General features: G+C 39.6%; 2 protein-coding genes across 4 annotated transcripts; one reads left to right on the forward strand and one right to left on the reverse strand.

Annotated features, from left to right (window-relative positions):
- Positions 1 to 901: 901 nt before the first annotated feature.
- On the reverse strand, positions 902 to 53,786 carry ppp1r12a (protein phosphatase 1, regulatory subunit 12A). Of its 2 annotated transcripts, XM_047389507.1 has the most exons (27): positions 53,439 to 53,786; positions 33,157 to 33,287; positions 28,430 to 28,548; positions 24,402 to 24,561; positions 23,258 to 23,402; positions 23,097 to 23,171; positions 22,901 to 22,992; positions 22,625 to 22,782; positions 22,386 to 22,507; positions 18,962 to 19,186; positions 17,673 to 17,764; positions 17,287 to 17,400; positions 16,448 to 16,600; positions 15,167 to 15,334; positions 14,848 to 15,021; positions 13,989 to 14,079; positions 13,639 to 13,791; positions 13,383 to 13,557; positions 12,838 to 12,953; positions 12,679 to 12,744; positions 11,755 to 11,771; positions 11,547 to 11,664; positions 11,026 to 11,130; positions 10,900 to 10,947; positions 9,986 to 10,036; positions 7,903 to 8,150; positions 902 to 2,616 (listed from the first exon to the last, which is right to left on the reverse strand). In XM_047389507.1, exons 1-26 carry the CDS (start codon positions 53,673 to 53,675, stop codon positions 8,013 to 8,015), a joined length of 3,243 nt encoding a protein of 1,080 aa, XP_047245463.1. In that variant the 5' UTR covers positions 53,676 to 53,786; the 3' UTR covers positions 902 to 2,616; positions 7,903 to 8,012. The 2 variants fall into 2 exon arrangements, with proteins under 2 accessions (XP_047245463.1, XP_047245464.1); XM_047389508.1 differs by lacking the exon at positions 7,903 to 8,150 and having other exon boundaries at positions 53,439 to 53,782.
- Positions 53,787 to 90,454: 36,668 nt separating this feature from the next.
- On the forward strand, positions 90,455 to 92,803 carry rps16 (ribosomal protein S16). 2 transcript variants are annotated; one of them, XM_047389062.1, is made up of 6 exons: positions 90,455 to 90,554; positions 90,644 to 90,695; positions 91,454 to 91,555; positions 91,805 to 91,901; positions 91,993 to 92,040; positions 92,553 to 92,803. In XM_047389062.1, exons 2-6 carry the CDS (start codon positions 90,648 to 90,650, stop codon positions 92,696 to 92,698), a joined length of 441 nt encoding a protein of 146 aa, XP_047245018.1. In that variant the 5' UTR covers positions 90,455 to 90,554; positions 90,644 to 90,647; the 3' UTR covers positions 92,699 to 92,803. The 2 variants fall into 2 exon arrangements, with proteins under 2 accessions (XP_047245018.1, XP_047245019.1); XM_047389063.1 differs by lacking the exon at positions 90,455 to 90,554 and having other exon boundaries at positions 90,644 to 90,699.
- The last annotated feature ends 8,363 nt before the right edge of the window (positions 92,804 to 101,166 follow it).

A 101,166-nucleotide genomic window follows, 5' to 3' on the forward strand; every position in this document is an offset into this window, starting at 1 on the left:
TATTTCCACACAGGTGACTGATCTTGGAGTTTGTATGCCTTGCATGGAATAATCTTCATAACCTGCTCTGTGGATTTGTACAGCTCCCCCAGAGATGCCATCTGCTTCTGATCTGGTTCTCTTATAAATGGTCCGTTTCTTCATCCAGTCAGCTTAAGCAGATGTTTTGGTAGGTTTGCAGCGGTTTCTCTCTTTCCATTTTCAGATAATGGACAGTGCTCCATGCTCTTCCACATGGATACACTATTATAAGTACGGTGCCTCAAAGGCAGTTGGTTGCACTGGATTTAATTTAGGAATGTCAAATTAGAGGGGACTGAATACAAATGCATGCAAGCCTTGCTCTTTTTTATTTGTGCATTACACTTATAAACCACTTCATGTTCATTTATCAAAAACATTCCATTAAAACTGTGAAATTTGCGGTTTTAACGCAATGTTCAGGGGTATGATCATTTATGGATGGCAATGTGCCATTTGGCTTAGATGTCATTTAAAACGGTTATTGCTTTGGTGCTCTGCAAACCTCTTTGGACTGACAAAAAGGGTTTGTATTCTAATTAATTCTGCAATAATTGTCAGATACCGGGTTCATGCCATTTCTAAGCATCTGGTTTAATGTCGTGTTCACTCTTGACTAAAGATGACAGTTGGTTTGAAATGTTTGCATAAAGTTTCCACAATTAAAGCTGATTAGCTGCCAAAGAAAGCCCTTTTAAACTGGAAAGTTGTTTATAATGACTTTCAGTTTGTCCATATTTAAGTGATTCAGACATTTACCTAATGGTTCTAATTCTTGTTAAACAGGAACAAAAAGGCTCGGCAAAGGTTTTCAGACCTCAAACAATTTGAAATATAACAGGCTTAATGGACATAAATGCAGGAAATAAAGAGACAGGGGGACTTTACAATGTACAAGTTTATTTTAATGAACTCTTCAGTGGTTGGTAGTCACAGCACAGCTTGCATGTATTAAGCCACACACCTATTTTACACGATGACGGGAAAAACAAAGAAAAATAAAGTCTAAACCAGAGCAGACAGCCATCAATCCATCTGCAGTGATCTTTTAAACGTACTGTTCTAAAACTTCTTAAAAAAGGCCACTGAAATGCATAAAATGTTGAATGGAACGGCTGATGGTGGCGTTTCGCTTCAACCCCACAAGACTCCGCACATGGCATCGACAGTGCATGTAGACATCGTAGAAAGGACTGGGTTAGCAATATCTATTCTTTTTTTTTTTTTTTTTTTTACGTTTTACTTTAGTGACAAGATCCTGCCTATAACACTACAGCTTTTTAAAAAGAATGGGAAACAAAATTAACAGCATGCGTCCAAGATACTGAATACAATAAAAGTGAAATGTAGTGAAGCCATTACTCTTTAGATTTCACTAATATGTGAACCAAAAACAACAACAACAAAAAAAAGAAGCCGTCCCGTTGTAAGAGAGACGCTCTATTGTGTCCAATGTCCTTAAACTATAAAAGGAAAATAATTAAAGCACACCTCTTTGTTCTCTGGAATTTATATAGTTTTAATAGTAACAGACGGGATCCATAAACGCATGCCGTGTGCTGCTTCTCAAACAAAATACGTACAGGTATATACAGAATCACTCGGTACCTGCTAAAACAAAGTGAGAAATAGAGTATAAACAGACTACAAGCTTAAAATAAAAAGAACAAAATGGAGGAGAAAGTAGCGATGGAAGCTTCAGGAGTGAAAATCCTACTTCTGATGGACTCATTAAAGCATTTTTTTTAAAAGAAAGAAAGAAATGCATATTGCACATACAGTGAAAGCTTAAACTCCACCAGATCAGCGAGAATTCAAATTTTTCCCTCTTGGAGAACAGAGATACGAAGATATGGGGAGAGGATGATGTGTGCTTGTGATCTGCGTGTGAGTGGGGAGGAAAACAAATAATAATCATGATAAATTAGGTGAGACAGTGGCCACAGGGAGGAGATATTAGACAGAAGAAGCACTTTAAAAACAGGGATGGAAGGAGTGAAGGAGGGAAGCGCACAGCACACATGTACAGAGGGAAAGGAAGCAACAAAAAAACAAAGAGTCAAATAAGAGAGACGGTGGCACAAATAAAATCAGGTGAAGGATAATATCTGTTCTTCAGTGATAGCTGAGAGAGGAGATCAATGCAAGGGTTTTTCTTTTTATGTACAACTAAGGCTTATTGGTTAAATAGTTTTCAGGCTTCCCCGCCCACATTGCTCTCATACAACCCTTTGTCCTTTTTGCTCTGTAAACTCAGAGCTTCTATCAGAACAGCAGCCACACCAATCAAGACGACTACAGCTGAGGAGGATTGTTGAATGGATGGTGGCTGCAGCGGTGGTGAAGAAGCAAAAAGGGAAAGTTTGGAGAAACAAAAAAAGCAAAAGAAAGAGTCATGTCTCTTGATGTCTGTTGCGATTAATATCTAAATGTGCAATTCCATTAGTCGCTGCCATGGGGGACTAGCGGGTGCAGAAGACAGGGCAGGCGGGGTGGGTGGGTCTGTTTCTACTTGGAAAGCTTGCTAATGACTCGAATGAGCGCTCCGTTCTCGTCCTTTAGTCTCTGGTTGTCTGCTTTCAAGTCTGGGAGCATCTGAAAGGGAATAACAGGGAACACGGGGAAGGAGGGAGGAGAGAGAGAGAGAGAGAGAGAGAGAGCTTAGACGAGTCTCGACATATTGTTCAACCAGTCAGGCTGTTGTGCTATATGTTAATAGCAGCCTACAGACAGCAGTCTCAGGAGTTGCACACAATATCTCTTGTTTTTTTTTTTTGTCATAGAAAAATAGAAATACCATCTTTGATCCAAATCAAGGGGGGGGGGGGGGCACACCACAGGCCAGAGATCCTGAGAAAGCCATGCAGAATCTGAGGGGCTGCCCGTCAGCAACCAGGAAAATCACACACAGCAGGGAGGAAAAGCTCTCCTTTTTCAAACCCACTTCAAGTCAGGAACAGAACCGACTGCAGCTGTCAGAAGTTTCTATTTCTACAATATGGAGACTAAGCTCTTCCTTATCTGGCCTTGTATTGTTGACAATATCTGTACCGGATTCATTATTAAATGAGACAAGTCTGAGCTTTTATGCACATATTTGGAAGTGTGTAGAAATAAAAGAAAAAATGCAACCTGAAACCTCAGTTAAAAACATTCGCATTTGGTTAAAAATTTTTTTTTTGAAGAAATGCACAAGGAAACTCAGAATTGCAAAAGTATTAATGCCCCTTGAACTTTTCCACATTTTGTCGCGTTACAGCCACAAACTTCAAAGTATTTTATTGGGGTTTTATGTGAAAGGCTAGCATACAGTAGGGCATTATTGTGAAGTTAAAGGACAATGACACCTGGTTTTCTTTGGAATGGTCATACATTTACAGGGTTAAGCTACCAGATTTGTATATCTGGAGACTGAAATATCTGCCAGATCTTTGAAATGCTGCAAACAGGACTTGACACTTGAGTTTGACTGGGCATGTTGGAGCAGATATGTGTGTAACTGTAGCAGAGGACCGAAGTTGGAGCACCATGATTGAAATATCTGTCCCCTATTTACCCACCTTCTCATCAAAACTGACCAGCTTTCCTGTTCCTGCTGAAGAAGAGCATTCCCACAGCAAGATGCTGCCACCACCATGTTTAGCCATTAGAATGGTGGGTTCAGGGTGACACAGTATTCCTCTGCTACACATGGGACCTTCTCCACATTTGCTTGTTGCCTTCAGTTCCCCCCCTACCCACGCCGGGGACGGCTCTTTCCATCCAGGAGAGGGACGTCAACAAACTCTTCAGGAGACAGAACCCCCGGAAAGCTGCTGGACCGGATTCTGTCTCACCAGCCAGCCTGAAGCACTGCGCTGATCAGCTGTCTCCAGTCTTCACAGACATTTTTAACACCTCACTGGAGACATGTCATGTGCCAGCCTGCTTCAAGTCCTCCACCATCGTCCCTGTTCCCAAGAAGCCAAGGACCACAGGGCTTAATGACTTCAGACCCGTCGCCCTGACCTCTGTTGTGATGAAGTCCTTTGAGCGCCTTGTGCTCTCACACCTAAAAGACATCACCGACCCCCTCCTGGACCCCCTGCAGTTTGCCTACAGAGCCAACAGGTCTGTAGACGATGCAGTCAACCTAGCCCTTCACTTCATCCTCCAGCACCCACAGGAACCTATGCCAGGATCCTGTTTGTGGATTTCAGCTCTGCCTTCAACACCATCGTCCCAGTTCTGCTACAGGAGAAACTCTCCCAGCTGAGTGTGCCCGACTCCACCTGCAGGTGGATCACTGACTTCCTGTCTGACAGGAAGCAGCGCGTGAGGCTGGGGAAGCACGTCTCTGACTCCCTGACCATCAGCACTGGTTCCCCCCAAGGCTGTGTTCTCTCTCCTCTGCTCTTCTCCCTGTACAGGTCCTTCTCAAAATATTAGCATATTGTGATAAAGTTCATTATTTTCCATAATGTCATGATGAAAATTTAACATTCATATATTTTAGATTCATTGCACACTAACTGAAATATTTCAGGTCTTTTATTGTCTTAATACGGATGATTTTGTCATACAGCTCATGAAAACCCAAAATTCCTATCTCACAAAATTAGCATATCATTAAAAGGGTCTCTAAACGAGCTATGAACCTAATCATCTGAATCAACGAGTTAACTCTAAACACCTGCAAAAAATTCCTGAGGCCTTTAAAACTCCCAGTCTGGTTCATCACTCAAAACCCCAATCATGGGTAAGACTGCCGACCTGACTGCTGTCCAGAAGGCCACTATTGACACCCTCAAGCAAGAGGGTAAGACACAGAAAGAAATTTCTGAATGAATAGGCTGTTCCCAGAGTGCTGTATCAAGGCACCTCAGTGGGAAGTCTGTGGGAAGGAAAAAGTGTGGCAGAAAACGCTGCACAACGAGAAGAGGTGTCCGGACCCTGAGGAAGATTGTGGAGAAGGGCCGATTCCAGACCTTGGGGGACCTGCGGAAGCAGTGGACTGAGTCTGGAGTAGAAACATCCAGAGCCACCGTGCACAGGCGTGTGCAGGAAATGGGCTACAGGTGCCGCATTCCCCAGGTCAAGCCACTTTTGAACCAGAAACAGCGGCAGAAGCGCCTGACCTGGGCTACAGAGAAGCAGCACTGGACTGTTGCTCAGTGGTCCAAAGTACTTTTTTCAGATGAAAGCAAATTCTGCGTGTCATTCGGAAATCAAGGTGCCAGAGTCTGGAGGAAGACTGGGGAGAAGGAAATGCTAAAATGCCAGAAGTTCAGTGTCAAGTACCCACAGTCAGTGATGGTCTGGGGTGCCGTGTCAGCTGCTGGTGTTGGTCCACTGTGTTTTATCAAGGGCAGGGTCAATGCAGCTAGCTATCAGGAGATTTTGGAGCACTTCATGCTTCCATCTGCTGAAAAGCTTTATGGAGATGAAGATTTCATGTTTCAGCACGACCTGGCACCTGCTCACAGTGCCAAAACCACTGGTAAATGGTTTACTGACCATGGTATCACTGTGCTCAATTGGCCTGCCAACTCTCCTGACCTGAACCCCATAGAGAATCTGTGGGATATTGTGAAGAGAACGTTGAGAGACTCAAGACCCAACACTCTGGATGAGCTAAAGGCCGCTATCGAAGCATCCTGGGCCTCCATAAGACCTCAGCAGTGCCACAGGCTGATTGCCTCCATGCCACGCCGCATTGAAGCAGTCATTTCTGCCAAAGGATTCCCGACCAAGTATTGAGTGCATAACTGTACATGATTATTTGAAGGTTGACGTTTTTTGTATTAAAAACACTTTTCTTTTATTGGTCGGATGAAATATGCTAATTTTGTTAGATAGGAATTTGGGGTTTTCATGAGCTGTATGCCACAATCATCCGTATTAAGACAATAAAAGACCTGAAATATTTCAGTTAGTGTGCAATGAATCTAAAATATATGAATGTTAAATTTTCATCATGACATTATGGAAAATAATGAACTTTATCACAATATGCTAATATTTTGAGAAGGACCTGTACACCAACAGCTGCACCTCCAGTCACCAGTCTGTCAAGCTTCTGAAGTTTGCGGACGACACCACCCTGATCGGACTCATCTCTGATGGTGACGAGTCCGCGTACAGATGGGAGGTGGACCATCTGTTGGACTGGTGCAGCCAGAACAACCTTGAGCTCAACGCTCTAAAGACAGTGGAGATGGTTGTGGACTTCAGGCAGAACCCAGCCCCACCTGCCCCCATCACCCTCTGTGACTCCACAATTGACACTGTGGAATCTTTCCGCTTCCTGGGAACCATCATCTCCCAGGATCTCAAGTGGGAGCCAAACATCAGCTCCCTCATCAAGAAAGCCCAGCAGAGGATGTTCTTCTACACAGCCATCATTGAGTCCATCCTCACCTCCTCCATCACCATCTGGTACGCCGCTGCTACAGCCAAGGATAAGGGCAGGCTGCAGCGTGTCATTCGGTCTGCTGAGAAGGTGATTGGCTGCAGTCTACTGTCGCTCCAGGAACTGTACACCTCCAGGACCCTGAAGCGGGCAGGGAAGATTCTGGCTGATCCCTCCCACCCCGGTCACAGACTCTTTGAGACTCTCCCCTCTGGCAGGAGGCTGCGGTCCATCCGGACCAAAACCTCACGCCACAAGAACAGTTTTTTCCCATCTGCCACCAGCCTGGTTAACAAAGCCCGGAAACCACCCTGACATTCTCCCTTTCCCCCACACCCCCCCTGTTTTGCTGACAGGACACCTGTAACCTGTAACTCTAGGCGTTACATTAACGCTCAGCTTGGACTCCTGCTTTACTTGCACAATGATCACCTGCACTGTTGTACTGCTCTTGCATCTTATACTGCTCTATATTTACTCTCACTCACTTAAAACTGTGCACATATATTTATATTATATTGTAGATATGTTTATACTGTTTAATTTGTATTGTATTGCACCGACTACGCCAAAACAAATTCCTTGTATGTCCAAAAACGTACTTGGCAATAAAGCTTTTCTGATTCTGATTCAATGCTTGCGACAAACTCTAAACAAAACTTTCTTCTCGCTACTTTTACAATTAGTTATCTCTTTAACACTACCTTTGTTGTGAATCTCTGTAGCTCCTCCAGAGCTACCATGGACCTCTTAGCTGCTGCTCTAAATTAATGTCCAGGACGTCAGGTGAACAGCCCGGTCTGTAGGTTTGTAGTTGTGAAGTCCTGCCTCCAAGTTTGGCATAGTGTTTACCTCTCCTTTCAACGGCAGTTTTATCCCCGACACATCAAATTTATTTTAAGATCATGACCTGTTTTTCTTCCACTTTACACTTAAGCACTACTTTGTTTATGTTTTTATATAAATTATTTCCAACAAAGGACCCAATAAAATTGACTGAAGTTTCTTTTTGGAATGTCGCAGAAATGTGAATAAATTCAAACGGTGTGAAAACTTAACAAGGTCCTATACAGTTCATTGGCTGGTATGAGGAGGAGTTCAATCTGACACTTTGGGTCAAATGAAAGTGATGCCACAGGTAGCTACTTTCATGCAATAAAACCAGAACAACTCAAACTGATGGACTGAGCCACCTGAGGAAAGCATCAAACTAGAAACCACAACAAGGACACTTTCCTTTACAGCGCTTTGGAATTTAGATTCACATCTCCCTTTAACACACCTGAGCTTTCTTCAACTATCTTTTTAGCATGTTTATTAGTATAACTATTTTAGCAGTAGTTTTGTGAAAGCCCCTGACAGTAGCAGACTGTAAAAGGAGAGTGTCCTGCTGCAAAAAAATCAAACAGCGTCCCCAATCTGAAAACCAAAAGGCTCTGGGGAGGCAGAAGAGGAGAAAACAGTCAAGAGTAAGGCGGCTGAACACCTGCCTGTCTACGGGTGCAGGGCAGAGCACAAATGGAGCATGAGAAGAAAGAGAGGACAAAGAGGAGGAAGAGGAAGAAGAGAGAAAGAAGATGGTGGAGGACGGAGACGTGGCTTAGAGGTCGCTGGCGGGCAGCTGGCTGCAGGCCGACTGTGAGAGCTTTGCCACCACTCGGGCCAGGGCCCGATTCTCAGCCTGCAGCCGCTCCTTTACTTGCCGCAGGGCCTGAACCTGCTTTACCTGGGGGAGGTTCTGCAGGGAGGGTGGGGTGGAGAAGAAAGACAGAAGGGGAGGAGGCAGAATGTGAGAGTGGCAGGAGAGGAGAAGAGAAAAATGTGTTTTAAGACAAAGCTCAACAGAGAAAGAATTAATAAATCAAGAGGTAAGAGGGACCAGGAGGACGAGAAAAGGGAAAACAGAAAAGGAAGATTATTAGAAAATAGGACAGATTTGGAAAATAGGACTGATTAAGACCTTTCCGGTTCAGCATGATGCTTGTAGATCGAATGGTAAAGTGACACTGATGAGATCAACTAGCAGCCAAACAGCTGAAAATGACCACATCCTTTTATCACACTGATGGATCAACAAGCCAACCAGTAGTTTAATAGATTTCTTTTATCCTCTCTTCCTTCAATCAATTTTCCAGAAGAACAGTTAATTGTCCATACATGAGTCTGAACACTGATGGTCACAGATTATATATGTGGCTAAAATGTGTTCAGATGAGCAGAAGCAACACAGAAATAGACAGACAGGCTGTTAAACTTTCAGAAAATTTATATTTTACATGTCAGTGTCTAAAAGTGCCATCATAGATCACAGTTAACCTTTAATCTGATAGGAAACCTTCACAGCTCAGTTGCATATCTGAACCCCTAACCCTGTACCACTTTCTGTTCAGTAACCGCACACACAGGTGCATCTCAAGTAGTTTAAATTACTGAATTATTGAAAAGTTTATTTATTTCAATAATTCAATTCAAAAAAGGTAAAACTCATGAGGATTTACAAGTGCTAATTTCTGTATATTTTGATGATCATGGTAAAATTCTAAAGCTATTGCTGTTGCTTAAGCCTCTTTTTCTAAACACATTTTTTCTTCCACTCAACCTTTTATTAATATACATGAATACAGCAACATGTACAGCCAACTTCTTTAGCAATGACCTTTTGTGGCTTAGCTTCATTATGAGTTTTAACAGAAAGTTAAGTGGAAGGAAAACGTGCACAATAGGAATAACTTTAGAATGCTGGCTAAAATTCATTTTAGGTTTTCAACTAATGAAAACCCAAAGATTGAGGATTATGGATTGATTATTCAGTCATAACCTAAAAAATAAACTGAAATAACAGCTTGAAATATATCAGTATGGAATGAATCCATAGCTTCACTTGAATTAACTAAAATAACCTTTTATTATATTCAAATGTATTAAAGACGTAACTGTATTGTTTGTTTTTAGTGACTCACCAGTCAGTCAGTGATCAGAGCCAGTGAATCTCTACTCTTCTCCCTGTTTATCAAATGTATCAAAATGGAAAACTCCCTCTTTTTGTGGTCAGTTAACTCAACAAAATGGCTTGTTCTCTGAAGCATTTTGTTTTCAGTTTAGAAACAAATTATAAAATCAAACAGAGGTGAGAAACAAATTACTTAATGCATAATATTTGCATAATCTTGCAATTCCTTAATTTTCTGTTGCTACTACTAACTCAACCAATTTTTCTCAATGTTTGTTTTAGAAGGTCAAAAATCAAAATTGGACAATTCATTATCAGCTGGAATCCGATCTTTAATTCCCTGATCGTTGAACAGAATTTACCTTAGCACCAGCAGGGGTTGTAAGGAACAGCAACTCTCTTTGGTGCTGAAGCCTTTACAGACATAATACCTAAAATTAGCTATGTTTAGTATCACTGAGGTGTTTGATGATAACGTTTGTTCTAAAGTTGTTCTATTTTATCCTTTTAAGCCTTTTAACCTCTGATCAGCGCATCTATAACTACCAAACGCATATCTTAGGAGCACCAAATCTTACTGCAATATATGATATAAGTCTATTTCTGCATGCAACCTTTGGTACCTTAAGTTCCTCCTCCATCTCAGAAATCTTCCTTTCTAGAGCTCTTCTTTCCTGTTGGGAGAAAAAGGGCGGGTTAACACTGAACCAGGAACAAAAAAACAAAAAAAAAAAACCACCAGCAGTAGATTTAACACGTTGTGGGAGATGGTGTTGGGTGATCACACATTTCACTCGCATTTTCTGTGAGGGGTGCGCAAGCAACAGCCAAATCAGACCTAAACAGTCAGTGACTTAAACTGAAGTCAATGAGTCTGAAAACAGGAAGGTAGATGTTCAGAGGTTGCCTAAACAGAAGTCTTAAATGATTAAAAAACTCAACTGTTTGATCATAAAAAGCTGAGATTGCTCAAGGGTAATGATTTAAATACGGCTTTCTGTAAAGAGTGGATTTAAACCTCAGGACTGAGATCACAAAACAGCTGGATATGAAGTTATTAAGATTACTGATATAATTGAAATGGTAAAAGCATTAAAACACATGCACAGGATCTTTCAGAGGTATTGTCATAAAAAAAAAAAAAAAGAGATAAATACACTTCCACACATTAAAAACACACAATAAATAAGCACTCTACAGAGATGGTGACCACACACTGCCACTAATGTTTAAAAACAAGTGGAAGAAGAAACAAAAAGGTGGAGGTTCTGGGTGGAGAGCCTGATTGATGCCAGCTATCACAGCAAACGTGATCCTACAGGCAGCAGCAGAGAGGAGGCTGTACAAAGATCATACCACCACTCAGTTGGTAAGAGGGCCTGCTTGTTACCTTCAGACATAAACCCATTAGCAGTGTTACTGGGATGTTTAAAACACTTCTCATTTGACAAAAATTAGTCTGAGACACACAGGAATGATCTCGTTTTAGTTTCTGGTTATGTAACAGAGGAGGTTGCTTGGTGAAGAAGTTCATTACCCTTTTCTCCATCTCAAGCTGGGATCGGTCAGCGTAGCGTTCCTGCCTCTGCATTAAAAACACATCATAAAGCTTAAATTACATCCAGAATACATGTTTAATGATAAACAGTGGACGTGTGCATACCTGTGCGGCTTTATCTAACTGTAACTTCAAGTCTGCCAGCTCCAGATCAGTGTCGCGTAACTGGGCCTTCAGCTTCTCGTTCTCTGCTAAGATCTGCTCGTAGAGCTGAGAAAAGATGTCAAAACACGCTTACACTCACATCTACCAGGTAATAATGTGCTGAACACGTGTTGTAATAAACGATCATTTATTTTCATCCGTCACATTTGGTTGACTGTTATTTGCAGCCCACCGTCATGGGAAAATGATGGTACTCCCTCTTTCAGTTCCAAAAATAAAGAAACATTTGGTATGTTTGATAGATTTGAATTATTTTAGAACACGGTAAAGACCGGATCATTCCTAATAAGTCCAGATACCAAAAATAGTAACTGAAGGAGGGCAAATCTTTATTTTCGCATGACTGTGTAACATGTTAACTAAATTCAAAAGAAGAGGACCAGAATATGTGCTTAACTTTTGAATTTTTTATAGTTATCTAAGATTAACTGAAAAAAAGAAAGCACAGACTGAATTCATACCTTCTTGTAGTCGGTGGTGTCGTCTCTATCCAATCGGCTCGAGTACGGCCTTCGACTCTCACCGTAACTACGGCTAAAAAGAGCATCGTTGCGATCTAAATATGAAGTGCTCTCATTTCTGCAACAATAAAAAGGGGAGTAATATTAGCAATCAAATATTACAGTTGAACAACAGCATTCAAGACGTGATGACGGTGGTGCAACGTACCTGGACAATCTGTCGCTCTGTAAGGAAATAAGAAATAAAGCAAATGTGAGAAGATCAGAAAAACACAAACTTAAACAAGATTTGTCCTCTCTAATCCACCTGTATAATACTAGATAAACATGTAGTATTATGCAGGGATAATTAATTAAATATGGTTTGCCATTTTCCAGCAGTCTCTCAGTAGCTGGAGAAGCTATGATCTAAGGGGTTTCCTGTATGTTTGAGTCTCCACGCAGAGATAAACACTCGTTTCCTCTGTAGTTGCTTTGTTGCTGCTCCACCCACCGTAAGAGACGGCTAGCAGCTGGAGTTCCTCTTCTTCTCCCTGACGGCTGACTTCAAACAACAACTGTCTCCCTTTGTTAGACTTCAAATGACGCTCTCTTCCAAACAGGAAGTTCAATCAGGAACTGATGAGTTTACAAAGATGCCTTTTCTGCCTTATATTGTATCATCAGTGGACAGCTCATGACTTATTTGACATGTTTATTTTTACTAGAGTAAACAACGTTAAAATACCCAAAAGAAGCTCAAATTGTTTTATTCCTCACACAAAGCATCTCTGCTACCTCATTCATTTTTGTACTTCAGAAAAAAAACTAAAATGCAGAGTTCCTTTCCTGAGCATCCACTGGCGCTACAAGTATGTTGGATTCCTAAGGTCAACCAAGTGTCAGACTATCACAGAGATCGGAATAAAACGGGCTGACATAGAACTCAAAGAGTTAAAAGGTAAATCTCTAGGACAAGAGGAGGCCATAGCATGAGATGAGACAAAAGGAAAGACAAGAATAAAGGATAAAATCAAATGCTAAAAAAATCAAAAGGAGATTTTTATGAAAAGAAAGAACAGGACTACTTTGATTTGACTGACAGGCTGAGGTTCGTACTTGCTGCCATGAGAGTGTGTGTGAGGTTAGTTACTTGTGATTCTCCCCTTGTGCTGCCATCCTCTGAGTCCGACTGCTGCTCGGGGTCATTTTCATCACCCTGCAATTAACAAAAATGCCTGTTATAGGTCTCGCCGTCAGAATGATCAGAGCAGAACGTTTAGAGCCGTTTAGAACATAGAAGAAGGCTAACATCTTGAGTCCAGAAGGACACCCCAGTGGAGCGTCTCTTCTCGCGGGGCCGCCTGCGATCCCGTATGGAGCGGGGTTTGTCCTCCCCTTCCTTTTCCTCATCCTTTTTGTCCGATTCTGTCATTGGAGATGACATTTTGAATAAATATGACAAAATAAACCTTCCAAATCTCTCTCTATATATATTAATGGTATGCATTTATCTATTTATTTATCATTGTATAATCTTACTTAAAGACAAGAGGAATACAGACAGAGATGTAGGAAATTATAAGGCCTGTCACCAAAAACTCATTTATTGAGCTATTGACCAATTTATCAATAAATCTAAACTCAACATTTATTTTTCACTATAAAAATCAAAAGCCATTTTATCTGATTCATATATTTTAATTCCAACAGTCAACTCTGGTGTTTACTGTATATCACAAAAGTACCCTAAAAGACTCCAAGTACAGTAGTGTGGAGTCAGTCTTTGGAGATTTAACAAATGTGACCCAAATGCTGCAGCTTTTGTTTATTATTCTGATTTTGAAGAAGACTGACCTTTTTCTGTATCTCGAGAGGATCTGCTATAAGATGAGGTGATCCCCGTCAGACTGTTAGGCCTGTTGAGGGAGCTGGAACTGGAGGACAACGAAGAGCCCGAGTAGGAGGTTGTGGAGGCAGTGCTGACGGTGGAAATGGCAGAGGTGGAGGATGAAGATGAAGGCCGATAACGCTGAAAGGAAAAAGGCAATAGTAAAAAAGTGGTAATTACTGTGTCCTGTCTTATGATTCATTGCAAAGACGAAGCAGGTACCTCTTCAAAGCTCCGGTACTTTGATCGGTAATCATCCTCCCTCGTCTCCGTCTTCTCCTTGTCCTGCTTCTCTTTCTCCTCCTCGCGGGTGTTTTGGGGACGACTCCGGCCAATTGTTTTTTCAGCCTCTTGCAGGTCAGTCAGAGTCACACCCTGGAAAAGCAAGGAGAATGTCTTTCAGCAACTCCCAACAAGTTTTTATTTTTAGTTTAAACCCCAGGGCAACACACAATAGCTTAGGTTCATGTTTTGATAATAGAAGACTGCATTCTCATTTTCCCAAATGTATTTTAATAAAATGAAGGAGAAGAAGTATAAAAGCATCACTGTCAGAATGCAGAATAACTGACCTGTGTGGACCGCCTCGACTGACGGGCCTGTCTGGATCGAGCTTTCCTCTGAGACTCCGACTCCTCGTCTCGGACCGGTGTCAGGTACGACCTGATGGAGACAAAATAAAAAAAAATGTAATAAGCTTGAGTTTAAAACCTTACTCTGTTCTCCAGACTGGGTAGGGACCCTGCTGTAAAATCCCTGCATGGCTGGAAAGATCATTTTAATTTCCAGACTCTGCTGAAGAGACTTTCAGCTTCATAAAAGGGTTGAAACACTGATGTGGATGAATTAATGATTATAGTGCCGAGTGAGGAATCAAGAATTTCATGATGTTACTTCTCAAGAGTCCATGAAAAAAATCCAAAGAAGGAAACAAGTATTTCCAGTTTAAATTAAACCTTTTGTTACAATGTTCTCAAACTTATCTACAAAGAACAAAAGCCTTCCACTTAGTGTGGAGCATGCTTCTGGTGGCCACACAGCAGCATAAACTCTTTCAGAGAGGAAAAGATCCTCAGCCTTCAGCAAAAGACGCAGCTTCTGCCCACCTTCCTTATATGGGGAAGTTGCTGGAGCGGTCCAGGCTCTGAACCCGCTCCCACAGAGACAGGTGGCTTATTTCAGCACTGCTGCACTGAGACGTACTACCGACGCTACTTAAACACACCCATGCAAACACTTTCTCTCTCACAGTGTGTGTGGAAGAGGAAGTCACACAGACAGAGATTCCTGGTTTAGAACTGAGAGAAAGCATCTGGATTACGGTTTGACAGCAACACTTGAAGGTCAACATTTAGAGCTACTTTAAAAAGATTTTCCACTACATCTAAGATGCAGAAAAAATAAATAAAAAGTAAAGTCTGCGTGAGTTACCTGCGTCGTTCTGAGCCGGTGCCAGTGACTATGCCAGTGCCGGTGGTAGTGGTTAATATGGCCGTGGTGGTAGTGGTAGACGTAGTGGTGGTGGTAGAACCAGTGTTTATAGTGGGGATGACTGCAGCAGACTCCTTCTCCTTCTCCCTCTCTGCACTCTCCTCTGACCAGTACCTGTTAATTCAGTGAGCATTTTACTAAGAAAACCATTATGACCATTCATTTCAGCTGCTTTTAAGAGCAAAGTAAAGATCATGCTTCAGATTATGAATGATTTGTCTCTAAAAGCTATAATTCACAACAGGGGGAGGAGGTTTACCTGCTGGTGAGACAGGTGGAGCCAGTTCGGGTGGAGGAGGAACCCAGGCTGGAGAGGAGGCCGCGATGGCCTGTGGGCGAGGTAACAGACGAAGAGGTGGTGGTTGTTGAGGAGGAGGTGGTGGTGGAGGAGGGGCTCAGGTCCTCGTGTCTTCTTCCAAAAGATCCACTGCAAAGAAAATACAGAAAAATGTAATAATTAGTCAAATCTGTCTGCTTATTTCAGTAGGGTTTTATCTCCACACAGAGTAATTTCCTCATTTCCCCCCATGCATCTTCTCAGTTCTGCTACCGTGCACGATTCCTTTACTGAAGGTAGCTTGAAGTCAACATTCAACATGAATCTTTAGGATTTTATAGGCCTCGTTCACTGACTTCCCAGGAAACACACCGAGTCAAAGAATTCCAAGGCAAGGAGTCCAGAGCAGAGCGTCAGTGAGACCCGGACGTCTTTGCCGAACATAAAATCCAAGCAGTTGATGCCTCTTAAGGGAAAATCCAACATGGGGCTGCATGGGTGCTGGAAAAAATCCCTTATTAAAGTACTGCTGTTGGAATTTATAGCAGTTTGTCCTTTAACATTATCAGCTAGTTCACAGGTCAGATTTGCAGAGACTGAGGAGAGAAGAGTTTGTACTTGGTGGGCTGGGATGACTCAGATTAGCACAGACCTTCACAGATTAGAGAGGAAGATTGCAGAGCTGCAACTAAAGGAGGTCAGTATAAATATTTTTATTGGAAGTTTACAAGATGCGTTTCATTACATTTACATTTTTGTAAAAGTATTCATATGTCATCATGTCTTGGTAGTTTTGCAATTGTGCCATACTCTAAGTCTTTCCAGCTTTCCACCACATTCAAAGCTTGGGATATTGTTTTATAACCTATCCTAGCTATGAAGTTCTCCACAACCTTATTTCTGACCCGTGTGCTGCACTGGTCTTCATGGTGCCGGTTGATCACTAGTGTTCTCGAACAAACCTCACAGCTAATCTGGGTTTATACCACGATTTAATAACCCACAAGTGGACTCCAGCTACTCATTAGTGCTTCTATTGACAACCATGCATAGTTTTCCTTAACCCTATCATTCAAATTCCCAACAGAGTACATTGAAATTTGAAGATAAAATTTGGCAAAGTTCAGAGTTTTTGGACATTTCTCCTGTAATTAAAAGTATTTGGACAAAAACTAGAACATAAACCGAGGGAAGACATAAAACCCTCAGCAGAGCAGAGAGGCAGACAGAAAGGACAGTTGGACAGTGGAGACAGCGGTGTACCTGCGGTAAATGCTGTAAGATGGGTAGTGGGAGGTGGGTGGCTGCCAGGGTTTAGTATTACAGGTGTTAGGGTCCAAGCTGGAGGTTGACGAAGACTTGGCTGGCACGTCCCGCGTGCTGCCGCTCCGCCCTAGCGCTAGCGTATGGGACGTGCTAGCGTGTGGGGACGCAGGTGGGCAAGAGAATTAGCGGTGGAGGTGCACACACACACACACACACACACACAAACAAACATTTATATAAAAAACATACAAAACATATTTCCGACAACAAAGCTTTAACACAACGCTGCAATGCAAAGCTGGATTATATCTGGGACTACTTCTTGTCATATTAGCAAAGTATAAAAGGAAAGACAGAAAGGTCAAACCTTTTGGACATTCTCTTAAAGTCAACACTGTTTTCTAGGAATAATAAAGGGAGACACAAAAACATGAACCGAGTTTCCAAATTGAAGCTGTTTTTAACCGACTGCTTATAGCCACAATTTGTCTCATAAGATATGAATGCAGGTTTAAGTTATAAGTATTAAGTTATATAATATTCATGTGTCATAGACAGGCCTGGGAATATGATTTATCTGATGCAACACACAGCAGCTAGGCTTGTTAAAATATCAAAGCAGTGCATTTTAAACACTGTGGCCCAGCAGCTTGACAGAGCAGTCATGCAACAAACTGTGGCAGGGATAGGGTGACGTTGGGCTGATTTGCTATGAATAAAAACATGTACATACATTTAAGGTGGCTCATATAAACAATGAAAAGCAACTGGTGAAGGTTTTAGCACATCAGATCTAAAGGAAGAGAGATCACATGATGAGGTAAGCAGGGGCTAACCTGCGCTGGTAGCTGGAGGGTCGGTTGACAGAGGAGCTTCCTTCACTGTTCTTCAGGTCGTCATCCCATCGTCGCCGAGTGTATGAGCCACTACGTATCAGAGCTGTCGAGTCCCTGAGGATCCACAAGCTATAATAGTACCCCATATTTCTGGTAACAGACACTCACATGTGTATACTACTGCTTAAGTGCCTTCTTTCTTCCATCACTTTGTTTGGTTCCAATAGGTTTATTCAAAGCGCATTAAATGATGGTCATGGCTTAAAAGCACAAGCACCAAGCAGAGCATCAGTGCTGTCTGCCTGCAACACATAATCATGAGCAACAGAAGCTACTCATGTCACTGCAGGTTTGCACAGAGCCACTACTCAGCTCCAGGGGTTCACCTGTTTTCCTTCTCGTCGATGTCTGAAGTACTGGCAAGTCTCCTTGGGATAGTTGGGGCCACGTACGCAAGTCGGGTTCCTTTGTCTTTCTCCTGCAGGAAGCAAAATAAACCAGCATTCTGTTAGCAATAAGGTGAGCGTACGGTATTCTCAATTAATCTTTTCATCAGGGCCTACAGCCTTTTCACTTAAATTTGAAAATATACGGCGCCTTACAAAAATGACTCCTAATCTTTTAACCATAGAATTACCCTTCACTGCCAGAACAGCAGCATTTTATGGTACATCAAACAAATGTGAACAACCAGAGATTGAAACATTTGCCCATCATCTTTCGCAGAATAGCTCAAGCTCAGATCAGGTAGAAAGCATCTGTAAACAACCCTTGCCACAGATTCTCTAGTGGATTCAGGTCTGGGTTTTGACTAGGCCATAATGCACTTTGATCTAAACTATTCCTCTGTAGCTCTGGTGCCATGTTTAGGGTTGTCCTGCTGGAAGGTGAACCTCTGCCCCCATCTCAAGTCTTTTGCAGCTTTTAACAGGTTGTCTTCCAGGAGTGCGCTGTATTTAACTCTGACCAGCTTCTATGTCCCTGAAGAAGAAAAACATTCCCACAGCATGTTGCTGCCACCACCATGTTTTACCATGGGGACTGTCACAGAACAGCTGTACTTTTAAGTGACACATTAGTTGGTGAAACTGGTTGCATTTAATCTTATTTAGGATAATTAATACAAACAAAGCTGCATAAAACATTGCATGGCGCATTTTTAAGATTTTTAAGACTTTTAAATATTCAACCCCTTGCCTTGGTTTCCTTACACTTCATAAATGTGCACTATTTTTGGCTGGTTTTCCTTCATTTTAATAGAATTCAAAGCTCTGCTTCTTTTCCGTCCCTGATACACCCGATGACTGCAGAGTCATCCGAGTATTTCTGTAGATGACAGGACTCAGACGTAATGGAAGCCTGAGGTTTACAGAGTGATGCTAAGAGTGCAGTCGCCTGTGGTGCTCCTGAACACACTTCAGTCTCACACACTTTGGTCTGTTTATGACATGAAATCCAAATAAAACGCATTCCTATTTGTAGTTGTAAAAAAAACAAAAAACAAACAATGTGATCAAGTCTAAGGGGGTGCCAATACTTTTGTGCGTATTTGCACCCCTTTGGATCAAACACCCTAAAAATTGTATGTCGGACAAAATGGGTGTGTAAATATGTCCTGCTTGCAAAGTCTAACACTGGAGTAAAAAGACAAATAATGTAACTTATCACGGCTGACCTTTTCTTTTTCTTTGTTGTCCAGAGATGAGGAGAGGCGAGGGCTTGAGGCAGAGCGCATCACGCCTGTAGTGTCCTTTTCCTTCTGAGCTTCCTTTGTGGCTGTGATGTCAGAGAGCGCCCCATAGCTGCCCGTCTTCCTCAAACCCAGACGCCACGATGCCGGAGACTCATCTTTCCTCTCCTCCTCTACTTTGGTTGAGACCTTTCCAACCGGCTGAACAACCTGGAGAATGGGAGGATGATGCAGCAGCTTAGATAATCCTGAATGATGCATTTATGGTCTTAATTGTGGTAAGATTCTTAGTAATCTTAGTAGGCAGCAAACAGGAATCACGTCAAACACTTGCTGATTAATTTATAAAAGGACTGCAGTCATTTACAAAAGTATTTAACCCCTGAAACCTTTCTTTTTTTCTTCAGGTTACATCCACAACTAATGTATTTTATTGTGATATTACACGTTAGACCAACACAAAGTAGAACATAATTGTTTAGCGGAAGAAATAAAAAAAACCTGCATGGTTTTTAAACTTTAACAAATGAAAACTTTGTGGTGAAGCATTTGTATTCAGCCCTCCTGAGTTAATATTTTGCAGAACAACCAAGCAGAGAACAACCTTGACAGAACAGATTTATTTATAGAGAGATAGAGGTCAAGACAGATGGACTCCATTAGTTTACCTCTATAGGAAACTGGTTTGAGTGGATTTTATTTACAGATGCCAGTTTAAAAGGATCATGCATCACCCTCCTTCTCTTTCACAATTATACGCAACTTTGTGTTGGTCATTATACATAAAAGCCCAATAAACGTTTGTCATAATAATGTGACAAAATGCAGAAAACTCAAGAGGAAAGATTATTTAGGAAAAACAATGTATGGTTCAGTTTTTAATGATAAAGTACAAGAGGAAAAATTATACTCCCAACATCTATTTTAACCAATCCTTCAACTAGGATAAAATCTGACGTTTTAGGGGAAAACCCCCCCCAAAAAAACACTGACCACATACAATTTTACCACCTTCAGAAGATGAAAGTATTTGAAAACACAGAAGTTACACAAACACAATGTGAAGAACCAGATTGGCAGTGCATGTGTTGACTACAAGTGGAAGAAAGCACCATGTAATGTTTATGAGTGAAAGGGAAGTTCAATCCTTGTTGGATTTTTCCACCGGGTTAAAAGCCATGGTTAAATATAATTGAAAGAATTCTGTGGGGAATGAATGTTTCTTTTTGTTTTTAAGCAATTATGCAAATATTTACTTCATTGGTAACTAAAAACTTAAAGGAAAGCTGCAAAAGATGAATAACCATAGATGTAGCTCTGGTATCTGAATGAACAGCCTGAGCATCGGCTCTGAGAGCAGGAGAGGAGGCGTGTGGTTGACCCCGCTGAGCAGGTCAACAGCTGCAGTCCCCTGAAGACATCACCATTTAGTACTGCACAAAATTCTTCAACAGGCCAACCCAAGCAAGTGGAAAAATCCTACATCACCTGGAACAGGTGGGGGGTTAGGGGAGATTTTAGTGCTTTGTGAGTGCACAAGTGCATGTAGGATGAGACAACAACTCTGGTGCACACCGATGCCTCACCATAGGTTTTTTGGGCACAAGAGAAATGCCAGTTCTGCGTAAACCTTGACGCCACAATGCAGGACAGCCTGGCTCCGCCAAAGGCATGAGAGGTGTAATGTAATCAAACTAAAGCCAACCAAGGTAAGAGCCCGGGACGGTAAAACAGGACGGACAGGGAGGAAGACAGAAAGGTTGAAAAAGAAAATGGCAGAATAAGACAGAAGCAAAAGAAAACACAGTTTGCGCGCAAAGGCAGGCATTTCAAAGCCGAGTCACACCATATGGTGCCGAACTAAGGGCACTGATCAAGTGAAATAATAGCAGAACTTTATAGACAATGCTCAAAGAAAGGTGTGGTGTGTAAGCACCAGGCTTTAAAAAAGGTCTGGAAGTTTAAGAAGCAGAAACAATAAAAGCAGACAGGATGAGTGCAACCTATCAACACTTATTTTGTGGATTAAACCTTTTCACAAAGTGTTTGCTTCAGACAGCTTTTGGTCATCCACAACATTTCAGTTTGTTGCCCTTAGCCACACAAAAGACCACAGCAGCTAACATTTGCAGCAAGTGAAATGAAACAAGAGGGCATGCCCTTGCAGGAATTTCTCATGCTCAGTTATACTAGAGGATTTGTTGTCAGTTTTTGCCTGCAGAGGGCAGCAGGTCCAAAAGTCGAAGCAAATTTACAGCTTTATGCACAACTCTCTTCTTTCTTTGGGAAGCTGTTGATGCAGATTTGTCTACTCATCATTCTGACTGTGGAGCCCATTATTATGTTTAAGAGCCAAAGAAAATTTACTACTACTGATTTCAGCTTCCTGTAACATACAGACCAAATCAACATTAGTACTATGTTATGGTCTTGTAAATGGTTTTAAAACTAATTTTTGCAATCCCAAACAATCTGCATTCATACTCTGTGCCTTGAATAAGAAGTCCTGCCCCTTTAATCAGTGGATCTCCACTCTGGTCCCTCAGGGCCCACTGTCCATGCATCAGATGAGTTTCTGCTCGAGCAGACTTGATTTAAATGACTACATTGCCTCCTCAGCCATGAAGTGCTCCAGAAGCTTGGGAATCACCCATCCATTTAAGTCAGCTGTGTGGCAGCAGAGAAACATCTAAAACATGCAGGACAGTGGGCCCTGAGAACCAGAATTGAGAGCCACTGCCTTAAACGTTTACCACGTTGACATATTACATCCAGTTTTATTTCCCTAGGACTGCCCTGAATATTGCTCCGTCCATCTCTCCTTCAGTTTTAACCAGCTCCTGTCTCTGCTGCAGCAGGCCCTACCACTACCATGAGGTTAGTGTGTTCAGAGAGATGTGCAGAGTGGGTTTAGCTAAAACCTCTGTCTTGTGGTTTTCTTCAGCTATGACTTTCATAGTGGCCAGTTTTCTGGACACTTCCCCTGTCAGTCTCCCACCTGAGCTGTGGATCTCTGTTGCTCCTCTAGAGTTACCATGCTCCTGTAGGCTGCTTCTCTGATTAATCCTCTCCTTACCCTGCCTTTCGGTTTGGATCAACCATGTTCTAAGTACTACTTGCAAGGCTTTGTATCAAATTTGTCATGCTTTTCAGGGGTAGAACAAGAATGAAGTCACACCTTTACTTACTGACCCAATGAACCACTTTTAGGTTGTAGTAACAATAAGTTCAAGGGATCACAAAGTTTGGGACAAGACTGGCAGTTATTACAAAACGTAGAATAATGAACAGTGGCATTGGGCCTGTGCTGCAACGTTGGACTTCCTTAAATGGTTTATACAACCCAATCTTGAAGATTAAACTGTTTTCATAGGAAATATAGGAAAGACAGTTTTGTATTAGGTCTTACCTTCTTAACTGGTGAAGTGGGCGTTGTCACCTGATTTGTTGGACTAGATGGAGATGACACGCTGACAGCGGCTGGGGTGGTCGTTGTGCTGCTGGTCACCGCTGCTGGAGGCTTGCTCTTATCTTAAGGAGTAATAAAGATAAACTTTGTTTAGTTACGTAACCATGATAAAACTCTGTATGATCTCCTATGTTATTCATTGCAATGTGCAGCTTTATTTTACTAGATGGAAACATCACCTGCTTCATTTTCAGACTCTGAATCTTCTTCGTCCTCCTCTTCACTTGAACAGCTTGACTCGTCCTTCTTCCCCTCTTCCTCTTCGTCCACCTTCTCTGGCTCTAAGGTCTCAATGCATGGTGCTGTCTTTTCTGGCTCCAGAAGCAGCGTTTCTTTGCTGAAACACAGATTAGCACACAATGCGACACTTCTACCTTCAGGCTGCTAGGAGCGTGAAACTCATTCAGGTAAATACTTCCACAGATTCTTTTTTTCCTAGGATTAATCCCATTTACCTCTTGAGTGTTTTCAGTGATTGGTTGTTGTCCCCTGTGGTTGTTGTTTCAATCAACGGAGACTTCTTGACATCTTTCTTCTCAGTCATCAGCTGGAATAAAAAAAACAGTATGACACTCAGATTGAAAGAAACATGCTGAAATCAGATGGTCTCAGAAGCTCATCCAAACTGGATCAGTGATCACGCTGCCTCACCAGATTTTGTTTCTTTTGTAGCTCTTCTAAGTATCCCAATACATCTTCGTCAGCTACATCAAAAGCAGTCTGACCCTGAGGGAAAGAGGTACAAAATTAAGTAAAAAGTGAAGTTTTGCATAACATTGACTGACAAATATCCACAAGCTTCCATTACGCACCATTTTATTAACAAGCTCCATGTCACACAGATTCTCCACGAGTATCCTACACGCCTCCTCCTTGCCCCAGTGTGCTGCTGCATGTAGAGGCGTCCAGCCATCATAGTCCTTAATGTTTACGTCATACCCTGCTTGGATTAAAAGCCTGCACAATGAAGGGTTTTGGGAAAGGGGGGGGGGACAAAAAATAGTTGATGTGAATTAGTGAATGTGGTCAATGCATTTGATCCTGCGAACTAATCCTTTGAGAAGCTGCCAGGATTTCTGTGTTCAGAGGTGTGCTAACGCTTCAACCTTGAGTCAGATGAACAAAATCAGAGCCCTAGATAAGTATTGAATGACCATAAAATATTCACTCAAGGCTGCTTCTCTGATTTAGCAGTTGTGCAACCCTTTTTCCTTTTTCAGATGATGGGCTGAACAGTGAATTGTGAGATCTTAAACGTTTAGTATGTGTTTTACTTTAATCCTGCTTTAAACATGCCCACAACTTTATCCCTGACCTTTCTGGCATGTCCCTTGGTCTTCAAGATGCTGGGGCCTTCACAGAACAGCTGTGTTTATATTGGGATTAAATTACACACAGCTGGACTCTGTTAAATAAGTAAGTAAATCCTAAAGACAATTGCTGTATTTTATTGAGGAACAGTAAAAGGTAAAATCAAAACTGCAATTTGTGGTTGAAACATGATCAAATGTGAAAAAGTTGGAGGGAAATGCATATTCTTTTGCAACAAACAGCAGCTGAAATCACAGAGCAACCAGTTAGCTTGGTGTTCAGTGTACGGTAGCTGTCCTATGCATGATAGGTCTTCAAAGAGTCACAGGCAGCAGTGTTCTGGCTAACATCCCAGAGTAGATGAACAAATTATCATGGTTCCTATGCTTAAGTACCACAAGTGTATTAATAACCCAAAGAAACAATGTCAAAACATAGCAAAATGACAAGATGCAACTACTGTGGAAAACCTTGAGTTAGCAAAAAAGAAAAACCTGCTTATGATTACTGTCTTAACCTAACTTATACTGTTCAAAGTGCTTATCTAAATAAACCCAGCGAACCTGCTTTATGCTGCAGTATGCTACAAATGTGCAGGTCATTACATGCTCTGGCTAGTCCATATAGCGTTATTGCAATGCTTACTTTAAAACCTCCACGTATCCTTTTGCAGCGGCTACATGGAGCGCCGTTCCTCCTGATTTTGCATGCCGGGTGTCCTGAATCTGACCGCTGTTTAGCCATTGTCGGGCATCCCTCAGCATGATTCGCTCCTCCTCTTTTCGGGCTGCCTCTATGTCCAACCCTGCAGAAATAAAGACAAACACTGTAAAAACATGCGTCTAGAGATTACTAGCATCTGAGGAGCAAGCTGCTGGCTCTCCGCATGCGAGACAGAACAAAATATGTTAGATTATTGGGGTCATTTGTTTTACATCTCAACATTCATGTCCAGACCGTGAACTTCAAGAAAACATAGCTAGAAGGGCAGACAACAATTACAAACAATTATGTATGTATATGCTCTAAAGTAATGGGCATACAAAATTTATAATGATCAATTCTGCACATCTTTTAAACATATATTTTATGGGGTTTGATTGGACTTAAGCAAAGCCTTTAGCCAAATAACTAACATGGCCGCTGTCAGTTGACATCTTTGAGACAACAATAACGCAGAATAAAACAACAAATAGGACTTCCAGATGTGTTTACAGCATTTATGATCCAAGTTTTTCATGTTTTTATTGCACGTTTGCCGTTATCAACTTTGCACACTGTTGACTGTATTTGGAATGAGTGATTGGTATGCATACCAGAAAGATGTCTCACCTAGTTTTATTTAGTTTTGTTAGGTGATGTCAGTCCCACTTCTACAAACAAACACTCTTAAACCACATATTAAACCAACATAACAAGCCCCAGTTTAAACCGTACACATCACTGTAATTAGTCTTTCTGCTATATGTTGTATTTCAGGTTCTGTAGAGGAAAACCAGACCATAGCTAATTACAGATCCACCTACGAATACAACAGTTTTGGGGAACTATTTGTGTCAATATCCAGACAATTAAACACAATAGTTGCTTAGCTTGTTAAGTGGGTCAGTATGTCAGTGTTATACAATCCATACAAGGAAACAGTGACAACGGACCCGTCTTGCCATGACACCTGGCTGAAACATCCTCTGAAAACTCACTGCTGCACACTTCACAGATTTTTCAGCTGAGCCTCAACTGTGCTGAACTACACTATATAAACAAAGATCCAAACAGTGTTCTGGGGTAGGAGCCAAGCTTTAGCTCATCATAAAGCTTTTTGCTCCATTTTGATCAAAGGCTAAAGAAGGAAAGTCTGTGACTGCATGCTTGGGTTGGCAAAATTTGGCTGGGGGAAAAAACTATGTTTTAAAGTTTTAAGAGGGGAAACAGGAAACGTGGTTCTTAAGGAACGTTGGCATGGCACCATCTCATTTTACTTTTCACTGGTTCAGGGTCATAATGAATTCTGATTTTCTAGACTTACAAGATATTAACATTTTATGATTTTACCAAAACACAATTCTTAGTAAGCACAATGGCGAACGGGGAGGAATGAGTTCTTTACTCCGATACCCCTAAATCAGATGAAAGCAACCAATAGCCTTCTGGCATTAGCGCCTAATCAGTAAACAGTTATCTTGTGTGTATTCTCAGTAAAGATCCAGTGGTTCTGTGAAGGCCTGAACACAAGTGGTAGCAGCATCATGCTGTGGGGATGCTGTTCTGCAGAAGGCATACGGAAGCTGGTCGGGGTTAATTCGGTGATGGATGGAGGCAGATGAAGGACAATAACAGAAGAAAAACCTGTTAGTGTCTCAGGAGCAGCGTCATGTGGCGCTTTAGATCCTTCAATGTAGCATTTCTGGCCAAAGTTATTAAGAACCAAAGAATTAGAAAATGTTTTGAAATGTAAAAGGTACCAAAAAATGCTAGCTTTAGCAATTTCTCCCCAGGCATTTATTCATGACATTTCTGGACAGAATGACAACAATTGTTATAAATTATGTGCTTACTTTGTTTCATGTAGCTTTTGTGGTTCTAAACAAAACATTTTGCTTAGCTGGAACAATGGAAAACATGGTTTCCAGGTTTGAAAAGATCCCTGACCCCTGCTCTAGGTGTGCCATCAAGGTAGACACCTACCCAGAAAGCATTGCATCAACAACTCCAGTGCAAGGGTTGCCATGGGGATGGAAAACAACAAAGAAGTTCAGATGTTTGTCGTCAAAAAATTGGAAAACCATGCATTATTTTCATTTCACTGCAAAGTTCTGTGCTACTCTGTGTTGGTCCATCACATGAAACTTAAAAACATTGGAGTTTACAGTAAAGTGACAAAATATTAAAAGTTCATGAGGTTTCAATGCTTTTGCAAAGCACTGTATCAATTCTAATTCATTGGACCATGGCGGCAAACTGATGCACGTTATTTTACTCAATGTGTCAACAACCCAGTCAACTAGGGCTGACCAGCACCCTCTGATCTCTACTGAAGCAGACAACACAGTCTATAAAAAGCATGGAGCCCAATGACCTCTAGGCAGCACCACTGAACAGGAGCTAAATGGAAAAGTAGACAGTTTAAAGCTGATTTTCTTTTGATAAGAGAAATGCTTCTACCTTAAGATGACAAAGGAAATTCATATTGTAGAGAAATATTGAGGTATTTGATGTAAATATCAAAATGCTGTCAAAGAAAACTGACGTCAGTTTCAAAAACATTTCATCTGAGGCTTACAGACGTTTCTAGCAAACAAAGAATAAGTGCAGGTTGACAGCATTTGTAAGGTAGTCCAGCTCTCGACTATTACAAATTGAAGACGGAGCTTTTATGCAACAGTTTTGGGAGAGGTTCAGGCTGCCCATTCACCTAACAGAATCTGGTTCCAGTAGAGGACCTGTAACGCAGACAGGTTTTCTTTGCTCCCCAACTCTGTTGGCCACCTGCTAACTAGTTTAGCTCTGTGTGGCATCTCTTTGAAAGCAGAGAAATTTAACCACAAACCCAGGGAAGTGTTACACAACAACTAGTTACATAATGCTGCCTACTACCACTAGCACAAAAAAGAACAACTGCCCTCAGGCATGGATCACTGGAGCTTTGTTGTGAAAGCAGTTTCTACAATCCTGTATTAAAAAAGGGCCAAACTTAGATTTTGTTCATTGAGATCTGGATCTTTTGGAGGTGCAATCGTACATAACAGAAGATTAAAGGCCTGGTACAAAATTCAATGAGACACAATGCAATGAACAGACATGCATTTCTGTTTGTAGACCGTACAGAAAGACTTTGATTATGCAATAGATGCCTCAGACAATAGTAGGTCATCCAAGCCTTTTGGGTGAACTCAAACCGAGGAGCCCCCTCTTCTGGACAGCTCTCTCCATTAGCGAGGGCCCTTCATCAAGGAGGACCTGGCCAAAAATAGTAAAACTTTTCACTTTTGAGTCATCACATGTGAGTGAACAATACAGCTGGATGACTTTTCTGTAACGTTTATGGTTATATTAGGGAGGTAAACTGTCCAGCAACACTGGACGTACTGGGAAGCAACTTTATTAGCAGACCAACGTGTTTTGGCTTGTGGCCTTCATCAGTGTCACTGGACTCTTGACCTCACTAGATGTTTGACCCTCTCCATGCACCTAGGGAGTCGCTCAAGTTGTGCCAGAAACATTTGGTTCCCTGGTTATATCAGGGCCACAGAAAACCAGCAGGAGGCTGTTACACTGACTATTTAGTTCATATATAAAAACACACACTTATATGCATTAAATACAAACGGCCTCATACCATCATATATTTCAGTTAACGATTATTTGATTACTAAACTGGTTGACAATTATTTCATTAATCAATTAATCACAATTAATACTAGTGTTTCAGCTCTAAATTATATTACAACTACAATTCAAATTGTTCCAGTGCAATCCAATTATCCAGCAAGATTCAGATCCAATTACACAGAGTCCACTTTAACCCAATTATGATAAAGTCAAATTTGGTTGACCATACTTTGCCAAAAGATAAAAGATATTTGTTAAGAACAGCACATTTTCCTAAGATCTGAGCATTGAGACACAGTTTTAACTCATCCCACAGGGAGCTGGAGATACATGACGTACTGTACCTTGTCGGTTAATCTCATTTTGTAGAAGTTCCTCCATTGGTTCCTCCTCAGCAATGTCCAGAGGTGTCTCCCCCTCACTGTTCACAACTCCAACATTAGCACCCTGGCTAATCAGGTACCTGCATTAAACAAATGAGCATAACACAAAAATCCATCAGGCAAATACTTAAAATATCCAAAGGAAAATTCCTGTCAGGGGGAGAATGGGTTTGGGGGAAAAAACTGAGAGCAAATGTTAAGTCCTAAAACCTGAGAGGAAACAGTTAAAAGCAGTTTATCATTTGTGCTTTTGGTTAATTGCCATTGGTGGCACTCACTGGTGCATTTATTGTTGTACAGGTCAGGAAGTTTTAACACTTGTAGAGGAAATTGCATCAATCAATCAATGCCAAGTACATAATTTAAAAAATACGCGGGCTTCATAAGAATAGAATCCAGTTTGAAATGATTTGTCCAACTTCAAAAAAGGACCTTCTATAAAACCATTGGAGAGAAAGTGTTTTTAGAAAGATTCAAGTCTGCATTTTATCATGCGACAGGTTATTTAACAATGAGCCAACAAGAAGACAACATTAGATCATGAATGTTTAGAACTCATTGACTATCTGCCAAAGAAGGAAAACAGGACTGGTCATTTTTCCTCCTTGCAATCTCCTAACTTTGTAGTTTGGTACCAAACTTCTTCGGGTCCATAAATGGTCACTAAGACAGATCTTATCAGGTGTCAGCATAAAAGATTGTGGACGTCTATTAAACAACCCCAATGAATTTGGCAAACAGAGTTTCACTACATGGTACCTTAAAACATTGCATCCAAGCACTAAACTGCAATTGTAATATTGTACACAGAGTTATTGCAATAATGAGTGCAATCCAATACATTGTGTGAGCCAATTTTTATTAAATGAAATCAGATGGACAAAATGCAATTTTAATTTCCTGCAGCAACTGAAGACATTTAAACCTCTCGAGTTCAGCTGCTTCCAGGTAAAGCTGTGGTGACATTCAGACCCTTCTCATTAGACCAATAAACCACTTGGAACACTCTTGAATTTCACACAAATAGAAACTGACCAAGTACAATTATATCAAATGTCCAATTTTTCTGATTGGGCTTTCTACCCTTCCATTTCCTAGATTGGCTCAAATAGTTTCTGTGGCTTTGTGGCCTGCAGTCCCACTGAGTTTCTTACCCAAAGTCTGCAATAGGTTGATGGTGGTGAGAACAGAGCCAGTTTATTGATTCCAGCCACTGTGAATGAGGATACTGGGATTTAAATGGGCCTACTGACAACTTCCAGCCTACGTCAGGTTCCAGAATTTCTCACTCTGTGACATGATGTCTCCATTAGTTACCCCTATCAGCACAACCGTTTGACATTTTCCCTGAAAATGTTAAACAAATGACTCCTTGTTTTCTGTTGCACTGCCTCTTGCTGATGTGTGTTCCTGAGGCCCACTCAAAACAGACTTCTCTGATTTGAAGTGATAATTAAATGGTATTCATAAAAAAAAAAAAAGAAACGGGAGCTTAGATATGAATTTTCAATTGTATTATTCTAACAAAACTAAACCAGTGCAGTATGTTTGTTTCTCCCCTGAAAAAACATATCAACCCAGAGCTAGACTTCTGAAATATAACCCAAGTAAAACAGGTCAAAGCACCCTCCCACTATGCAGAACAATGAGTACTACTGAGCTGCTTTAGCCCCTTCAGCCTGTTTAAATATCTTCTGATAACATCTATGTGTTGTGCTTTATGCCCCATGAGCCATTTTCTTACCTGACAAATACAAAGGGCAAGAAAATAATAGAGCTCAGCTCCAGATCTGGAGTGTGACCCTAATCTCTTATTGTAAAAAATTGTCGTCTTTTTTGTTGTTGTGAAACACTAAGTCAATGCTGGAGGTGGAAATTATTGAAGGTGATTTTAACAAGTAGTTATAGGGAGGTTAAACAACTAGGGCTGCAACTAACCATTATTTTAATAAATCGACTAATCTGTCGATTATTTTTTTACGATTAATCGGTTTTTTATATTTACTGTTACTGTCATCAACAAAGCAGCACCCACTTCTGCAACACTATATAACCGCGCTGGCTCTTCCTCTCTCGATTCAACTCAAGACATACTTTCGTCTCAGATGTTCATATGGAGAAGTCGTGGTTCCGTGCCATGCCAGACTGTTTGTGCATATCTTGCAGGTCGCTCGTCTTTTTACTGCATCTAGGGTGAAGTGCTCCCATACTTTCGATGTCTTTGTTCGTGTTTTTTTTTTTTTTTTTTATTATTCTGTTTTCTCATTTGTCCCCCTTTTCCTCCGTAACTCTTCGTGTTCCGCCATCTTGCTCAGTGCAAATGCGTTTGTGCCGCGTATAGATTCACGCGCCTGGAATGTCATGCAAAAGAAGCCCAATTATTAGCCGATTTCTTCTTCTACTGCTCTAACGGTAGATCACAGCATTCGGTGGCTCATTACTGCCACACATTGGCCACAAATGTAACAGATTGTGTTTTTAAAAAAAATAGACCGCATACGGCAAAACGTGATTACAAAGCAACTAATCGATGACTAAATTAGTTGACAACTATTTTAAATCGATTAGTTGTTTCAGCTCTATAAACAACCCGTTGTTGTGCAAGTTCAGAAATACATATTTTACAGCCAGAACTGGTAATAAATAGTTTATATCTGCAACACTGCATTCTATACGCCCGATAGCCATGCCAGATAATAAATATGGGGCTGCTTGGCGGGGTCTGTCTTTTCCAGTCACAATTCTGATTTCAAGAGATGTTCGTATTTTTACCAGAGAACCCGGAAAATTTTACCTCGTAGAACTAAAAGTAAACGTCATTAGCTACTAGGGAGTATTCCTAGATTAGAAAAACTGAAGGAACCATTAAGTAGGTTTAAGTAGTTTTAAAGTATTACCTTTACAACAGTGATCGGTGGTGCTCCTTTAGTTTCCACATCATGACTGTCCCTGTTTTTGTGGCCTGAAGTATTTCCAAAAAGCAAAATGGTTCTTGGAAGTGAGGAAAAATTGTTGGAGCCTTCTTACAGCTAGCTGACCAGCAGTCTGCAGCAACTGGTGGCACAGGTGCTGCACAAGGAATTAGCTCATTAGACAGCCAGGATCAGCTTGTAAAACTAACCAAGAAAAGGGGCTGCACAGTAAGCACTACTAAACATAGACATTAAGAACTTTGCTTAGGTTTGTGCCATAAAATCTAAATATTATGTGAAAAAGGTAATGTAACAATAATAGTAATTTTATTTTATTTTAATAGGAATATTTGTTGCCTTTCTGAATTAATTAAAGGCAACTAGATCCCTTTATACATTTTTTTATTTAACTATTTGGGTACACACACTACAGTGGGATTTTTACAGAAGGTTTTGCCGAGGGAACGCTATGGTGCTAAAACAAATCAAAACTACACTACCCAGCCAAAAATGGCATCATCCCCTGGATTTAACCGAGCAAAGAAGAAAGAACCTCCCATTGAAAAAGTACTGAAGTGATTATTTTGTTTCAGCTGGAAACAAATGTTGAAGGGAGTAGCTTCTCATTCCTTGAACAACAATCTCACCTGGTGTGACAATTTCAGGGTTAATCAGACTCTAATTATGAGTGAGCAATAAAGAAACGAATAGCACATTACTTTCACAGAGTTTGGACCTCAAAGGGATATAAGCAGGTACTCTTTAAGTCCTGATTTACTATAAGTTCAGAATAGTGGGACCTGGAGGCTGAAGCTAACAGATAGCCAAAGAGGAGGTGCCACGACCAAAACAGACTTCTACATCTTTATGCAAACAATATTTTATGAACCTTTAAGACAGTCTTCACGTTTTCATTAGACGGTGACTTACACATAAGCCAATTATTTAAACCAGAGAGATGAAGCAATTTTAGAAGCAAAAACATTACAGCACAAGTCAACCATATTTGGGTTCCATTTCCCGTGTAAATCTGCTTCTCAGTAAATAACTGCCCAACGCAAACGAAACAGCAAAGACATTTTTAAATTTAAAGTTGTTCCGCTTTGGTATTGGCCCCTTTCCTTGTACTAGCTGTTAGCTTCAGCCTCTGGGAGAAGCTAATCATACACTGAAAAGACACCTACAGAGTTAGCTACAGCAGGTAAGATAGTAACTGCTTCAAACCTTTTTACAGAATCTCAATTGAAAAATCCTAAACTCCCATTTAAATCAAAAATGAAACCCTAACACTCTCACGAAAACAAAATCTCAAAAACATCTATACAACTCTAGATAATATCGGTTTTTAAATTGCAAACACTTTTATGGGTGGAAACACTGTGTTTCTGGCTTAAGAGTGTACATTATGGCATTTGGATCGGAAATACTGACAGCAGGAAACCAAAGGCCCTGTCAGCTTAATGGTGTGTGAATATGGTCAGAAAGGTAAAGCTACATTGCTAGATATTTTATAAAAAATGCATCTTAGACCTTTTGCTCTGTGTTTTATCTTAGAGAATTTTTATACAAATAGACATTCACAGCAAGAAAATGGTACCTTCCTCAACCTAACTAATCACCTATTTTTCTATGATCTTCAGATTAAAGGGTTTAGGGTTGAGTGCAGCAGTTACAGAAGCAATAGTGTAAAAAACAGACAGGATGTGAAGGATGAGTAAGCAGAATTCAAATCTGATGAAACCAAAGATGTATCCAAGAAAAAAAAAAAAGACTCACTCTGCTATGTCTAGGTATCCACAGGAAGCTGCAGCATGGAGGGGGATCCAGCCCTCATTATCTGGCTGGTTGACGCTGGCTCCTTGCTCTACGAGGAACGTCACCATGTCAATGTTGTCATCTATGCAAGCCTAAAAGAAATAGCATAGACAGATAAAGGTGGAATGAGACCACAAACATCTCCACACACATCGATGTGAGGTTATGTCAGTGGGAAGGAGCATTTGAGTCCTGCTGATGGATTGCTGTGTGTGTCCAGAGCTGTTGAGGAATTTAGGCAGCTGGAGCATTACCAAAACGCCTGCACATAGCAGGGGTGCTTGAAATACTGCAAAGTGTAATGCTACGCTGGCTGGTGCAGCCATTGACCTGCTGTGTTTATATACACAGATAGTTTATGAAGAGAAGGGGACAAAAGTTATGTGGGTTGGCTAAGCATAACATTCAAGTAGGTTTACTCTTAGCATTCAACAGATCAACCCTAATAATTAAGTTCTCTAATACTTTCATCTTTAATTTTATTCAAATATAAATTTCACCAACTCATTTATTTATTCAATTATGTCACTTTTGGCAGTATATCCCTGAAAATAGCTTATCAGCTCCAAAAATATTTAAATAAGTTCATTTCATTTTGAAACTGTTATATGTTAAAAGGCTTAATATTTTATATTATCTTGGTATTTATTTTATAGTCCAACCAAACAAATGCTGGGATCTGTTTGATAAGCCAAAGTGACAGTTTAAAATATTCCATTATTCAGTGTTAAAAGTAAATATGAAATATTCAAATTAATACAGAAATAATTAGATCCAATTTTAATAGATAATGAATTAATAATAACATTCAGTTATTTGTGAATTTGATCATTTACTGAGATTTACATAAATATTTTACTTACAGAACAGACAGGATCACATGATCCATTCATGCCTTCACAGACATTTCATCTGGAGATCACCTAAAATCAAGTAAAACAACTAAATTCCCCACCACAAAACCTCTTAAATCATTTTGACTCAAACAACACGCAATAAATCTTAAAGTCTGGTCGGAAATGACACCTTTAAATAAAAAATTAAATGAAAAACATCTCAAATCTGACAACAGTGCTTTTCAAACCATGTCCCAACACCACCCACAAACCAGGCTGCTGTGCTGGTGCCAGCGACAACAAAGTGATACCCACTAGAAATAAAAAATAGCAAGCGCGCTTGTTCTAATTTAAGATCGACTGAGTCATGACGGAGGCGTTTCAAGACAATCTATATAATGGCAAAGAATTTGCGTGAAGAGCGGGTGGGCTTGAGTTTCCACCGTACATTTCATTAATGGTTATGAAATGGTAAACGACACACCTATTCTACATAATTTTATTTATCTCAGAAAATATAAGAGGTCAAAGGTATGTTTTGCACACAATTTCCAAGCAGAAATCTGATTTTAAAAACGGTCTCTGAGTCTTTGTCCGTCTGTGAGGGAGGAAGTAGAAATCATCCAAAACAAAGATGGAGAAGCTATACTTGAATTCTTATTTTGCTTAAAAGACACGCGTTTAATTAAACAGCTACCTCAGCTTAAAGACACAGCAAGGTGGACGTAAGGTGAGCTTTCATTTGAAGAAATGTCCACCATCATAGTAAGTCTGAAATTATTGCAGTTATAACAGAAAAAAAACCCGCCCACAACATGTGAACCCATTAAGGCGCTCTATGTGGACCATGTGCCTCTCTTCTCGGTTGCTATGACAACATAAGCATCCACAAGAGAAACAGACACATGAACGCATGCTGGCCTCCTGTTCAGGGCACACTGCTATCTGGCTGGAATCCTTTTCCAAATTTGGACCGTTTGGAAGCACTCTCCAGCTCCGGTGCATTAAAAGGCTCACTGAGCTTAGCTGACAGTTAAACTGTGTATTTGTGTTTGATGTACATGATATAATTGAGAGTGATTTATATGGTTCAGTTGTGCGTAGGAGATCGGTTCCTTGGGGGGATCTTTCCTACAGACTGTACGTTTTGTCTTTTAAGCAGTTTTTCTCAGTTATAAAAACACAAATAAAAATGGGATAACAACCGTTACTGACAGTTAATGCAGCTTTGGAAAAAGAGGAAGACTAACTCATTTCACATGCTATTTTTACAATTCTACAATCATAAAAAACAATAAATCCAGGTGGCCTTTTTTGATTTCTATCTATTTGAAAAAGTAACTGCCCCCCTAAACCTAATAACTGCCCTCAAGGTTTTACATTGCCTGGTCTATTACATCGCTGTAGAGGAATGTTGACATACTGTTTTTTGCTGATTTGGTTTAATTCAGACATGTTGGGTTTTTTAAGCTTTTGTTTTGCCGTTTTGGTGCATAACACAAGTGGGCTTGAGGGTAAGGTAAAAAAACCAAACTGTTGGCCAGATATTTTTCTTGTTTGATTTTCTGGTAGACGGCAGCCATTGTTCAACTCGAGAGAGAGCAAAGCTGCTCCAGACCATCGAACTACCACTACCAACATGTTAGACCTTCAGTGTCAGGGTGTTTTCCTGATTTGCTAAATTAGTATCACACAATATGTAACAACAAACACCTTCCAGAAATGCTTCATTTTGTCTAGGTCAGTCAGCCGTGGTTTTTGCCTTTGAACTCCCCATCGATGTTTCTTTCTTATTCTTGAATCATGACCACTGATCCTAACTGAGGCAAGTATGGAGTGCAGGGCTTTAGATGTTGATCCGTGTTCTTTTGTGACCTCTTGGACTCGTTAATGCACCCTTTGAATGATCTCGCTAGGCCAGCAACTCCTGGAAAGATTCACCACTGTGTCATGTTTTCTCCTTTTGTGGAGATCCAAAGTTTTGCAACACTTTCCAGACAGATAGGTCAATGAAGCTTCCCAGATGTTTGGTGAAACTAAATCAAAAAAATCTTGTTAATTACTGTTAAATTAAGATTTAACAAAGGGCAAGTGATTACGTTTTCCACAAGTTGGTTTGTTTAGCTTAAGTAGTAGTTACACAGGCCATCACTGCCTGATATTTTGTTTGATCATCTGGAATCAGTAACTATCATTATTCCTGTGCCATGTTTATGTGCATGTTCTCCAAAGAATAATTATACTGTCCTCCTTGTGTGATTTGGAACAAAGAAAAGTAGCCCGTACTGAAACATAAACGAGTGTGTTCAACCAGCAGCCAAGAAAATAACACACACACACACACAATGGTTCTCTGCATAGTGAATCTGTTATGTCATTCATTAATACTGTCTGAGTTTTCACTTTTACTTTTCCATAAACAATTACCCAAAGCAGAGAAAACCATTAAAGTCTCAGCTCATATCCCGTTCCCGTTTAAGGGAATCATCTACGCAGACAATGATGGTGGTGATATTGTACGTTTGCCTTTCAACAAGCTCTCACTCCACTCGCTCACAGTTGCTGAGAGCATGTATATATTGGCGGGCGGTTGTTTTTATAAAACTACAAGTTGAAAACCAGCAAATTCTCACCCGTAAACATCAGGCCCACATCATTTCCACAAAGACTCTTCCTCGTCTTAAAACGGAAACATGCCTGTTAAGGTAAACGCTGTGATGCTGGTGAACCTCCTGTAAGTACGTCATGGGGCTCCCTCCGACGACTGCTCCAGGCAGCAACCAAAACAATTCCTCAATGACGAATGTGTCAAAGTGACAACCTGTATCAACACTATGTTTGGTGTCGTAGCCTGAGGGAGGCATCCTAATTATTTTGAAATGCTCCAACATATAGGAATGTAAAAGAGAATGCACCAATGCATGGAGGCAGCATACGTTTGTGCATGTTGAATAGACCATATGAAATATTCTATAACTGGCAGCAGACAGAGACAGGAAACACTTAAAGGCTATCCAAACAATTGACTAAATTCATCTTAGGAAACAGTCCCATTTCCCAATAAATCCATATCATACAGGAGACCTGTGCTAAGCACAGTCATCACACATGACGCAAGTACACTTCCAACATACGTAACTGTTAAACCTGTCTGGGTGGTTTATTCAGAGAGGGAGATACCTCACCAAGGAGGAAACAAGAAGGAATGGTAACTTTAAACATGATGCCAGAGCACTTAGAACAAAGCAGGAATATTCTTTTAAACAACAAGCTTATGAACATACCATTTATATAGGATTGTCTATTTATTTGTATGAAAATCACAAACACAAAAAGCCTATGAAAGGAAACATTTACTGAAGAACCCAAGCATCTGCAGAGCATTAAATACAACGTAATTGATGTCATCACCTAGTGAGACTAACAAACAGGCTATGTTCTTGCTGCTGGATCTGATACAAAAGGTCCTGCATAATGGAAACTGGCACTTCTGGGAAGTGGATGCAACAGCAAAAATAAAAACAAACATTAATCAATGGATACAGGAAGCTCCATTTAATTGGTCGATATAGTTTAATGTGGGCTGTGTGGCTAACCTCTGAAAACAGCCTGGTTATTAATCATCAGGCTGCATGAGGGGTGGCTATCAATGCAGCAGCAAAATAAAGTCAATACTCTAATAAAACATTTATTTTATATAAAACATTTGGGAGGTTGTCATCCCAACAGCATCTTCTGGTGAAGATAAATCCAAACTTCAAATTTACATTCCATTTTTATTCAATTTAAACTGAACAATGCACAGAAACCTTCCAATATACAATAACATTAGTAACTATACGAGCTGCAATAAACCTAAATAAAATTTAAGATTTACCGTCTTTCTGCTTTGGGTTCATAGCAAACATAAACACCTGATAATGAGTCTATCCAGCTACTGGAAACAAAATCCATACAATGAATTATTTCCATCACAACAAGGTTTTACTGAAATAATTGCTTCTAACTCATGCTTGCTGTTTTGGTCCAGCCTAGCAGAGACCCTGAATGCATGGCATTTCAATAGTTAGCCAACATGCACTGCAGTTCCAGCAGTACTTTCTAATATGAATATTACGTACACTGTTATTGCAAACAGACATGCATATGGCCCCAACACATTTTTGTATTAGCAAGGTAAAAATGTAATGCCCTGCAATACATATAGACAGTGTTTTTAAATGCATATTATTTATATTATGCTGTGAAGATCTAACATTTTATTTTTACAGTGCAGGTTTGCTACAACCGTGCTTTCTTTAAACTATTGAGGCATGGTTTAAGGAGCTTAGGAATGCCCTGACCAAAGGTTAAGCTACACAATGAAATGCACATATTATTTAATACTCAATCAGTTAAAGCACCCCCATCTGACTGATGCAAGGCAAAGGCGTGGGATTATCTTGAACCATCTTGCCGCAGAGATCGGAGCCAGGTGAACAATGCAGAAGGTACATAAGCTGTTGTGTAATCCTGAAATACTGAGATGGAATTTAAATGCTGTTCTCCACCAGAGCCATTACATAAAATAGACAGTGTCATTCTATGGTTGGGCCCCAAATATGTGCACCCATCATAGGGCAGTCTTTTGCTGCTACACAGAGCCAAAGGGGAAATGGGGGGAGAAAAGAAAAAAAAAAAAAAGCATGGGTTCAGGTCTTGTTTGACTACATAAACATAAATAGCGAAAACCTAATTTTAGAGCACAGCAGGGAAGCTCATTGTCACATTTTTTAAAATAGAACTCTTTTCACAAACTAAAAACAAGTATATTCACTTCCATTATACCTGGGAGGATGTAGGCACCAAGGATCTCTAAATAGTTTAGAAATGTGCTTTTTCTGGTGGAAATAAAGAGGTCAAACTTTACAAGAAAAAATTAAAATCACACCACAAAGCAAAAATGAAAAATCCCTTCAAAAGGAGGAGAGGCATAGCTATTTTTGGCTTATTATCTAGGAGGACATTGTGAAAAGAAGTCCAAATTTAACATCTATTAGACACTTGAAGACCCCTCCCATCCTTTACTTCCTTTAGTTGCATCCTCAGATGTTTTACTCAAAGCATACGGAGACGGCCATTTCACAATTTACCTTGCAGTAGGAAGAAGCGGCTGCTGTGGAAACAACATATTTAAATGAACGGCTGCCGCTACTATAGAGAACACATTAATTATTGTGATGGAAAGTTAAATACGAGCTGCTGTGAAATAAGCATTTCACACCCAAGATACGATTTACAGCATATGCGTTATTGGCACTATACAACACCAATACCACCTTGTATATAGACAATAAAGGAAATTATTAAAGGTATTTATTATTAGTTGTTCAATTAGAAACAGGTTAGTAACTGGATCAGCCCTAATAACAGACTGGGCAGTCAGGAACCTTCTGATCACTGAAAGCACCTAGTAAGCAGTACCTTCTAGCAAGTGCCGCCAGGAACTGCTTACCGAGTGAAGCAAATTCAAACTTACAGTTTCCAGTATCAGTGACCGCCAACAAATTCTATATCATAGACTTGCAGGATTTAGAAATGTTGGCAGTAAATCTCAGTAAGATAAGGATCTACAATCTGCTAAGTATACATGATGAGACTGGTGTTTTAATGGTGTTTACTCCCAGTGAAAATGCTCACCATGAATGTTTTCTGATTCGATGAACAATTCTTGCCTTTCTGTTTTAAAACCTATTACATCGTGTTAAACATTTCTGCCCTAAATTTGTGCATATACAAAATGGGACTGTGTAAACATGGTATTTTTACTTTAGGGTTATAATACTGTGAGAATTTCATTCCAGCTTATGCCTAACCACAACATTATTTATGTTTTCTTGTAAAATTCAGCATCAACCATAACTGTCGTGACAATGGGAAAAATAAGAGGAAATAATTATCAAAAAAGTAATCTATGAGTTTTGTATGAATATAAGATGTTAGAAATATGGAAGAGAAAATATCAACTTAATGTGATTCTCCCTTCGTCCCTATTCAATGACTAAAACATTCTCATTTTCATTTGGTGCCCCATAAGGACCTTTCTCTTTTATAAAGCAACAAAATGGACAACAAAAACTCAGAAGCTTTCTCCCTCCAGTAGTACTACTGTTCCCCAAAGCTACTTAGTCAGTCAGAAGCAAGGAGCTGGGCTAGCATACCAGTGAAGAAATTCCCAGATAATACTCGTAGCCTTGAGGCTTCAGGCCTCAGCGCTCTGGCCACTCCTCTCAGGCTACGTCAGTGGCTAAGAGGCTCACAGTCACTTCCACATAAGGAATTCCTTCTTACAGCCTGCATGTAAGTATGAGTGCATTATGCCCCTACATTTGCATTTTTCTGTGCGTTAGAAAGGTGAACAGAACACTTTTTAAGTTGAAACACAACCCGTCAGGTCAGTATAATTACTGGAAAAATCCTATATGATCAGAGCATGATGGTTTTATAGGTGATGTGGTGTACCCTCCATCTGTAAGTATGAGTGCTTTTATTCCTGAGACAAAGAACTCGCAGCTCCTGTGCAATTGGCAGGATTAGAGAGGCCAGAGGGTACAAGGGGGAGGGTTGAAACGCTGCAAGGCGACCAGCTGGGTCCCTTAACTAGATGAGCTCTGTTTGGAGATGTAACCAAACTACAAACACACTCTCTCTCTCTCACACACATACACACACACACTTCGCCTTCAGCACTCCAACTGCTGCTGCTACAGAGGACGACCATATATGGCCCTGGGATTCCCATGGAAAAAGAAGACCAGAATTTTGGAAGAGGGGGAAAATGCCAGCAAGATTTTAACTCTACATTTCACCCAGGCTTTCACTTAGCATCTAAAACAATCCCCCCACCCACTTGAGAGCCGACTTTCTGGTTTCCATGTAAGGGGTCTAAAGGTGAGAGAGGACACTAGCATGGACAGGCCGAGAGGTCAGATAGCCACACAGAGACATGACCTCTGTTGAAATAGTCACATAATACAGCCCTTATGCAGCAGCTTTTAAAAGAGCAAACGAGGGATAGCTCACTGACAATCAGTTGACTAAAGAGGCAATGAACATGATCCAGACCACAACAGTCTTCTCTGGCATGATGTCACTCTTCATGACAACAAGCTCCAAACCCAAGAGTTTAAATAGATGGAGTGGATGCCTGTGCTTGCCTTGCAGGGCTTTGGGCGAACATAAAACTCAGCAGGAATTAGTATGGATCTTTACAATGTTGAAGAAATGAAGCGTGGGTTGAAAAAGAAAATGTAAACAAGCATGATTAGTTTCTATTAGGCAAGGTTAAATGTTTGTTTAAAAAAAAAAAGGTATAGCAAGGTTTTCATATGCTGCGGTTTCAAAAACACAAAAACCTTAGGTTGTAACGTTCCTTGAGTTAAAAAGGGATGAAATGCCAGAGAAAATCTGTGGAGAAAGCGGTGTTGCCTTTTCCCTACATGTTGCTGCACAATGCCAGCTGGATGAGGAAAAGCTACAACATTTAGTTTGGCTGTTTGAAAACATTTGTGGAAGAACATGAAGCTGTTTTATGCTATTGAAAATACTAAACTTTTTGTTCCCCCATATTTTTCCTTAGTTAAAAATCAAAACAACAATAAATGTTACTATTATTATTATATTTGTAATAATAAATGTGTCATTATTTTAGAAGCAGAAGAAAAAACATTCCTCTGTTAAATAAACAATTTGATCAATCTTCTTCCTTTGTGTAAAAACTATGATACCCTGGTATTTTTACTCTTAAACAAAACAATAGATGAAACTGCAGTATTGTTTGACTGGGTTTTGTGAAAGCATGGAGCAAGGGAGAGCGCACACACATGTGTGAACAAATTCATGTGTGTACATGTGTCTATGTTATGCTGTTGTCAGTGATAAAAGTAGAGGGAATGGAGAAGCAGGCTCACTAGTGGAGCCTCAAAGAGGAAATGAGAAAAATAAACAGCGACTTCCTGTTCCTCTCTGGCCTGAAATCTCCAGCACAGATCCTCTCCTATAATGACCACCTTCATGAGGCAGATGAGCACCATGTAATAAATCTAAACAAGTCTAGCACACTAGAAACAAAAGCATCTAATTTTGCCATCCTTCTAGCGAGATGCATTTTAAATATTGCTAAGCATTCAGAGAAAATAAGTTTCACAGTGTTGAATGACATTTGAAAGCCCGATTTACAAAACTATGAACAACTCAACACCAGTTCAAAACATCTAAATAAAAAGGAACATACCCAACATCATCTATAAAACACCTCTGGCCTATATAGAGATCATAATTAATACAGATTGCTGTTGAATTTTTAGTGTGTTGTACAGCAGTCTAAGTGCTTTGGGGCATTAATTTTTCATTTTATAGTCTGCCAACTTCACAGCATGATTGACCTCAGTGAACTCACATGTATGCTCACAAAACCATGGAAACAGGCCTTTGTTTGAGGAAACTACAATCATACCTAAATCTAATAGGCTGAGTTTGTGTCTAATGAACCAGTTTATGTTTTGGATTATTGCTTGTTGAAAGACCAAGTGTTGATCCAATGTCAGTTTTCTTTCTGTTCGACAAAAAGAGTTCATGACACAAGACAATTTAACAAGATTCCAAGTCCAGGCCCACAGCCTCACAAATCCTCCACCTCACTCATCAGTGAACATCAGTTGGTTTTCTACATATTCATTGATTTATCCACCTGGAGTGCAAGTAGAAAAGCTCAATCTCAAAGACCACACAGGGCAGTGGCTTTAGACTAAAATTGAAAGCTGGGCTTCTATCAGGCCTGCAGTTTGAAATTATGCTATTACAACATGCTATTTTCAAAGTATCTACACGTCTTTACCAGGAACGCCAAGAAATTTGTCTATGCCTGATTCTGCACATGCTAACTTTCAAACAGCGATGAAGATCCAACCAACAGTTCACCCAAAAGAGATGAACAATGGTTCTGAGTTATTGATCCATCACCATTTTTCCTGTTCGTCTCTTTTTCCTTGCAGAAGATGCAGCTGTCTTGAGAAAAAAAAAAAAAAAAAAAAGGCCCACACTTCCACTTATATCAAGATGACATGTGCATTTTCCCTTAATTGTGATGGCAGCTCTATAAGACAATGAGCAACTCATGAGCTCTAGGTCCAGGTGTTTTTACTTCAAAAACTAGCTCATAAAAACATACTCAGCATGAGACATGCGGCTGCCGCCAAGCAAGCACCAGCAGGATGGCTTCAAGAAGACCTGGCTTGAGCAGAAGACGGGCACATAGTGCCACAGGGTAGGAAAAAAAACAAGCTGAAGTCATCCTCCAAACATTTCACAGCAGGTCAATTTCATGCTGAGTTTGGAAACAAAGAGGCGGGATGAAAAACAAGTGCTAGTAATTAATCTAAAGAAAATAAAAAAAACCTAAGATCATTTACTAATCCATCTTACAAACATAGGCACAAGGAATTGAGGTTGCATATTCAGCAGCAGCCTCCCAAACTCCACAGTAAATTAAAGAATGTGGCTGTGGAATGATCTGAGTGGCTAATTAAGATCAAGGAAGTTTACATCGGGTAAAATAACATTCAACATACAGCTAATAATGGTATTTGATTTGAAAACAACTTCCTTTTTCTAATCTAATCTAGGTTTAAGCAAGGCAATATTTAGGCTTTAGGCATGAGTGAGAATATTTGTATTTTCAGAAGGAGCTCCATAGTATAAACCAGGGGTATCAAACTGCAGTCCTCAAAAGCCAGTGTCCTGCTTCTTTTGGTTGTGCCCCAAGTCCAACACATCTGAATTAAAGGACTTTAGTCGCAATTCAGAATCCAGCTAATGATCAAGATATTCAATTAAATGTTGATGCAGAGAGATCAAAAAGTTCCAGAACACCAACCCAACACTGTATTTTTCACCTGTGGTATAAACCTTTAGAGCAAAAAACAAAGGGTTTTGACCTATTTACAAGCTGAACGTCATGTAATCACCACAGAATAAGATCTGCATATTCTAAGTGGTGTGTCCATAAATGTACTAGAATTTATATTTATTTATTGTAATACGTTTCCAGATCCAACATAAAAAGAAGTCTGCGATAAAAGGAATGTTCATTTTGTTCATTTTCCACCTTGGTGTGTTAAACAGTGTAGCACATGGCTAATTACAATAACAATCTACAGGGGTTGGACAATGAAACTGAAACACCTGGTTTTAGACCACAATAATTTATTAGTATGGTGTAGGGCCTCCTTTTGTGGACAATACAGCGTCAGTTCATCTTGGGAATGACATATACAAGTCCTGCACAGTGGTCAGAGGGATTTTAAGCCATTCTTCTTGCAGGATAGTGGCCTGGTCACTACGTGATACTGGTGGAGGAAAACGTTTCCTGACTCGCTCCTCCAAAACACCCCAAAGTGGCTCCATAATATTTAGATCTGGTGACTGTGCAGGCCATGGGAGATGTTCAACTTCACTTTCATGTTCATCAAACCAATCTTTCACCAGTCTTGCTGTGTGTATTGGTGCATTGTCATCCTGATACACGGCACCGCCTTCAGGATACAATGTTTGAACCATTGGATGCACATGGTCCTCAAGAATGGTTCGGTAGTCCTTGGCAGTGACGCGCCCATCTAGCACAAGTATTGGGCCAAGGGAATGCCATGATATGGCAGCCCAAACCATCACTGATCCATCCCCATGCTTCACTCTGGGCATGCAACAGTCTGGGTGGTACGCTTCTTTGGGGCTTCTACACACCGTAACTCTCCCGGATGTGGGGAAAACAGTAAAGGTGGACTCATCAGAGAACAATACATGTTTCACATTGTCCACAGCCCAAGATTTGTGCTCCTTGCACCATTGAAACCGACGTTTGGCATTGGCATGAGTGACCAAAGGTTTGGCTATAGCAGCCCGGCCGTGTATATTGACCCTGTGGAGCTCCTGACGGACAGTTCTGGTGGAAACAGGAGAGTTGAGGTGCACGTTTAATTCTGCCATGATTTGGGCAGCCGTGGTTTTATGTTTTTTGGATACAATCCAGGTTAGCACCCGAACATCTCTTTCAGACAGCTTCCTCTTGCGTCCACAGTTAATCCTGTTGGATGTGGTTTGTCCTTCTTGGTGGTATGCTGACATTACCCTGGATACCGTGGCTCTTGAAACATCACAAAGACTTGCTGTCTTGGTCACAGATGCGCCAGCAAGACGTGCACCAACAATTTGTCCTCCTTTGAACTCTGGTATGTCACCCATAATGTTGTGTGCATTTCAATATTTTGAGCATAACTGTGCTCTTACCCTGCTAATTGAACCTTCACACTCTGCTCTTACTGGTGCAATGTGCAATCAATGAAGACTGGCTACCAGGCTGGTCCAATTTAGCCATGAAACCTCCCACAATAAAATGACAGGTGTTTCAGTTTCATTGTCCAACCCCTGCATGTCTACATTACCAAGTTCATTTCTAAGCCACTACAGCTAGATAGTTTTTCCAATTCTGGCAGTATAAACACAGAAAACGTATTTTGCATGAATAGCATGACTGCTGACTCAAGAAATAAGTGAAGGAGAGAGAGTTCAAAGAACATATAAGATTACACCACTGCAGCATGTTTCTGCAGCTTCCTCTACTACCATCTTCAATATCAAAAATCAGTGTTTTGTAAAAGTATACCCACACAGACAATCACATGTAGCTGCCATTAATGCTATACATCATTTGAGGTATGTCTCCATCAGCTTTTTACATCCAAACACATTTTCTACATTTTTCAATGAAGAATATCTGTTTTCATGCATTCTAAAGTTCTGCATTAGATTCCCAGTCATCACAGATCTGGACGTTTTGACATTGTACCAGGAACATCATTTAAACTGAACTGTTCCACTGTAGTTCTGGCGGCATGTTTAGGATCGTTGCTCTGCTGGAAATGGACCCTTTGCGCCACGATCAAGTGTTTTGCAGTCTTAAAACAGGTTTTCTTCAGTTTTCCACTCTATTTAGTTCCATAAAGAAAAGCATCCCCTCTGCATCATGCAGCCACCACCATGTTTCGCTGTAGGGAGGGTGTGACCAGAGCACCTTCTTTTGTATATTTGCTGCAAACTGCAAACAGAGCTAACAGTGCCTTAAACATTTCTACAACTTTCCCAGTGGTGTGGTCTGGGCCTTCATGATGCCGATTGTTCACTAATGTTCTCTAACAAACCTCTGATGCCTTCAAAGAGCAACTTAGGAAACAGAGAGGATTTCAATTAATATTACAAGAAAATTAGTCTTTTCTAGAACTACATCCGTCTATTACCTTTAAAAAATGCAATTATCCACTTTAAAACATTTCCCAAAAGAGCATGAAATGTAACCGATTTTTTTTTTGTAGCAAACAGTCACTTATCCAACAAATCTTACAAATGCATTAGACGTTAAATTTGAAGTTAGACACAATCTTAAGACAGTCCACGAGGAAACAATGATGTGTCACAACCAGCAGATGACCTGACATGTTGCAATGTGTTGGTGTGTAAATGCCCAAAAGACTTCCTGATGCTGATTATGGGGTTGAACAAGAAATGGTATGAAACTGTGTGTTAGGCCAGCTTGACAAGGAGACACCTGCCAATTACACAGAGGTGAAATAGACATGCTGTTGGGCTTGGTTTCTAAAAATAACATTCCCAGTCATGGAGCCAGTAGAAGTTACAATGGAGCAGTAGTGATTCTTTCAGACTGGAATCTAATGTTGCATCTGCCTTGTATTTAAAGGTTAGAAAATGTAATAAGGGCGTTATCTTTGTCCAAACCAAAGCCTTAATTCCCATTACAATAAGGTCATGCTACACCAAAATATAAAAATAACATTACTCCAAATGATATTTCTACATGTAGGTAATAGTTACTTCAACTTTCCTTCATATACTTGTAATATAGAGTATTAATATTACTTTTATTGTACTTTAACCTGGTAATGCTGTTGTAGCTTTGCAATGGTAGCTGACTGCAAAACAAAACCCAAAAATATCAAATAGGTCAAGAAAGTATGGACAGTCAAAGCAAACTCCACTTCAGTGGCAAATATGACCAAATACTAACAGAACAAAAATACATTAAAAGCAAACGACTCTCAAATGTTCTTTGTCCAACCACCAGCTACACAAAGAATAAAATCTAGACTGTCTAGATTCAAGACCATGAATTATTAAACTGCATCTTAATTTATTCAGCAATTTGTCAGATATTTATGAGATGAACTGGCAGCTCTTATGGCAAATAATCAACCAATAAGAAAGGAGAGCTTTGTGTAACCTTGCTGCAAGGAAAGTCATCTCAAAGCAGATCTCTAAAATTGGCAAATGTCTTGCATGGCAAAATAACAAGATTATAATAAGGCAACATTTCAAAAATCAGTGACCTTTAACACACTGACTTTCATGGTAAAACGAAATCAGCTAAAGACTGTTGGGAGGCTCAACACTGTAACACGACTTTGGGATAATAAAGATTTAATTTGGAGTAAAAATGATAGTGAAAATTTAATTATTTTTATTCCTTTATTTTCTGTTTGATTCCAATCTTTTGCATCTGTCAAAAAACCTGCAACCTGTTTTGCGCTTTTATGTGTGACAGTCGTCAAAGGGGGAAAAGAGCAGAAATTGTTCGATCGATGATCGATGAATCTCCAGGAAAAAATAAATAAATAAATCAACTTCAATGACTCAAACAACCAATAATATAAACGTTATATTAAGCACTCTTCTCCTTCCTAGCAATAAAAAACAATCATTTAGAATTAAATACATTTTCCCATTATCATATTTTACCAGTTTGTAGATTTAAACTTAAATACGTTTCATATTGTGTTCCCATTGGAGATGCTCTTATCATGCTTTCCCTGTTACTTCCTGATTTTTATTTTTATTTTATTTGAGGTCTAATCTGCAGATTCCATATTTACCTAAGGAAGGACTGTGGCACCTATAAAAAGGGAATATGTCCTTTAACAGAAGGTGTAGTTTTGAATCAAACAGAAAAAAGAAATAAGATAATTCCTGTTGATGCCACAGAACATCTGGTTTTAAATAAACCAACAAAAAAATGGATCAAACTGCATGGTGTCAGTTGATAAATCTATAGACCACAAATGGTAAGTTCTTATTTTTGAGGCATTCAATGAATAGAAAATTAAAATAACCTCTCAGTATCTGACCTGCTGATCACTAATCAGAGACGAGCAAGAGAAAATCGGCCTTTTCAGATCTCAAGCAGATTAAGTTCTCATATGGACCCATTTTTATAAGGTTTACTGTTCGCCTTTTGAACAATCGCCAACAGCTGCTAAAAATATTCAAAGCACAAAGCATATCTCATCCTCATCCTGAACATGTGCAATGCTGTGGAGCCTTTATCCAGATTTAGGAGTTCTTATTCATGCAGATTATAGAGCTGAATCCCTAACAAATTACAGAGGATTTCTCTTTCTCAGTCACTAACCTGCACTTTGGTCTCACCTATAGCTCCTGTACATTTGAGAAAAGGAGATTTTCCCCCTCAGGCAGTAACAAAGGACACTTGGAGGCTCATGAAAGGATGTCACACTACTACTTTGAAAGAGGACAGTGACATGTCAAACACGTTCTATTTTACTACTCTCAGTGGCAAACTGCAAGCCTCAGGCACAGCCAAGAATACCGGGGCCAGGCCTGCAGTAACGCTTACAAATATGTAATGTGTTAATATAACTGATGCTCATCTGGACAAAAAGAAATGCAGCCATCTTATCATCGTTCACCGCATGCCCTAAAACAGTTCCATTACTGACTCGAGAGGCTGATTTCAAACTGCTGCATTTAGCCAAACGCTCTTGCTGTACAGTCTGTTATGCAACTCCCACTCGGCCCATGCAAATCCACCAACACGAGTGACTGGTAACCTTCCGAACCGTCGTCATAGAAACAGTGTGAGATAATGTCCATAGACTTTAACGCCATAATGAGGGTGTGCAATGTAAACAGACAGAGGCATTGTAATGTCCAACTAACATGTAGAGCTTAGCTGAGTCCTGTCCCTCTAGTCTTTGGGATCAGCAGAGTGCAGAACTGTGGAGGGAAGTTCAACTTTAGGTCAGTGTGGAGATTTTCCTAACGTGAAGCAACAAGCCCTTATTGCTTCCACTTTGCTGGTGGAGCTCAGTGAGCAACATTTTGCATTGTAAAGAGGAAGGCAGGCCAGAGGGACGGAGAGACCAACTAGGAGGGAGGGGTATAAGTGACAGCTGAGGAATGTCTTCTGTGCACTCTCTTTGCTATGGTTTCCAGCGACCGTCATGCGAGGAATGCCCAGGGTAGGACAGCGGGTCTTGGAATGTTACCCTCTGAGACCAGTTTAGCTGATGGGATAGTAATCTATAATATCTACTTGTCATTGGAATACCTTTTACATCCTCTGAGCTATCCACCTACAATGACCTGCAAAAGCATTCATCTCCCTTGAACCCTTTGTGAGTTTAAAACCAAACTTCAGTGTAATATCTTAGTAAATTATGATAATCCACAAGAAAGTATTGCAAAATTGTAAAGTAAAAGGAAAATATTTATTTCTAAAAGGATGGTTTAGAGTAGTTTTTCCTCTTGAGTATTACCCTCCACCCAAGTCTCAAGTCTTCTGTAGCCTCTACCAGGTCTTCTGCCAGTTTTCCCCTGCATACATTAGCTCCATCCATATTCCCATCAACACTAACCTGTCTCAAGGTTTACTTTCAGCAATGGCTGTCTTCGTGTGATTAGTGCCAGATGACACAGTTTCCCTCTCAGGTTATCTTACCCTAGCCATGGATTTCTGCAGCACCTCCAGACTTTTCATAGGCCTCTTCCCTTCTTTGATTCTCTCCTTGCCCATCAGTTCGGGCGGTTGGACATCTCTTGCTAAGTTTGCAGTCGGACCATAATCTTTTCCATTTTCGGATTAAGGAATTAAACACAGCACTGTGAGATGTTCAAAGCTTAAATATAGTTTTATAACCCAGGTCTGCTTTAAACTCTTCCATAACTTTATCCCTCACCTTCCTCCTGTGTTCCTTGGTCTTGATGATGCCATTTGTTCACTAACATTCTTAAACAAACCTTTGAGGCTGTATTTATATGATACAATTCCTCACAGACAGGCACCATTTACCAATTATGAGATTTCTGAAAGGAACTGACTAACCTTGGTTTTATTTTGGGGTATTTGAATTGAGGGGGCTGAATACAAATGTAAAAAAAAAAAAAATAATTTGATAATCCATATATCATTTTCCTCCCACTTCACAATTATGCTGACTTTTGCAAGGCGTTACACATCTGTTTGCCTTTAGATGAAAATATCAGCATTAATTCATTGCATCACCTTGTTACAATGACAGTTTACAGAAATGTTTACAGGGTTCCTTGCAGAAAGTCTGCAACTCAGACACCAAACAACCTCTTGCCTAAATGACACCAGGTTTGTAGCACAAAGCAGTGCAACAGACTGTGTCATACCCAAATTTAGCAAAATATTTTGAAACCCAGTTAGGAGAACTTGTGGAGGTGGTATTTTTAACCCTAAACCAGTCACCAAGCATGACAGAAATATTGCAAGTGAGGAGCGAGGAAATGTGAACATAACGGAAACAAAGACACAGGTCAGTCACTTATTACCAATGGTATCCAACGAATTCATTACCAAGCAAGAATAAAACATATCACAAAAGACGATGGAGCCACATCACATCTAATGTGAATTCCTGAATCCCCACAGGTAAACTCTGCAAAACAGAAATCACAGGGAGGGCATTCTAGCATATTACACATGCACAATCCAACTGGAGCTTCTCACCTCTAGAGATCATTCGATGGGAAGAGCCAATGGCAAATGTTTCCTCACTTCAACTCATCCCTGGGCACAGGCCCAAAACAAGGCAACACTTCTACCTGATCTGTTCGCACAGGGGTCTTGTCGATTTAATTATAGCAAACTCTGAGCAATGAAAAGGGTATAATAACCAACAACATTAATAAGCACTAAGATAAAATACCCAAGTAAACTTTACCCCAATCAGTCCCCCCCAAAACATTTTTTTTTTTTTACTTTCAATTACACAGACAACAGAAACGTCAGAGCTTAATGACCCTCACACCTTCTTTCCAAGAGCAAACTGATGGACATAAGCAACATGATCACTTAACAGAGATTCTTCAGTTAATCCTTGAGTCATTTATTTTCAAAAGACTATGAGAACAATCCTTGCCTAAGTAATAGGTAATAGCCACCTGCTCACGTACTGAAAACTTATTCCTAATGCAACAAGGTGAACACCAATCAGATGAACATACTAAATGCAATAAAAGTCTATTATGTTCCTACATTTTCCAGAATGTTTCAAACTCAATTTCCAACCCAAAATCTCCATTTGTACAAATGTCTTCTTTCCAAGCAGACCATATATTTCCCTCAATGTGCACCGAGAGTATAGCAGCCCTATTATTAGCAGTGGTTCAGTGGGGCTCCAGAAAGCTTGTAAATAAAACAATTGGCATTGTCTGGCTTGAAAAGATTTTCTTTTAAATCACATGGTAAAGAACCCCCTGGTGTCACAGAAAAATGACTGCTGGTCAAGCCTGGCTAGCTTTGGGAAGGTTAAGTGACATTATTGACAAACTTGGATAGATGAAGCAGCGTTTTAAACACCTTACAAGTTTATCTGAACTATAACAACAGTTTGTTCCCTGGCTGCCACAAACATAGAGGTGACAGATATTGAGACAAAATGAAACTGGTGTAGTGGCATTACCTACAGATGCACTAGTGAGGCATTTCCCGCGTAAGTTTTAGCTTTCTTTGAAGTCAGACCTAATGATTTTAATACTGATCGATTCAATTTTTTGATCTAAAAACTATAACTCATAACAGAAAAAAAAATATGCAGGCTCGTTGATAAAGGGCGTAATTATAAATTCAACACAAAATAAAATGAAGATAGTTCCATAATAAGGTATTTCATAGTTTTACTAACAAAATGCTTTATCAAACTGCAACAGGTTTAGCTCACAGCACAGGCATCGCCAGAACCCAATCATATGCTGAATTTTACAATAAATGTATTTAAATGATCATTAAATATATGAACACAAAAATAACTAACATTATCGGATATTATTTAATTTGAAAAAGTATAGCTTTATGTCTGGCAACGTCCCTGGCTCAATGTTACCAAAGCCTACACCTATAGGTCTACATACAAACTAATATGTCGACACTACGTTCGTTGCCTAATGGTGGATCTCTCATTTTAAACCTTTGCGAAGTTTAGTCTTTCTGACACGGTTGCCTAATTTTGCCGCAAACTATGGAAACACTGCAAGCGCAGACGGGCTAGCGAATGTAGCTCAGGTGATTAGCAAGCAAAATGTTAGCTCGGCACAGATGACATTATAGCCAACACCTCAAAGTACCAGTAGCATGCGTATTTTTCTTTAAGCCGATACACAAAAAAAGACTCTAAACAATTAACTTTAGAGGCCTTTAGGTATAGCTGAAAGAGTCCGCCAGCTCGGCTAATGAATGAATTAAGCTAAAGTCCAAAGCAACCAGCGACAGTTATTTTAGCATGCTAATGTAGCACTAGCTTACCCCCTAAATCAATTTCTTCTTCATCCAAAGTACCACTCACTTATGGAATATGAAAACGGGTGTTAAAGTTAGCTACAATGTTCCAATAAAACTATTGCAATGGTACCACTGCTGTCTAACAAAATACCTAAACTAGCCGCTTCTTTCTGTCCAGAGAGTAGCCACCGTCGCGGCTCACGGTTTATCAACAAAACGACTTTTGTCAGCCCGATAGCAACTCTTTACTGCTGAATGTGGTCTAAATTAATGTCTCTTTTATTGACAATTCATTGTGACGAAGCTAGTTTAAAGTATCTTGTATCTGATCAGAAACCAGCCATTTCTCCCAACGAGAAAAACATTCTTGTAAGTAGTTTTTTTCATGTAGGCTTTGAATGTGAAATGCAGCAGAACAGCAAATAGACTGCACCCAAAGGTTTGAAGCAATATAGGCTTCGACTAGTTCATAAAGGTAAAGGAATCAGTTGAAAACCCGATGCGTGTAGCGTTGATGCCCATTCCGCAAATATTGTACATGGTGTACAAAAGATGATAAAGCTCATGCAGCTAATGGTTTCAGTCCATCTCTGCGTCGAAAAAGACGAGTCTGTTCGGTAGGTAAACAACGGGATGAGAATGGCTTCCATTTGACAGGTGTTCCAGGACAAGCAGTTGCTCGCAGTAAAGGGATATTTGCGTCTAAAGGTGCTAACTGTGCCGATGAGTGACACTGCAAACAATGGCATTGAAGCACAAACCTGGTGGAGAGCAGTAAGACCGTCTACATTGGCGTAGTTGATGTCAGCGCCCCGGTCAAGCAGACGGAGCACCTCCTCGGTATCACCGCTCGAGCAAGCGGCCAGAAAGACGGCGCCATCATCGAACTTCACCTTCGTCTTCTTCTTTTTCAGAACAGGAGGCTCCTGGTCCGTCTCCGAGCCCAGCCATCGCTTTAACTGTTCATTCCTTTTCTGCTTGGCGTCCGCCATCTTCATCCCCCTCCTGTCTCGGGCTTCTTATCGTGCTCCGAGAGAGGGTATACTTTATAGAGCCACTATCCCACAGCGCACTGGGGCGTGGGAAGGGAGGGCTGGGGAGGAGAGGGAAGCGGAGCGAAAAAGGCGTCTGGATTGTTTTTCATCATCTCGCGAGAACTGGATGCCAGGAACTGCAGTACAAAAGGACAATACAATTTCATACTTAAGCAAAGATAAATAAATATTTTTAAATTGGCACAAACCAAAGTATAGCAATGTTAGTGTATGACAAGTATTATTAAAACCATAATGCAGCGGAGTATTCATTCTAATAAAGATATATAAAATATTTGATATCTTTAAAAAATTTATCTTTTTAAGTAATTTTGGGTAAAGACAATGCAAAGAGGGTGTAATTAATAAAACAAATATAGCTTAATAAAGATATATAGCTTTTAAAGAATTTGTAAAGTTGTGGAAAAAAGTCATATATATATATATATATATATATATATAAAATAAATGTATTAACAGAATGACGCTTTTACATTTTGGGCAGTGTCTTGCAAAAGTATTCTTACCCCCTGAACCTTTTCTATATAATGCATGTCAGCATTTTCACATTAAAACCTTCAGAAAGTAAGACAGAACTATTTAGTGGAAGGAAAGGATAGATGATTTTCAAAAATAACTAAACAAAAAAAATTTGAAACATATGGCCTTTATGTGTTTTTAGCCCCTGTATGTCAATTCTTTGTAAAACCACATTTTGCTCCAATCACAGCTGCAAGTCTGTCTCCCAGCTTTGCAAGATTATCTAAATTGGATGGAGAGCACATGTGATCATCAAGTATTTCTGCAGTTTTTCTTGAATTTACGTCTGGACTTTCACTTTGTAATACATGAAATTGGTCTCCAAAACCTTATTCCTGACCCTTTTTGCTGTGTTCCTTGGTCTTCATAATGCTTTTTGTTAACTAATGTTCTCCTACAAACATCAGAGCCTCTACAGAACAGCTGCATTTACAGTGAGTAGCAGAGTTCCCACCCTCAGTGGGAGGTTTTCATGTTTTGTTGCCTCAGAACCTGGAATTAAATTGACTGTTTGAGAGTTTGCACCATTTCATTTACAGAACATGCCTACAACTTCGAAGATGTATTATTTTTTTATTGTGAAGCAAAGAACAAATAGGAGAATATAAAAGAAAACGCATAATTGTTCCCTCCTCACCCCGAAAGTCAGTACTTTGTAGAGCCACCTTTCGCAGCAATCACAGGTCAAATTAACTTTGGATAAGTCTCTATGAGCTTGCCATATCTTGCCACTGGGATTTTTACCCATTCCTCAAGGCAAAAGTTTCCATCTCCTTCATGGTGGATGGTTTTTGCTTTTAAACAGTGACTTTCAGGTTTAACCACAGATTCTCAATTGGATTATGGCCTGGACTTTGAATAGGCCATTACCACACATTTAAATGTTTCACCTTAAACCACTCAAGTGTTGCTTTAGCGGCATTTTTCGGGTCATTGTCCTGCTAGAAGGTGAACTGCTGTTCCAGTCTGAAATCACAGGCAGACTGACACAGATTTTACTCAAGATTATCCCTGTATTTCGTACCATCCACATTTTCCTCAACTCGGACGAGTTTCCTATCCCCTGCTGCTGAAAAACATCACCACAACATAATACTGCCACCACCCTGTTTTACCATGGTGATAGTGTTCTTTGAGTGATGCGGTGTGTTGGGTTTGCTCCAGACATAGCTTTTCCTTGGTGGCCAAAATGTTAAAATTTAGCCCTCCTTCAGAGTTACCTTTGGTCTAAGTGCTACCTCTGGTTAATGTCCTTCTTGCTCGGTCTGTGAGTTTTAGGTGGGCAATCCTTTCTTGGCAGGTTTGCTGTGGTACCATGTGCTTTCCATTTGAAGATGATAGAACAGATTGAACAGAGTGAGAAATATGTAATATGTATATATACACTCACCGACCACTTTATTAGGTACACCTTGCTGGTACCGGGCTGGACCCCCCTTTTGACTTCAGAACTGCCTTAATCCTTCGTGGCATAGATTCAACAAGGTACTGGAAACATTCCTCAGATAGTTTGGCCCATATTGACATGACAGCATCACACAGATGCTGCAGATTTGTCCGCTGCACATCCATGATGCGAATCTCCCGTTCCACCACATCCCAAAGGTGCTCTATTAGATTGAGATCTGGTGACTGTGGAGGCCATTTGAGTCCAGTGAACTCATTGTCATGTTCAAGAAACCAGTCTGAGATGATTCGTGCTTTGTGACATGGCACGTTATCCTGCTGGAAGTAACCATCAGAAGATGGGTACACTGGAGTCATAAAGGGATGGACATGGTCAGCAACAATACTCAGGTAGGCTGTGGCGTTAACACGATGCTCAATTGGTACTAAGGGGCCCAAAGTGTGCCAAGATAATATCCCCCTCATCATTACACCACCATCACCAGCCTGAACCGTTGATACAAGGCAAGATGGATCCATGCTTTCATGTTGTTGATGCCAAATTCTGACCTTACCATCTGAATGTCGCAGCAGAAATTGAGACTCATCAGACCAGGCAACGTTTTTCTAATCTTCTATTGTCCAATTTTGGTGAGCCTGTGTAAATTTGCTAGATGGGTCACTGCCAAGGACAACCGAACCATTCTTGAGGACCATGTGCATCCAATGGTTCAAACATTGTATCCTGAAGGCGGTGCCGTGTATCAGGATGACAATGCACCAATACACACAGCAAGACTGGTGAAAGATTGGTTTGATGAACATGAAAGTGAAGTTGAACATCTCCCATGGCCTGCACAGTCACCAGATCTAAATATTATTGAGCCACTTTGGGGTGTTTTGGAGGAGCGAGTCAGGAAACGTTTTCCTCCACCAGTATCACGTAGTGACCAGGCCACTATCCTGCAAGAAGAATGGCTTAAAATCCCTCTGACCACTGTGCAGGACTTGTATATGTCATTCCCAAGACGAATTGACGCTGTATTGTCCGCAAAAGGAGGCCCTACACCATACTAATAAATTATTTTGGTCTAAAACCAGGTGTTTCAGTTTCATTGTCCAACCCCTGTATATATATATATTTAAATATCTATACATATATTTTTCATATTACTTCGCCAACTAAGACTATTTTGTCCAGATACATCGCATAAAATAAGAATAAAAAACACTTAAATCACAGGTTGAAATGTAACGAAATAGGTAAAAAGCCAAGGTGGTGAATACTTTGGCAAGGCATTGTATACTGAGATTAAATTACACACAGATGAGCATTGGATTTTATTTCGGTGTAGCAGAGTAAAAGGAGCTGAATACAAATGCCCATCACATTTTTCAGATTTGTGTTTGTAAAATAAATGTTGAAAACTATGGATCATTTTGCCTCCTCTTTATGATTTTGCACTACTTTGTGTTGGTGTGTCACATAACATAGATTTAGAAATCAATTGAATTATGTCGATATAATACATAGAAGGGTTATGCATACTTTTGCAAGGTGCTGATTCATAGCATATTTAGTCAAAGAAAGTGAAAGAAACAACCTGTTCCTGTCTTAAAAATACATTTTCAAGTCTTTTTGTTTTTTATGTAAGTGCAAATGCAGTGACGTACAGTCCTTGTTATTAGAACTCTTAAAGATGTTTCATTATTGTAAGGTGTGATGCTAATGAGCTTGTTTCCGCCAACACAAAGGTGTGCTGTCTTTTGTCTTTTCATTTCAGGAAGTGGAAAGAATTTTTTTCATGCTAACCACACAAACTTTTATTGTCGCGGTATTTCCCCATCCGTGCACACCTAAGCGCATCAATGATAGGGCTCTTCCAGATTTGTCCTTTGCCATCTTTCTGCTTCTCAGTAATGGAAACACACCACTTTTCACAGAGAGAAATAAAATCCATCTCACCAGACAGCACCTGCAGGAATTTGATAAGTAACACTTGAAGTGCTAGGAATGTCTGGAAGACTCCAGTACCATGGTGGTCCTTCTCAATGTGGAACGAAAACAAGGTGGTCAGGTATGAAGTTTTTTATTTCAACACAGCCATCTGTTATTGTTGGCAGGCAACCATGTGTACTCAGCAGGAGCTGCAGAATTACCTTCAAACATGTAAGTTGTGGGTATGAAGTGTGCTGCCGCTATTGTTTTTTTTCTACACTGAGGTGTCATTACAGATAATAATGATGTTATTTCTCTTGCAAAAATTATTGTTCATGATTATATGCCACCCACCGACTGAACTTACATCCTGAATTAAAAGCTGTTCAAGCAAAATAATTATCCAAAACATTTATGCATGTCATGAGTCATTCATACAACATCACCGTTTTTTCATTCAGCCACCAAAATTATGTGACTGTGGAGGAATTTAGGTAATTTACATTCTTAAAAATGAAGCAGAGTTAAAATTAGAGTGCAGGGAAGAACAGTTCAGCAGATATGTAGTGAGGAAAAGGCTGTTTCCACTAAGTCTGAAGGATGTGGAACACCAGCAGGTTCAAGGTGCTGACCTTGTTATTGTACAGAGGGTTCTGTGGGCTGATATCAGGGCAGTTTGAAGGGAAACCCCGATAGTACAAGCTGCTGTTTTGCAAAGTGAGCTGACCATGGCTCATCATGTTGGCATAGACTTGACAATGAAGCAAAGTCTTGGGCCCCATTTGCTTGAACACATGCATGGATTTTCTCCATCTCACCAGAATCTGTTGACAGGACATCCTTCAGTCAGTTTTTACATCAGAAATCTGTCATTTGTGGGAGTGTGGTGAAAAGAAAGCCAATGTAAAGAAAAATGCCAGAAGAAGTGCCATTTGTAGTTTACCACAAGCCATAAAGGGGATAAAGCAATAACATAGAATTGGTCAGATGAGACCAAAATTAAATGTAACACACTATGTACAGCAGAAAACTAACTCTGCACATCACTCTAAATATATTATACCCACAGTTAAACATAGTGTTGCAGCATCAAGGTGTGGGAATGCTTTTCTGTAGCAGGGACATGGAGGCTGCTCAGGGTTGATGGAAAGATGGATGTAGGCGAATGCAGAACAATCCTGGAAGAACATTTCTTAAAAAGTGCAGAAAACTGAGGATACAGGTTTTGTGACAAGAGTTGAAAACTGATGTTCACAGATGCTCTCAATCCAATCTCAAAGCTGAAAAGATTTGCAGCTGCAACAAAAAGTGGTTCCTCGATTATTGATTCAGAGGGGCTGAATAAAAATGCAGGGCAAACATTTCCTGTTAACTAGTCTCATGCACATAATCATTACAGATAATAGTTATAAGTGATGTGACACATTAGGTTTTCCCAGGTATATTTTACTGTTAATGTCTGACCCAAACTGCTGTCTCTCATCATCCATCGCTTTGATCTCCTATGACTATTGCTACCATTCCCTGAAAGACTAAAACTCTGTAAAAGGGACTCAGGCACACTATCTCTATCTGCAGCATCTGAGACATTCGTGTGTGCTTATTAAAAGCAAAATCAGACTGATTCCGTGTGGGCATGTTCACAACAGCATGACACCAGTACCTGCACTGATGTCATGCTGAGGCATTTGTATTTGGTCTACTCAGGATTAGTCAATTACGACTAGCCCCTTTTTTGTGAGGTAGTTCTAATATCAAAAGGTAAGATTGTCCAACAGTTATTGAGTCAGTTAAAGCAGAAAATTGATCGAATTAAGCTGTTTAAAATACTATGTTGGGATTTATACCATCCATTCACAGTGGTTCATTCAAGGGTTCTATTTCCAGGACATAACAAAAACAATCTGGTTTTTACCAGGTGTTAAATTTATTTAAGTTTAAGCCTAAGTAAACAAAACCACACACCACAGATTCCACATTGTTGTTTTTTATTACACAAAAATAAAAAAAAACCAACAAAACTGTATTTGAAAAACAAACCTCCCAAGTGATTCTGTAGCAGATTTACATCAATTTTGCGTGACATAATCAGTGTCTCACATCACCATGGAAAGGTTTTTGCCTGTTTTTGTCTGTCAGGTAGTTGGCCTCACATTTTACTCTAGAAATGTGAGAAAATGCTCATACAGAGGAGTTCATGGTCAACACAGTGACTTCCAGGTCCCCATGCCCTTCATCACCAATCCACCACCATTCTTGACATTCCATATGAGGTATTTCAGTGGATATGCAGTGTTTGGTGTGCAGTGTGACCCTATCTACTTTTGTCTCATCTGCCCAAATGGCATTGCTGTAGAAGTTGTGTGATTCATTCAAATGTAATTTTGCAAATTCAAGTTGTGCTGCCCTATTCTCTCTAGAGGAGAGGATGCTTTTTCCTGACAATCCTTCCAAACAAGCTATACTGCTTCGGTCCATTTCTAATTGTACTGTCATGAATATGACCATTGCATATGCTAATTGAGACCCATAGACTATCAGAAAGGAAACCGTTTTTTTTTAAGTTTCTCTGTGCATTGCATGACCTCATGGGATAGATTTGTTCTGATCTCCGAATATTTAAAGACTGGAAACTATCTGAAAGTTTTCTCACTTGGAAATAGTCTCTGTGTAATAGACTTCGGCAGATACATGGCAGATAGGCAGCAAGAGTTGCTTCTCAACGTATATGTTTTCATTTCCAAATAGTTTCTAAATAGAATTTTAAAAAGATGAGGCATTTATCAGAGAGGCAGCACAGATACCAAAGGTAACTCTGAAGGAGTAGCAGAGCTCCACAGCAGAGACTGGAGTATCTGTCCATAGGACCACAATAAGCTGTACACTCCAAAGGGCTCGGCTTCATGGAAAACTGGGAAAGTGGTTTAAGTCGAGGGAAAGATGGATGGTGCTGATTACATGGATAATCTTGAGTAAAACCCGTGTCAGTCTGCATGTGATTTAAGACTGGAATGGAGGTTCACCTTCCAGCAGGACAATGACTCCAAGCATAATGCTAAACACTTGAGAGGTTTAAGGGGAAACATTTAAATGTGTTGTAATTGCCTAGTCAAAGTCAAGACCACAATCCAATTGAAAATCTGTGGTTAGATTTGAAGATTGCTGTTCACAAGCAAAAACTAGTTAACATGAAGGAACTGGAACTGTTTTGCCTTGAGGCAAAAATCCCAGTGGCAAGATGTGGCAAGCTCATAAGAGAGTTATCCAAAGCAGCTTGCAGCTGTGATTACTGCAAAAGGCGGCTCTACAAAGTACTGACTTTATAGACAATACAGACATTTTTGTCCCATTTGTTGTTTGCTTCTCAATTAAAAAAATTATACACATTGAAAGTTGTAGACATGTTCTGTAAATTAAATGGCAAACTTTCAAACAATCCATTTTATTTCCAGGATGTAAAGCAACAAAACATGACAAATTCCAAGGGGGTTGAATACTTTTGCAAGTCCATGTAAGCTTTTATTGATTGCCTGGCCCCAACACTGAAGCATGGAGATAGTTTTGTAGTGGTTAGGGGCCTATCTTTAACGTTTATAAACAGTTGTTTCTGTATACTAAAGTGCTTTGTAAAAGGCTATCAATATGCAGATTACCACATCTGACAATGTTTGGAACCTCATTTTGGAGATGTTATGTGAAACATTCAAATGAACATCAGCTCCCAAGAGAAAACCCACATTGCTAATGTCTTTGGAAGCAGCAAGTATGGATCTGTTCCTGCTGACTTCATTTTTTAAAGAGCAGGAAAAGGGTCGGCTTGAGTTTTCTGCTGTCAAAACAATTCTGCAGTAAACTATAGAAGTTACAGTGTCTAAAGTAGGACCAAGTTGTCTCGGTTACAAGCCGTAATATCTACCAGCATGTCAGTGCAGGTGACCCAGACAAATAGCACTCAAAGACTGGTGACTGGTGAAGTGCAGACACCTCAGTCCCATCTGAAAAAAGCCAGACACCACAGTCCCAAGCTTCCATGTCACCCAAAAGCCTGTTGTTGGCGCCCCAAACACTGACACACTCATCTCTCTTCTCAACAGCCGCTTTATCAGGATAGATAGAAATAGTCTTGCTTTGATGATATCAGAAGACTTTTAAAAGGTGATGCTGAGAATTATGCGGGTAGTGGTTCATCAGGCCTTCTGACCGTTTTAGTTAGACATCAGAAGGTTTATCTTTAATGTGTCATAAAACATTTTTTGGAACGTTTTCAGATATTAAAAAACTGCTAAATAAATCACTGTAGCAAAATTCATTTGCTGCTGACTATCAGGAAAACATCTTGCACTCGCACCATTGTCTAAGCTTCCCCAGTCATTTGGAAAGTCATTTGGATAGTGCAAATGTAAATTTTTCTCATTTTAATTTATGTCAAAACACCATACAAAAGAAACTGAATCATGTGTATAGTCACTGAATTGTAACAAAACATCTGTAGTCCTGGGCAGAATCACTGTCATTTATATTTTGGTAGTCAAGCAAGGTGGTTGTAGTGTTATGGTAGTCGTAGTGCCAGAATTAATTTTGTTGATGATTAAAAATGGTGTTTTTTGAGTAAACATTTACCAAAATAAAAATGGATCAAAGGTCTGAGTATACAGTACAATTTTCACTCCAAGTCAATTAGAGGAAATCAATAATATATTCAAAGTTCCTTTAAGTTGGAATTTAAATGTATTTATACTTTATTTCCTTAAATAATTATCAATACTCTCTCATATTCTGCTATTCAACCCCTTACTCCCTTTGTGGAAAGGATATAGAACAAGATTTTAGAAATAACTACTAAGTCGCAGTTAAAAGTTCTAAATGTCTGCTTTAGCAAACAATATGAGTAAAATCAATATTCTAGAAGTTGGAGATATTTGAGTTTACAGATGTCTACCACAGAGGACCCATTTGAAAGTTGGGTAGACCTACACCCAAGTTAGTATTGGAAGCATTGCAGATAATCAAATCTGCGCTTTACTGCCCAATATGTACAACTTCCCCTCCACATCACCAGCACAGACTTCAGCTGTCACACAATAAAGGAGGCACTAACAAAGATGGTGAGAGCAGGCTTTTATAGACCACTATCATTATAAAAATCAATAGCAACTGGATCTAACATGTTGTCACAATCAGGGGTCTTCTTCTCAGCTGCTTTATATGCTTAAGTCTTGGTTCCTCTCTGCATTCTACACAATCATTGTTGCAAATGCAGCAGAAACTCAGAGAATAATGCACAGACATGAAATGGTGCTTGTAAACTTGAGTCAGGATTTAAATATGAAATATTTATGTCTCTAAAGTCTGTTTACACTGCGCCAAAATGCAGATATATCTATTACAAGATCATCCTGGGATAGTGAAGAATTGGAGGATTACTTGCAGACAACAGCTGAGCTCTAACCCTGAACAAAAATAGGGCCATTGGTTTCATTCAGCGGGGCCACCAGAGTATCACTTCATTCTGCTTATTCAGTCCCACACCATTATGCTGGAAGGATAACAATGGAGGTTTGACAGTGCTAACTTGGTTCAAGTGTGTGGAGGCTGTGTTATGTCAGGCATTTGCAAATGTGCAGAGGACTTAGTGCATGATGCAGACACATTTATTTCTACAGTGCATGTTTCTTTAAGGCTAAACGAATGGCGAAAGCCTAATAAGACTGGGCTATTTGAGTGACCTTGTTTCCTAGAGAAAAGTGGCTAATAATAGGGCAAAATCTGGAGCTGTGGTGTAGCTTGTAATGGGTTAGTGCTAAAACCTAAAATGAATCATTCCATCCAAACAATCCATAGAAAGAAAGAACATCAATTTCTGCTGTTGGAAATATAAATCTCCAGTCTTGCAAAAGAAGAGGAGTATATTTTATATCTGTATTCACATCACATAGCAAAGGCTGTGAGCCATATTTAGTGCAATCGCTCAAGTCTTCAACAGCCCTCATGTGCCCACATGCATGCCCAGGGTAATTATTACTTATGTCAGAACTGGACATGAAGTGGTGCTTGTCCAGACTGACTGTTTTTTAACCATCTAAAAACAATAAGCAGAACAATTTCATTGCATGAAAAAAGTAAGGTTTTTGACTATATTAAATGAATTATGTTATATTATATAATTATATTAATTGATCTTTTATATCCTAGATCTTGGTTATATGTTTTTGTAGTTTTTAAAGGCACAAAACTGTACTGGGCTGCATGGTGGAGCAGTTGGTAGCAATGGAGCCTAGAAGCAAGAGGGTCCTGGGCTTAAATTCTGGCCTGGGGCCTTTCTGCACACACAGCAGGTTCTATCTGTGCATGCATGGATTTTTTCAGGGTACTCTGGCTTCCTGTTACAATCTAAGAAAATACATTTCAGGTAATTACCATCTCTAATTTGCCTTTAGGTTTGAGTGTGTTTGAGCACAGTCTCTGCCCTGCTTGTTTCTGTGATGGACCAGCAACCTGCTGAGGCAGTACTACCCCTCTCATCCACTGATTGCTGTAGATAGGCTAAACATTACATTATGAACCTTGAGTTCAGAGATATAAAGTACATCTTTGTGGAGTTAAACGCAAAGATGTGTTTGCAGATCATTTTGGAGGATCTGTCTTCTTTCTTTCAAGTAGTCATCCATTAGCTCAAAACCAATTTGTCAGTCTAAAAAAATATCAGAATCAACATCCACATCATATAATTTTAGAAAAGATTCAGAAAGTTCCAGGAAATTAAGATGTAGGAATGCAAAGTAGGTAACCAATGCATGTGACCTTTGAACCACAGAGCAGAGGAAACTATATTTCCACTCAACCCAGCACATACCTTGAACAATCCTTTGTCATATTTTAGGTAGAGTAAAGTAAGTGGATGTACTTCATGTTTGTTTTGAACATGTTCAATATTTTACTTCTTTAAAGCCTTTCTCAAAAAAAAAAAAGTTAATAACTAAATATGGCAGACAACCATTTAATAATAATTTCTGGTTAAAGTCAAAACGTAATCCCTGATTTAAAAAATGACAGCGAAATAGTGAGAAAACAGCTAAATGTCATTACAGTTACGTTAACAACAGAAGCTAATGCATTACATCAGCTACAAATTTAAGATAACGACTAGCTTGAGCTAGGCTAAATTTAATATTATGTAATTCTAAAGAAGCGCTACTTATAATTTCCCAAAATGTTTGTATTGCTGCTTCTTTGGAGATCTTCACTAGTATTGTAAAAGCTTGAATAAGAAATAAAAAATATATATTCCTCTATAGCAATGAATGTTTTGAATGAATGCATCTCTCTGAGAATATGGTAAAATGAATATACATTTAGTTGGCCAAGTACACTAAAGATTTAAAGTACTGCACCCTATAAAGTGTAAACTAAAATCATCAATTAGCTCTAAAACAATTAATTAGGAATAATGGCTTCCTCCTCTCTGGGTTTCTCTTCAGGCCATTTTTTACAGGACCCATTTCCCTGTGGATAAAGACATGGTCTAACTGGCTTCATCCAGCATCTCCGCAAGGAGTTTTCCACAAATGTTTTGAATTGACTAGTCAGAAGCTTACAGAGCCCTAACAGCCTTTCTGTGCTTTACCAATTTGTTTAAAGACACAGTATTCTTCAATAAAATCTCTGTGCTGCTGAACGGAATCTTTAAACTTTAACACTAATTAAAAAATCTCTATCTTTTGAAGCAGTAACATTTTTGAAGCTACACTCTTTAAAATATTGTTGTTGATTCAGTTTGTATGTAAAACAAAACTATTAAATGACTGCACAAAGAGATTTAATTGAAGTACTACAGCGGGGCAGTAGATGTTCCTTGAAATAATTGCCACCACAGCTAAAACAGACATTCCCATTCTTTGTATTGTTCCACTGGCAATGCTGATCTCCTAGATCTTTTCAAGGCTTTGGTTCTCTTATTTTACAGTTCTTACTTTAGCCATAGAGCCCCATACACTCATTATTTCCATTCACCTTGATGAAAAGGATCATGAGCGGAAAAACAGAGCTGTGTTTGGTGTCTAAAGCCTCTGCTCTGTCAGCTTTAAAAATACCACTTACACTCTGTGAACTGAATTCAACCTCGTGGATGACCAAGGTTTGTAAGTCTGAACAATTCATACTCTGAGGTCAATGGTCACAGACTGTGTCATTTATCATGAACAGTACTTCAAGGGACTCTGGGTCATCTATCTTTTACAAGGTGTCATACATCTTCTTCCTTTAATGTTAATCTCTCTTCACCTTAGTGTTCCTAAAGTCTACCAAAAAAGATATCAGTAGGAATTTGTCAAAGGCAGCAACAATTTGTTTCCATTTAAAAACTACCTCAGTTACAGTATATAAATACATTGAATAAATCTGTGAAGGAAACCCAAAAATACTTTATACTATGTCTTTAGCATTCACCAGACAGCCTTTAAATTTACATTAACCCTCTCTAGTCACACAGAAAATGACATCTAGCGAAGCTCCAACTACTCATTTCACAAAGGCCTGAAGCAGCAGCTTAAAATAGATAAGCGTTGCAGTGAAACCACCCACATATGATTATTACCTTATATGCAGCTATCTGGCAGTATTATCTATACTACCTTCAACAAACCTTTGGATGTGCTGAAATAAGGGTTTTGGGATAAACTGAAATGTGGTAGACTTTGTCTTATTTAATAACTATGAAAAATGCAAATGTTTTTACGTGGTGAAAACTCCACATCATTTGTGTTGTCTGAGACAAACAGAAATAAGAGAATGGTTCAACTGTATTTCCTTCCAGTGGTTTCCCTTATGAAACACATCTGTCTGGCAGAAACTAGAGCTTGATTCAAGGGACACTAAAAACTAGGTCAAAGCAGTTGCAGGTGCCAATACATGACCCTCAAAAAAGCTTATATTTTAACATAGTAGATGAAGTCCTAGACACATTAGTGGCATTTTTCACACTGGCTTACTGCAGATTTTGACTCCACAGTGTTATCAGCTAGGTGTTGGCCTCACAAAAAGGTGTGGCAAAGGCACCACTGACAAGGTGAGAAGTGTGGTATCTTTTAAAAGCTTCATTCTAGTTTTACAAGCAACAAGAGAGCAGAGAATCATACAAAGGGTGAAACTTTAACAGGAGTTGGAGCAGGGGAATAGGAGGTTATGAAACAGAAATGACTCCAGATCCGTTTGGCCCCTATCCCAACTTGTGCCCCCATTTCTCACCTATGCATTGCTATTTCACCTCTTTCTACTTCCATTGCATACACAAACCATTTCACACACATGTACTTAAAACTTTGCTTATCAATTTATTTGTCTTTGGCATTGGGTATTTTCACAAATATTGGGATAAATATGCTCAAATGTACAACTAAATTAAATTGTATATTATTTTCTAACACCCTATTTCAATTTATTTTGGATCCTATCCATTTTTTTTCTGTAGATTCTCGTGAATAATAGCAAATAAGGACACCTGAACAAACCAAAATAACTCTTAGTATTTCTGGTGAATTTATTGAGGCACATAACCGTATTTCCTTACAGTAATCCACAAATAGAGAACACAAAGCTTTTTCTTTGTGAAAATTGTTGGTTGTCATTGTGGTTACGAAATGCCCCTCTGGCAGGTAAATGTTGATGCAAAGTTGATACTGAATGTTTCTTACCCAAATTCTTGATGTATAAGACACACTGCAGTAAAAACCTTTCATATAGATTCAAATATTTTTTATTATTTCTGTTTCTTTTAAGCCATGCAGTTGCACTGCTTTTTTATAATAAGTGATAAGTAGATGAGCTTATGGAGAATATGATTTGCCTCAATAGTTGGAACATTGTAAGTCTAAAACTTAAACAAATTTCATAAGAGTAGTGGCCATATTAGATTTTAAAGTCACTTATAAACATTTTTGGAATTCCACTTTATTTGTCTCTAACTTGGAACAAATTGTATACACTATTGGTAAAAAAAAAATGCTGCAGTATGTCTGCAGTGTAAAACCGGTAAAACCTGTTTACTTGGCCCCAAATGCCTAATAAATGTGTCATATTTTTTCCTTTACTTACATAATAGTGTGTATGTTTAATATGTTGATTTGTTCTGGCCTTACATAACACCAAAAAAATGTTGTTTGTTTACTCTTAGGTTTTTTGGGCTAAGCTAGCACCAAAGGCTAAAAATGTAGGCTAAGAGCTAATTCATGCTAAGCTACATTTATTCTCAAAGGATTTTTTTTTTAGAAACAATAACAAGAGATTTACAAAAAGGTTTACCATTTTCAAATTTTTTTAAAACATTAAAAACTTCAAAAAATATGTCATTCTGGATGTATTTAGGTATAGCATAGATTCTTAAATATGTATGTCTTCATTTTAAAATGTGATGCTTCCATCATGTTTCACACACCCAATGTTAAAACTGATCTGTTACATGAATTGGCTACATGATGATGCAAGAAGGTCCTGGGATCTTTCTGCATAGAGTTTGCATGTTCTTCTGAGTGCATGGGTGGGTTCCCTTAAGGTACTCCGGTTTCCCCACACAGGCCAAAAGCATGACTGTTGGGTTAGGTTTCTCTAAATTGCTCTTACATTTGACTGTGTGTATATGGTTATTTGCCCTGTGTGTCCCTATGGCACCCTGTGATGGACTGGAGACCTATCCCGGGTGTACACCATGTCGCGCCCAGTAGTCCCCCCCCAGCCATGGATGGACATTACATGAATGGATGGATGATACATCACGGTTAGGCTTCCGTGCAACACTGCACATTTAGGTTGAGGAAGTCATGGCAACCACAGAGAACATATTGCTCCATATATAAAACTATCTAAAACTCGCTGCATACGAATGCTAGCAGTTTTTCTAGAACTAATCTTAATTAGCCAGCTTGGTCCTTGGTAACCCAGCTCAAACTCATCATATTCAGCTAAAAATCCTGATAATTCTTTTGGTTTAACAATGCAAATTTTTACTACATCAAATGGCGCCGCAGATGGTCGCCTCGGCGTGTTGGTGCGCATTGTTTTGTTTTGTTTTTTGCTTTAAAACGGTCTTCTGTGATGGTACCCGGAGCTCTCTCACCAGAGACGAACTCATGAACATCAGGGCTACTACACCAGAGGAGTTATTTCCCACTTTTCTACCTACTGCTCTGGAATTTGTGGACATTCTGGTCAAAGGTGCAGCTCACCTTTGTTCACGCGGTGAAACGCCGGAAGAGAGGGAAACGGGCTGGGGTGCTGGTACGACTTCGCCAGCGTGGACTACGAACACCGTTACCTGGAATATTTCTCTCTAACGTGCGCTCACTTCCCAACAAAATGGAGGAACTACAACTGTTGTTGGGGAAAAACAGGGACTTTTATTCATCGGCAGTTTTGTGCTTCACGGAGACGTGGCTGTGTGGATTAATACCGGACTCTGCGCTGCAGCTGGCAGGATTCCAGCTCTACAGAGCGGACAGAGACACGGAACTCTCCGGCAAAGCGAAAGGTGGAGGAATCTGTTTTTACCTCAACAGTGGTTGGTGCAACGACGTGACAGTGATTCAGCAGCACTGTTCTCCAGACCTGGAAGCCTTCATCATAAACTGTAAGCCTTTCTATTCCCCCCGTGAGTTCGCTTCATTCATCCTGGTCGGTGTTTACATCCCGCCGCAACCTAACGTGCAGGTCGCACAGCGCATGCGCCGACCAGATACTGAGTGTGGAGCGGACCAACCCGGACTCCTTAGTAATCGTCGTTGGCGACTTTAACAAAGGTAATCTGACCCACGAACTCCCCAAATACAGACAGTTTATAAAATGTCCGACCAGAGAGGACAACATTCTGGATCACTGTTACACCACCATCAGAGACGCTTATCACGCCGTCCCGCGTGCTGCACTGGGCCAATCCGACCACATCATGGTCCACCTGATTCCTGCATACAGGCAGAAACTAAAGCTCTGCAAACCTGTTGTGAGGACGACAAGGAAGTGGAGCAGTGAGGCTGTGGAGAATCTCCAGGCGTGTTTAGGCTGTACAGACTGGGATGTGTTCAGGACTACTACCAACAGTCTGGACGAGTACACAGAGGCTGTGACTTCCTACATCAGCTTCTGTGAGGACAGCTGTGTACCATCATGCACCAGGGTGAGTTACAACAACGACAAACCCTGGTTCACAGCTAAACTCAGAAGGTTAAGACTGGATAAGGAAGAGGCCTTCAGGAGTGGGGACAAAGACATATACAGAGAGGCAAAGTACAAGTTTGGCAAGGCAGTGAAAGAGGCCAAACGACTGTACTCTGAGAAGCTCCAAAACCAGTTCTCAGCCAACGACTCTGCATCTGTCTGGAAAGGGCTCAGGCAGATCACCAACAAGAAGCCGAAAGCCCCCCACTCCATCAACGACCGACGCCTCGCCAACGACCTGAACGAGTTCTACTGCCGCTTTGAAAGACAAAGGGACAGTCCTGCAACCATCCCCCACGACGCCCCCCAACAGCTGCAGCTACAATCCACCACCCCCACCTCCCCAACCTCTAGAGGGGCCTTGGCACCTCCAACCCCCACCCTGAAGTTCCCCCCCACCAGCCCCCTACCCACGCCGGGGACGGCTCTTTCCATCCAGGAGAGGGACGTCAACAAACTCTTCAGGAGACAGAACCCCCGGAAAGCTGCTGGACCGGATTCTGTCTCACCAGCCAGCCTGAAGCACTGCGCTGATCAGCTGTCTCCAGTCTTCACAGACATTTTTAACACCTCACTGGAGACATGTCATGTGCCAGCCTGCTTCAAGTCCTCCACCATCGTCCCTGTTCCCAAGAAGCCAAGGACCACAGGTCTTAATGACTTCAGACCCGTCGCCCTGACCTCTGTGGTGATGAAGTCCTTTGAGCGCCTTGTGCTCTCACACCTAAAAGACATCACCGACCCCCTCCTGGACCCCCTGCAGTTTGCCTACAGAGCCAACAGGTCTGTAGACGATGCAGTCAACCTAGCCCTTCACTTCATCCTCCAGCACCCACAGGAACCTATGCCAGGATCCTGTTTGTGGATTTCAGCTCTGCCTTCAACACCATCGTCCCAGTTCTGCTCCAGGAGAAACTCTCCCAGCTGAGTGTGCCCGACTCCACCTGCAGGTGGATCACTGACTTCCTGTCTGACAGGAAGCAGCGCGTGAGGCTGGGGAAGCACGTCTCTGACTCCCTGACCATCAGCACCGGTTCCCCCCAAGGCTGTGTTCTCTCTCCTCTGCTCTTCTCCCTGTACACCAACAGCTGCACCTCCAGTCACCAGTCTGTCAAGCTTCTGAAGTTTGCGGACGACACCACCCTTATCGGACTCATCTCTGATGGTGACGAGTCCGCGTACAGAGGGGAGGTGGACCATCTGTTGGACTGGTGCAGCCAGAACAACCTTGAGCTCAACGCTCTAAAGACAGTGGAGATGGTTGTGGACGTCATGCAGAACCCAGCCCCACCTGCCCCCATCACCCTCTGTGAATCCACAATTGACACTGTGGAATCTTTCTGCTTCCTGGGAACCATCATCTCCCAGGATCTCAAGTGGGAGCCAAACATCAGCTCCCTCATCAAGAAAGCCCAGCAGAGGATGTTCTTCTACACAGCCATCATTGAGTCCATCCTCACCTCCTCCATCACCATCTGGTACGCCGCTGCTACAGCCAAGGATAAGGGCAGGCTGCAGCGTGTCATTCGGTCTGCTGAGAAGGTGATTGGCTGCAGTCTACTGTCGCTCCAGGAACTGTACACCTCCAGGACCCTGAAGCGGGCAGGGAAGATTCTGGCTGATCCCTCCCACCCCGGTCACAGACTCTTTGAGACTCTCCCCTCTGGCAGGAGGCTGCGGTCCATCCGGACCAAAACCTCACGCCACAAGAACAGTTTTTTCCCATCTGCCACCAGCCTGGTTAACAAAGCCCGGAAACCACCCTGACACTCTCCCTTTCCCCCACACCCCCCCTTTTTTGCTGACAGGACACTTGTAACTTGTAACTCTATGCGTTACATTAACGCTCAGCTTGGACTCCTGCTTTACTTGCACAATGATCACCTGCACTGTTGTATTGCTCTTGCATCTTACACTGCTCTATATTTACTCTCACTCACTTAAAACTGTGCACATATATTTATATTATATTGTAGATATGTTTATACTGTTTAATTTGTACTGTATTGCACCGACTACGCCAAAACAAATTCCTTGTATGTCCAAAAACGTACTTGGCAATAAAGCTTTTCTGATTCTGATTCAAATCCCCATTCTTCTCATATTATCAATAGAAATCACGTCACTTTCTTATAGTCTACACTTTCCAAACATGGAATAGAACAAAAGAAAATTACAGTATTGAGTAACAGAAATCTTTAGGAAGAAGAAATACCCCTGCATCTTAAGTATACTCTGATATCCAAATAAGAGGTAATGCAGCACACAGTAACACATTTCTCCATTGCATCAAGAACAAATTATGTGTGATTTAAAAAAAAGTTTGATGCTTATACACGCTAAAACAAAACTGACCCTATATTTTTGATATTGGGGTTCTAAATGATGCAAAATAAGTTGCAAGTTCGCTGCAAATTAACGATATCCATTTTTACTAATAAACAAACAAAAACAAGAAAACAAATGAAAAGTGGACAGGAAAATAAACAGCCAGATTTATTTTAAAAGCTTGTATGACATCATCATGTTGATTTCTTAATTTGTATATATATACAGTACAGACCAAAAGTTTGGACACACCTTCTCATTCAAAGAGTTGTCTTTATTTTCATGAGTATGAATATTGTAGCTTCACACTGAAGGCATCAAAACTATGAATTAACACATGTGGAATTATATACTGAACAAAAAAGTGTGAAACAACTGAAAATATGTCTTATATTCTAGGTTCTTCAAAGTAGCCACCTTTTGCTTTGATTACTGCTCCGCACACTGTTGGCATTCTGTTGATGAGCTTCAAGAGCTTCACCTGAAATGGTTTTCCAACCGTCTTGAAGGAGTTCCCAGAAATGCTTAGCACTTGTTGGCCCTTTTGCCTTCACTCTGCGGTCCAGTTCACCCCAAACCATCTCGATTGGGTTCAGGTCTGGTGACCGTGGAGGCCAGGTCATCTGGCGCAGCACCCCATCACTCTCCTTCTTGGTCAAATAGCCCTTACACAACCTGGAGGTGTGTTTGGGGTCATTGTCCTGTTGAAAAATAAATGATGGTCCAACTAAACGCAAACTGGATGGAATAGCATGCTGCTGCAAGATGCTGTGGTAGCCATGCTGGTTCAGTTCAATTTTGAATAAATCCCTAACAGTGTCACCAGCAAAGCACCCCCACACCACCACACCTCCTCCTCCATGCTTCACGGTGGGAACCAGGCATGTAGAGTCCATCTGTTCACCGCACAAAGACACGGTGGTTGGAACCAAAGATCTCAAACTTGGACTCATCAGACCAAAGCACAGATTTCCACTGGTCTAATGTCCTTTCCTTGTGTTCTTTAGCCCAAACAAGTCTCTTCTGCTTATTGCCTGTCCTCAGCAGTGGTTTCCTAGCAGCTATTTTACCATGAAGGCCTGATTCACACAGTCTCCTCTGGTATGTCACCCATAATGTTGTGTGCATTTCAATATTTTGAGCAAAACTGTGCTCTTACCCTGCTAATTGAACCTTCACACTCTGCTCTTACTGGTGCAATGTGCAATCAATGAAGACTGGTTGCCAGGCTGGTCCAATTTAGCCATGAAACTTCCCACACTAAAATGACAGGTGTTTCAGTTTCATTGCCTAACCCCTGTGTGTATATGTATATATATATATATATATATATTTATTTATTTATTTTTTTTTTTCTTCTTCTTCTTCTTCTTCTTCTTATTCCTCATAACAACCATCGGTGGAAGGCTGGTGCTAAAAATAGCAGGCGTCAAAGCGCTGGGACATATATGTCCATGAAGTGTGCAGAGAACATTCCCCAGATAACAGTAGATGGCTCACAGTTTACAGCCTTGTGTGAACAGGGTAAGGGGCTCACGCCTGATGAAGCTCACCCTAGGTGCTGGTGCTTACCTGTGGATACTTGAAACACTTCCAAGACGTAGAATATGTTGGGTCAAAAAGGGGACTTTTTGCTTGACACGTTACAGTGGAAAAAACCTTTATTGCTTTAACCTAGAGGCCAGCAGCTGCGTGAGAAGGATGTCCACTGTAGCTGCAGCCCTGTGACTGGCCATCAGTTGTAGTAGCTTTACTTTACATTGCGTTGGAAAATTATTCAGAACTATTGAACCTTTCCACTTTGACACATTGCAATCACAAACTTCAATGTATTTTATTGGAATTACATGTGAATATATGTGATAGACCATGTTAAGTAGCACATCATTATGTGTTTTTTTTTTTTTTTACAAATAAAGATCTGAGAAGTGAAGCATGCATTGCAACTCAGCCCCTTTTACCTTGATACACCTAAATAAAACCCTGCACAACATGTTGACTTGAGAAATCATGCAATGAGTCAATAGAGTGCACCCGTGTGTAAATTATTCTCAGTATAAATACAGCTGTTCTTTGAAGGCTTATGAAGAAAAACTGACAGTTGCAGCATTATGCGGTGGTAATTATTTTGTCCTGCAGAGACACAAAAACTGAACAGAATTGAGGGAAAGACAGATGGAGCTCAATACAAGGCTATACTGAAGGAAAACCTGTTTGACGCTGCGAAGAGACTGGGGAAGACCAAGAAAACTAATCTAATTGAGAAATTGGTTAATAATATAAATTCCTGTTCACAGACATTATCTTATCAGTCTGACCGAGCTTCACCTATTTCACAATAGGGAACTGGGCAAATATTTCAGTCTGGAAAACACATACCACCAAAAGACTTGTAGGTGTGACTGCAGCAAAAAATGATTTGATACTGTCACATATTGACAAAGTGACCCTGGGGGTTAAATACAAATGCATGCTAAAATTTAAAAGCATTACTTTAGTGAAAACAAAGCTGAAAACAATGTATTTTCTTCAACTTTACAATTATGTACTTCTTTGTGTGGATCTTTTGCTACAAAATTCCAATGAAACACATGAAAGTTTGTGGTAGTAACATGTAGAAAGATCGAGGGGTTTGAATACTTTCCAAGGCAAAAAGTGTCTAAATTAAACTGTTTCATTCTTAGTCAACTGAGACTTGCAAAAGTCTACTTCTGCATTTCTTGTCGCTAACGTGCTTCAGTATTTCTGCTTTTTTCTGTGTATTAAAGGGAACTTAACAGCAGTTCCACATTTTATTTAAAAACATTTACAAAATATATGCTTAAAAAGATGTTTAAATCACACAGTATGAATACAATATACGCTGAAAAACCCCAAGTCCAGGAAATCCTAACTTTCATAACAAGCCTTTCCCAGATGATGATGAATAGAAGCCCTATTTCAACTGAATGAAGTCATCATCGTCGTGTGTTTCGTTCATGTGCTTGATGAACTTGGCCCTTCTCTGCTTGCTGTGGTAGGGAGGAAAGAGAAAAAAACATAAAGAGTGTGTGTGTGTGGGGGGGGGGGGTCATCTCTCCAGACCTTTTATGGAGCTCTCCAGTGGAGGGCTAAGAGAGCTGGCCCACTTTCCCATCAGAGCTTCCCAGCCCCATCTTCTCTTCTCTCCCTCGGGGACCCTGGAACATAACGTGTATGAGCAGAAGGTTTCAGCATGATAGGAAACACAATACAGATGGACTTCAAGGTTTAACAGCTACACTGATGAAGGAAAAGAGTGGTGATGCAGAATATGAGCAGGCATGACACTGCTTGATCTAACATCTAACAAGAAATCACCAGTTGTAACTTTAGTTTATCATCACTGTTTGACTTTTAATTGTATCCATGCACACTGTTCAAAGCAGGCTTGAGTTTTGTCTTCCAGATCCTATTTGAGAGCGGAGGAGGGACGAAAAAGAAGATGAAGATAAGGCAGGCTTTGGTGCAGCGGTGACCCTGTAGATGTCACCCAGAGCCCACGCCGTTCCAGTCCTCACCCCACTGCCATGCCTCATACATGAACCCTGACCAGAGTCGTCCCACGCCCACAGACGAACACTCGCTCTGAAAGGGCAAGACGGAGAAAATTACGTAGAGGAGGGGTGTCATGGAACAAGAGAAGAAGGATGATGAAGCAGATTATGTGGGCGAGCAAAGTGTGTGTTTATTTCAAAAAAAGAGAGAAAGAGATGGATAGAGTGGAAGTACCGGTGCACATGAGACAGCATGAATGAGAAATAAAAAGGTTGTTATGTTGGCAGGTTTTGCCCTGCTCTGCTGCCAGATCAGCTGCATGAATTCAGCTTTTCAAGAGCAGCTTTGAGACCATCATCTTGCTCCTTATACAAAAAGCCTCTCTGAAATACACAGAGGGGCTTTTAAAGCAGCCGGAATAAATGGAGTTTGTTGTTACTGTTGGAGTTGTTTGTAGGTTTTCAGCATAGATCATTCTAAATCACAACAACTGAGCATCTGTTATTTAATATTTATTTTATTCTCACAAAACTGGAGCTATTTCTAAAATATGCAAATATATTTATATTTGGTAATAGAAAAGCTATTATTACACATCTGGTAAAGAAATGAATTCATGGGTTTCTATGCAGTATGGATAATTCTGCAAAAATGTCTTGTGTGCATACCTTTGAACTAAAACTTTGTTGAGGCAGCTTTTGATCTGGCTACAGTAGTCTATTTGAGTTGACCTGCGTCAGCTATAATAAATTTCCATAGAAAAACATAACACTGTCTGAAATGAAATCAGACTAAACTTTTCCTGTTTTAGGTCAGTTAGGATCACCAAAAATAGTTCTACGTATATATGCTAAATGCCAGAATAACGAGGGGATTTTTTAAAGAATATTTTCTTTCTTCAAATCCAAAAGGTAACATTTTAAGTCTTTAAAAAAAGTTTTAAAACTTTGCAAGCTGCCTTGATCACATGCACCTTTTCAGCCATGTTCTATGGGACAGAGATAATGGCTTTTTCATAGCCTCTAAACAACATTAATTTTGTTGTCCTTAGGCAACTTTGTAACGAATTTGGCGTTTAGGTTCATTGTGCTGTTTAAACACTCGTGTGGTTATATTTCTACATATGTTCTTTCCTCATGATGCCATCTAATTTGTGAAGTGCACCAGTCCCTCCTGTAGCAAAACAACCAAACATGAAGCAACCTCATCCTTTTTCCTCCAACTGTAACAATTGACATTACAGCCAAACACTTTAATTTTAGTTTGATCAAACCATGTGATATATCTACAGAAATAAAAAATGTCTGCATTTTTAAATTGTGTTCTGGCTTAATTATGTTGATTTTTGAGTAATGGCATCTTCCCCTCTTAGTGGTTGTAATGACGGTCTTCATTACTTATATTGACACACATTTAAAATGTTGATTCATTCTGAATATTACATTAAATGAAATAATTAGACAATGACAAACAGATTAAAGTATTTTATTGTTACTGTTTTTGGTTGTATACTGACGACTTATTATGGGCTGGCAGTGATGAATGGCTGTCCTATGAACAAAAACAATTAAATGGATAACAAGTTTCTATCCATTTATCCATTTAATCCAGTTGTGCAGATGACTTACCTCTCTGACTTACCTCCCTCAGGTTGGGTTTAATGTCAGACAGTAAAGAAAAAAAGGTTATGTGTTTCTTTATATTTGATTCAACCTGTATGTCGGCACTTTAAGTCAAGCACTGTTATCTAGGTAAACCTCTCATGCTGGTAGAAGAGGCTGCAGAACTTGGCCATTACCTGACATTCACACTCCAAAAGACCTCATGGAAGCTGACAGACCGCATGACAGCTGCACGGCCTATTGCTATGCGACAAATGTGAGCTAAAATAGCAAATTAATGAAACAGGCTCAAGCCCAGACCAGGGCTTAACAGCAGGCCGAATAAGTGCTATGAACTGTCAACCTGTCCAATAGACATGAATATAAACTCCTGCCATGGCATAATCAAGCATTGTGGTCTCCCTCAAATATATGAAAACTCTACATTTGTCCTGTAATAGTGCACCATGTTTAGTAGAGGGTCCGTCGTAATGGGGTGATGCTAAACACTCAGGTTTTAAACTACAGAAAAATCCAACTGATTCAAATTCATCTACTAAGAATCTTCCGAGCATTTCACAGTTAATTGAATAAAACCTTTTATGGATTTTCATGAAAGGATATAAAAGGTAAGATCTGCTGTCTTGAATTTCTCCTTCCTTGCAGATTTACAGCCCTTGCGTCTGTTTCTCAGAAAATACACTTTTCTGCCTCATGAACCCAGAACAGGTTCTCCCCTGTTGCCATGGCATCCTCACCTCTGTATACCTCACAAAACCTTCAGCTGCCTCTCCAGGCCTCACTGCCTATCGGGTTTAGCAGATCTTCTCCTTCTGCTTAGCAAAACTTCAGCTACTAGCAACCGCTTTTTCAGCTGCTGTGAGGCCTATTATGGTCAAACGAGACACTATGACTGGCCGGGAACAGCATCTCCTCCACTGTAAATCTAAAAGCGTTGCCTCATGCTCAGGGTGCTGTGACAAGACAAGGTCCAGGGGTCACGCCTCCAGGTGATGTGTTTCCATAAGGCCGTGGAAAGGAAATGCACATATATGGTTCGCTCTTTATTTATTGCCAGCTCTTTCACTGGATGAGAGGAGACTTTCTCCTTTTGCAAGCTCTGCAGGTCTTGTAAAGCAGCAAACCCTGGTATCTATATGGGATCTCAGTCACAGATCTTTTCAAAATACAACAATTTTTATCGACTGTATACATAAAGGATAGCCGGGAATAATGAACGTGTAGCTTTCAGCCTGTGTAATAATTAAACTTCAACTACTCAAAACCTGTAATCTCACAATGTAAATAGCAGAGAGCTCTGGACACTGTACAGATGAAGTTGACAGCTGGTAAGAGAAAAGGACTGTATGTTTTAGCAGGCTGCCAAACACTGTAGGAAGTCAGGATGATACAGCAGCCTTAGCATGCCCTCCAAACAGACAGAGATGATGGTGGCGGAACTGTGGCGGGACTGGTCCCCCACAGTTTTATGTGGAAGCTTATCAACCGTAACTGGGTCCTCAGTCAGTGTTTCTTCCGTCTGTCTGACTCTTGTATAGATATTGGTATTCTCAGCCCAAAGTTACATCCTTTACGTTTATCTATTGGCTTGTAAACCTTCATGCATAAACTGAAACTGGGACATAGCAAAAACAAATGGGAAGGTTCAAGAAAAGAGCAGATGGGATCCTCTTTATGATCACCCAACAAAGCAAGAGACTCACTTTCTTTCTAAGGTTGTTTTAACAGAAAGGATTTGCTTTTGCTGTTATATATGAAGCATTTCTGTCCAAACAACTTTGGAAAGGAAGCTCAGTCTAATGTCAAACCCATTAGAAATGCAGCTTTTGTCCTGACCATGAATCAGTGGACTAGATCCACCAGATCTTGGTGGTAGTGAAAAAGTTTATCCGGTCCACATGTGTTTGTTTTAAGATCTGGGTAAGGTTTTTGACCATGTTCCCTCAGGCATCTTGAGAACGGTGCCATCAGTTTTGGGTGCAGTTTTAAGGGATGTTAGGCCAAAGTATTCTTGCAGCAATGAGACTCTGCCAGGGCTGCCTGTTGTCACCAGTCCTGTCTGTGGTGCTCATGGGAGCTGGAGCACCCTGAGCTGATAAAGTGTTTCTTGAGACAGGTCTGGAGTTATATATTGTAATTCATCCCTCGCTTTAACCATGTTCTCGCACAGACCAGTGTGCATGCTGTCAGCCCTGGGTCTCTCACATTACCCATTTACATTTTCCGGAAAAGACCAAGCACAAAGGAACATGGTGGGCCCTCACATCCTTGGCCATCAACATCAGGACCGACTCTCCTCAGGGCTGCGTACTGAGCCCACTGCGCTTCACTCTGTGCACACACAACTATGGCATGGCCCACCATATCGACACCAGCATCAAATTTGCAAATTATACAACTTGGGTGGGGCTCATGTCTCACGGAGATGATTCCACCTGCAGCAACAATGTGGAGCAGCTGACAGCGTGGTGCACAGATAACAACCTGCTTCTGAACACAACCAACACCACAGTTTTGAATTCAGGAAAAAGAACAAGGGCACCCAACCAGTATTTAACAAAGGGGACTATTTGGAGAGGATGTCGATCTTCCATTTCCTGGGAATCCACATCATTAAAGGCCAAACTTAGGGTGTAAACACAGCAGAGCTTGTGAAAAAAGTCCAGCAGGTACTCCAGTAATGTAATATCCCTTAAAAATTGTTGGTTTCTTCTCCTCTGTTCAGAACATCATCTGTTATTTCCTCTGTATGTGGTTTTTTTTAAAGGCATTGTAAAAACTGCCCAGGGGATCATCAGCTGTCCTTTGCCCTCTCTTGAAGAACTGCATTGCTCCTGCAGCATCTGAAATCCAAATCATTTCAAAACACTCTTCACACCATAGTGAAAACCTGATCCAACTGCTACCATCAGGGAGGTGATACTAGAGCATTAAAGTGAGAACATACAGACTAAAATGTCACCTAAAATTCTGTATTTTATGTGCTATAATTAAAGTGCTGAATGACTTTTTCACTTATTTTTTTATTTGTAAAACACCATATGGGTATAACTTAATTGTGTTATACTTGTTACAGTGACAAAGATATTTTATGCTATTCTTTAAGTCATGGAAAGACTTTGAAACTCAGACATTTCATTAAAGCTTTACTATTGAGTGTATTATCGCAATAAATCCATAATTTATAGTAATATACTATGACTTTTATATATAACTATGCTTTTTCAATAAATCACAATCAAACCTATGTAAATTTGGGAATATACAGTTGAAACCAGATATTTACATACACTCTTTTAAGAGATAGAGACTATCTGAAATTTTTTCAAACTAAACATTTCCTGTTTCATGTCACAATTAGTTTTTGCTAAATGCAAGAACATTAAGAGAGATTTTGTTAAAGATATTTGTATTACTAAAGTCAGAAGTTTACATACACTACCTTTACTATGAGTTTACACAGAATAGATTTGGGTGGATATTTAATTTGTTATGAGTTATATAAAGAGACATCAAAGGAAAACAATTAGGGTCCTGGAAATTTAGCTGAAACTTTAGTCAGTAAATGCACTACATACCCAATCTGCATGTTTAAATAGTAATCAAAAATAAGTAGGACAGTTATTGGTTGCCGATTTTATAAAAAAGACACTTAATCCTTGTTCTTCTAATAACATATTACATATACATATTACATATTATATATTATATAATTTTTTATCACTGTATGTCTGCACCAACTTGCCATTTCTTGTGAAAAAAGTCAAATTTATCCCAGGCGCTATGTTTACTTGTTAAATTATTGCAGAAATCAACAAATATACCATTTTAATTTGCTTTTCTCCTTACAATAATAATTTATTTTCATAGGGTGTGTGGTTTATAGGTGTCCCTGATATCCATGAGGTAAGCTGAGAAAATAGATGTCATGTTTGAGTCAACGCTAATAGGAAAGATTGATCCTCCCTGTTTCAGTGCCCCCTTGTGGCAAAAATAACAACAACCAAATGAAAAATAGTGTTTTAAATCTTCAAAGTAAACGATTTCGTCATAACAGAGCTGTCCCAGTGTAAAAGCAAACTAAGCTGCTGCTTAGGATCCCCAACACCTCAGGGGCCTCCCATAAATGATTGAATTTTAACACCATAAATCAAAATTTTAAGACCATAGATCTAAATAATTTATGTTTGGTTTATTAATAAGACAATAATATTAGGTTTGATTTAACGATTTCAGGATAGATTAAATAACTTGCTTAAAATTTAAGATTTAATAAAATTGGCAACTTTTCTTTATAATCCTTTGTTCTGGTAAGATTGTTACAATCTGATGTTACAAGTTTATTATTTTCTTTGTATTTAAGCTTGGCTAATTCACAAATACATCTGAGCGAATAATAACCAATTATCCATAATTGCTTTTGCGCTCAGCCAATTAAACATAACAACTTCTCTCAGATTCCACCAAATCTGTTAATGATGGTGATGTTCCTAACAGGAAGAGGGGCCATGCTTCATAGGCTTAAGCTTGATTCACATAAAGTCACAGAAAGAAAGAAAGAAAGAAAGAAAGAAAGAAAGCTTGGTACTGAACTTACTCTAAAGCAAATTAAAAAAAACACACATATAGCATCAGGAAAGCGCAAGAATTGAAACAGAAAGCTTTTAAAATCATTACCCATCCAGTGGAGACAACTCTAGGAGAAGAGCACAGTCTTTGACAATAAAAGAAGCCAGGTGTTTGTTCACCCGTGGCTGAGACCATAAACACCACTATCACCACAGTAAATGTCAGACATAGGTAGGTAAAGTACAAATGACTCACTTATCTGCATACAGATTCCCAAGATGCTGTCCAGCCCAACCAACCCACCTCTCCCAACTATACAATTGTCCTGTTAGACTGAAAAATACTTTTTTGCTATTAGTTTGGAGCCATAGAACATATTTTAAGAGAACTAACATATTAGACATATGCCACTATCACATCAATCCAATTTAGAGCAATCTTTACATATTACCTACTTATATTTTTATACCATGAGATACATAATAATAAAAGTTTGATGTCATCCCTACAGGGGCTCTTTCAAACATTGTCCAAGATTGTTGTCAGATCAAAAGCTTTGTCTCATATATTTAGCCTTGTATTTTTCCTTATTTAAACTTTCACGTTCCTCACCCACAGCATCTCACCCCGAGTAGAAGTGATTCCTGCGATCACTGAGGTTGTGCCTCACACAAGCTTAAAATATAAAAGAAAAACAAAAGAAAAACTTATTTTGAGAGGAATCGTTGGTAACTAATGACGATTAATTTTTGCACAGTAAATGTACTGTTTTCAAAATATCTTGTGTCAACCTTGTGACCTACCGTAATTAAAAAAATTAAAATTAAAAATAAAATAATGAAAAACAGTACAATAAAATTTATTATACTAGTGATTGTGTATTTATTTGTTTCATTTCTTTATTAATATTATCAAGAAAGATTATATTTGTTTTGTTTTTGACTAAATACTACAAAATAACGGTGACGCAGTTGGTAGCACTGTTGCTTTGCAGCAAGAAGGTCCTGGGTTCGACTCCCGGCTGGGGGTCTTTCTGCATGGAGTTTGCATGTTCCCCTTTGTGCATGCATGGGTTCTCTCCAGGTACTCCAGCTTCCTCCCACAGTCCAAAAACATGACTGTTAGTTTAATTGGTTTCTGTAAATTGTCCTTAGGTGTGAATGAAATGATAATAATAAACATAAAAATAATAATATATAATAATATATTCAAATGAATTGGGATAGGTCCTAGGGATTAGTAATTGCAGACAGACATTGGCTGTGGACTTCAAAGTCAAACATTTCTAAAATATTTGGAAAATAATTGCCATTATAAAGAACATTTCCATTTACTCATTTGTCCTTTGTTCCGTAACTTGATGTGTCCTTCATGTCTAGGTCGATTTTCTTTGGGAGCTTCAGTTTTATTTCACTATATTCTAAACTTTGCTATTTCTAAAGAATACATTCAGCGATCTGTATCTACCTACCTGTGCCTGTTTGGCATCGCGCACACAGCCTCTTTTATTCCCATAGAAAACTAAATGTTGAATCCAACCTTCCTAGAATCCTATTGATTAAAGTGTATATATATATACTTTAATCAAGTGTATATATATATATAAATGTATATATATATATATATATATATATATATATATATACATTTATATATATATATATATATATATAAATGTATATATATATATATATATATATATATATATATATATATACATTTATATATAGATATACATGCAGTACAGACCAAAAGAGTTGTCTTTATTTTCATGACTATGAATATTGTAGCTTCACACTGAAGGCATCCAAACTACGAAATAACACATGTGGAATTATATACTGAACTAAAAAGTGTGAAACAACTGAAAATATATCTTATATTCTAGGTTCTTTAAAGTAAGGTAAGGTAAGGTAAGTTTATTTATATAGAGTTTTTCAGTAACGAGACACTCAAAGCACTGTACATACAATTACAATACAATCACAAAGCAAATAAACACTGATACAGACACAGAAAAGCAAATTTAATGATAAAATCAAACAACAGAGGTAATTTAAAAAAGTAAAATAAAATAAAATAAAGAGAATAGAATGATGGACAAGAAAATGAATGGAAAATTGGACTGAAAACACAACTAATCATGCCTAAATAGCACAGTCAAAGGCTACTCTAAACAAATACGTTTTTAATCTTGATTTAAAGCAATTTAGGGTTTTGGCACTTTTACAGTTTTCTGGCAGTATATTCCAGATTAGTGGAGCATAAGAACTAAAAGCTGCTTCTCCATGTTTGGTTCTGGTTCTGGGTATGCAGAGTAGATTTGAGCCAGAAGACCTGAGAGGTCTGGGTGGTTGATACACTGACAAAAAGTCTGTAATGTATTTTGGTGCTAAGCTATTCAGTGATTTATAGACTAACAGAAGTATTTTAAAGTCTATTCTCTGAGCTACAGGGAGCCAGTGTAGGGACTTTAGAACCGGGGTGATGTGCTCCACTTTCTTAGTTCTAGTGAGGACGCGGGCAGCAGCGTTCTGGATCAACTGCAGCTGTCTGATCGACTTTTTAGGCAGACCTGTGAAGACACCGTTGCAGTAATCAATTCTACTAAAGATGAACACATGAATTAGTTTTTCAAGGTCCTGCTGAGACATTAGTCCTTTAATCCTGGAGATGTTCTTCAGGTGATAGAAGGCCGACCTTGTTACTACCTTTATGTGCCTCTGAAGGTTCAGGTCTGAGTCCATCACTACACCCAGGTTTCGAGCCTGACTGGTGGATTCTAGCTGTATTAACTGAAGCTGTGTGCTAACTTTTAAACGCTCTTCCTTTGGTCCAAAGATTATTACTTCAGTTTTGTTTTGATTCAGCTGAAGAAAATGTTGGCCCATCCATGCATTGATTTCTTCTAAGCATTTACCCAGCGCTTGAATGGGTTCATGGTCACCTGGTGACATCATAACGTATAGCTGTGTGTCATCTGCATAGTTATGATAACTTACGTTGTTGTTTATTAAAATCTGAGTTAGGGGGAGCATGTAGATATTGAATAGGAGGGGCCCTAAGATGGACCCTTGGGGAACGCCACATGTGATTTTTGTGCTCTCTGATGTAAAGTTACCTACTGACACAAAAAAGTCCTTGTCCTTCAAGTAGGATTTAAACCAATTGAGTGCTTTACCAGAAAGGCCGACCCAGTTTTCCAGGCGTTCTAATAAAATGGAGTGATCAACAGTATCGAATGCTGCACTAAGGTCCAATAATACCAGCACTGTGGTTCTTCCACAGTCTGCATTTATACGGATGTCACTGAACACCTTGACAAGAGCAGTCTCTGTACTGTGGTGAGCAGGAAGCCTGACTGGAAGACATCGAAGCAGTTGGTCATTGTTAGGAAGTTGTTTAACTGTTGAAACACAGCTTTTTCAATAATCTTACTGATGAAGGGGAGGTTTGATATAGGCCTGTAGTTCTGCAGTAGCAGCTTGTCCAAGTTGCTCTTTTTCAATAGAGATTTGATAATTGCTGTTTTCAGGGCCTGGGAGAAAACACCTGACAAAAGGGACGTGTTTATTATTTGTGTTAAATCAGATGTTATTACAGGCAAAGCTTTCTTAAGGAAAGCTGTGGGTAAAACATCGAGACAGCAGGAAGAAGAGCTTAGTTGCTGTACGATTTCTTCTAAGATTTTGCAGTTTATTTGGTGAAATTGGGAAATTTTGTCAAAATCGGTTCTAGTTGGCGACAACATTTGTACTGGAGTTGATGTGGATGTTCTGACTGCCTCTCTGATCTTTTGGGTTTTTTCAGTAAAGAATTTAGCAAATTCATTGCAGGCCCTGGTAGAGTGGAGTTCAGATGCTACAGTTACAGGAGGGTTTGTTAACCTGTCGACCGTGGCAAATAATGCACGAGCATTGTTTATGTTTTTGCTGATGATCTCAGAAAAGAAAGATTCCCTTGCATTTTTCAGTTGTATGTTATATCTGTATAGTCTCTCTTTATAGATAATATAGTGAACCTGGAGTCCAGTCTTTCTCCACCTGCGTTCAGTTTTTCAACACTCCTTTTTTTCACTTCTGACTGGTGGAGCACATCTCCACGGAAACATTTTCTTCCTAGAAACGACTTTCACGTTAATTGGAGCAACTGAATCAATGATGTCCGAGATTTTAGAATGAAAGTTATCTACCAGCTCATCTACAGTGTTACAGGGCAAAGTGGAGGTAGAAGAGTAAATCTGGTTAAAGGTTTCAGCAGCACCGTCCTTAAAGATGCGTTTTCTTATCATGTCTCTTTGGCAAACTGAGTCATATAAGATGATGCTTTCAAAAATAACAGAAAAGTGGTCAGATAGAGCAACATCAGTTACAGACACCTTGGAAATGTTTAGACCTTTAGTGATGATCAAGTCCAAAATATGTCCCTGTTTGTGCGTTTGTTGTTTAACATGTTGAGTCAAACCAACATTTCTAAGTGTGTCACATAGATCTATTGTACTTCTGTCTTCAGGATTGTCCATGTGAATGTTGAAGTCTCCCAGAATAATTAAACAGTCATAATCAACACATATCACAGATAAAAGCTCATTAAAATCACTGAAAAAGTTTGTTTTGGACTTAGGAGGCCTGTAAATATTCAAGAACATGGTTTGGACCGGGCTCTTTACCCGCAGAGCCAGATATTCAAAAGAGTCAAATTTGCCCAGAAATACTTTTTTACTCTTTAATAAATCTTTAAACAAAGTGGCCCCCCCTCCACCTTTTCTTTGCTGTCTGCTCTCAAAAAGAAAATTGTAGTTCGGAGGCGTCGCCTCTATCAGAATGGGAGCTTCATTAAATTCATGTAACCATATTTCTGTTAAAAACAGAACATCAAGATCGTGGTCAGTAATGAAGTCATTGATTAAAAATGATTTTCCTGACAGAGATCTAATGTTCAGTAAAGCCAGTTTATATGAATTAGTTGCTGATATTAACTCTATGTCTGGTTGTACCTGACAGTTTATGGCTTTTGTTGATTGTTTATTACTGTCTCTTATCCTTTTGGCTTTGCTCTTTCTGTCACATATAAGCACAGAGATTTTACAACTATCTCCTATTAGGGACCCAAGTTTTTCCTGGACATGCTCATTTCTGATAGAGTTACCACTGGGGCCCAGACTGTATCACAGAGAAGTGATTTGAAGATCCTGATTAGGAGGAGATAGATTAGGAGGTGGTGGAGGTTTGCGGCATTTGGAAGATGTTGGTTTAGTAGCAGGGCCTCGGCCACGGGGGGTGTTGAATGGAGAAGATGTCAGAGCCATTTGGGTCCCGATTTTAAGAGCTCCTTTCATGTTATCAGAATCCAGTAAAGCAAAAAGCGAGCTCAGTGGGGAGATGGGAGAGTTCTGTGCGGTCTGGGTCGGGGTCTGGGGTGAGGGGGGTATAACGGGGGGGGGGTCCACTTCTCCTGTGGATTTCAACGGGGAGACCTTTTGTGATGACCTCTCCTTCTCAGCCAACTGGCTGATTGTTTCTGCTGGAGCTGTTGGAGGCAGCGTTATCATTGTTGTTGATACTTCATGCTCTCTGCTGAAGGTCAAAGCTGCTTGTGGATTATTTACTGAATAGAAGAGATTAGATGTGAGACGTCTGGCTCCTGGCTTGTTCAAACAGAAACCATCTTGCTTAAAGAGTTGTCTTTTTTCCCAAAAAATATTAAAGTTGTCGATGAAGTTCACAGGTGTGGTGGCACATGTTTTTTTCAACCACTTATTAATCATCAGAAGTGTGGAAAATACCTCATCTCCACAGAAAATCGGTGCAAAGGGTCCGCTGATAAACACCTTGATATTGAGACCTCCAACAATATTCAGAAGACGAGTGAAATCCTCCTTCAGTCTTTCTGATTTTTTAGCCACGTCATCCATGGGTCCACAGTGTATACTAAGGTTTTCTAGAGACGGGCGCTTTTCTGTGATTGCAAGAATATTCTCTGAGATATCGGAGACCACGTTACTGGTACTAATCATAACTTCTGTGTTTTTCTTGTTGCAGAAGTTTTTAATCCCATCCACAGCTGTGTTGCCCACTATTTGGGTTCTTGGTCTGGTGGGGTACTTTTTCTCTGGCAATTTAGGAGAAGACTGTTTAGAATGAAGGTTGTTCTCAAACCTTTTATTGTTCTCAGAAGATGGATAGTTTTCCTGGTTTTCATTCTGTATTGGGACAAATCTGTTTTGGAGGAAAACTCCATTATTTCCAGCTGTCTCACTCCTATCAGTTGTTGTGACAGCAGCTCGCTGTCAAAGTCTCCTTTTTCCAGGAGAAACGGGGGCATTTCTCTGTAATTTTGGCCATTCTAATTTATTTAATTGCTGAGATCTTCCAGTGAGTCGTCCACCTTGATTTTTTGGGTATGCCCCTAAAACATGCCAGGGGGGGTCTGCTGGTAGGTTTATTCTCAGTGTTCTGATTACCGGCTGAGTCGTTAAGCTAGCTGTCACAGTTTGGGATCACAGGCAGAGATGAATCATCGTTGTACCCCATATTCACCTCCACATTCACTTCTAGTCGATGGATTTTCATCTCCAAAACAGCCAATTTCTGTAAAAGTTTGTCGAAGTCCTCTGTGGTGAAGGGAGGCATTTTGTGCTGATTAGCTGGCGTCAACTTGTCCTGCTTTCGAGTTCGATTATAAAAACATCAAACTCCTATAAAAAAAAATAAAAACACAAAATATTAATAATAATCCTTGGGAGTCGCTGGTAAGAAGATGTTTTAGTCCAATATTTCAGTAATTCTGGCTAAGAGGTAAAAAGTTAGGAGTAAAAGAATGCAAGCAAGCAGGGAGCTTAGGAGAAAAGCGTTTGAGCAGGCAGAGAGGCGGAAGGCGGAAAGTAGCCAACTTTTGCTTTGATTACTGTGCCGCACACTCTTGGCATTCTGTTGATGAACTTCAAGAGGGAGTCACCTGAAATGGTTTTCAGGTTTCACAGGTGACCCAAACACACCTCAGGCTGTGTAAGGGCTATTTGACCAAGAAGGAGAGTGATGGGGTGCTGCGCCAGATGACCTGGCCTCCACAGTCACCGGACCTGAACCCAATCGAGATGGTTTGGGGTGAGCTGGACCGCAGAGTGAAGACAAAAGGGCCAACAAGTGCTAAGCATCTCTGGGAACTCCTTCAACACTGTTGGAAAACCATTTCAGGTGACTACCTCTTGAAGCTCATCAACAGAATGCCAAGAGTGTACGGAGCAGTAATCAAAGCAAAAGGTGGCTACTTTGAAGAACCTAGAATATAAGACATATTTTCAGTTGTTTCACACTTTTTTGTTCAGTATATAATTCCACATGTGTTAATTCATAGTTTTGATGCCTTCAATGTGAAGCTGCAATATTCATAGTCATGAAGATAAAGACAACTCTTTGAATGAGAAGGTGTGTCCAAACCTTTGGTCTGTACTGTATATATTCCATTTTTAGACAGAAGTTGAAATTTCCACAGTTGTACTGGAAAATATGAACATAAAGTTATTTTCTTCAAAATTCCAGTTACCAAAGTTGGATGTTTTTCACCAATCCTTACCTCAGAATCCAATATGTCTGCTTTGCACATAAAAACATTGTAAAAAGAAAACAGTTTTAATGACATTTTGGGGGGGTTTTATCTTAGGAAATCTTAAATTTTGCTGTGTGTTTGAAAGTACAAAATGCAGAGAAGACCATTGTTACCAGTTTAGTCTCGTTCCTGACAATAACCGTTAGAAAAATCCCACTGGTTTTTTGTTTTTTTTTCTTCTTTTTTTGAGTGTGAAACAAGAACGCAGCACAACCAATAGTGTGCTACTGCAGTATGGCATTTGGTATTAGTACCACACCTTTTGCTTCTGTGTTTTGATTAAAGATGATGTTCAAATAGAAAACCAGGAGCAAAGTGGTGTTTTTAAACTATTTTTATGGGGTCAATGATAACTAGCTGACCTTTGATTGCACATTTTTTTAAATCTCTTTTATGCAGCTCCGCAACAGTTTAATCCTTTTTGTGCTACAAAGAATGCCAAGAGTGTGCGGAGCAGTAATCAAAGCAAAAGGTGGCTACTTTGAAGAACCTAGAATATAAGACATATTTTCAGTTGTTTCACACTTTTTAGTTCAGTATATAATTCCACATGTGTTAATTCATAGTTTTGATGCCTTCAGTGTGAAGCTACAATATTCATAGTCATGAAAATAAAGAAAACTCTTTTGGTCTGTACTGTATGTATATATATATATATATATATATATATATATATATATATATATATATATATATATATATATATATATATATATATATATATATATATATATATATATATATATATATATATATAAATGTATATATATATATATATATATATATAAATGTATATATATATATATATATATATATATAAATTTATATATATATATATATATATATATACATTTATATATATATATATATATATATATATATATATATATATATATATATATATATATATATATATATATATATATACAATCTGTGATAGCAGTAGTAGGCTCTTACGACTGAACTAAACCGAATAGAACAATCACAGAAAAGTGACGGAATTCCAAACTACGTAAAGTGAAAGAAACTGTCGTATATCTATCCCAAAGCTTCTTCAATTGTCGTGCACTAGCCCCTGATGCTCGGCGTGTGAAACCCCATCGGCCTCTTCGTACGGCACCCTAGCTGAGAACGGTGTGTAGCTCTTATTGAACCCCCCAAATTATTAAAAACATCCGAATTTGTTGCTTTTTAAAGCGGTTGTTGTGTTGTTTATGTTTCAGGAACATGCCAGCGAAAGGTCCACTACAGTCTGTCCAGGTGTTTGGACGTAAAGTAAGTATATTTGCTAAATTGTAATTCACATGTGGTGTTGCTGATACGCCGCCTCGCTAGCGGACTCGAGCTAAAGTAGCAACCCGGAGAACCGATTTAACAAATATTTGCTGTTGCCATGTGATTGTTTTGTGCTCTGATAAAACCCAAATACATCTATATACCATTCTTTTTATTTAAAACCTACTCAAAGTGCTCACTTAAAGCTCTGGCTTGGTTATCACCGGTCAGTTTAGCTGTTTTTGCTTTGCTAGTTAGCCTTGTTACACGTTACGTTATAACTTACAATTACAACGACCACCAATTAACACGCGTTGGAATGGTGATACTTGGCCTAATAAAATAAAAACGTCTTTTATAATTACTACATTTTGAAGTTCCAGGGGAAGTACAATGCGAATATACGTAACCCAAGATGTATCACTGATCAAAAAATACTAATAGACTTAGCTTGTAAAGTCAATAAAAGTGAACTGTTACAGTCATGTAATCGTGTATTCAGGGTGCCAACTTGGTTTCAAACCTTGAATGTGAAAGGGTACCATCAACTTGTAGTGCTCTGCAAAGCAGACACATGCAATTTCTTACAGTGACATTGATGTATTTCCAGTGTTGTATATTTTCTTAATAATTAGATTTTTTGCTGCCAGTATCTGATCAATACTTTCGTAAATTTGAAGGGCATGATAGCAATTTGCTATCAGATATTTGATTTATATTTAGTCAATGTGCCACTAATCAGTCGTTTGTTTTAACAGAAAACGGCCACAGCAGTCGCCCACTGCAAAAGGGGAAATGGTCTGATCAAGGTTAATGGCAGACCTCTGGAGATGGTGGAACCCGCCACACTCCAGTACAAGGTGAGAACCTCAAGAGGGGGGGTTTAAATCTCCAATTTGTTGCAGTTTGGGGCTCAATTCTGGCAGAAGAGCTCTGAAATTAGTTTGTAATAAGCATTTTTTCATGTATTAAACAGTAAAAAAAAAAAAACATAGCCTTACAGGTTTCTCTTTTATTTATCCACCAGGACACCCAAACTGGCTTATTTTAGTAAATACAGTTTCCCTTTGTACATTTGCATTAGAATTTACTATTTGTATTATTTCTAGCTTTTGGAGCCAGTGCTGTTGCTTGGGAAGGAGCGTTTTGCTGGTGTTGACATCAGAGTCAGAGTGAAGGGTGGTGGACACGTTGCGCAGATCTATGGTAAGTTTATCTTCTTTTGTTGTTGACCTCTGTCATTGTTTGCAAGTTATAAGACAATCTTTTAATAATGTTTTATGTTTTTTCTTTACAGCCATCCGTCAAGCCATCTCCAAAGCCCTGGTTGCATACTACCAGAAGTGTACGTTTTTTTCCTCCCAACACATTCATTAGCTCACAGTATTTTTTTTCACCCATGTCCTAAAATTAGAATGGGAATCAACATTTAAAAAATGGGGAATATGAAATAACATACATATGTCCTGTTGAGGAATCCTGTAGCTTGGGAAAATATCAGTTCACGGCTGAGTTCGTAGCCTGTATTATTATTGCTGTACAGATTTCAGCCGGAATCTAAACTCTCCAATCAAAATAAGGTTTTATCAACAATGTTTGAGCAGAAAAAGCTTTATGAGCAATGATGTACCATCCAGTTTTTAAAAACAAGGACTATGTAAATTAATCTGAGCACACAATCTCAGGTCTGGTATTAGGCACAGAGTGAGTAAAAGACTGTGTGCCTTTTTTGTGGATATAGTCAAGACTGAAGTTCATGTTTTAAAGTAAGATGTAAAAATGACTTTGAGGTAGAATTTAATGACAACAAAGTTAGATGTAGAGTTTGTAACCTGGAGTGTTTCTGCATTGCTGTAGATGTGGACGAGGCCTCTAAGAAGGAGATCAAAGACATCCTGATCCAGTACGACAGGACCCTGCTGGTTGCTGATCCCCGTCGTTGCGAGTCCAAGAAGTTCGGTGGACCTGGAGCTCGTGCCCGCTACCAGAAGTCCTACCGTTAAGCGCTCTGTAAATTTTCTTAATAAATTGGAGGAACACAAACATTGGAGTTTTTCTTAAAAATGAACTTTTCACTGCATTATTAAAAAGTAGGGTGGTCCAATTCAGTCCTTGTCAGTCATTGCATATTGTTTGTTAAAGAAACATATTTAGGACTTTTGTGAGCTGCATAACTATAGGTGTGTTCAAGGTTCACCACAGCCAAGTAACATAAACTTTATTTTAATGAATGTTAAGTATAATTTTAAAGGCAGAACAGGTGTCTGCCTTCCAGACCCGGACTTGAGGAACTGGTTTCATAATCAAACCCTCATATCTGAAACTAAACTCAGATCAGTTAGTTTTTTAAGACCAACACAAGGCTTCATATTTCAGAAGATATCTAAATGGCTTTCTGGCTTTGAACAGCTCATAAGTGAGACTATGATTTTTCTTTATTTTGCCTAAATAAAAAATTGGTTTTCCTGATTCAGAAACAAAAGTAGACCTTGTTAGATGTAATAAGTGGGTTTGGTCTTCTGCCTCCTAACAGGATGTCCTGAAGGTTGGTGAAATGGTTATGAAATAATTTGTTAGAAAGTGACCAGGTGTAGGTTGTGGTTCTTGGGAACCATTAACCTGCATCGTATACCCTTACAACTCATTTGACAAAAAGTAACTGGGTTTCTGCAGAGCACAATGCCATGCCGAGCAGATAATTGTATTTATGTGTCGGGACAGATGCAGCAATTTGGGCCTTTAGTAGCCAGATTAGGTTCCACAGAGTTAGGTGACATATTGACACATACATCCATGGTTCCTCACATTAGCTTTAACTGCATTCATTCATTCATCTTCTATACCGCTTATTCCATAGTGGGTCACAAGGGAGCCGGTGCCTATCTCCAGCAGTCTACTGGTGAGAGGCAGGGTAGACCCTGGACAGGTCCCCAGTCCATCGCAGGGCAATACAGAGACATACAGGACAAACAACCATGCACACACTCAGTCAAACATAAGGGCAATGTAGAAAGACCAATTTACCTAACAGTCATGTTTTTGGACTGGGAGGAAGCTGGAGTACCTTGTTGGAACCCATGCATGAGCGGGGAGAACATGCAAACTCCATGTAGAAAGACCCCCAGCCGGTTGAACACAGGACCGTCTTGCTGCAAGTCAACAGTGCTACCAACTGCGCCACCGTGCAGCCCTAGCTTTAGCTGCATCTTGGTGAATTAAAATATAATAAAAATGTAATTAAATGTTTGTTTTAATGATCATGACCTATAATGAAAAAACAAAATTCAGTTTCTCCAAAGATTTAGAATATTCCATAAAACTGATTAAGACTTTTACTCCAGTTCCATAAAATTCCCCAAATTCTTGAATGGACTTTGCTTCGCAATCCTCTTAGGTCCCAGTTATCTGTTCCTTTTGCACCTTTTAGTACCAATTTAATACCTTCTACTCAACTTTCTATGACCATGCTTGGATCCAGGGCTCTGTGAACAGCCATCATCTTTAGTGGTGACCTTTTATGGCTTTCCTTGTGGAATGCCAATAAATGCTGCACAACTGTCAAGTCAGTCTTCCCCTTGATTATTTAGGCCACACCATAACATTTCTGTGCAAAGACCCTTTCTTTTAATCAGTCTAATGTAATATTCCGATCTTCTGAGAAACTGGAATTTTGTATTTGCTGTAAGCCTTAGTCATCAAAATAAACTAAAATAAACCCCTGAAATATCTAATTTTGTTTAATTTTCTGTGACATTTTAATTGAGAGACATATATGTTCATGGCCATAGAATCTTTTGTATATATTTTTATTTTAAAATGCACACACTTAAGGAGATCATTTTCATGTGGCCAGATTTCACTGCAAAACCATAACATCTTTAAACGATCTAGCTTGTATGTATTGGATATATTTGGCTTGGACCTACTTACTTTAGGATGACCTAAAAACCTGAGCAGGTATGAAACCGGAGATGACTGCTGCACCACAGACATCCACAGAAACTGTGAGCAGAAACATCTCTCCCCTAATTAAAACTATACCAGCCTGATTTGTTGATTCACAGAAAAACAGTGAAAGTTGTGTGGCTTCATATTTATTTTGAACAAAAACAGGTTTTGACAGCACTGGGAAAATTGAATGCCGACAGATGTGGCCAGAGGTATAAAATGTTGCAGATTGAGGTCAGGGCACATACAGTCATATTTAATAAATTAGAATATTGTTGAAAAGTCCATTTATTTCAGTAACTTAATACACTAAGTGAAATATTACATAGACTATTTACACACTGATGGATTTTTCAATCCTTTATTTCTGTTAATTATGACGATTTTCTGCTAGCGAGCCTCATTGGAACATATTCTAATTTATTGAATATGACTGTATTTAGAGCAGCCAGCGGCATTTCCATTGCATAATCTTAAGATATTTTATGTGAAGTACACTAGTTTTGGAAAATGTTAATTTCTTTTTAGCAAATATTTGCAATGCAGTCATTTTGTGCAATAAAATAATTGTCCACAAAAATAGATTCCTACAATTCAAGTTTTTATATTCTTGCAGTTCCAAACATTGTATCAGCAGGGGGTGCTACATGGCAGTACAAAGAGATGCTGCGAGCTTTCGGGTGATGCACATCTGGAAGAAGTTAGAACATGTGTTCACCCGACTTAATCACCCTTTCTGAAAAAAATACTTCACACTTACCATAGAAAATATATAAAATAAAATTTTGAAAAATATAAATAAATGTATTTGTTTTGTTGATTGGGTGATTTGAATGCAGGGTAATGGAGGTACCAAAGCTTTACTGATTTCTCTTTCTATTTAAAGAGAAAATATTAGTAAAAATTGTGTTCAATGTTTCAGTCCTACAATGCTCTGTTTTTGGGTTTTTTGTTTGAGATAAGACCAGACCCTCCACTCCAAGTGGGATGGATATCATGTGGTTAAGGCAGTTTCATTATTCTGTCTTTATTTACACATTTTATTGTGGAATTAAAAAAGTAGCTGAATGAATTTCTGATTAGTCTGATTGGTTTGACACAAAATCTTCTCCTTGCTGTAATAGCAACTGATGTACAAACCCACGCCTCTGTATCACAATAACAGAAGCCTAATTAGGTGGGGTCAGGCCCAGGCATTGTTGGACCTCTCTGTCGGTCGCCTGCGTTAGCCGTTCCCACTAGGCGAGCTCCTGGGGAAGGCCCAGGCCTGTTTACGGCCCTCTAATAATCAACCCAGCAGGGAAAGCCCCACTCCCTGCTGCTACTCTTATTTACTGCTGTTTATTTTCTGCCCCTTCTCGCCTGCATCACCCCTGAAGGCCATAATGTTACACAGGGGACATTCTGCACCTGTGAAAATGGCTGTTTTCTGCTGCAGAAACCAGGGTCGGCAGCAGAAGGTAAATTAATGCAGTATACTGGAGTGCTAAAAGAAGGAAAACTGAGTCTTTGTTTTTGCACATAATTAAGTCTTTGAGTTCAAGAAATGCTTAATTTATTATAAATTTAAACATAGAACTGGAATAATCTAGTAGAAGAACTGCTCTTTAGCTTGGCAGACACGTTCTAAGATGTTACAAAACTATTAATCAGTGTTTTTATTAGGAAACAAAAAAAATCTCTTCCACACTGACATTTTACAAGACTTATACTTGGAGATAATGGATAATGTCATATAAGCTGAGCATGAAGCTCATTGAAATCTTGTTATCATATCTAAGATGTGTAACAATATAATCTATGCATATTTCACCCCGTTTTGTTGACAATTATCTAAACGGAGCTAATAATGAGCTGAAAATGATTGAGAAAATGTCTCTAGCTTTATCTCCCAACAAGAATTTATAAGACATTATACAAATCACTTATTTTTAAGGAAACTAAATTACAAGTTTAACTAGCAATATTGACCCTGCTGAGCTGTTTTGGTTCAGTGATGCCAGCTTGATTTTTGAAAGCTCTCGTTTGTACAGGATGCGGCTGAGTTGATTTATAACATATGAACGCTCAGAGTGGCTCATTTTGCTATTTTATGACCTATAGCTGGTCACTTAACTTAAACTATTGTTGCAACATACAAACTTTCTCAACCACAAGTATTATGATAGTTTTCAACTTTTACTGACCTGATACGTTCACTCAAAAATACAACGTAATAATACACACATCAGCCTTACCGCTATAATTCTTAGCTTGACGCTGTATGCAATCTGAGAATAACTAACAGCTGACTGAACCAACATCTCCAATTAAATTGAACATTAAATTAACAATGTAACATTAAATGCTTCGTTAGAATTAGAAAAAATGCTAAGGTTTAATATCTTCCCAATTTCTTCTTTAAAGAGCAGTGCTTCAAATATTTTCTAGTCCATTATTAGCAAAATGGAAGTAAACAGGCAACATGTTTTTACCTTCTTAACAAGCTGTTGTTTTGACTTTATTTCAGTTCTGAGTCACTAACAGAGATGTGATGCAGTCACATTTTCCTGGGTTTTGTCCTTTATAGCAGATCACATGCACACACACTGGAAGCTGGCACCTGCCTTTCCTCTGTTAACACCTCTGTCCCCCCAGGTCTTCTAATCCCACAAACATTGAAGTGTTAGGTCAGGATGCACTTTGTCATCACTGTTGCCCCCTTACACCTCTGCTGTAACGTCTTCATGAGCACACACTTTCATTTAACTTGTAATAGCAAACAATCACACCCATTACATCAACCTTAGCTATTAGAACAACATTTCAGTGTAATTTCTGCATGTAAAAAAATGCTCAAAGGTGCCAAGCCCTCAGCATCTAGGGACTGCAGAAGGTACTACCAAATGTGTTTTGTTTCAGGGGTTGCAGCTCAGCACAGTGACACGCTTCTGTTTAAGCTGGGAGTGTTAATGAGGGTGTTGGTGCTCATCTGCTGCCTTTAAGAGAAGCTGATCTCTTCAAAAGTGTGTGTCCTTTCTGCGGGTGCAGTTAAAGAAACCGTTGGCACTGAAACTGGACCAAACAACGTTAATCTGCACCATATATCTTCCTATTAACTTCATATTAAGTTAACAGAGAAGTAGAAGTAATTAGAAACAACAGTGATTGATTAGCCATTTTGTCTGTACGACGATTATTTCAAAATGATAAATGAAACAGCAGATGTTGCAAATGCAACTAATGGGGTTCCTTTCTAGTGTCTGTAAACTGTAGTGAGCACACATTTGTGATTTATCATCGCTAGTTGCTTCCTGGAGTCGGGGGTGGTTGCTTAGCAACTGCTCCAATTGAAGAAATATCCCTAATTTCAAATACAGTTTGCAAATGACTGTTTTTGTACTTCAGGTTTTATATTGTGAAACTAAAAAGATGCAGAGTTGTTGGTTGTGAGCTTTAGATTGCTTATTTAAAGATGCCAACAAGTTCTTAAAGCTTAAAGGATACTGAAAGGAGAGTAAAACAACTCTGATCAATACTCAGCCAGAGGAAAAAGTATAAAATGTTTAGACTTGCATTTAAAAAAGATAAAATCCTCCACTCAGTAGGACAAGATGTGATCATACACTCTGGTTTATTTAATGGGATTTTTTTAAATTGAGGAAACAGTAAGAAAAGTTGAAAAAAATTCAAACAATCTCAGAGGAATAAGACAAATCTAAACTTAGTATGAGCATGACGGAAAGAAGTTCAAACAATTGGTGGCATCCTTAAGAGCAGCGCAAAACAAGTTTGCCTTTAATGGGGTTACATAATTTACTAAACAGACTTAATTTGAGTTATTTTGTTAACTTGAATAATAAGGTCTTTGGAAGTGATTCGATATGACTTTTTTTCTGACATTTATAATTATTCTTTATTATTGAATCTCAAGAGAATAACCCCTCTCTTTGAATATCACCTTTGATTGAAAGACAATACTGTTTTGTTTAATTTTCACTCATGTTTGGTGATTTTAATAGTTGCTAAGTCAAAAGGAACGTGCAAAATATTTCAGCAGAAGTACCTGATCCCCGCTGTGGGATATGGGGATGGTGGTATCATGGTTTGGGTTGACTTTGCTTCCTAAAGGAAATGAGATGTTCTGCTTTGGAGAACCTTAAATTCTGAGTGACATCATCAAATACTAATTTAAATACATCTGTGTCTGAACTAACAGGAACTATGAGCCAAACTTATTCTGTGCTGACAGTGACTAATTATACATAGCAGGCATACACAGTTGCAGACTGCATTATCAAAAGCAAAAGTTCTATGGGCTCTTTGTTTTTATAGTGATCTGTAAAATATTTTTATTCCAATTGTGTCATCATTGGTAATTTTTCAAACAACCACAGGGCCAGATTTTTAAATGGTTATGACCACTAAAATGCTAGTTTTTCAGATGTCGTACCTGCTCCAAGAAATGAAAACAACAATTTTCAATTTCTTGAGCGATGTTTCACTGCTGCTGCTAACCTGGTTACTTTTTCTGCTCCTGACTTTACTGAATACAACAGCTCTGTGTAGATTTTCTTCTCTTTGTCAATATTTTGTTATTTTTTCACAAGTGAATGAAGGTTTTAAAGCCAAGTCTCTTTTGTTTATGCACTCCTATCATCCCAGTTGTCCCAGCTCTCTTGCCAGTTCCCTTAAAGCCACTTCGTTACCATCAATGTTTGGGAGAGAACATAGGGCCGATGATGGATTTATCTCATATGTTTCACTCTGAGTCTGCTTTGGGTCAGAAAACAGCCAGAAAAGGGCTCCGAGTGACTGACCCTCTCTGTTAGTCACACTTTCTGTGGCCAGCATTGACTCATTCACAACGTATTTAACCTAGACTTGAACTAAAGTAGAATTAGTCCCAGAAGGCTCACGCTGCTGAACCTTTGTCTCCCATTAAAATATCTGTCTCTACTCTTTCCCTCTTTATATCTTTTATGTTTCTTTCTTCCTCCATGTTTGTGCGGGGAATATTGGCGGTGTCACTGCGGTACTGAACAATATGAGTTGGGTCATGCAGGGGTTGTTCCCCTGAGAGTTTGGCTTTTATGTCTGAACTAAATCAAGGGTCATAGGCTACCTCACACACCCATCCAACCTTTAAACCGGCTCTGGCTGTAGCACTATGATGCCCTACGACAACCTGCAGAGGGTCAGTGCTGATGCCCCTCAGGGGTCAGCCTGGATCTCCTTTACCAAAAACACACAAGAAACCTCACCTCCTTTGCAGCACCAATGAGAAGATGAAAAGCGATCAGATGAAAGACACCCTTGAAGTATCGATGTTGCTTTTCACTTGTGTCACATTTTCTGTTATTACCTTTAATACAATGATTAAAAGAATATCTCAGGACTGATAGGAGACACTGCTTGCTTTACGTTGTGCTTCAAGGTATATTGTTAAATTCATGCAAACAGTCCTCACAGGGGTGTGCTTTTGCATGGCTTCCGTGGTCAAAAAGACTTTGTTTTTAATGACATTTTTAATTAAATAAAGGAATGGAAACAAATAAGAACATGAATTGTAATTCCTTATTATGTTTTGCCAGAGTGACGTGTATACTATTTGTGCATATTTTTAGAGCTTGAAATTCATAGTGTTAGTTCTAGTATTAATAAAACCGGTAATATTTGTTCTGCCAAGTTGATTGACTCATGTTAATTATATACATGTTGTTAACTGAGTTTCATAAACCAGGTTTAAAGAAACGTTCAGCTAACAAAGTTTTCTCAAAAACTTGCAAATATTATACAAACACTTGTTCAGTGACCAATAAACTCTCGAGCACAGGTCACTAATCCCCTTGGATATTCGGTGCCCTCCACAACTATTGGTGCATCTAAAATAAATTCATTTTTTCACACAGGAAATTAAGAAAATTTAAATAAAAATGTTATTCTATTTATTTGGTGGGGGAAAAGATACATCCATAGTCTGTAGCTGCTTACCCGTGCTGGGTCGTGGGCGAGCTGGCGCTAATCTCCAGGAGTCATGGGTCGAGAACCGTGGTACACCCTGGACAGGTCGGCAGTCCATCACAGAGACACACAGTTCAAAAAACAATCCTAACACTTTCAAACCTTAGGACAATTTGGTAAGACAAATAAGTCTAACAGTCATGTTTTTCGACTGTGAGAGGAAGGCGGAAGGTGCCTACAGAGAACCTACACATTTTAATTAGTAATGCATGACGTTCCTTTTCAAAGGGATATAACATCTCCCTTCTCTTAGCCACTTTTCAAAATGGGAAAGACAAAACAAAATGCTGTTCAAGTACAGCAGAAAAGTGTTGATGTTGTGATTTGGGGGTGTTTTTTTTTCTCTTATTATGATTATGTTTTCCAAGTTGGATCTTGTTTCTGTTTATTGTTTTAGAGGTGGTGCTGTAGTTTAGGTTTGTTTTCAGTTCATAGTGCTTTCTGGTTTATGTTCTGTTACAGTTTTGTTTCTTAAGTTTGATTAGATCCTTGAATCTCTGTTTTGTTCCAGCCATGTTTC

Source organism: Girardinichthys multiradiatus, chromosome 17 (assembly GCF_021462225.1).
Source record: "Girardinichthys multiradiatus isolate DD_20200921_A chromosome 17, DD_fGirMul_XY1, whole genome shotgun sequence".
Taxonomy (NCBI): domain Eukaryota; kingdom Metazoa; phylum Chordata; class Actinopteri; order Cyprinodontiformes; family Goodeidae; genus Girardinichthys; species Girardinichthys multiradiatus.

What these genes read in the sequence shown, in the direction of transcription:
- ppp1r12a (XM_047389507.1), bottom strand. Translation starts at nt 53,675, where the DNA reads ATGAAGATGGCGGACGCCAAGCAGAAAAGGAATGAACAGTTAAAGCGA. An exon ending in GGATACGTGGAGGTTTTAAA is followed by an intron (nt 23,403 to 24,401) that starts GTAAGCATTGCA and finishes TTCATTGTGCAG; the next exon opens with GCTTTTAATCCAAGCAGGGT. An exon ending in ATCGACGAGAAGGAAAACAG is followed by an intron (nt 17,401 to 17,672) that starts GTGAACCCCTGG and finishes GTGGATCCTCAG; the next exon opens with GGACTCGACAGCTCTGATAC.
- rps16 (XM_047389062.1), top strand. Translation starts at nt 90,648, where the DNA reads ATGCCAGCGAAAGGTCCACTACAGTCTGTCCAGGTGTTTGGACGTAAA. An exon ending in ACACGTTGCGCAGATCTATG is followed by an intron (nt 91,902 to 91,992) that starts GTAAGTTTATCT and finishes TTTTCTTTACAG; the next exon opens with CCATCCGTCAAGCCATCTCC. An exon ending in GGTTGCATACTACCAGAAGT is followed by an intron (nt 92,041 to 92,552) that starts GTACGTTTTTTT and finishes GCATTGCTGTAG; the next exon opens with ATGTGGACGAGGCCTCTAAG.